This window comes from Colias eurytheme, chromosome 2, assembly GCF_061535395.1.
Source record: "Colias eurytheme isolate Ceu_HAF_F1 chromosome 2, ilColEury1 Martin Lab GWU primary, whole genome shotgun sequence".
Classification (NCBI taxonomy): domain Eukaryota; kingdom Metazoa; phylum Arthropoda; class Insecta; order Lepidoptera; family Pieridae; genus Colias; species Colias eurytheme.
In genome coordinates this window covers 2,648,860-2,793,038 of record NC_142981.1, presented here as the reverse complement: position 1 = coordinate 2,793,038, position 144,179 = coordinate 2,648,860, and the positions used below count along the sequence as shown (strand labels likewise).

The 144,179-nt window shown below is 33.1% G+C and overlaps 2 protein-coding genes, 1 long non-coding RNA gene and 2 other non-coding genes across 5 annotated transcripts; 2 read left to right on the top strand and 3 right to left on the bottom strand.

Moving 5' to 3' along the window:
• The first annotated feature begins 55,885 nt into the window (after nucleotides 1-55,885).
• On the top strand, nucleotides 55,886-57,226 carry LOC149910135 (uncharacterized). Its single transcript, XR_016457252.1, has 3 exons — nucleotides 55,886-56,288; nucleotides 56,415-56,476; nucleotides 56,551-57,226. It is a non-coding gene; the product is annotated as an uncharacterized LOC149910135 (long non-coding RNA).
• Nucleotides 57,227-73,826: 16,600 nt separating this feature from the next.
• Nucleotides 73,827-74,919, bottom strand: LOC149910134 (larval/pupal rigid cuticle protein 66-like). The gene is made up of 2 exons (XM_090107340.1): nucleotides 74,891-74,919; nucleotides 73,827-74,353 (listed from the first exon to the last, which is right to left on the bottom strand). The coding sequence occupies exons 1-2, from the start codon at nucleotides 74,894-74,896 to the stop codon at nucleotides 73,982-73,984; spliced, it is 378 nt and encodes a 125-aa protein (XP_089963466.1). The 5' UTR covers nucleotides 74,897-74,919; the 3' UTR covers nucleotides 73,827-73,981.
• Nucleotides 74,920-99,420: 24,501 nt separating this feature from the next.
• Nucleotides 99,421-99,539, bottom strand: LOC149910133 (5S ribosomal RNA). Its single transcript, XR_016458250.1, has one exon. It is a non-coding gene; the product is annotated as a 5S ribosomal RNA (ribosomal RNA).
• Nucleotides 99,540-129,585: 30,046 nt separating this feature from the next.
• Nucleotides 129,586-129,704, bottom strand: LOC149910132 (5S ribosomal RNA). The gene has a single exon (XR_016458248.1). It is a non-coding gene; the product is annotated as a 5S ribosomal RNA (ribosomal RNA).
• Nucleotides 129,705-141,818: 12,114 nt separating this feature from the next.
• Nucleotides 141,819-142,340, top strand: LOC149910131 (uncharacterized). The gene has a single exon (XM_090107330.1). It carries the CDS (start codon nucleotides 141,839-141,841, stop codon nucleotides 142,274-142,276), a length of 438 nt encoding a protein of 145 aa, XP_089963456.1. The 5' UTR covers nucleotides 141,819-141,838; the 3' UTR covers nucleotides 142,277-142,340.
• The last annotated feature ends 1,839 nt before the right edge of the window (nucleotides 142,341-144,179 follow it).

The following is a 144,179-nucleotide window of genomic DNA, read 5'->3' as shown; positions in this document are numbered from 1 at the left end:
ATTTTCCAGATAAAATGTATTCTGGGTCTTCAGTTACCTACATAGCAAATTTCATTGTAATCGGTTCAGAATTATATGTGTGAAAGAGTAACAAACATTTATCTATCCATACTCACAAACTTTAACATTTATAATATTAGTACTTTGATTTAACACTATTAAATATAACGTCATCTGTTCCAAAATTGATCTATGCGTTTAGCAAGAATCAATAAACAGACAGGCCAGGCAAACTTTGACTCCACAAACGGACACTTCAATTATTTCTATAGATATCGCATTTTCTCTCAAAATGCCCCTATGATTACACAATCTAGAACTTTTACCCGGCTTAACCCGGCTTTGTAATGAACAAACTCAGCGGAAGCCAGTATTTTATAATCTCAAAGGCATACCCAGAATTGTTTGCTCAAACATCTGTTATCCAGCCCCAGCAGAGACGCAAACAAACTTGAAGTTTGAGAGACCATGACAACAACTAATATCATTAGTTAGTATTGTTCACGTCAATGTTAATAAGATTTATTGAGATACGATACAAACTTGATACTTCATTACAAAGTTCAATCGTGGTAATAATTACAGTTTGAACGGTCATCTAAGATTGAGCTCGAATAATGAACGAATACGAATGGAATATCCTACAGAGACTACAAATTTTCAAAAAAGGGAATTAAAAGATACAATAATTTAAGAAGATTCTGTTTCTAATTATAGCTAAAGGTCAAAAGCTCTACCATGAATGCCATAATAATTAACAGTAGTTTAAATATATGACTATGTTCTATCACATACATAAACAAAGCTACCTACCATCCTACCCATCAGAAAAATAACATATGAGTTTCACTATTTGGGTGCCTACTACCGTACTACGATACCAAGAAAACAATATAAAACTAGAAAAACATCTTTCAGGGAAATATTAATATTCAAACATAACCCCAAACATGCAATATGCTGAACCTAATAAAATTGCCAACCTTCCCCTTGTTGTCTCAAAATTATTCGTCTCCAAAATAAACAACAAAATTGAATACTGTCAAAAATTCTGATGGAATACAATGAAAGATATTATTTCTGTCTGTTTATCATACAAAGTCTGTTTGATTTGTGGTTAAAGGGGCCCTCGCGTGACAACCGTTCCCATAAAATTTTCAACGTCTATTTCCTTTAAGTTTGTTTTTACGACAACCATTATTTGCCCATCTATGTCTGGAGCAAAAACCATTAAAATTTGTAGCAGTGACAATCGACAGCGAAAACACAAAATTCAAAATAATACAAGAATCTAAAGGACTTAAAGGCTATAAGGATAGCCAATTAGTCATTAAACAAAAATCTTTAAAAACGTGCATCAGCTAGTATTTTGAAAGAATATCATTAAAAATATACCATCAATTACCCCGCGGTGCTATTGTTTGATAAAAATTAAGAGAATACTTCATACTTCTATTGATCTTTTCTGAATATCTCATTGAATCCCACTCAAGATAAGTACCACGCGGCATTGTAATTAAATGGGAAAATACTGAAGTGCGATTGTAGCGGTACAGCTTGAAATAATTAAAACATGTGACTAGCAGCTGGCGTTGCTTGTGTAAATTTAATTAGTATTTCTGGTCATCATCTACATTTTTGGTTAATATTAATAAATTGTATAAGAGTAGTAGTGGCTCGGTATTTGATTTTAATTAGGTCTACATAGAGCAAGCAGCCTCGCGAAGCAATTACTGCGCGAAGCAGCTATTTGGACGTGGTTCGGTCGAGGAAAATGGAGGAACCCGTGCTTTTGTTGTGCGAAAGGCTTCGCGAGTCCGCGTCTGCTTGCTCTGTGTGGACCCACCTATCGAATTGATTTTTTTATTTATCTACACGTTATCTCTACATCACCACTGTTACAATCTGTGACAATTGGTCAGCTTGCAAAATGTCCTGAACCTGTTGTGTATTTATTTATTACAGATAACAAATAATAATAATTAGAACATACAAAAGGATCGTGGGATAGGAATCAAGAATAACATAATAGTATCGCTGAATACCTGGTATTTTAGCTTTATTATTAATATGCAAATACATCATATTGTGTCTAGTATATAATAATATGTTCGTTTATCTGTTAGCTCTCTCTCAATCTTGCAAAGGATTAAGATATTATGGCTTTCAACGTCATGTCACATGTGGATAATGACTTCCAGAAGATGTAGAGACATTTAGATGTAGAGTAAACGGTAAATATTAAGCCAATATTATTAATAATCAAATCAAATTTATTTTCCATAATATAATAAGAAAGATATCGGTATACCGATATAAATCTGCATGTCTAAATCTGAATTTTCTGGAAATAATCGTACAAATTTAAGTTTTAAAATAAATTAGGTATATTCAAATGAAGATAGAATGGTAATAGCTATATTAGGTAAAGGGAAAGGGACCAAGGAAGTGACTTCGCAATTAGGGGCAAGAATGCATGGGGCCGTAAAGTGGAAATTGTCCCTTGATATCAAAGTGAAGAGATTGAAAACTTGAGGATTGCTCTAATAATTATATAACCTTAATGATGTTATTCGAAGAAAATTAAGTCGTTAAAATACATCTATTATATTAAACAATCGTATTCTAAGTTTTGTTTTAAAATAATTATCGCCTAAACCACGAGTTTCACATTTACAGTATGCGCTAGCCCACTAATAACTATGTCTATTCTTGTAAAAATGTAATTTTCAATTTTTCATTCAGATGCTTCGCTTCTATAATCATAAGTAACTAAAAATGAACTATTTAAAAAAAAACGATTTTTCGACTCGAATACTTCCTAAATTTAGCTCGTCAGCATTATCATAGATTGTTTGATATTAGATGCTGGAATCTTACTCTAACGATATCTTTAACTGTCTATAACCATTACCATGATATTATATTATAGCAGTATTTTTTCCAGTGTGCGAAAGTAATGGCGTTAGACGATCTATGTACAGGGTGTCCCAGCATCGGTATACTAAGTCCCAAGGAGGTAATAGTTTTGCATGCGCTGAGTACGTAAAAAATACTTATAGAATTCCAGACGAATTTTTTCAAAAATAGTTGAATTCTTAAAATTCTATGCGTACACCCCTAACAAGTAACCCGCTCAACTTTGCCACCCGCACGTGAGCTATCATTTAAGATTATATTTTCATAGACCAAATGCTCACATAGAGACGAAAACATGGATTTTAAGGAAAAATTAAGCAAAAATTTTTTGGCGTAATTTTGTTGTTTAAGTATTTTTTTCGTGATCAGTGTATGCCAAACTACAAGTCCCTTCGCGCTTAGTATACCAATAGTGGGAAACCCTGTATAGCGCTGTCATTGTCACACGCTAGAAATAATACGGCTTTAAAATATCATGGTACAGAGGAATACCCCAGGATATAGGTAAATACTATTAGTTGCTGATGTGCCACCTGAGCTATGTTATCTTTGACTTGCAATGCATTACTGTTTACTGATTGGGTAAAATCAAATATTATTCTTGCCTTTGAACCGTCGTTATATCGTATTGACATAAACGTATGAATTTCTCTTCAAATACGTTTATTAATGCATGCTATGGACATTGTAAAGAAATGAGACTGATAGTAATAAGAAAGAAACTAGATTTCCTTCTACAGTTTCTTCCGCGTTCTTTAAAACTTAACTAGTTATATACTCAATATTTCTCGCTATCTATTGCTGAAAACAGAATGAAAATAGGTGAAGTATAGTTTCTAGTTATACGTACTTTTACGCGACGGAGGACTTTCATTTATAATACGTAATGATGTGTTGATATAGTAATGTATAAACTTAGCTGTATATCAGCTAGAGACAACATAATATTTATTTTTATTTTATATATTTATGACACTTTATTGTACAATACCAGTAATAATTTAACATAGAGAACATGAATATGGTAAGTGCACATTATTTATTTTTAACACTTTATTGTACAATACCAGTAATAAAAACATATATAATTTAACATGGAGAACATGAATATGGTAAGTGCACAATAGGTAGCCTTCACAGGCAGCCTCATTGCTTGAAGCAATCTCTTCCAGGCAACCATAAAAACAAATAATTTGTACCAAGAACATAATATATCAAGAAACATTAACCTAACATATGCTTTCTTTTAAAATTGTTCATGAAACATAAAACAATTGCCTTTGATTTTGATAACAAGGCTTGACCGTATAAAAACCGAAAGATGAAATATATAGAAATAATTGCCACTTGGGACTTCATGATGTGGGTACTTATTACATAGGATAAGTGGCATTTCAAAAAAGTATCTTGATATCGACAAATGATTAAAGGCAGGTCGAAATAACTTTACTGGTAAGAAGGAATATACATTAAAGTCAGTTAATTATTCGCGAAATAAGGCTTGTAATTAAAACTAAAGGAACATTATTTTTGAGAGTAAAATAGATAGGAAATTCAGCCAAAATATATAGCGTAAAAGAGCCATTGTATTAATCCATTTAATTTAAAGTAAAGAGCGTTAATAATTCCCTTTCTTTGATCTATCTTCGGAAATTGCCTATTTATAATAATTCTGAGAAGATTGACTCAAACCAACCACTGTTATTGTCAAATAGCTATATCGTATTACATTTTTATTTAAATTGAATCGTATTACAATTTGTTATGAATTTATTTCCTTTTTGTTAATATATCCGCTAGTATTATATAATTTCACTTCATTTATCATGCTTTAATATGCGTCGTACTGAATTGCTTGAATATAGTATACCTGATTGTTTCACAGCCTTATAAACGATACAGAAAGCAGAAAATGTTCTTATTATTTTCCACTCTGGTGCACTAAGGCTCTGCAGGAGAGAGAACTTACGGCATAAGTTTTTAAACTTATCGGTTGACTAATTTGTTAAAATAAACTTTAATGTTTCAACTCGGTAGTGAAACTGTCATGCTGACTTATTACTTCGGTCAGTTGCAAGTTATCTCTTTGGAATTATTAGTTTTAAAACTATATTCAATTACATTGGCGCAATAGGATGTATTTTTAGTCTTTTTAGGGTTCCGTACCTCAAAAGGAAAAAACGGAACCCTTATAGGATCACTTTGTTGTCCGTCTGTCCGTCCGTCCGTCCGTCCGTCTGTCAAGACCCTTTTTCTCAAGTACGCGTGGAGGTATGAGGCTGAAATTTATATCAATTACTCAGGTATACTGTCCCTTGAAGCTGTGAAAAAATCAAACTTCTAAGCCAACGCAATCAAAAGATACAGCCGTTTATGACGCAAATTTTCGACACTTGCAAGGGAATCAAAACCTACAGGGTGCTTCCCGTGAACTCAGAATCTTGAAATTTGGTACGAAGCAACGTCTTATAGCATAGATAAAGGAAAAATTACGAAAACCATAAATTTTTAGTTACATCACATAATATTTTTTTTTTAATAATTTTAAACTTACTACCCATTTCCTCATAAACGCGTAGAGGTATTAAATTGAAATTCATACCAAATACTCAGGTCTATAATACCTTTAACCCGTGACGCGTCCTATGTACAGGCGGTTGCTCATAACTAAAACTGTACTGTAGCGTCCTGCGTAACAACGACTGTTCATAACGCGGCCAATGACTTTGAAGGTCACCTGTAGCTGCTTACAAGTGAATGTTTCCAGTATAAAAAATATTTGTCTATGCCTTATACATTTTTAATTCGAATCGGTACGACTCCGACGCTGGCAATAAAGACTAAAACCACAAAATAAAAAAAAAAAGTGAATCATTGATTGAGTTGCGTCATCGGCCATAGTTTGTGACATTTGTCTTGTTCAACGAATATTTGGATTGTGAATTATGCCGAGAGGAATAATTAGATGAGTGATAATTGAGACGTATATTACTGGAAATTTTACGTAGAATACGTTTATGATATTGGTTTTAGGGATATTTGAAGAATACTCAGTGAAAAAGTGTCTCAACTTTTCAGTGCGGAAGACGCAAAATGGCGCTTTTTTTCTTGTTTGTGAATAATGGAGATTTGTTATTATTCATAGTGAAATACGTTGTGTTAAATGTGTGAAAATATAAGTGAATGTATTTGGCAATCGTGTAGTGATATGAAAACGTGAATATGATCATTTGATGACTCAGCATTATCATGTAAGTGTTAGTATGTAAGCAATTAAAATTAAAACAAAAGAAAATCAATTTTTTATAATTTTATAGAAAAAATATATCGTCATGATTACATTTTTATGCTATAACTAGTTTCTTCCTCTTTCCAAAAATATATCATACATGGCATATAATTATAGAACAATAGGGTAAATAAAATTTTCAAACTCGGTAGTCATAAAAAAGCTAGATTTCGTGAACTCCCTTGACACTATCGGGATCGGTGCTGCTGTGCGCCGGACGCGTCACGGGTTAAGCTGTAACAAAATCAAACTTCTATGTCAACGCAATCAAAAGAAACAAGGTTTGTACGGAACCCTCGGTGCGCGAGTCCGACTCGCACTTGGCCGGTTTTTTATTTTAAATTGTTTATTATATTCGGACTTCGCAAAATAATAATTTATATCTAGAACTTTAACTGCAAATAAATATTTCATCTAACTACATAAAAATTAAGTAAGTACGTTAATCTGGTTAAAATTCCAACAGTAATTTTCTCAGAAGTTTTTTTTTATTTGCTATCCCGTATGTTAGGTAACTTTATCGTAACTACAAACAGCAAATAAGTTATTAAGTACCTAGTTTCGTAACAGTTTATGTAGTGGTTAAAGTTGTTTTTAATTAATTTTACTTAAAAAATGTTAAATATGGATGGCAAATTTCAAATTCATGACAAAATAATAATGCCTAATACACAGCCCTAAACCTACCCTAAACCAAAATGTTGATACCAAAGTACGCCAACAATGTTCAACCTTAACAATTTACCCAAGAATTTTCAAGTGAATTATTTAATAACAGACGGTATGACGTCACAGTTATGACACTTATATTTTAGAAACACAGGCCTAGGGACATCTAAACATATTTGGTATGAAGGTTTACCGTAATTTGTGTGCAAAATAAATTATTCAGAACCGACATCACTCATAGCACAAGGTAAGTAGGTACCTAACGTAAAATAAATCCTGCATACATTAAATTTAGAAAGCTTCATATTTTATGAGGCTAGAAACGTTCCCTATTAGTTTGAATATATTAAACGTAAAAGTTGAAATCTCTTGTGCTATTTAGGATTATGCTAAAGCTTTCGAGATTTGTTTCAATTATTAATTTTACGCATTTAGTGGATTAATCGAACTATACAAAATATTATTATAAATTGAAGCGCTATTGTAGTGTAGATAATTTAATCAACTGTATAGTTGTTATCGAGTTACCTAACGATTGAGTTCGAGCCTCAGGGAAGCTAGTAATAAAATCTAGATTTGACGAGCCTTTTAATTACAAAATAAAAGGCCTTTTAACGATAAAATAAATGTTCAATGAATAATCAGAGAACAGATGTAAAATGTGTTTATGTTATGGCCCAGGGAAGTTCGGAATTCACGAGAACTAATAGTACCTATTTTATAAAATATAAGTAAGTCCATACATACTATATTTATTATTGAAGAGTGGGTATCTAATTATATAAATCTCAGAGGACTAACTGACCGATACCTAATTTATAATAATACTTCTTAACGCGAGCAAAGCCGCGGGCAAAAGTTAGTCTCATATATGGATTAATATTTCCGAGCAAGTCGCTATATTTTTACATTATAGGTATATGAAACATCTTCGGTTAGACTTGGATTAGACACTAGACAGTCAAAAGCATCCTAACAATATTAAATTATGAAAAGCTTTTTCTTAAATTATATTAACTAGACGTTATTTATTAGCTTAACCAGAAGTTATTTTAGTACCTGTTCGATCTAGAAATCTAACAACATAGTTTAAAACTAAAACGGTAAACAAAGCATCTGTAAACTGCATTATAACCAGTTATGCAAAGTTGAAAATAAATTGTAATATGACCTAGAGAGTTTTATAGTTCCTAATAGAATATATTATTATGCTAATGGATTTTTCTAGAAAGTATTTGCATTTGTTTATTTTAATTTTATATTAACAGTAGTATTTATAAATTTTCCAAGTGCTGTTATAATTGCTTCATTTTCTTCTGTAATTTCAGTTTTTCCTTTATGATAGAGCATCTAAAAAGGAACAGGTGGGCAAACTGATGTTAAGTGGTCAAAACCATGACGGTGTTGCAGGTCTCTGCCGGCCTTTGATGTACTTAAGGGCCCTTTTGAAGGGTCTAATGTGGTAATTATTCGAGAACACCTCTAGTGCTACGTCGTTCCTAAGCTTCACCGTACGTAATTTCATAACATGAAAATTATGGATGCTACGTTTTTTTTTATAAATAAAACGAAACTGGTCCAATATCCGTCAAGTTATCTATTTCAAGATAATTGTACCCTTAATTTCAATCAATAATCCCCATATTTCAGCGATTGAAATATTAATGGGGATATTTCAGGGTACAAACTTTTGCTGAAATTTTTTCTCAAAGACAACTAGCTTATTGCATTTTAATTCTAACCCATTCTATTTCGATTAAATTTTGTAACTAAGATCTAACAAAATGCCTTCCCTTACACAATTCAACGCTAGTACCTTAATCCTAGTATAAGACAGATAATCCCGCCGATGAAAGGCGGGAATAATAAGTCATTAGGATTCAGTTGAAAGTACCTATTGGCAAGTCAAAGCAACCGTATAAAATATATCACCTTTGGATTTGTAAGGTCTCCCGAGTCAGCTATAAATTTTATTATACCCTTCTCATTCCGAGATATCCTGTGAGTTTTCTTAGAGCTATGTAGTTTTAAGGTGATATTTGCGTGTACGATTGATGAATATATGAATAAAAATGCACGTGAGAGCGTATTGTTTGATTTACGATTTGAAAAGATGAGAATAGTTTTTGTTTACGTTACAAGTAATATTTTGATGTCACCTTTTTTTTAGTCATTTCCACAATAAGATATTAAGTGAATATGAAGGCCAATCGATTAATCATTATAGGGACATTTCAAGTAAAATTTACAGCTAATCTTTAAAAATACAAAAACCTAACTTAAATAAACTGTAAAAGTAAACACGAAACGTGTAGAAGCACTCTCTATTTAATTCACTTCAAAAATGAATACCGAATGGCACTTAAGGGTGCTTTTCCACCAATAATGTGCGAGGATGTGTAGCGAGGAATGTGTTTGTAAAAAATCAATAGTATCATTTCAAACACTAAACGCTTCAAACTACAAATTAATGAAGCGATATGATTGGTTCTTTACAAACACATTCCTCGCTACACATCCTCGCACATTATTGGTGGAAAAGCACCCTAAATAGTCAGTGTTTTATTTTATAAATTGCAAAGCGTCATTTCATTTTAATAACTACAAAAATTACGAATTGAAAACATTAAAACCCGTAAAGCATAGACGAACTGCTACAATTTGCACCGGCTGTATCATAAAAAATAAATTAGTACTTTAAATTTTTCAAGTTCTCCTAACGACAGGTCCGTCGCTAATTAGCGGTGGCACTAATGACTAGACCAGAGTCAGTTCGTACATTTATTCTACTGTATACTTGTAAACTACACTGTGCAGGTGTAATGACACAATCCATTATGTATGGTGTATGAATTAAAATTCATCCCATGTATAATATGGTTCAAATTAAAATAATTTGTGTGGTAAAATAAATATTTTTAGAATGTTCTAGAAAATTTGAGGTGACTCTTGTTTTGTTTGATTGAAAAATAATTAAAAGTAATTGTTTGAATATAGTCTAAGTCTAAGCAGTGTGTAACTCACGGTTCAATACAAATTATATGTATATTTATTCAACTATGAATTACACACATTTTTAAGCGCTTTATGAAATGGTATTATGTTAAAAATAAAAACGTGGATGATGATACAGATGATATAACTATTTAATCAATGTCTTATCTAATTAGCTTACATGTGAATTGGCTATTCTAGTCAATTAGGCAAATCTGAAATTACAATATAATTCATATTACGTACAAAGTAAATTTTATTTACGAAAAATTTCCTTTATTTCAAAGAATATTTGAAACATTCATATGATAGATATCAAACGCAAACTGGGATACAATTTGTACAGAAATATCCCGCAGGATCTTATATTTTATTTTCAACTCTGGGACGGAAAGTATGAGAAATGATTGAATTTTTCACGACTTGTGAGAGATTTTAAAGGTTATCGAGGTTCATATTGAATGTCGCAATTCAATTATATCTCGGGATAGAATTTATTATTTATTAATTTAATGTACAATTTAGCAATCTGCTTAACATTTATTGATATTGAAATGAGAATTTTGTAAGTTTTATTTATGTTTAACTCACTTTTTTAGCTCTATGTACGTGGACTGTAATAATATAATAGTAGATTCAAGCTAATTAAACATATTTTTGGACACGTTTTTAAGTTTACGTACGTACGATGTCTAAAATTGCATTTATACTGTGTTATTAAAAATTTTATCATTATTCATATTTTATACAAATAGAAAAATAACATTTAAATCAATGTTTTGTAAACCTTAAACGATAATTACATGATTTCTAAAATATAATTAAATTCCTTTCATTATTACTGTTACAATACGACCAACGTAACTTGGCGGGCCTGAACATAGCCTCTACGAACTTTTGCGCATGTACACTCGTAAAAAAAAGTGTTATAGGCATTTATTTCTTTTAAACTGAAATTTGAATAAAAATTTCCTTATACAGAGACCAAGTACAAATAAAATAAATATCAAAACGCTATGAGACATAAAGCAATAAAAATAACCTAATGAATTCAGGATTCACACAGCAACTCTTAAAAAAACTTTGTCAACATTTTTTACGCCTTCTTCTTTTTCTTTTTTAAAATACTGCGTTAAATCGAATATTATTTTTCTCGCCTGGCGATTTAAAACCATATTATGCTTTGGTGGCATCTTTGTTCCCGAATAATACAAAATTCCAAGTAGAATATTCCAAATTATCACTAAAACAAACATAAACACGAACAAATTTAAACTTAACACTCAACAATATAATAATAACAAATAATAACGATCAACTCAACGAAAACTTTTGTAACCGCCTGTACTCAAGACAGAGATAGCGACACGAACACGACACCAATGTTAACGTGTGACTGAGATACATAATTGCGTACCGAGAATTGCCGAATATGCACGAAGTTATACGACGTAAACAAAAAGGGATGTCCACTATGCGTGTCTGAGGATATTGATTAATCGATTTTTTTTTCAAATCGATTGAAATTGAATTGTGAAATATATTTATATTTAATTTTATAATAGGTTTCAAATATTCTCAATCAGTCCTTATTGTAGTGGTCGTTTATAAATAAATGATATTTAACTAAATCATGTCTTACAACCATGAAAATAAAATGTTATTAGTTTTTTTTTGCTATTAAACTCGAAATCTCTTTTACTAACGACAAAATTCAATAAGTTTGTAAAGCTATTTCATTCAGTATCTCATATAAACAAAAATCAATAAATTTCAAATCGATAAAAATCGATTGCGATATTCGTTCGAATAAAGGGATGATTGTGTTTACATAGAGTCAATCCCTAGCCTAGATCTCCGCCCCGCGCACGCCGCCTCATGCCACCATTTCGTTCCTAAAAAACGTTCGTGCGCAGCCTTCTGCGCGAAGTTCAGGCCCGCCAAGTTACGTTGGCCGTAGTGTACATACCGAATCATTACCAGTATACCTAAAAATACATAAAAACCAATCAACGCATAAATTGTAATGTATCGTACACACAGGTCAAAATAAACAAGTATCGGGTTGCAATTTGCGCGGGATCGGGACAGCGGTCACGGTGATTAATCTCCGATGATTGATGAAGCTGTCTGCACACACCGTGTTAGGTTTCCATCAGGTGATGTGTGACGAAGTATACGCAGTTTTGAGGATGGGTCACTTAATGTACTAATTAAAGTTTGAAAAACTTGAAATGTCCGTTGTTTTTATAGCTTTCCGCCTGCGGCTTTGCCCGCGTTTTCAAAGAAAAACCCGCATAGTTCGATGACGGTGTTGATTATTAAGTTATATTCTGAAAGTTCTACTTGAATTAAAACCATTTCCTAGTTTGGTTATATACTCTGTAACGCTAATTTTAATAATTAGGTAATATTATATTACCTATAGACACGCACGCGTGATACAATCCATACTTAATATTATAAATGCGAAAGTAACTCTGTCTGTCTGTCTGTTACTCAATCACACCTTAACTACTGAACCAATTTGCATGAAATTTGGTATAGAGATATTTTGATACCCGAGAAAGGACATAGGATAGGTTTTATCCCGGAAATCCTACGGGAACGGTTTTTTCTTTGAAAACGCGGGCGAAGCCGCGGGCGGCAAGCTAGTTAAATATACAACCTTTATTTTCAAAAACCCTATCAGATAGTTGTAATACGCGTAAAACGTAACAATAGTTTAGTGTGTTCATTTAAGGAAGTGTAATAAGGGAAGGTTTCTCTTATATAATAGGCACAAGAAACTCCAAGAAACGCACTCAATCAAACTAAAAGGCGTATTCTAGTTCCAGACAGACGATAAAGTTAATTTAAAGCTTCTCATAAAAGAAGGGGTAACTTAATAGTATGGTATAATAGCGTGTTTAACATTTAACACAATTTAAAAGCATGTAAATTGTTCAGGCATTTAACAGACTCGGTCTGTCTGGATCATTTGTTTTTATTATAGTTGAATGCAGCATTGTTGTATAATTATGGGACGAAATTATTGTAATTGTTTGTTTTTAGGTATATTTTCTGTGCAGAAAATATAAAAAAATGCACTGATATTTTTTTTTATTTTATTACAGTTTTCGAACAATAGATACGAGTTATACAATTTTTTTTTACTAAAAACTACAATGTTTGAAGTGGCAATGAAACTGTATTTTCCAATTATGTGTATTTTCTACAAGAAATTTAAGTAAATTTGTGTTATAAAGATTAAAGACCACACAAAAATGTAGCATTATTATAATATATAACATACTAAATATCTGCAAAAGGTAACTAATAAAGAAATGTCAAAACTTCTATCTCGAGAGGGATTACAGATCTTCATTGAGTATAATCTGTGGGAATGAATCGGGAGAGCAATGCGGTATCGTTAATCTAATATTGGATATAGCATTTCATTTATTTTGTGTTAAAAGAGGTTTTTGTTGAGTATTATAGGAAGATATTTTTCCTTTTTAACGTATTACAGGTTGAATTGTATTAATTTACTGATTTCTAAAATTGAAATGTATTGTTTATGCTACAGCAATGACCATGGATAAGGTTTTTAAACGAATTGGTATTATTGTAGTTCTAATAAAAAAAATGTATGCGTGTACTAGTGTACACACGTAAGAAGTGAAACTTTTTTGTCCTCATTTTTCAAAAAATAATTTACTATATGCAACTTTACAGAAATACGTCGAATCACGCGTGGTAGGGATAAGAAAAAGATGGCGCGTAACGGAAAAATGTCACGCGTAACGAAAAAATGTTACACGAAATTTTTTTCCAACCCCGATAAAGAAGTTTCACTTCAATTATAGTACTATTAAATAATTATAATCATATATATTATAATTTATATTATTATGTATATTTGTATCACACAAGGATAACAACATTTTGTAGCAATCATTTTTACCCGCATTATAAAGTAACTAGGTACTGTTTCTACATACATCATTAGACAAAGCAGATGATGTTCGATTATTTATTTTTTTATTACAACTTCAATTTACTAATTTATAAGAAAATACAAGAATTAAATTCACAGATAATTAAATATTCTACAAACTTCAAGCTATCCGTAACTGTGCAAATTTAACATCAGCATCAAGATCAGCAGACTTGGCCAGACGTCATGTTATGTGTCAAATATATTTGGAGAGCTAGCCAAATAATTAAATAAACCAATATTTGATATAATTTTCATATGAATGAAACTATAACTTTAAAGCAATACACAGTATTGATTAAAATAATATAACAGTACAAATTGTATACTTGATTTATTTGTTTAAAAACTTACTTGTTTAATATGTTTATGGAGACATCTACCAAATAAAAAATTGGTTGTCTGTAAAGTCGGTTTACTGACGATAGTTGAACGTGACAACGTCCGATTGTGCTTCTTTGTCGCTCGTTCCGCGCTCTCGCTTGCACTTCAAGCCTCACATGGAACGCCTCAGAGCGAGGTAACGCCGCATGAGTCATGTTTTTTCGTGCGTGCAGCCGAATGGACTATTGTTAATTATTTAAAATAATAATTTAAAAAATATATTCATGAGTTTTCAATCTATAGTGGTTTAAAGTTAACTCAAAAATGGAGCGTTTTCGTAAATTTTCTAAAAAATCTTAGAGAAAGTGTAAGAAATGTTATAGTATGCTATATATTCGTGATCTACTCACTAAGCTCTTTCATTTGATACCCCACACGGCATGTTTTGGAAATTTTTATTTTTTTCTTTGTATGCCATATTTAATTACCGGGGTGGGGGGAGGGGGACCACAAAACTGGTTGGCTGAGACTGTTATCTGTCTATAGGATGTCTGGGATCTATACAATATATATCAGAAGTCAAATTTAGGTCCGCTATTTTTGCAAACGAATATCCCCTTGGAGCCTGCTCTATAACGTAAATGTTCGATGCATGTAGCATGTGGCGCTGGTGTGAGGCGCGCCTTAAAAGCAGGCAGTTAATCGGTTAAAACTTATTTCTCCTTTTTATTATTTTATAATGCTTAAGAAGTTGCGGGAAAATTAATTTATTTTAAGACAGTTCAACTTTCACATCTTCAAAATTGTTCACTATTTTCACTAATGTGTGCAACAATTCCTCGTAATTAAACGTCATGATTCTTGTGATACTAAGATATCGCGATATTAATATATCACAAACGCTCAAAGATTTTGACTCTTTTTACAAGAAAAAATTTTGGCGCCACAAATGAAGCCTCGGACTAAAGATAGTTAAAGCAGAAATAAATACACCAGTAGTGTATCATTACATAGTATAAAACAAAGTCGCTTTCACTGTCCCTATATCCCTATGTATGCTTAAATCTTTAAAACTGCTCAATGGATTTTGATGCGGTTTTTTAATAGATAGAGTGATTCTCGATGAAGATTTTAGTATATAATTTATTAGGTTTTACACAAAGCGGACGACGCCGCGGGCAGAAAGTTAGTAATATTATGTTCCGTTGGGATATCAATTTAAACTTAAACCGCAAAGGACATAAATTAGGTATTAATGAATATTCGCTAACTAACCGTATTTCAGGTCAACTGTGGCCAGCTCGCACAACTTTTAATGGGCTATTAAAAATAATAAGCACCTATAATGAATACTGGCTTGTTGACCAAATGGTACAACAGTTTATGCTATTTAGTAATCTACGCTTATATTGAGTGTTTGTTTGTGATAAATTATGTAACTTAAAAATTGCTTATCAGATTTCCACCCACAGTATCAGTTTCAATTTGACTGATTTTAATGGCATATTGAAACCCAGGCTATGTAGGTTTTTTTTGTACAACATTTTATCCCAAATCGTAGAACTCTTTCTGTGTCATGTTTAGAGACAAGAAATGAATGACAAGAAAAAAACAATTTTGATACGGTTTTCATTATTTGATACGGTTCATCATTTTTTGAGTGTAGACAATTGATAGTTGAAGTTCAAAATATCAATTACAACTTTTCCCTTCAAACCGTAAATTTTTATGGAATTTTTTATACGTATAAAGTCCAGTCTTGAAATATTGGCTGCTACGTTGAAAATAACGGTATGAAACTGCTGGATTCAATTTTTGAAATCAGCTTACTCCCATATTGAATTCTTTATTTCAACGTAGCAATATAACCCCGATATAAATACATTCGAAAAATAAAAGAACACGTGGTTCTTTGCTATTTCAAAAATTATTATAGCATAGTTGCTATTCCTCAGTTTTTAAACTTGGCAATTATAGTTAAGGTCATTTTAAATTATAAAAATAATATGAATATAGTTAATTACATTTTTGGGTACATTTAATACACATTTATACATCATCTAACTACAACAAAGCTATAATAAACAGGTATTTACCTGAAGTATTAATGAAAACAAAAAAAAATCATTTTCAATAATTCCCGCCATTTTTAATTTCGCTCCTAATGAAGAATTACAGAAGCAATGATCCTCGAATGAAGAATTTCTAATTAGCGCGTGCAAGGAGATATTTTCCTCCCGTTACAGCTTTATTAAGTCCCTGCAAACCTTTGCGCTTCGTAATTTTAAAGAAAACAAAAAAATACTAAAAATAAATAAAGAACGACTTTACAACTTATTCAAGTACATTCGTGCGTAGCGATCTATTCGAATCTTAAAAAGGAACGTCTCCATTTCTTTTTTGATTTTCCAAATACGCAGTCGCGAACAGATACATTTTTTATTTAAAAAAATTTCTTAAAATCTATATTGTTTTATATAGCCGATTAGCCATAATGATGTCGAAATATGAATTAATGAAGAAAAGATAGGGCTCTGAGAAGCAACTTACTCATACCAATTCGATATACGCAGGAAATTTATTTTCTTAAAATCATTAACAGGATAGAGGTATATAACTGTTTTGTCTGGAAAAATAGCGAGTAATACTAATTTTTTAAATACTTTAATAAAACTATCCAGGTAGAAGAACCCCCTAAACAACAAAAAACCGTAAAAGCAAATTATAGGCTTACAAAGTTGATTGCACGGATCTGTAAAACTTGATCTATCTATAGGATTTTACAATGAAAACTGACTATCCTACACACTACACTCTACCTTTCTTAATTACTCCAGCCCCCCTAGTCAAGTGGCTTTCTGTTAGCGTAGCGTTCAATAGAATAGACTACGAATGTATGTAGATACGTTTATCTACAGCCTACGTCAATCTCATACATATAGACATCGTAGTCTATTCTATTGAACGCTACGCTAACAGAAAGCAACTTGACTAGGGGGGCAGGCACTTTAATAAAATTCTCGAGTATTTCTAGTCTCCACATTGGTCTTTAATTTCTAGTAATAAGAAGATTACTTCAATGCTGTAAATGAGTTAACTACCTAGGGTGTACACTGTATATTCTTTGTTCATAGCGACAATAAGTATTGTAAGGATTCTTGTCTATTTATTATCAACCATTAAGAGGATTGTAGAACAGTAATGTTAAAGATTGCGGCTGTGGTTTTCTATTTAATGAAATGGAGTTTATTCTATTGTCTTTAAAATTAGGTTGGCTCGAGAATAATGTTACTAATTAACAGATATCTATACTGTGATATTTATAATTATTTAAAAAAATAAACTAAACCACCTTCAAATTTTTAGAACTAGATTAATTTTATATGGACTGGAAGGCACCAGCTTTAAAATAAAAAGAATAATCAAATCGGTTCATCTAGACGAAAATTCTGAGGCACCAAACCTAAAAACAATTCATAATTCAACTGAGTGAACCTCCAGAAGTCGGTTGAACATAGATATACATATATATAGATATATTGCAAAAACCAAGTGTGAATATTAGGAATATATTTCCAAAGCAATTGCAGTTTTTTGTTACTTTCGCGATGATATTTGAACAATAGTATTTGCATCTACGATTGTATTTGAACTAAGCATGGCTTCTGCTGCATACGACATACAAAGAATTCGAAATATATGAAAAACATTTCCTCTTCTGAATGTATGCATGCAAAAAAGTAAGAAATAAGGATAGATATGAATTTGGCGGCTTTTCAAGTCGGAGGCCGAGATACAACGCCAAGGAAGTAGAAAATAAAAAACAAAATGAAAATGTGTTCATATTTCAGTATAATTTTAAACAGCTATAGCATAATGCCAAAGGCTATTGTGAATTTATGTCTTTTGATTTTTATCAGTGACTGAAAATTTTATAATGTAGTTTCTACCTTATACTAACTGGACGATGTAAAGTAGCATAAAACCGAAGGAAAAGTTAAATCACACTCCTGTTTTCTTTACAAAAAAATCAATACCACAGGAAACCTTGAGGAAACAGACAAGCCATGACATTTCATATATAAACAAAACAAATACAGCAAAGTAAAGATTAAATTGCGAAAACATTATGAAATGGGGAAAATACAGCATTGGTACAGCCGTTGGCTAAATCCCCTAATGGTTTATATTGACTTGGAGACTCTTCTTGACTTATTAATCTAGAGGAGTCTTTATTAGCTTTTGTAGTTAAAGTAACAGTAAAATGTTTACGAGTGTGGTGGGAATTGTTATTGGATAACGTTCAGTTTGGTATTTGTCAAGGGATATAAGTTTTATATTATACGGCGTGGTTTATCTTCTTGTAGGTACGTGTTTTACTGCTCCCTTCACGTATAGGGATCGTACATATTATATTAAGCAATAATTATTATTATACATTGTATAGATATTTTCATGTACTTAAAGCAAATTTTCTGCAAATTGTAATTTTTTACCAGCTATCTTTTTGGCACTCGCACAATATATAATATCCACACTGTATTAATAATTTATTCTTCTTCATTATTTTTGTGTATTGAAATAAATGTATCCTTTCTTTGTTTTCTCGCATATTGCATGTTTGATACAGTGAAACTGTGAGTTTATACGTAGACTGAATCTCAATAGAAAGGTTGAATTTCGACCACTATTTTATCTGATATTCGGTTGATGTGTATATCCGAAAGCTATTGGACTGATATTTGGACTAGCAAGAGATCCTTTTTGACCTGAAAATGTTAGAGATCTATCTATCTACAACATTTTTTTTTCATTTTCTCTAAATTGAATACTTTTAGCGTAAATACGAATGTTATATCTATTCCTTCTCCACATAATAAACATATAATAACATGTAATGGGTACCTACATAGACGGATAAAATGAAAGATTATTTTTAGCACTAATATGAATTTTACCTATCGCATTTTACTTCGCTACATAACATACATGAAAATCACGTTAAATCACAGATTATAGACAAAAAGTGTATCATTAAAATTATTTCATCAGCTAATTCCAAACAAAAAATTAGTAATTTTATTTACATTCTGTTCAATCGTTCAACAAAAATGTTCCACTCATACATTTACAGTCTTTAAATTTTAACGTGTAGATCGTAACACGATAAGTTTATCAAATCCTATTCAATTTGAAAGCGCGCAGGTTTAATTTACTTCTGCATCGGACAAACACGAATGAAACGTTCCTTTGGTCCATTCGCTTTGAGTTACTTACCAATGCGATTAACTTTCATGTGTAAAGGACGTAGTATAAATGTACTTCCTCTTTGCCAGGATTGGGCAAACAGATCGTGTTCTTGGTGTCACTGACTCATCAGAGTCGTCAGAATAAGTGTTTAATATTATCTATCATAATATTTTGTGTCTGAATAAAGGCTTATCTCTTATATATAAAATTCTCGTGTCACAATGTTAGTCTGCATACTCCTCCGAAACGGGTGGACCGATTCTCATGAAATTTTCCGTGCATATCGGGTAAGTCTGAGAATCGGCCAACATCTATTTTTCATATGTACCACGGGCGAAGCCGGGGCGGACCGCTAGTCTTATATATAAAATTCTCGTGTCACAATGTTAGTCTGCATACTCCTCCGAAACGGGTGGACCGATTCTCATGAAATTTTCTGTGCATATCGGGTAAGTCTGAGAATCGGCCAACATCTATTTTTCATAATATGTACCACGGGCGAAGCCGGGGCGGACCGCTAGTATTATTATATTATTACTTACGAGATACGTAGGAATTAATGAATAATTTATTGATACATAGAAACATAGTTTGCTACGTGGTACTTATGCTAGAGATGTACAATGAGCGACTTCATCGCTCGTAAGCGATTATTTCCATTAAACCTCGGTATCCTCTAAAATCTTGTTATAAATAGGCATAGTAAATAAGAATTAAAGAGCAGACTACAACAAAGGAAATAAGAAAGAGTACATATTATACTATTTGGATATCTAGGTAGAGCGATATTATTAGTAAAGATTTTAAGAGTGAAGATAGTAAATAAAAAACAATGAATAAATAACGTTCAAAAAACTTTAATAAGTCTATGATACTCGTGTAAAAGTAACACTTTGTAAGATATTGTAACATTATATTATGTAGAGATAACAAATATAATATTATTGTGACCAGTGAGTCCATCCATTTAAGTCAACTGCAGATGTTTGGATACAGGAAACAAAAGGATAGGGGAGGAATAGTTGTCGAAATTGGAACCAGCTTTTAATAATTTTGTGATTACAAATTAATTATTTCTTGGTATACTTCTAAAACTAGCCTTTTGGATTGCTCGATAACGATAACTTTGTTTTAAATTACAATTAACTTATATTTAAAGTCCAAATACAGTTAGCATGGTCACGGGGTAATGTTGGGATAAATAATATTTAAATGAATAAATCTCGTATTAACTCCAAATGCAGTTAGCATGGTCACGGGGTAATGTTGGGATAACTAATATTTAAATGAATAAATCTCGTATTACCTCCAAATGCAGTTAGCATGGTAATGTTGGGATAAATAATATTTAAATGAATAAATCTCGTATTAACTCCAAATGCAGTTAGCATGGTCACGGGGTAATGTTGGGATAACTAATATTTAAATGAATAAATCTCGTATTACCTCCAAATGCAGTTAGCATGGTAATGTTGGGATAAATAATATTTAAATGAATAAATCTCGTATTAACTCCAAATGCAGTTAGCATGGTCACGGGGTAATGTTGGGATATATAATATTTAAATGAATAAATCTCGTATTAACTACAAATTGGCTAAAAATAAAAGCTTAAATTTCTATTTAATTACAATACTGTAAAATACTAATTATACAGCTTCAATGGAAAAGTATAGTTATGAACCAAATTCAACCAAACCTGTCAATTACTAGAAATCAATAAAAGATCCAGTTTATTCATAGAATTCTATGAAATAATAGAGTTCTTTAGAAACTAAAATAAGTTTGGAAAGTCGGTTCTGTTCATCGTTCGCGAATATTAATTTTTCTCGCGAAAACTTCTTGAATCTTTTGTTGGAGCAATTTTTGAATTTTCCACGAAAATATGAATTTACTAAAGAATTTTAATATTTGGATATTCGCAAACTTTCAGCAGCTACATAGTGCTTAATATGTTACGAGATACAAAATATGGTCCAGATGGCGTAAGAATATATCTAGGAAAATATGGTATTGTTTTAAAATTCATAAGCTACGAACGGATGCTCTGGGATCAGCGCATTTTCTTTATTTAGTATCGTCACAAAATTTAACGATAAATTTAATTTAATAACTATAGCTTCTCAATTTTATATAAAAATAAAAAATGAAATGTATGAACATAGGATAATTTGCATCTTTTTATTTTATACTTAATCTTATATATATAAAAATGAATCGCAAGATGTGTTGGTAAGCGCATAACTCGAGAACGGCTAAACCGATTTCGATAATTCTTTTTTTATTATATTCCTTGAAGTACGAGGATGGTTTTTATGTAGAGAAAACGTAAACATGTACCACGGGTGAAGCCGGGGCGGACCGCTAGTGAATTTATAAAAATAAGTTATTTCGACAATGAATATTTTTAACTAGGTACCAATGTTTTTTTGCGATTATTTTACTATCATGTGATTAAAAGACAGGTGTTTTGAATTAAAATATGAATTCTCTACGGTTAAATATGTATTTTATATTTAACCATCTCTATGGTTAAATATGTACCTATTTTATATTTAACCATCATACTATCACTTAATATGTTTTTAATCGAATACAGAGATAGAAACATTATAATTAAGTATCATTAATGCATACATCTAGTTTCTCATCCATCATTTTCCGTCCATTATAATGTAGATATAATGAACAGAATATGCATAATGGCTTTTAACAACGTATCAAAAAAATATGTTTTTTATACTTATTTATAATGAAATGTCAATTATATTTGTCCCAAGATTGATAATTTTTAAAGTTTTCATGAATTACCTACTATGAAACACCAGTATGTAAAATATATCAGCAAACCTATCCTATTAATATTTTTTACGCAAAAGTTTGTAAGTCTGGATAAGCACAGATGCATTACTTTTTAACACGATGACAATATCTCTTTCACTGTCAATTTTATTTACGGGCAAGTAGGTTAAAAAACGTCTTGCCCTTTTACCCTATCGTTTGTTTTATTGGGATCGAACTCAGGACCCTACGCTCATGCATAGCGCATTAGATCAACAAGGAAGTCAAGTCTTTGGAATTCATAATTTATAAAGTAAGTAAATAAAATCCTTAAATACCAGACCATAATAACAGGACTATAAATTAATTAAGGGCTGATTTTTGAATCCTTGGTTACAACTTATTCCTCGAATAATGTATAAAACTACCATTTTAAAAAACGTATTCTAATTGCCCGTATTTGACAGTTTACGTGACATTTACACAACTGCGCTTACGTAATAATTTAACTTACCTCTTCATTCATTTTGTTATTTTAGAGCTTTTAGTTTAGTTTAGTTTATAGACATAATATTATGATCAATATTGGGAGAAGCCTCTGGCTCCTGAGACACAGTTTTAAACTAGTTCGGGAGCCGAAGATTCATTATTTTGACCTGTGTAATTATGTCAATAAAGAATTTTATTATTTTTATTTTGATTTAATTTTATCGTGTAATACTTTATTGGACGGATAAGGTTTAGCCAAGCATTGAAAAATCGGCCCTTAGTTGATAAAATTCCCTCAATTATACACAACGTTGATATCAGCTTCATTATTTTAATTACAACTTACAAGTGAATCTTCAAAAAACCGAGCAAAAAGTGTAGATCATTAACATATTTTCTTTCCAGAATCCGGGGTCAAAATCCGTTTGTTAACACTTGACAGAACCACTCGTGCATTGTTCGACACTGACACGAACTATGAATTATGAAAGAGCTGAATAAATTTCCCGCCAACTGAATAATGTCAAGTGTATGCAGACATTTCTAATTACATTGCTTGTGTAAGGAGATAGTGATTATGTGGTTAGAAGAGTGGCAGCAAACAGAGAGAAGAGAGAAGTTTGTAAACTAATTCTTATGGAACGGAAAAATTAAGTTTGAGCTCTTTTTAAGTATTATTTACTTTTTTAAGTATTACTTAGCTATGCCCCGCAGTTTTAACCGCATTGCTCCGCTCCTGTTGGTCTTAGTGTGACGATATAACGCCTTCATCAATAAATGGGCTATCTAACACCGAAATAATTTTTCAAATTGGACCTGTAGATCCTGAGATTAGCGCATTCAAACAAACAAACAAACTCTTCAGTTTTATAATATAAGTATAGATTTAAATACCTAAAGCTATCAAAAATTCAAACCACAAGAAATGTTTAAAATAATTTGAAAATACTTTTAAATACTAAAAGTTAATTAGTTTCTTGTATATTTTAGTAGCTTCCATTTCAAATCATAACTTATTAATATGATTAGTTCTAAATAACACACCCGATCGTCAGCGTTGATGAGAGTGCATTCAAAACGGTATTATGATATCAAATACAAAAGCTTCCCCTAAGAGGATTTCTATCGAATTATTGGAAAAATCTGAAACAATCAATCCTATACAAACAACCGACCCAATATAGAATCAATCGTTTCCACGCTACTTTATTGTGCCTCAAATCAATTTCAGTGTTTGTTACATTTCGTGACGTTGCCACAAAATGTGACGTTTCTCGAACTTTCTGGGGATTCCATTTTTCTATTTTGTAGTGGGATGTTGTAAGGGATGAATTGCGAAGATTGAAAGATAGTCAAGAGGGAGAGATAACATTGTTTTGTTTCGTTTAAAACAATCTATTGTTCGTGCTAATAGCTACTGGAAATAATTTAATGAAAATTCTTTCTAATGTACCTACCACAAATAAAATAAATTTCTTTTGCGCTTTAAAGATCTTTAGTATTTAAAATGAAAACGTTTTCCAATTATAAGCTTTATTTCATCCTCCTATCTTCGAAACTATGTATGTTTCCTATTTCTTGGTTAGCTTAGAACGCGATCTTTGAACCTTTTTAATGTCTCTAACAAACCTATTTATGTCGTATAATTGGTGTAGGTATTAAAATACTCATATACCTACACGGACTTATCTAAGTAGGTATATAACAAAAAAATGATTTTTCATGTACTACTTAAAGTAATGTACCTACTACCATGGACTAATAAAATCTAGGTTGTATTTGTCTATGGTACTACTTAAACTACATGTGTTACTTAAAGTAAATCTCGAGAACGGTTCTACCAAATCGGCTACTGGTTTTTACGTGTTAAAGTACAGTACTCCAAAATTATTAATAATGCGCAATCTTCGCTAATTGTCGTATTTCCAAAATGTATTTCATTTGACTAAACAAATTTTACTAAATTATGCATGAAGAAAATGCATTTAATCACTCTATATATACATATCGTCTACGGACGCTCCGGGAATATGACAGTTACCGAACTGTGACGAAGATTTCAATGCGCATTATCACTTTTGGAGTACTGTACATTGTACAAGGAAGGTTCTTATGCAGAAAAAAAACGTAAAATTCACATTCCTTTTTTTAACTCTGTTCGAGATGAGTGATGACCACGACCGCTAGTATTTTAATAGAAACAACATACAACTTCACTCAACCACAGACTCGACTAAACCAAAGTCGTGAAAACCTCGCCCAGTCCTGTCAATACCCCCATAACGTCTATCAATTAAACGCCAGCTCTGTCGGTAAACTGACTGTCGTCACTTTAACTCTATTAGAACAGCTACGCCTTAAATCCGGTCAAGTTAAACTAGAAAGGTTTGGTTAAATGTTTCTAAATGTTTTTTTTTTTAAGTAATTAAGGGGAGGCTCAACAAAATATTATGTAACATTGTCTTGCGGCATAACTCAGTTACGTAAACTGCGAATCATTGATGCTCTTATACCTATTATATCAACGATGGCTGAAATTTTAAACACAAGTACCTAAAAGTGTAATTTCATCTATAACAATTACTCATTAATATATTGGTGTCCAATAATAACATATAAGTGCGCAATATACATAGGTATGTATTTTTTCATAGAGAACTTGTAGCTTGTTCGGTCGCCTAATTTTTCTGATATAAATTTTCCTCTGTCATTCATATTGCATTGTAATTAGTTACTCGTAGATCTATTACAATATTATAATAGTTCTTCTCCATTCACAAATTCACCACATTCATGTGGGAACCCTTTTCCAGTGCGTTTAGCAACGACCCCAAACTTTTAGGTTCGAAAAACTAATAGATAAACAGTCAGTTTCCGTAAAGTAAATAAATGAATACAAACTTTTATACAAGAAAACTTTAATATGGGTATTTACTACATCTAAATAAGTCTACTACATATTAAGTTATATTCAAATCTATTTCAACCTTAATAAACGGACCGATTTAAAACCACATATAAAAATGCCGATAAACGTTCTATTCCACTTCTTCATAGGCACAAAGACCCTCCTATTTAATTACGAAGTCAGAAACGAACAGGTCGGCAATAACGTAGCAGTTACTGAATACTTAAAATGGTAGGTCTTATGAGTTCCCTCTAACAGTAGCGAGTACATTATCAGTTGGAGAAAAAAGAACTTTAAAGTCTTCACATACGGTTCATTGTGCAAGTGCGTATCCAGTAGTATGCAATGCTATTTAACTACTAAAAGCCACACTGGATTATTTCAATTTAGCGAAGGTAATTGTGGAATCTCGCAAAGACGGAAGTATTTAGCTAAAAGCGGTGCGCTGTAATTGCCAGGTGCAAATGAGTTAAAGTGAAGCGGATTTTTACATGACTCTATTACACGAGTTAAGTGTCGTAATTATTATTTCAAGATCACGGAGGAAGTTCACTCTACTTTAAGTAACTCTCTCTCTCACTCTCAATTTTAACGTTCAATTTCAATATTTTGATAAGAAATGTAGCCAAATCCTTACAGAATTATCAGAAAAATTCTTGGTCGTATGTTCTTAACAATATCTTGTGACAATATTCTTTTTATAACTATTGTCGATGGTCGAAAATTTATTTTTACAAATATTATTAAGCTTATTGATAGTATAGCTACTTGATTTTTGGTTTTACCATAATCTGACAGTTTTTATAAGTTTCAACTTTTAAGCTAAATTTGTAGCTTATCAATAGAGCAAAGTTTTACGAATACATTTGACCAAAATATTCTGAAATCTGAAGCATTCTACAGAAGCCAATACAAGATTTTATACAACACAAGTTTGTTTACAAATAAATTCAATCTGTTCTATGATTCAAAGCGTATTGATACTGAAGATATGGCGTCTCCTACTTTACATTTTGTAAAAAGCTGCTGCCACGATAGCAACAAAAATATAGCTTGTTATTCAGAAAAATACGTTACGTATTTTTAATGGTGAAAAACGGGTAAATAGGAATCAAATTCTCTTTCTAATAATATTGTAGAAGAACAATGTTCAACGTTCTGAAAATATGCGATATGACAAATACCATAATTGTATTTCTCAGTAACCAGTGAAACAATCAGTTGACACGTTCCAATCAATTACATAACTAATAGCACACTCAATTCGTGATTAATTGAAATTTCAAATATGCAAATTTTCGGCACGTTCACGTGCGGATCATGTGTCAAGAGCGAGCAGCCTTATAGTGAAGCAATTGCTGCGCGAAGCAGCTCGGTCAGTGTATGATAGCATACGTCATTTTCCTCGGCTGAGTTCACATTTGGTTCACATAGACAGACTTCGTGCGTGTTTGCTCGCGAGGCTGCTCGCTCTGTGAAGACCCGCCGATTTTAGAATATTTTTTTTAATATTTTTCGCTTTTAAGTTCTTTGTTAGGTGAAAAAATTTGATGTACCTATCTAAGAATTATTGATGGATGTTCTTTTAGGTAAATGGAGCAATTAGAATGCAGAAGCAATTTTTGAAATGGTTGTTTAATCTGTATACGTCAAATAAGTTTAACAAGTAAATAAGTTAAAAGTTATTTATAAAAAATAAAATAAAATTGTACGTATAACAATTTAGTAGTTACATCAGACAAATACCTATATTATTAGCTTATGATTTAAAAGTTTTACAATATGTCCACAAGTTGAAGAAATAATTCCTACCCTAAAATTTACATGACACAGGTATAATTAAACGTAACCCCCATAACGTTGTTTGAAACTTTTCTAGCAATTACAAGCTGAGTAATTTATTATGGTTATTAATTTTTGTTCCGTGAAATAGATGTTGATATAAAGTCCCGTTTAGTTCGTATATATTTTTTGTATTCCCGTAAAATATGTGCTAATCTTATAAAATTATTCATAGCTATTAAGGAATTCTATATCTATATTTAATATTGTGCTGCAAACGTATCATTTAGTCCATGTTAGGTACAGTATTGTTTACATGATAAGTTTGTTTGACAGAATAGCGCTGTTATAGTCATTCGGTTTTTTATTTTATTTTTACCTTATTTTTACATATAATAGCTTCCTAAATTACTGTACATGTATTTAACACCATATTATATCCATTTTGTAGAATATCTATCTGTTCATGACAATAGAACACAAAATGCATGTCATACAACACACGCCATACACTATGTATGTTTATTCTGTTGAAAACATCGATTTGTCACGAAAAAGGTAACCATTAGAGCCTGTTCTTCATACATCAATACCACAAAATACCATTTCTCAAATATCAGGTACAATATATTGCTTCAGGATACAAAATGTCCAACATTTATCACGAAATAAAAGGCTTTATCAACATGGATTTGTTCAACGAATTTCAATAAGAGTAAAGAGACCCTCTTCTATTCTGCCAATTAATTAATTGATTTTGTTGCCTTTGTGTATTTTATTTCCAATGATAATGCTGTTTATTCGTTCGTAAATTAGCTACTATTTAGTACTAATATTCATTGTTTTCTTTTGTCAAATGACATTAACCATCTTTCTTTATAATTATTATACTATTCACTACTGCTTAGTGCTTAGTACGCGTTTTAAATTATAATTTAATATCAGTTAACCAAACTCGGTAAAAATCAGTTGATTGCCATAAAATCAAAATGTCTTAAAAAACGAAAGATTTTCTGTGTTTCAATGCACAGGGACATACTATTTTGCAATTCAGAGCTTCTCTTGTAGATTACTTACTAGGTTATAGGTCTAGTTATAATCAGAGACTGCACTGAGATCGAACAAGGCGGCCATGTCACCTAAAATAGACATACAGCTTATCCTATTGTAGTATTCGACATGTCTTTTGTATGACCCGCTCCTTTGTTTTCATCAAGAGGTACACGGGAATGTGAGACTAGGTCAAGGTAACGCATCAGGGAGCAAGTATCCAATTTCCTTACTCTTGTTTTTTTCTTAAGAGTATGATGATCTCTGACGTCATTTTTTCATAATAATGCCATTGCATTAAGGTTGACTTTTTTATAACAACCATATTCTGAATAGGTAACGCAAAAAATAACGTTCGAACGCTATTTTATGCGCATAGATAGGTACTTTCGTCGTTTGATTTTTATATAGGTAAAATAAAAACAATAATCACAAAATGTTATCAAAACTTGCTCTGTGTCGTTGTCCATTAAATCTCTATTTCTAAACATGCTAAACGAAATGATCTTTCAATTAAATCATAAAACGAAACGCTGAGACGTTTAAAAAGATAAATATTTCTAATGAGCAGTAAAAAAATACGTATTAGAATTCTGTAGCTCGACTCTTGTCGCTTTTCTAAGGTTTTAATTTAAAATTCCTTTCATTGTTCTCGCAAATTACGAGGACTTCGACCTGTCGGGTTTCATTTGTGTTTCATATATCATGAAAAACGTCCCATGTCCTCTTAGAAATGTAAGATGACTTTTATTTAATTCAGAGTTCAGAGAGGCACAAATAATTATGAATTTTATTTCTGTAACTTGAGAAACAACAAATGATAATTTACATTTATTATACCAATGCATCATTGTCTGAAATGCTAAAGGATATTGTATTTCTGTGTCTTGCTTGAGAAACAACTGCTAAATTACATCAAAAACTTTTTTGGTGTCATGAACGAAAAAATTAAGATTCATTTAATTGGTATAGTGTCAAATGAACATCCTATATAAGTGATAATTTACCTGAAATGATTTTGTAAGTAGTTTGATTTTGAACATTTTTGAAGTGAAATTTCTTAAAGCGCTTTGAGAGTAAAATTTCAAAGTGGGGCCATACGTCACGTCATGGATTAAGGCGACACAATTTTGGCATCTGAATCTTGCTAAAGAAGTTTCACTTCTGACACGTGTGTTCGGCACACACGCTCTTTTTTATACATAATGTACAATAAAATATAAATATAAAAAGCAGCGTGGTGGATTATGGCCTGTACCCTCATAGGAGGCCCGTGTCCCAGCAGTGGGAACGTATATGGGCTGATGATGATGATAAAAAGCAGTAAAACTAAACATTTATAATTAAAATCAGATATCTATATCAGAATGTAATTTCGCACGCTTGTGCATTTCACGGGTGGACGGAATCTTCTGTGAGATATATTACGGCGATGGAGCATGTAATCGAAATTGTATTTATCTATTGTTACATGGATGATTTATATATAGGGATAAAAGAAAAATATAAGCCTATATTTTACGTTAACATTAACAGATTAATTATAAACAGATTATTAACAGATCTGTTGTTTTGTGTAACAAAAATAAAGTTGTAAGCTGAAGTAATATGAATTTTAATGTTTTATAGCTTTATATGAAGACAATGTAATTCTGCTAGAATTTAACTATAATGTAAATTTTATTTATTAAACAAAATGTGTCCTAGATATCTGTTAAACAATAAATGGACCAATCATTGCATTCCTATCTATTACACAATACATTTGTTTGCATATTCTTGAAGAAGGTCAAATACCTCTTGATAATCTTATATTCAGGACTTCGCAATAGTTCAATAAATATTAATGGGATCTCGAAAGTTCCAGAGCACGTAGGCATATTTAAAAAGCAATTGACCAAAATTCTTCTATTTACTCGAAAGTTTTGGGAAACTAATGAAATAAAATGAGGGTTCGAGAGCACCTTTTAGTTCGATGGACGGTCAATTACTTATGAGAAGTGGATAGTATATTATTTTATTAAAAAAGGTATGGATTTTCGTGAAATGGAATTACATTGGATCAGACTTCCAAAATAATGTTTTCAGGAACCTGACCTGTTGAATTAGAACATTAATTTAAGTATATGTAAGAAAATAGGTAAAACAATAATTTCAAAAAACTATAGATATAAATAATACAGTACATTGCTAAATTACATAAATTGTAAAATGCAATAAGCTATCTAAGAACATAATCGTAAACTAAAACGTTAATTCCACTCACATATAGTTCTGTGATTCCACTAGACTTCTTTGAGAAGCGCTTTTAATTCTTACTAGCTGTTGCCCGCGACTTCGTCCGCGATTACGTCGTTTTTCGTCATTCGTCGTTTAAAAAAAATACGTGACGCTTTATTTTTGAATGTTCTTAATTGTCTCTTATAAAAATTAACTACATTAAAATTGAATACTCTGATAAGAAAATCTTAAAATCGGAGGACATCGAAAATCTGAGGAAAACATGAGTGAATTTGATTTAAATTCTACATTACTTAGTAATTCAAATAATAATCTAAATTAAATGTAGATTAACAGTTTGAGCGCATCATTATATAATATGTACCTCAGTATTAAATTACGTTATAGTTTACATAGTAATTTTACTAAAAACACGATGACTTTCTTTCGCGCTCGGTACAACAAACCAAGCATGTTTGTGGTACGTGGCCCGCGTCACTCGACCCCCCGTGAGTTCCCCTCCGTTACTATGCGAAAATACATTCGTCGCCCAACTGTAGGAAAAATTGTAATATTTTAAATTCGAGAAATATTGATTTCTTGTATTCGACTATTCGTTGTAGTCGAATACAAAATATATTTGAAGAAACTTAGGTTGGCCTTCAGGCAAAAGGGATCCTATCAAATGATAAACTTGACCTTGTATCTTAAAAGTAAGCATGAAAGGATCCTCTGATAATTGTTGAGCACCAAAGGATCATTTAAAACGCACTACTATAAGAGCGAATATTGTCTAAGAACTGTTTAGATTGCACATGTTCCTCTAAAAGTAGTGATTTCAAAGGTTCTGGTATATCTTCAAACGAAAGCCGACTCCTTACTCTTCTTTAAAGCATTACAAAAAGAACATACTACGTAAATATCGCCTATACAGAAGATGATCTGTAATCAATTGTGAGGTTCCTTATAAGCAAACCCACTTTTATATTTGTCGGACCACACCACCGAACTCGTAGATTGATCTTCTATGTTTACCTCTAAGTCATTAAGACTGTCGAAATCTGTCTACAGTAAGACGGGCCTCTCGCTATTCGTCCGTTTCAAGAGACCAAATAGTTTCAATTCTTAATCTTTCATTAAACAAACTTATTAATCGTACTTGTCTCAAATAATCTTGTCTCAAATAATGGTAATATTCACGTCCCTACTCTAGTCATTGCTTATGCTCATGTTCATCTTCAAGAGATCGAATAATATTATGGTGCACCCTATTATTTGTCAAACGGTCTTCATATTGAGTAAAAGTTTCAGATTATCGAGATAAAATATGCCATTTGCGATCAGCTGTGAGACGTTATACCCTCTCAGTACCTCTAACGATCCTTGAGAACTCTTATTTCTCATTTTCTTAGCTTTGCTCGAATTTCGATATAAAGATTTTTTAGGTGGCACTGATGCGAGTGAATAAAAATTAAGTTAAAACGGACTGAGAGTGTTATAATCATCAATCATCATCATCATCAATACATATAATAAAATTGTGGAAAAGCGATGTCTGTACAATGAAAATATGTAGAAAAAAATTAGCAGGTGTTATTATTAAATCGATCTTGAACCCAAAACTGTAGTTAAAATTTTTTTTGTCTGTTTGTCTGTATGTTTGTGCACGCTAATCTCAGAAACGGCTTATCCGATTTAGATGCGGTTTTCACTAATGTATTGTGGTAATTTTCATTTAACATTTAATGTTTATTTCATATCAATCGGTTCATAAATAAAAAAGTTATGACAATTTATAAGTAATCACGGCGAACATTTGCTAAGGCATTCTATTGTACACTGTACAGTGTACGATAAAACGTAATTTATCTGTTATATGTACGCTACAGTTATTCCTTTACATGTCCAGGTGATCATATCAAAATTCCCCAAGGGTTTGGGGGTAAGCTGAGGTAGTAGGGGGGGCGGGGTCAAATTAACATTATGGTTACTTCTAATAGGTAAATTTTCCACATAAAATGTCCTTTAAATTATGTCGTATTATATTTTTAACCCCCGACGCAAAAAGATGGGTGTTATGTGTTTGACTGCTATGTATTTCTGTGTGTGTGTGTGTGTCTGTCTATGGCACCGTAGCTGGCTAACGGGTAAACCGAATTAGATGCGGCTTTTTTTTTGTTAGGCAGCATATATTTTCCGACGCTGGTTCTTAGATAAATTGTATCAAAATCGGTTCATCCACTTATTATACCTACATAGGGGTAAAAGTGGGAATGAAAATGATATAATAATTTATTTTTAAAGATCGTCGGGAAGTTTATGAAATTATTTATTCCTTTTTCTATACACTTTTCTTCGTCTAAACGGTTTAGTTACGTGCTCCCTCTCTCTCTCTTCAGCCTTTAGTTACGTGCGTGAGACAGGAAACATCTAATTTGGATTTGTTCCTGCATTTGATAAAAATTGAGTATCGATTAAGCTGATCAGTGGCTACACCATACATTATTAAAAACATCCATTTAAGAAAGGAAGGAAATAGAATTTGCTACTCTCCCCCCCTGGTTCCTAAAAAATAATATGACATAATTTAAAAGAAATTTGACGTAGAATTAGTTAGGCATTTCTTTTTTGATTTTCCATATTGTATACTAATCATAATTTTTAATTACAATATTATGTAGTAACTATTTGGTATAGGTTAGGCATTTCATTTCTTGATTTTCTTTAATAAGTTGGTACGTAAGTTTTTTAGCTCAGTTTAGTAAGAAATTTTAATAAGTAACAATTCTTTTAATTACATTATTTTTATGGTAGTACGTATTTACTCAATAATTGTATGTTAAGTAGTAATTCAGCATGGGCGTAGCCACGGTGGGGCTGGGTGGGGCGCTTACCCTGGCTTTAATCTGGTAGGTACCAATTGTGAAGGGGAGTGGGCGTGGGCGATGGCGTGGGCCTGGGAGTGAACGTGGGAGTGGAAGCATGAAAATAAAAACAATTATTGTTGCCCCACCCTGAGCCCATGGTCATAGGTCCCATAGTCACTATTCCACGCGGACGAAGTCGCGGGCACAGCTAGTAGACAAATATAATCAGAAAGCTTTGAACTCCTAAGCTCAACCATAAAAGATAGACATTTATGATGTCGGGAGATATTTTTTATATAATATGGAGAACAGAGTTACTGCTCTGCTCACGAATATGAAAAATAATTGTACCAAGTTTCGTTTAAATCCGTCGAGTAGTTTTTGTTTCTATAACGGTTATACAGACAGACAGACGGACAAAAATTTTTGGCGTCAGTGTCGATCCCTAATCACCTCGTGATAGTTATTTAGGAAATATATTTCATGTACAGAATTGACCTCTACAGATTAATATAAGTATACATATAATTAGATTCCAATTTCCATGTAACGTTAAATTCGACTATACAATAACTAACAGACAACGCAGGTTACTCTCGTTTCCGTAAGTTGAAGCGGCTACATATTCGGTCCTCATAACTTCACTTTTTGTGAACGAAACGACAGCGCGGTTTAATTCGATGCCAACATCATCAAAAAAAACGAAATATTTTTAATTGTGAAAAAATATTATGATTTACACTATTAATACTATTTTAATATTAACACAAAATATAAGACTGTAAGTGTGTAAAAATAAATCCAGCTAGTTTCACATCAAACTTATGTTTTTAATTAGGTATACGACATGAAAATATATTAATTACCAAGCAATAATCATACAGGTAAATACTGAACAAAAGTATTAACAGTCAAAGTATATTTTTACTTACAACATGTAAATGATGAAGGAATAATAATTATCAACGAACTAACCTTTTTGTATTATTGTTTATAAATATAAATACATAAACAATAAATTTATAAAGAATAGAAAAAATTCGACCACTAAAGAATGCTGGTTCGAGTCCCGCCTCGTTATCCAATTTTTAAAACACGAAGATTTTTAAAAATGTAACCAATGAACACAATCAATATTAGATTAATTTTAATGGTGTCTAGTTTGACTTAAAATAATAAACATCTACCCTCACTTTTAAAAATGTAGTATATTCACACGAATTATAAGCGCACCTTATAGGGAAGGGAAGAATAAATAAATAACATAATTATGTTTAAATTATTAATTTTTAACATTGTATTCAGTAGTGTTAACATGTAAATTGATTTGATTTTTACGAAATCTCATAGATGGCGCTGTTTCAAATTTGTATACTAATAAATTCATTAAACTGATTCTCTGCCCAAATTACGTAAATGACATCGTTTTTATTATGTAAAGCTAGATAATAGCATGGCTTACCCGAAACCAACATTTAAACATGAATCTTTAGATTGTACGCTGTCGTAATACACGGAATACGTAAGAAAAAAAAAGGTTCACAGCTCCTCCCCCGGAGGTGATAGCATGATAATATGTTTAAAAAAGCCTCACCCGACCTGTTAGTAATATTCATGCAAAATTTGAAGTCAATCTATGCAGTACTTTTCGAGATTAGCCTGGACAAACATACAGACAAACAGACAAACAGACAAACAGACAAACAGACAAAAATTCTAAAAACTATGTTTTTGGCTTCTATATCGATTATAGATCATGGATTATGTATTCTTTTAAAAAAATATTCAATGTACAGTTTTGACTTTCCTACGATTTTATTATATGTATAGATTACATGGAAATTAGGTAGATTCAGAAAGCAGTTTGTGCAGAAAAAACGTGAAGTCACTCTGTAGTTACCCTTTTAAAACATTATCAGAACTAAAATGGATACAAAATTTTGTTTATTGCTCTTATTATTGGTTAGACTTTTTACCATATATTTTTACATTAATCATGCACACTCATATTTATTTTAAACACTGAGTACGAACTTTATAGAAATTAATATCGCAAAAATCAGTTCAGAAATGTATAAGAAATGAATGGTTTTATTTCACTGTTCAGTGAATTTCTCTTAAGGCGTAACATTTCCCTTGTAATCTTGATAGTGGTGGGCGTAATGAGTGTTCGAGAGAATTTATTTTTTTAATTATACGTTAATTTGTTGAGCTGCTGAGTTATTTTGTTAATGCATCTCATGTCTATATAGACTAATTTATTGTACTTGAAGTCACAACGAAAGGTTTTTGCTGAGTGAATATTGAATGAGTGATATTAATCTACATATTTCATTCAAAACGTGTAAAAAGGGAAGGAAACTAAGAAATAGCTGCGTATTACGTAATTTTTATCTCGGTTTTGAAATTTTGATGTGTATTATTTGCTTTAATGCTGCTCAAAAATACACCAATACAACTAGTTTCAATGTAAGACTGTATTTCTCGATCTAAAAATAAGAGTGTTAGTTCGCTGCCATATTCAATTTATTCTAAGGGCCCTCAGCTATCTACACTTAAACTCAACTCTGACGTTGAGAGATCACATCTAATGAGCTAACTTGAAGTGAGTGCACCTTTTAGCTTGATTAAATTCCACTAAAAATGAAGTAGTCTCCAGAATGTAGTATATGGTATCTCACAGACATGACGTCTTGCATTTAGGTGTTTTGTAAGAATGTATCTTTGTGCACGATGTTTCTAATAACTGGTACATAATATATTGTGAGCATTATACCAACCTAAAATAAACATTATACATTATAAGTGATATCTTTATTACCTTATATGAATATCAGGAAAAGGAGTAGAATAGGTTTACATTTTTGGTTTAAAATATTTTATCTCCTCTCCATAATTTTAAGTGTAATTGTATTCCTTTGCTATAAAAATGCCACCAAGATTGAACCTGCAAATCCATTTGTGAGATAAATTCTTTTCACGCATTATATGAAAATTAATTACTAGCGTTTTCCTTTATTAGACTCGAACCTTTGAATATTATTTGTATTATTTGTATTATTTGTATTATTTGTATTATTTGTATTATTTGTATTATTTAGTATAGTCCGTTGCAATTTATTTGTTATAATGATATTACCTATACCGGGTCATAGACCTCAATTTTATTATTCTGGCTGCGACTCAGCGGAAAATGGCGTACCTAATCACCTGCTTTCAGAATATTTCTAGGTATTTGCAGCCGTACGCTTCTTTGAAATTTAATATGGAATTTTTAAATTAAAAATTCTCCAATACACATAGATCAAACAAGAATATTTTTATGCATCTGCATTTTTTGTTGTTTTTGCATTTCTGTACAGATTTAATTAAATTTTCTTTTATCTATACTATCTATACTACTATAAAAGAAGAGTTTGTTTGTTTGTTTGAACGCGCTTATCTCAGGAACTACTGGTCCGATTTGAAAAATTTTTTCGATGTTAGATAAGCCCATTTATCGAGGAAGGCTAGGCTATACATAATATAATATCAACGCTAAGACCAACAGGAGCGGAGCAATGCAATGAAACCGCAAAGCGCAGCTAGTAGAATATCTTCTTAAATAGCTTGAGGTACTCATAATTACTGCTTTTAAATATTATTTTTATTGTATTAGGTATCAAAGATATTAGAAACTTTCTAAAATAATTTGTATTTTATCTTTCATACCCATTTAAAAATAATGAACGTGGTACGATCAAAGAGCGTACTCCATAATAATAGAATGCATTGAAATTAAATCCATTTTCTAGCTTCAGAATTGTGAATGATAAAAAGCGGATTAGATATGAATGTAGGAATTCGAAACAAAAGGGTATTGGTTTTTAAGGAATTTCATTGTACTTCGACTATCTCTTTGAAGCCAGCTAGGGGTATGGCCGTATGTATGGATGATACGGGTACTAACAAAACTGAAACTTAAGTCTTTATTTTAAAGAAGCATTGTCTTAGATTATCATTTGTGTGAAAATTATTGTGCTTTTTCATAGCATGCTTTTTGGTACATACATTATTAGATTCATGAAATATAGAGGATGGAAAAAAATATAAATAACATACTTAAATCTGAACCACGGAAAAATAGATTAATAAATATTATATAAGTAAATATTACAGTTTAACATTTTAGGTTTTTTTACAAGATAGTTTACTCCCATTAAAATCAATAAAAATAAAAACGGAATAATATAATAAATACCACAATCTTGTTTCTTACCAGCTTTGCAACATTTATAATAACCTATTTACTAGCCAACGTCTGCAGATGATTTCATTTCAAGAATTCACTTGAAGAAGTTATAAAAAAGCAAAGAGCTTTCATTGAAACTTGTGGCGCGTGTTTATAAATGTACAATATTTTTCCAGTTTAATTAGTTTTTTAAAAGTTATACATCAAAGTAAAGTAGCTTTTATACTAAAAATTATTAAATAAGAAGTTCAATTAATAAAATAACTTCTTCTAAATTTAATAATTTATTTACTTTTGTAATGCTATTTATCACAATCCGATCGAAGTCTGTTGTAAAAGTTGTATGTTATGTTCATAAAAGATATTATATAGAAAGGAAGACATCTACTATCATGTTATTAGGTACTTATTATACTTATCATCATCACTACATAGTATAAAACAAAGTCGCTTTCTCTGTCCCTATGTCCCTTTGTATGCTTTAATCTTTAAAATACGCAACGGATTTTGATGCGGTTTTTTAATAGATAGAGTGATTCAAAAGGAAGGTTTTAGTATATAATTTATTAGGTTTTAAACAAAGCGGGCGAAGTCGCGGGCGGTAAGCTAGTAAAATACATTATATAGATACGAAGACACCTAGTATCAATTATCATGCTATTACCTACTATACCTACCTACTTATTACTTAGGTTGTTTTGTAATAAGTATACTTTGAGCTACTTGTGTTATTTCTTGCGAAATCGAGACAAAGCTACTTTTCCCTGGTATTATAAAATATTTTAAACCACAAACGCCACTTGAATAATTGACTTTTTTTATAACTGTTACAAAAATAATTTATGGTCGCTATAAAAACCGTTTTATACCTCAATTCGTCGCCAAAATGAATAAAGAGATGTTCATCAAAATGAAGTATAACTTTATTGACAGTAATCACGAAAACTCGTTTATTAGGTGATGTTATGGTTTCGGGGGTACTTTAAAATATAATATCTACAAGGAGCAAATTAATGAATTAATATTCTTTGTTTTTGTTCACTGCATTCGCTGATATTCTTTTTAATTTTGAAAGCTGTGTTCACGGAGGTGTGGATATTTCTTATATTCTTATCAAAAATTAATGAAGGAAAACATATATTTGAGTCTTTACATTCGTAATTTAAGATACCTACTGGTTATATCCTGAAAATGAATTTCATTCATATTTTTATTATTTACTACTCGCCACTTTTTCTACTATCTAGTCTACACACTTAGTCAAATCCACAAAAGTGATGGCATACGAACTTGAAGTTCGTATGCCATCACTTTTGTGGATTTGACTACTACTGAATATTATATATAAGGGTCAAATTGGTCAAGTTTGAAGTGGTCAAAGCGGCCGCAAAGCAATTAGTTCGAGAGTCGCGGCCAGCTAGATCAACTGTTTATTGCAAAACCACAGCTCAACTATTTTTACTACTAATTACGCTTGCATAGTACTTTGATCGGGTTTTTAATTTATAATTTAAGTATAGTAGGAACAGATGGTAGTAAAAGACGCAAAAGAGCATAATTAATTTAACATATAAAATTAATATGCTTATCTAGAAGAGTGGCAAAAGTATTCTACGGCTACTGTAGCAAATAGCATTAAGGGGATTACAAGAGCTAGCTGAAATTGAGTGACTCGCGCACACATTAACACAATCGACGACGGTTAGTGGTTAACAGGCCTCGGCCGGTAGTGTCGGTACACAGGCGGTTCACGCACACATGCGTACGTTTTTGGTTTGGGAATAAGAATTTGCGATTTACACGAAATCTATTGATTGGACTAAAAAAATAAAACGAAGTTTTTTTAGTATGTTGCTTGTAGAATTATTTGCCGTAAAAACAGAATGATTGCATGTAGTTTAGTATGGTTTTTATGTATCAAAAGATTTTTTTAGAGGTACCTTTGTGATTTTTTTCTATCGAGTAAAATAAGTTGTATTGTGTTTTCAGCACGATATCTAACTAGTATATATCCTGAAGAATATCATATATTTGTCTGAGATTTTTTACTACAGTTAATCATATACTTTAAAGCATTATAAAACTCGAGTTTTGCCTCGTTTAGCTCTTCTAAGCCCCTTAAAAGTAACAAGATTAAAGTTAAATAAAAAAAGAAAACAGAAACAATATTAATAATGTTAAAAAAACACCTTTCTGCGAATAATAATAACGATAAAACGTAATCTCCATTTTTGTACTAGATACGGTTCCATAGTAATAACTCTAAAATATACATTCAGTCAGAATACGTATATACTTACTTATAAAATTCATTTCAAACTACGCTAAGAAAACATATCAGTTACACAAAATATTCACTACTGACAGCTATTCAACAAAATCGACAAAAAATATGTCCAATAAAGGCTTTAATCTGCCAGTTGCTATTCAAACTCATATCCGAATGTAATATTCAGTTTCCATTTATCAAGAGATAGAATCATCTCAATGTACAGAGATATTCTTAAAATGTTCACCGACATCCATCGATTTTACGCTCTATTTCTTGCTAAACTGGTTCATGTGTGCCTAGGGTAAATTATAATAAAACGTCAGCTTTATATGTGATGATTTGAAGGGTTGTAATTGGTTAGGGTTGGTTATAATGAAGAAATTAATGAACTAAATAACTTAAATTTATTAAATTAGAAAGAAAATACGCAAATTCTTCGGATATTCAACAATAACTATAACAATCATTATTCATTACTAAATAACTTAAATATATTATATTAGTGACAAAATACGAAAATTCCTCTTCTATTCAATTATAACTATAACTTTTGTGTAGGTAAGCAACCTTAATGGATTATCAAAACCGTATCTCGGGTAAAACTATTTTTCACGAATGAAAAACAAAGTGAAAAGTTGTGGCCAACTTTGTTATTTATTTATTACATACATCAGCTTATGAAGATTAGGCCTAGAGAATGCTCCAATTGCCGAGCACACGTGTCAGAAGTGGAACTTTTTTGGCAAGACTCAAAGATAACAAAATCGTCGCCTTACTCCATGAAGTGACGGTATAGCCATGACGCGGCGTTGACATTTTACGCTCAACGCGCCTTAAGAAGTTTCACACCAAAAAAACAACAATTTTTTATGAAATTGTATGAAGCTCGCTCGTTCAAAAAACTTTTTTTATCAAACTGTATGAAGCTCGCTCGGTCAAAAAAACTTTTTTTTATCAAACTGTTTGAAATTCGCTCGGTCAAATTGACGCTGTCGAGGCAATATTCCAAAACATAACCCATGCATGCCGCAGTGCACGCAATTAATGTTATGTGTACAAAAAAACATAAAAAGTTATGTCACATGATAAAATAACGCTTGAAGTGCGTCCAAAACGTTCGGTCATGGACACAAAGCCTCAGAATTTCTCTTTATCGTGCCAGAATAAGTACAGATTTATTTTAGTATTTAATATTAAAGTTTAAATGGTGGGTGTACCTATATTAATAATAGGAAGGCACCCACGCTGTTTATTTCTGATTTAACAATCTACCGGAAAGTGAATGAGGAACTACATAAATAGAATGTTTGTGGGTATGTGACAAGCTACACAATCTAAGGTTATTATATAGAGGAATGATTTTATTTTTACTTTATACAAGGATGAACTAAAATCTTCTTATATATAAAAATGAATCGCAAAATGTGTTGGTAAGCGCATAACTCGAGAACGGCTGAACCGATTTCGATAATTCTTTTTTTATTATATTCCTTGAAGTACGAAGATGGTTCTTATGTAGAGAAAACGTAAATATTATGTACCACGGGCGAAGCCGGGGCGGACCGCTAGTCTCATATATAAAAATGAATCGCAAAATGTGTTGGTAAGCGCATAACTCGAGAACGGCTGAACCGATTTCGATAATTCTTTTTTTATTATATTCCTTGAAGTACGAGGATGGTTTTTATGTAGAGAAAACGTGAATATGTACCACGGGCGAAGCCGGGGCGGACCGCTAGTATGATATATATTTTTGATTGTTAATTTTTATCCATTTTTTACCATTGTAGTTTCTATTAAAACACGACTGCTTATTAATAAGAAAACGTTCTATATCTATGCCGACTAACGACTTACTAAGGAAATGAACATGTATGTACCTAACGATGAAATGTTAGAAAATGATGATGTTGAGAATGTTAGTGTAATGGTGTTCAATAAATAAAATATGAAAGAAAATAAAGCAGTTTTATTATTCGTGACCTTGTTTGTGACATTGGAATAATGCGTAATGAAACAACGTGTCAAAGAAATGCGAAAGTAACTCTGTCTGTCTGTCTGTTACTCAATCACGCCTTAACTACTGAACCAATTTGCATGAAATTTGGTATAGAGATATTTTGATACCCGAGAAAGGACATAGGCTACTTTTTACCCCGGGACATAGGATAGGTTTTATCCCGTAAATCCCACAGGAACGGGAACTATGCGGGTTTTTCTTTGACTGCGCGGGCGAAGCCGTGGGTGGAAAGCTAGTAATATATAAATGAAAAGTATTTTTATCTATTGTGTTACTTAATACTTTACAGCTAACTGCTAAGCTGTAAAAACATTGCTTAGAGTATACATTAATTAGCAAGCGTCCATTGGTATTTGCCAACGTTGCCGTTCAAATCAATCAGCAAATGCGCTTACGAACAAATCTCTTCATTTGCATCGAGAATGACGCTTTAATTACTGCCTATAAAGCAGTGTTCTCGAATAATCTAGCGTGTAATCAATGTTAACGTTTAATGTTGATGTCACAGGCAATCGTTTGTCGGATATTGGAGTTTGATTGCTCGCAAAATAACTTCGTTCGTATTGAAATTTCAATCTGAACGAACTATGTTATTCTTCTTCTTGGAAAGAGGGAGGTTCTTAAACTGTTTCTGTAAATATGTCTTTCTTGCTAGAGATTTTCATTGGAAATATATTGTTTATGTTCAAAATTTGCAATCGATGTTTTTTAATAAACGATACAAATATAAACTCTACCTCTTTGTTTTGTTTTCAACGTCTCCTTTTAATATTACAATAAGATATTATTTTTAAGATTTATTTTTATTTATATTTTTTTCTTTTAGAAAATTAAAGTGAAGTAATTTAACTTGTGACGACATCCGCAGGGTTGCTGGGCATAACTGGCGGCAACGAGCCAACGACCGGGCTCAGTGGCGTGCCATGACTGAGGCCTATGTCCAGCAGTGGACAATTAATGTAGGCTGATAATGATGATGATGATGATGATGAATTTAACTTAAATTATCTAGTGAATTAATTGAATAGGTACATTTCAAGTGAAACATCGGTCGGATTTCGAAATAATAAAAGACTCAGTTAGTTCTTGCAAAAACAATCAACTCAGAAACAATGTCAAGATTCTAATCATTACGCTTTAATTTCAATACCTCTATGCTATATAGGTAGCAGAAATTTTAAGATTTCAGGAAACAATTATAGTGAAATGAATAATTGTTAGCTGAAGCGCTTATAGCGCTTTAAATTATTTCCAACCGCTTAATTTGCAGCCGATTTAAATGGCACATTTGGCTAGCCAACGACGTCATCTAGCCTACTGAAATAGATTCGTGACAATGGCTATTGTAATTAATTTCATTGTTGTATTTGTCATGCGTTCGTCAAATTGTACGATAGTGAGAGTTATTTATAGGTTAATAGAAAATTTATTATAGTGTTGTGAGCATAGGAAAATTAAAATATCTGAAAAAAGGTATATTAAGAGTAGGAACAGACGTTTCATGTCCAAGTATGAATTAGTACCTACTCATGAAATAACAGTTATATAAAATAAAATTGCGTCCACAAAAAAACGCAACCCCAAATGTAACTTTTCAATGGACTAATATAGCTTATTATTTTTTACGTATTTTATCGTTATGATAGTGCATCATTGATCAATAATAATTTAAATCAAAAAAATAAGCAATCCTTGTCTACAATGTCAAAAACAGCGATAGTACATACGATTAAATCAGACTTAGTATAGGAAACATTCGAAGTTCATAATTCAATAAATATTTCCAAAACTAGTCGTTAAAATCTCTGTAACTTTCCCCGTGATATAATAATAATGTCAGAAAGTCAGGGATATAAAACGAACGAATGATTCATATAAATTAGGGCCTTGCTCTAATTGAATTATTTATAGGTCGTTAAAATAATAGAGAACTTTCGGCAGGTAAATGGATTTCCACGGGACGTACCACTAACTGGGCACTCTGCAGTTATAGGTATATAAGTTGTAGGAATTTTTCGTTTGTAGTGGGAAATATAAGGAATATGAAGATTTTGTTGTACGCGATAAGGATGCTAAATTGTTCGTTGTTTCGGGATGAAAATAATTATTAATAAAACATACCTATTAAAATAGTAAAAAAATAATCGGTGTGAAGCTTGTAAGCTACTTGTCGGAGCTTAAATAGATAACATTTTGATAACAAGAGCCAAACAGATTGGAATATTTCCTAGACTCTAATTAAAAAAAAAAAACGTTTAATAAATTTACATACAAGACTCAACCACAGTCCCCATAAATTAAAAGAAATTCCGCAAGAAAAACCATTTTATAAACATTTATTTTATAACCATACATTACACATTCAACTGATTATAATTATAAAAAAGTACCTACAAAATGCATCTAAACGAACACCAACCTAAGCATCCAATTTGCCGCTTATTTAACTCGACTTTAATGCCATATTCGCTAAGAAGACAGCGCTGCCTCTCCATTAACTACTTAACGTCTTACAGTCAGCGTAATTGAGTCAGTCAGTAAGGCAAGCCGACATTTATTAAAATGCCCTGATTTTGTGCTAAGACTCTTATGGGTTGCTTTTGGGAATAGAATATATCGTACAGTTACAAATTAGTTGTTTTTTTTATAAGAAACTTCTTATACATAATCCTGAATTAAGGGCTTTAAAACACAAGTTATAGTATAAGATATACTATACGTTTTCCTTGGCTCTATATGTTTTCGAAATGTATAAAATCTTCTTAGGTCCCTTATAAGTTTTGATTAATAAACTTGTCATAATACTTATAAATTACAATGTTACGAGATGATGATCCATAATCCGTATGGAGAGCAGCATTTGGCGCTTACCTGAAATAAAAAGACATAGAATTTTAATGATATGAATTTGTGTTGAATAGATAGATAGAGCTATTATTTCTATATATAGAATTTATTAAAAACAACTGAAAGATCTGACATGAACTGATGTTAAGCTCAAGTTTCAACTTTTCAGTTTTTATTTATTTATTTATTTATTTACACTTTATTGTGCTGGCATACAAATTAATCCTTAAAATTAAAACTTAAAAACTATATTTTTAATATTAATAAAGAAAATATATTTTAAGATTATGAAGTTCCGGACGTTTTGCTTCGAACGATTTACATCTCAAAACGTTAATTTATTAAAAAAAAGAAAACATTATTTGTTCATAAACGAATAACTAACAATAAGTTAATTTGAACCAGAAATTCCTGAAATTTGCGAAATCAGCAAACGATCATGCACACAAACAAGCCCTCCGGCTCTATAATAATACTAATTAGATTTGTATACATTCTATTCCAAATTTAACCTGTTTCATTGTTTATCTATACTATTTTATAACTACTCATACACTTTGTTGACTTATCATTAGGAAGGAAAACACAATGGTTGAAGTTTAAAATGTTCCTTGATATTTCTTATTTTCTACTGTTCTGAGTCTATAGGGAAATATAATGGACATAATATTTCGGTAACTTGAATTTATATCACGTTTAGTATTTTTGAAGTGAAAACTTCTTTAGCGGCGTTGGGTATAAAATCATAAACTCGCGTCAGGACACGTGGCCTGATCGAAAAAGCGTAAGACGAATGTTTTTTTTTTAGCCCTTGTATTCCATGATATGCGTAAGACGGATACCATTCCAAAATATCAAACATGCTGAACGTTAATAATCAAGTTTTCACTTCTGCCGGCACTCCCGGAGTGCAACCCGTCTTTTTTTTATAAATTAAGTTCATTAATCATTTTAAAATAGCTTTCGTTGTATTTATGTAATAAATTTATCTAAATAGATTATACTGATTTACGATTTTTTAGATTATGCTTTTACTCGATATCATATCATATTTGCAAACGTTTTAATATCAAGTTGTATATAAAGGATTAAATAAAACTTCGGACTCTCACCATTTACCACAAGACCATAAAAATGAGTAAACAAAATGGATTTTATAGCAACTTAAACTGAAGCAAGTGCACGATAATATAATATAAGCTATTCTAACTAAATTCATAAAACACTTGGAAAGTTATATCCATACTCGTATTCTTGCTTATCTTTGCAGTCTGTTGAACATATTCTTTCAATACTTGAATAAAGTAGAAACTTGAACTATCTATATCTTTATAATATATATAACTAGGCTTTCAAGCCGGCTTTACCCGGGTAATAAAAGGGGATAAAAAATTACTCATTTAAGTTGCTGCCTTCTAATGGTTATTTCCACTTTTTCATATTAGTGTAGATTGTGGACCACAGTTTCACGGTGGACGAAACCAGGAACAAAAGCAAGCATTGTTTATGTGTTATTCTGATAAATAAGCTACATCACTTGCAAGTACCATCAAAATCCGTTCATTAGTTTATGCGTAACAGAGTAACAAATATTCACAAACTTTCACGTATAATATTTTATATAGTTTTAGCCCGCGACATTGCGTGTTGGCTAATAAGTTCCTTTCTCATGCTTAAAAAGCGATCCTGCTGAAATATTGTAAAAAAAGATGTATAACCTACTCTATTATATACTTACTATAAAACGTCACCGATAAACATTTTTATATATTGGATTTAGGTATATCTATAGATATAGATAGAATTGTTCGCACACTAAAACTCAAATTTCAGATAAAATCCATCGTGAACTTTCCCGTACTATCATAAAACATATTAATGGCAAATTGGCAGTGGCATTTTAACATCGCTGAAAATTACAAAATGGAGATTGAAAACTTAATTGTTAAGAAAAAAGAATCATTAGATTTGAATTTTAAATGCATATTTTGAGGACTCGTATATTATTTTATACTACATATAAAGAACTTTAATAAAATTTTGCAATTATTAAACCTAATATGTAGGTTCTAAATTCTAATAAAATAGGTAGGTACTATTTTTATATTGCATAATGTGTTCAAAAGCCTTAAATATTATAAGTTTTATTTCTTTCATTACAACATATGAAATATTAATATGGTAATTAACATAGATATATATACCAGATGAAGTTAAGTCAAAATTTGAAATTTATTAAAAAATATCCCCGTTTTCCACTCAAAAATATTCATAAAATACACACTAATACCTACCACAACTCTTCTTTGTGATTTGCAATACAAAAAGTTTGGTGTGCCAAAGCTTCTCTAAAGAATGGCTAAAAGCTTAGTGTCTGCCTAATGAGCAAGAAAACTTGAGCTCAACTGAAATAAAACTAACAACTAACTACTTGAAAATATATGCCATGTTTTTTCTGACCAACACAAAAAGAGCTTTTGTCATTGTTATTGTGCAAAAATAATACCAAATTATTTATGACTAGCGGTCCGCCCCGGCTTCGCCCGTGGTACATAATATTTACGTTTTCTCTACATAAGAACCATCCTCGTACTTCAAGGAATATAATAAAAAAAGAATTATCGAAATCGGTTCAGCCGTTCTCGAGTTATGCGCTTACCAACACATTTTGCGATTCATTTTTATATATATAAGATGAATAAAATCATCATTATTTAAGCTGAGATACGATTGGCTATCTGAATAGTCGTATTATTTAATAAAAAAAGGGTACAAAATGTGTAAAATTAAAATATAAAAAAGCTTTAGTGATATTTGAAACTCATGACATGCACACACACATGCAATGTGTTTAAAAGAACATGAAATATGTTACCTGCATTCTAATTAAGTATGTTTATTCATTTAAATATATTTTAAATCTATAAGAATAAAATAAAACTAAAGACAATATATACAATACAGTGAATATTTCATGAGGTCGCTACTTCGTGGCTTATAAACTAAAAATACATCCTTTATTTTAGCAAAGACTACAACCTACGTCATTGTTAGAACTATAAAAGGCTAGTCAGTTTAAAATTTTTAAAATGTTTGGTGTACAAAACTGGGGTGACGTTGCATAATTATAACTAAAATCATAATTTTAATTCAATGAATAGTCTCAATTTTGAATTTACCCGCGTCAATGGATTTGTTTTTATTTTGTCTGATAATTTATGTATATTAAGTATTGAACAAAGAAAATGTTACTAATGCTTTCTAAACGTGGAAGATGTATGAGATAATCTATTGAGGACCTTAATTTACTCACAAGAAATGACTTTGTTCGCCGGTCTCATTATTAGGCTGCCTGTCCACCGGAGCGGAGCGAGGCAGCGGAGCGGAGAAACGGAGAAATATTAACCAATAGGACTGCACAAAATCTCCGCACCTCTTTAGTGGACAGGGAGTTGCGAACTGTTTGTGCAGTCCTATTGGTTAATATTTCTCCGTTTCTCCGCTCCGCTGCCTCGCTCCGCTCCGGTGGACAGGCAGCCTTAAGGTTCAAGTTGCAACCGTATTTAAATCTTCAGATAATTTTTTTTAAATCACATATTTGGGTTTGGTATCGATCCAGTATCCCCCTGCTATTTATTTTTTAAATATTTTCAATGTACAGAATTGACCCTTCTACAGATTTATTATGTACATGTACATTAGATATGTATTATATTCTCGTATATTACAATTAATTTATGCATAATTTTAAATAATATTATATGCTGAACTTATTCAACTGTTATAGCTCGCCGTAACCACATTAATTCATAATTAATTGGTAACTATACATTATGACCACAATATTAATTGGATGAGTTTAATATAATTTTAGATCATGTGGTCAAACAAAATTTATAACTACAGCAACGAGTAAATTGATGTAAGAGTAATAGAGCTATGGTTAAATTCCAAGATTATTTGTATAAAAAGGTTTCCTTGATTTTTTTAAATATATCAATCATCTAAATTATTATTTTTATATTATTTAGAATATAAAAAAAAAACAAATCCTACTAAGTATTGGGAATAGAAGACCTGATAGCAAATTTGCTTGTATTTTTTTGTCTATAATACTCCTCTAGTTTAAAAAAAAAACTATTTCTAAATATTATGTAAATTAAAAAATAATTTGGAAAATCCAAAAGTGCACGCCTCATAATTTTTTTTTAATAAATATTTATTAATTATTATTTTTGTTTATTTAATAATAATTAAACCACATCGAATCAGACCCTGAAAAATGAAAGGGTTCTATTCCTGAGCATACTCAAGCGTAAGAGAAAAAAAAAGACTCGATTAGTAAAGTATTTCGGTCGCTATCGTGTTAACAAGAAAAAGGATCCGCACATACAGACACACGGGCGTCCAAGACAGAACTTTTTTAAACTGTTTTTTAACTAGTTTAAATAACAAAAATGACATCAAAAATATCATGAACGTTAAAAATAGTGTTTTTTCTTAATATGTGTGTGTATGTATTATCTTACAAGTGCAATGTATGATACATAAAGACATTTTAAGTTTGAAAAATCAGATGTTTTGCGCGAAGTGACAGTAGTACCCACCTCAACGCTTCGCTTATGAGGCGTGCAATAAACTCTATCATACACTTATTATCCCAACAATACAAAATTACGACGACGACTGAACTCTACGAAACACGAAACTTCAACCCATCAGTATATCAATGTTTCACCACTTTTCTCACCAATTTTTCCCCATTTCCACCTCCATTATTCGGATTACCTCTTGACATTACAATAAGGAAAACGACATGAGATAAATGGGCACTAAAAGGACAGATTCAATCTTTCTACGTATTGACGTTTGCAAGACATCTTCATTGTGATTTCTTTGAGAAAGTGGTGATTACTTGGCGTTGTTTAATTTGTAAATCCTTGAATTAGTCTTCATAAAATATTCCTTTATGTGTTATATTGTGTTCTGATTTTCTCAAAGACTTTGAGAAGAAGATCTACATGTAATACTTAGTTAACCTTGGTAATTAACGAAACGCTCTATTTTCATTATTTAACAAATTGGACGTGGATTTGATGAAACTTAAGTAAGAATTTTTGTTAATTATATTTAATAAAGCTTGTAATTGTTATAATGCTAAAAAGCAGTGCACTACAGTGCACTTGCATAATGCGGAACGTAAATATAATTAATTGGTTCATTCATTATTAAAAGTAATGTAATTGTTTCTATTACAGATTTAATAACGATATATCGTCACTGTATTTATTCGAAGGCTTTGTAACAAAATTCTTCTCTAAAAATAACCCAAATACATCACCAGAAAGTGGACACCTAAAACTTCATCTATTTACCTAATCCATAACAAAAAAAAATAATACCATTGCACTCTTTATTCAAAATTTCCACTCAAAGAACTCGCCATAATTTTCCGTTATAAGTGAACAGGGACAATGATAATAAACGCTGTTACAACAAATTGAGTGTTCTGTTATGTGAATATCACGTGACGAGGCCCATTATCGACCCTGTTTGAGTGTTTGTATACTTATAGCACAAATAATATAGAGACTGTTTAGTTTGTATACCGTATTAATGTCATAATTAAACACACATCTCTCTAAGTCCATGGATCTTTTGTCCAAGCATGTTATTAAGAGGAATATTAGATTTTAGCCAATTAATTTGTAACAACGAGTGCTGTCATTCATAATGGAGTTTGGTATTTTTAGTACATCTTGATTTATATTGAGAATTATTAAATAAAAAAAATATATAATACTGCATACGATTACTATTAGAACTTTGTCTAAAACTAAATTAAGATTAGGTACTACGTTGATAGATACAAACGTATAATATGCGGTAATAAATACCTACCTCGTCTAAACGTTCTAGACCAAGAACAAATAAAAATTCCCTCACTCTCTCGCTTCAACTGAGCTGATTAATTTGCGTCCTGAATAAAACAGCCAGTCAATGAAGCTTCAAATATACATGAAACAGACAGTTAAGGCCTTTCTTGATGGTCTTAGCTATTATAACAGGCTAGCAAAGCACTTATGAATAACAAACGAGGAACGTTCTACGCGGCAGGTCATTACTTGGAGCCAACCAGGAATGTTGATTAGGGGACCGTTGTTTTGTGTGAAACGAGAAACTTTTCCATCAGGTATGTTGTGAAAATGTGTAGAGTGACCAAAGGTATGCTGGATTATTATATTTGTGAACTAGTAGAGATGGAGCGTTTTAGAAGCTTTTAGTAAACCCAAAAGCAGAGGCTAGTTCAGTTAGGAAACATTATCAATATTGTCAATTTGACTTGAGAAACTGAACATCTTATGTCACACGAAACTACGAAACATTAAATAAAGTTAAAAACGTCTTTAATAATTTCAGAATGATAAAAAACTATGCAGAGCAAAGAATTAAGGTTTGTAACAGAAAAAAAAGCAACAGTTGTTTAAATATTGTTTTTTAAAAACGAGTGCACATTACATGATGATGAAATGAACAAACCAAGAAAATAACCTACGTCGTTATACCACGTCAAAGCAATTACTAATACATACCCTCATATACCTAATACAATATTAAGTCTACAGGAAATAAGAACCTGCAGGAATAAGTATAAATCTCACAGGATTAGCGCTGATATCATTAAGGTGATGAATTAATTTTTCTAACATTTACGGCCCTTTTTAAACCTTCGTAATTTTTATATTATTAAAGTTGTCGTGATGAAAATTCTTGACAAGAAAGTTCAATAGTAATACAATACGTCTACCGTTTTAGAAACATGATTCCATGAAAAAACCGAGACTACGAGCGACCTCATAAATATAGTCCACGATATTGGCACATTATTAAAATTAGATGTACATGAACAAAGTATAAGAGATATATATAGAGTAAATACTAAGACTGCTACTTATAAACCGATAATCATCGATTTTACTAGTAAAATATCTAAAGACAAATTTATCTGGGCTACGAAAGATTTTAATAAAAAGAACCCAAACAATAAATTAAACACATCGCATCTCAAAATTGACAATAATAAAACACCGGTATACATAACAGAAACGCTAACATCTAGCACCAGAAAGCTATTTTATAAAAGCAGGGAGTTTGCTAGGGGGCATAATTATGCTTACTGTTGGATTTCATATGGACGTATATATTTAAGAAAATCTGAAGGTTCCCAACAATTTAGAATTGACACCGAAAGTGATCTCCAAAAACTTGGTGATAAATGACTCTCTGTCGTTAGTAATAGTATTATTATAAGAAAAGTGCTTAATATAGTTTATAAGATGTATTCCAAATTTTATATGTTTTTTAAAGACTGGTTGTCCGATGGGTCAGTCATCAGTATTGTCAATACACAAACTATCATAATTACTCATACATACAAAACATTACTTAACATCCTACACCTCTTGCGAAAACCTAAAGCATTTGACTATCATAAATTTTATATAAATATGTTACATATGTATTTGCAGGCTCAGCTTCTTATAAAGCGTCCTTTCATTTGCTTTTTTGGCATCAGTGTTAATAAAATTAATAAAGGTGGTAATGATATGAATTATTTAATAAATATTTTAATAAATTCGATTCCTTCAAAATCATAACGTCCGACTTGGATACAGTTTCAGCAAATTGTACTCAAGTTGATGACACATACAGATGCCAAAACCTTCTACAGAATGATCCTAATTTGTTTCATATAATAACTGTAAATATTCGAAGTATATATTGCAACTTTGATCTACTAGCGGCTTTTCTTGCAACGCTCGCCACACCAATGGACATCATTGTTCTAACTGAGTGCTGGTCAAAGGAGGGTGTTTTTCCACCGAGCCTAACTGATTATAACGTGCATTACACTAAAAAATATTTAAACCAGAATGATGGGGTTATCGTTTATGTACGTAAATCATTGACAGCTGTTTCCTGGGAACCTGAAATGGTGGATGGTAATTGCCTTGTTCTTAATATTGATAAGTATTCCGTTATTTGTTCATATCGACCACCCAGTTATACAAATCCGCGACCTTACTTAGAATGCTTAGATACTATTCTCAAAAAAATTAAACAACCGCACATAATATTTACGGGTGATATTAATATTAACACTATCTGTAATGATATTCATAGCTCTCATTTAAATGAATACTTATGCATTTTAGCTAGTCATGGTCTGGAACTGGGTATAACATGTCCAACAAGACTTAACAATTGCCTTGACCACTTTATGATAAAAACCTCGGATAGTTGGCAGACTTTGGTTTTTCCACCATTAACTGATCACAGTCCTATTCTTTTACAAATAAGAAGTAATAAGATGTCGAGATTAAAAACTAATTTGTCTAAGCAGGTACTAGATTACGCATTAGCATTGGAAAAAATTAGTGCAATCGACTGGACTCAGTATTTTTCCCTGCGTGATGTAAATCATAGTGCTGAATGGCTTGTGAACAGTATCGGTGGAGTTATCAGGGAGTGTACTTCGATTGGGTATTTATCAAAAAAGAAGGTGCCTCTGAAGCCTTGGATTACCCCCGGAGTAGTAAGATCAATCCGTAAAAGAGATAAGTTACATAAAAAAGCCAAGCTACGACCATGCGATAGTCAAATACATAGTACATATATTAAATATAGGAACACTTGTAACAAAATTATAAAGTCTTTAAAGCAGAAATATTACCAAACGCAATTACAAAATAGTGAGAAAGATTTAAAAAAAACATGGAATATTATAAAAGAAGTATGTAATATGAAAGCTAACAATGATATACCCACGGAGCTGCTCACGATTGGTAGTAATACAAAGGAGTCCTTAAACAAAATTAATAATTTTTTCACAACCATAGGTGGGAACTTGGCTAAGGAGATATTAAATAAATTACACAAGACAGAAGATGAACTCGCTAACCAAATAAAACATCTAAACTCAAACTCAAATATTCATTCTATGTCCTTCATACCAACTGATTCATATGAAATTAACAAAATAATAAATGATTTCAAGACTTCTAGCGCATCTGGCCTCGATGGTATATCTTGTAGATTTATTAAGCTAGCAAAGGAATATCTTATTAGTCCAATTGAATATTTATGTAACTTAAGTTTAGAACAAGGTATCTTTCCAGACATCTTTAAAAAAGCTATCGTGTCTCCAATTTATAAATCAGATGATAAGCAAGATGTCTCCAACTATAGACCTATATCTTTACTTTCAACACTGTCAAAGATTCTGGAAAAAATTATTAATAGCCGACTAATCAAATACCTAGAAAAAAATAATTTAATTACTGCTGCTCAATATGGATTTCGGAAAGGAAAATCAACAGAAGAAGCCATACAGAGATTAACTACGTTAATTTATCAATATCTTGATAGAGGGGATAAGGTTGTTGGCGTGTTTCTTGACATAAAAAAAGCTTTTGATACAGTTTCAATTCCGATATTATTATCGAAATTGGAAAGCTTAGGAATTCGTGGTCATGCGCAAAATTGGTTCAGAAGTTATTTGTCTTGTAGAGAGCAGTACGTGAGAGTAAAAAATGATATTAGTGATGCCTCGTCGTGTAGTTTTGGTATTCCTCAAGGCAGTACGTTAGGACCTACTCTGTTTTTAACTTATATTAATAGTCTCCCTGACCAAATTACTACCGACACAGATATCCAGATGTTTGCTGACGACACGGTCTTGTTATTTCACGGTCACAGTTGGGAACAAGCTCACAGTAAAGCAGAGAGAGGATTGAAAAATGTCACAAGCTGGCTAGAAGATAACTTGCTCACATTAAATATTTCTAAAACGAAATATCTTTGTTTTTCAAAGACAGCCACCTACGGTCCATCCACAAGTTTAACCATCAAGCTACACTCTTTTCCATGTAATAGAGGGCAACTAAGTCAATGTAATAATTGTGCGACACTAACTAGGGCTACATCTATAAGATACTTGGGTATACTTGTAGATGACAAATTGAGTTGGAAAGACCATATCACTCATGTTTGCAATCGTGTTAGAAAACTAGTTTATATATTTAAGCACCTAAGACCAGTTGCTAACAAAAAACTGCTTATCCAAGTGTACAAAGCACTTTGTGAGAGCATTATAAATTATTGTGTGACGTCATGGGGTGGGGCTCCTAAAACTATAATGTCCGAACTTGAGCGTGCCCAGCGGGCAGTGTTAAAAGTTCTCATGCACCTACCATACAGGCACTCCACGGTAGATGTTTACGCGAAATCAGGAGTTCTTTCAGTTCGCAAGATTTATATATTAAAAGCTCTTTTGAGATATCACCGTTTTACAGCCCACACACTGCCTCGAACATGGAAGAGAAAATTCAGGTGCCCTATACCCCCCACCAAGACTCATTTTGCAAAACGGCAGCTAAATTGCATTGCTCCACGGTTATATAACAGCATCCCGACTAAAGACATAAACACAATTATAAATTTATCTACCAATCGTTTCAAAAAATACATCATCAATTGGCTCCAAAATCTTGATTATATACAAACTGAAAATCTTTTCACTACTATTAAATAAATACTATTAAATAAATGCTAACAACAAAGTCACTCACTCATTCACACTCACACAAACATAAGTCCACAAAAGCACATACACATACACACACATACTCACACTTTCACACACTATGTCCATCGGCCCAAATCATAATTATACTTTTATTTTTTTTTAATCTTTTAATTTGTATTCTTTCATCATTAGTCACTAAAATTTATTTTGTTAACTGGCCAAATATAATGTAATACATATATGGAATTTGTAAGGGAAGGCACTGCCTTCTGAGATACAGGTATTTACCTAGTTCAGAAGGCAGAGCAATATTGTAATGTTATATGTGAAGTTGCTAATAAATTTTATTTTATTTTATTTTTTTTTATTTTTTTATTTATGATATTTTCTCGATAGAAAAAAAATACAAAGTTCTCATTGTTATTTTTTTTTAATCTCTGGCATCTTCAAAATAACAAACGTAAAGTTACGACTTTTTGGATATTAACTATAAAATATACAACCTATACGTCTACCGTGTTAGAATTTTGAAATATGCGATGGTTTTGAAATAAACAAGAAATACTTGAAATTAGCGCCTGACCAGCCAATATAGCGAGAGCCGCCCTGTACCTTCCTACCCCGATCGCTGCACGAGTCATTCCCGCTACGGCCGTCACACGGGGAACTTGTGTCGCTTGCGCAATCGTAAAAAAGGGTGACAACACGATAAGACAAAATGAGACAAATGGGGACAATAAAGAAAATAAGAAGAAGAAACATAAAGGTTGGAGGAAAAAGAATGCTTACAATTGGAACAAATTAATGAAGTAAGTTGGTTTTATTTTAAATTTGATGATAATTGTATTATAGACGATGTTTGATATGTACCCCTGTTTTAAGTACATAACGAATGTGTAAGATTTTTTCATTTATAGCATAAATAATCTTTTCAGAAATCCGGAATCCAGAAGGAAAATAAACCCACTGATTGTTCACAATGTGAACCCACTCCTTCGTAAGTACCTTTATTCAGTCAAAAATGTATGTTATCAACGCTCTACTGGTTTTATCGCATGATTCCATTTTTAGCAAAAAGCAACAAAGTGCAAAGAAATAAAAAATCATGGTGAACTTAGTGGAAGTATGGTGGACGTAATATGGAATTATCGAACAGGAGCTCGTTGGAGTAGTATTATATTTTAAAAAAATACGAAAAAATTTCAAGAATTTCTTAGTAGGTGGTAGATAAGTATGTTGTATAAAGAATTTGATGTTGATATTTATTTCATTTATACTTACTACACCTGTGCGGGAAATTGCTTAGTACTAAAACAGGTTTATATTCATATTTAAATAGTAATGTGAGTTTTCATTTCGAAAAATTTTGTGTAAGTATATTAAATTGAGTTCCTGGGTGATCTGGAAACACAATTGGGCCCGGAGGATGGCGCTGCAGTCACTCCTCCTAATCACATGAACCGATTTGGATGAATATTTGTGTGCACATTTCATTGTTGTGGGATGATTGGTTGATTCGTTTTCACATTAGCTAATATTATGTATTTTTGTTGTTAGAAAGTAAACTTAATTTAATGTTTATAATACATTATTATTGGTATAAATAAGCCAGTGTTCGTCTCACATTGCTGTACCTGCCTACCTATCCTACCAGGGCCTAACTTTGTTCTGGCTATTTTATTTTGATTATTTGTAATGAATAATTACAATTATAATAGAGTGCAAAAAATAAATACATGCGTCAATATATTTTGTGTTTTTTTTAAACAATTTTTTTATTTAAAAAAATATCATTCCGACCGCGGCTTTGCCCGCGTGGAATTAGGTTATATCGTGAATCCTGTTTTATCCCACAGAAGTGTTCAGTTCGGATAAAAAGTATCCTATGTGTAAATCCAGGCAATTAGCTATATTTTATCAAAATTGGTAATGTAGTCTTGACGTGATTAAGTAACAACTAACAAAAAAATATACAAATTAACATCCAAAGTTTCGCATCAGTTTTACTGTATTAGCGATATCTTCCACTCTTGACTTTGACTGAGAAGAATTAGGGTTTATAACTTCTTTCAGAAATAGTACCTTTCATTTCTGGGCATGATGTAATATCTACGTCAGCATCAAATTCTATCTAAATCAATTCAGTAGTCCGCGTAATTAGGTACCATTTCATTTTTTCAGAGTAACAATATTTTTTGTTATTTTAAAGATTATTTATAACCTGTATTATTTTGTAATAAAGTAAACATTACGAAATAATAATAATTAATAATTATTAATAATGTCTAAGTAGTTGTTAAAAAGAAGATAATTTTGTGTTTATAAGCAAGAAAATAAAACCAATAAATCAACAATTAAATATATGTACAACAATATTATAACTGTATGACGACTCCATACATGTTTGTCCCGAGTCGGTATGCAAGAATGACTTCGCGCACACCCGCGTTCGCGATAGCGAGCTATTAGACTCCGCCCGCCAAGCAGTGGATTTTTTTTTTGTGTATCGTCTTAACGTCTTATTTTTTGCGTTTCGCTCCAGTTACAAACGGTGACGTGCAAAAGTTTGGACAGACCATTAATTATGCTAACGGAAGTATTCCTATTGAGGAAGTCTTGTCTTGTGCACATTAGGAGGATAATCTTCAAAAAGTCTTATGGGCTAAAGACTTTTCCAAAGATTTTCCTTTATTTTTTATCGACAATCATCACTACATGGTATAAAACAAAGTCGCTTTCTCTGTCCCTATGTTTCTTTGTATGCTTAAATCTTTAAAAATACGCAACGGATTTTGATTCGGTTTTTTTAATAGATAGAGTGATTCAAGAGAAAGGTTTTAGTATATAATTTATTAGGTTTTAGACAAAGCGGGCGAAGCCGCGGGCGGTAAGCTAGTATATTATATATTTGAATAGTTAGTTATTAATGAAAATGGTTTTAACACAATGAAAACTAAACCAACCAAATTGACCTTGAACAAAAGCTTCCAACACATTTTTGTATGCTTAACTTCGTTATTCATCCTTCATAATTCAGTCAATCAACAATAATAGTAGGTATCATGTATCAAATTAGGGTTCCATTCTATCGAATAGTTCCTTTGAATAATCGACACTACATCTAGCTAGAGGATTGAATATGTAATGAAGGTATTGGATCGTTTATCAGAACAATATATTAAATGGAGACCATTATTCGTGCTCATACCTCTAAAATAGAGCATATTGATTACTTATTATGTACTTAGATAATTATTATAGTTAGATCATTGTATATGGTGTGTTTTATCTTCGTTTAACTAAAGTATAAAAAATAATAATTAATTAATTATTACTTCGTAAATTAATTAATTAATGGGTTATAACTTTAGTAAACAGAACCTCGTAAATAATTCGTTAAAAGGCTTTCATTCCGAGAAATTATTTGTCACTTTGATAGCTTTATTGGCTTTTCAGTCCAAAGATTTAAATGTCAATATAATTTGATATAGTTGCTAGAAATTCTTATTAGAGCTCAACAAGTTATTATAAAGTTAGTTCATACTTGAGACTTAGAGATACCTAGTTAATAAACTTAATGTTAAATATTTGTAGAGTCAATTTAGAAATATGATAATGGGAAAGACGAACATCGTATAACAATAGATTGGTTCATAATTAAAGTTATGGAGATGTACCGGGTAAAACAAATATTAATTGTCACAATGGTAAAATAATTAAAATAAAGTTATACTTACTTATAAAATTTACTGAACGTTTTATATTAATTGAAATTTTTAAGCTATTGCATAGCTTCTATCGCGGGCCTTGAGCGCGGGGACCGAATCGAGAAATTCCGGAACGAAAAAACCTCACGCTCCCCACTCCGACGGGCTCGGAGGTGTGGCTTGAAGTCATGCTATGCAATAGCTTTACCGCGGCAGTCCCCGAGTGCCACACGTCTTTTATTAAATGAGAAATCCAAATACAAAGATCACTAATTAAATTGATAACATAGATATACTATCAATAATTATTCTTTAACATTAATCATCCAAGTTATTACATAATATGTATATTGAAACGACAAAAATTTTTTCAATACTTTCTCCACATTTTGAACAAAAGAAACAGCCCAATATCATAACAATGTTCAACTTCCTAACTCATATTGACCCATCAAGGCCATCATACCCATATCCCTGCGTAATATTAAAAGTTTTTTTTTTTCAACCAAAACGGTGTCATGGTCCTTGAGGAATATGAATCCGTACGGAATGTAATTAGGAAATTCCCCGGGACGCTATCGACGCGTCACCGGGGCATTTGACATTTATTCCCCTTTTTAAGGACGATATTGAGAGCCTGGGTGGATATTAAAGTTTGATAATTTATTACGAACGGAATTGGTTTCGTTTCTTGTTTAAAGTTATCGGTTCTATGTGGCTATCACCCAATGGTATTAAATACGTATTGATATACTTATAGATATGTTATTACATATCGAGAGCATATTTTTTAATAAAATATATGAAAATTTACTTATTAACTTTGACCATAATATAGACAACACATTATTGTTTACCTTTTTAGGTATTTTGTTTAAATACTAAATAATGTAATTCTTAAAAATCTGTGCAGTTGCTACTGATATTATAGATGTAATATCCAACTTATGAAGATCTTTTATTATCTGTAACTTACGTTATTTTTATGCACAAAAATTGTCCATTTCTGTCCATTTAAGCGCTTCGTTGTGCACTGGGTTACGTGATATTTACGTCTAGGCAAAAATATCTGAACTGAAAATATAGTATTGTCTACTCAGCTCGAGCTTTGAATACAAACACGGTCCTGGCTTGATAAAATATTTACTCAGTTATCATTTTATTGTACCCTGTACGTGACACTTGTGCACCATTCTTTATACTGCGGTTTTGATATGTAAAAGCATAAATATTTTTACAAAATTTTTGTTAATGTTCGTAGAAAAATGATTCGAGTGTGCGTTAACCTTTATTTTGTCAAAAGCAAAAACATTTTTGAAATTTTATAAATTAATGTAATGTTAATTACTGGCCATTTGTGCGATTCCAAGTGGAAAACTTAATTGAGCAGATTTCCCTGAATTTTTGTTTAAAAAACTGGTTATTCTTAAAAAATTGTTTGTTTGTGTAACATTGCAATTTGCATGAGTTGAAGATCATTGATATAAGGATTATATTCATCATAGCACTATAATATTATTATAGCACTGCATCTATGAGAGTTTAGAGCGTATTCTACAAATCTGGCCAAATGTGAAATAAAATATTATATATTGAGTACTGATGTTTATATACATAGACAAATTAAAAAAAAAATTGTTTTCAAGAAATTTCCCTAATCCAACCCTAATCTCAAATGCATGACATTTCGGTCGAAATGAGACGCTTATATGACCACCAAGCTTCCACCAAGCCACTACTGCTCCTTATAAGTATCCTTATTAAATTAGAATGATTAGAAAATACTCCAAGGAAAAAAAGAATTAACTGTAAGAAATGTACAATTATTTCATATATGCGATATAACATGAACAATTACATCTACTTACAAATTCCTATAATATTCTGCATCACTTATATGAGGAAATGTGCGAACATTATCGTCAAATAGCTCTGCTAACGCGTTACTCGTATAATATTGTCACAGTATTACCACAGTATTACCATCCTACAGTATGGCGACGAATGTACTTGTGCAGAGAAACGGAGGGGAACTGGCGGGGGGTCGGGCGACGCGGGCCGCTTAATGCAATCACGCTGAGTTTGCATTAACTATCGCGAAAGGATGACGCAGTCGTATTTTTTGTGTAATAATTTTATTATACATAGGTACTTACATATTCTATTATGACGCGCAAAAACTGTTCCGTTTACGGATGTAAATCTACATTGAAATCCCAGAAGGAAACAATATTTCAGAAAGATTGTATTAATTGTATCTGTTGAATTAAAATCAAAGCTATGTATATGTTGTCCTCATTATTTTCTAATCAGATTGTACATCCTAATGCGAATGCATTACTTAGTTAAATGGTATAATATACAATTAAGAACATCCAAAAATAAAGTGTCCACGTAAGTAAAATTTAGCAGTGCAATATCTGTAATTATATATTTATGAACAAATAATTACATCAGATTTAATAATCGCAATTATTTTGAATGTACATATGAATAAATGATTTCATCATAATATTAATAATCAAAATTGTTTTATTTCCCATTTGTTGCAACCCTAGCGTATTTTCGTGTGGCAGCGTAAGTACCTACGCTGGCGGCGGCATCGCGCGACATCAAAGGCGATTCCTTACTGTAGGAAATAATATTGTAATACTGTGGTATTACCATATATCCTACAGTAGTGCGACGAATGTACTTGTGCAGAGAAACGGAGGGGAACTGGCGGGGGTCGGGCGACGCGGGCCGCGTAAAGCAAACACGCTTAGTTTGCTTTACCTAGCGCGAAAGGACGACGCAGTCGTATTTTTTGTGTAATAATTTTATTATACATAGGTACTTACATATTCTATTATGGCGCGCACAAACTGTTCCGTTTACGGATGTAAATCTACATTGAAATCCCAGAAGGAAACAATATTTCAGAAAGATTGTATTAATTGTATCTATTGAATTAAAATCAAAGCTATGTATATGTTGTCCTCATTATTTTCTAATCAGATTGTACATCCCAATGCGAATGCATTACTTAGTTACATGTTATAATATACAATTAAGAACATCCAAAAATAAAGTGTCCACGTAAATATAATATTTAGCAGTGCAATATCTGTAATTATATATTAATGAACAAATAATTACTTACATCAGATTTAATAATCGCAATTATTTTGAATGTACATATGAATAAATGATTTCATCATAATATTAATAATCACAATTGTTTTATTTCCCATTTGTTGCAACCCTAGCGTATTTTCGTGTGGCAGCGTAAGTACCTACGCTGGCGGCGGCATCGCGCGACATCAAAGGCGATTCCTTACTGTAGGAAATAATATTGTAATACTGTGATATTGTCGTCTGATATAGTTCTCACGTCCTAGCCTGCTATGAACCCTTTACACAATGGGCAGTGATGGGCGAGTAGAGGCAATCACGATAGTGTAGAGGGCCTGTCTAGGATCGGCCGTCATTGTAGAAACTTCTTTAGGCGCATTGAGAGTAAAATTTCAAGGTTGCGTCATGGCAATACTGTCACGTCATGAGTAAAGCGACGATTTTGATATCTTTGAATCTTGCCAAAGAACTTTCACTTCAGACACGTGTGCTCGACACACACGCTCTTTCATAATCGCCGTAATGGCGGCTAACGTCGACGATAATTTGTCATTTATTACACGTAAAGGCGGCAAACATTGACCATCATTTTTTGGGCCAACTCTGCCCATTGTGAAGAGCCATCACGTCTAGCCTGTCACAAGTTCATTACACATGAAAGCCTATCGTCCGTGTCCAGGCCGTATATGGTTTTTATAAGTTGAGATTTTTTGCGTCATTACGTTAGAATGGTTTGAAGGGGCTTATAAATTCGATAATATTAGTTTCTAATATACTAGGTACCTTCTATAACAATCGCCAAGCAGATCACTTATAACAATGTCGTGTTTCAAAAATCACACTCAAATAATGAAAATATTGAGCTCAATGCTTCCACACTTCTAAAACCCATAAACCCAAAAACTTATAGGATTTCAGCTATGAACATCACTCTCCACAATCCATAAAAGGCCACTTCCATATAGCATCAGGAACAAGCGAACGCCATTCCGTAACAAAAGTACCAATCAATGCTTCATTCAAAGACATTTCCTTTTGAATTCCTTTAAAAATTTCGTACAGAATTGCGGCAAACGATGAAAGAGACTATCCGAAACGCTCGGCTTCACCACAAAAAGGCTACGTGAGCTGATAAAATTAACGGATTTCATGATTTACGTTTTGGCTCTTATCGTGTTCACTATCGTTATAATTGGAGAAAAATGAGGATTATGATAACCTTTTGTAGGGCGCAACGGAATTGTAAGATACTGTGGCAATATTGAAGTAAGAAGAATTACAGTGATGAATTTAAGTAAATGATGATTTCAATAAAATTAAAGGTTTTAGAGCAGTTTATTTTTACGTTTTAATTACGTGGTGTTTATTATCTTGTCCGTTTCAATTTTATTGGATCTGTGGTTCCTGTTATACACACAACAATGTGAATACCACACAAATTTAATTGAATTTTAACCTCACAATTATATCATAATATATGATTGTTCAAAATGTATAAATGGGTAAATGTAAGGTATTCGAGAGAGAGACCAACATTGAATATGGACTTATAAGACATCAATTTTAGATAAATTAGAAGAAATTCTATCGGAGATTAATAAAATAAAGTCGATACCCCAAATTACTTTGAAGGCTAAATGTACGTGCAAGGAAAATAGATCTGTAAAACGAATATGGTCCTTATCGTAGTTAGGGAGATGAACCGAAATACACTATTCCAATCTAAACTAATTAATTATTATTAAAACCTTCACTCAATTTATTCGTTTTAATTCAAATCTCAACATTTCTTGAACCCATGTAATTAATGCGTAAACATCACGTCCTCTATTTATTCAAGCCGCAGTTTGATTTCGCGAAATTAAAACAGACGCAATCAATCTGGCCGTGAGGTAACCATAGAAACGTTTGAGATTCTCTCCCACAAATTATATTTAATTTTCTAATATACTTTGGTAAATGCTGTGACACGAGATATTAAATTCCAACTCGTATACAAGGGCGAATAAGTTGTAAGGGTCGGAATTCGGTTGGTACCCTACAGCGGTTTTGTGTTTCATATTTATTTTATACTAATGGTCTTCTTGGCTTGGGATATTAATTGTGAATTCGTAGTATTCGCAAAATAGATTTAAGATACAATCTATTTTCATATTTAGATTTTAGAGACGTAAGACTATTTGAAAATAGAGAAATTATGAATTTTACAATTCTAATACATGTTTCAAGCTTTTAATTTTATTTTAATACAACTTTTTCTAATAAAATGGATATTAATTTAGACGGTAAAAATATTTTGTGTAAAATTGAAAAAAAGCGATGATTAATTATTTTTTAAGAATAATCTTAATTTTTCAGTTTTATCCATAGACGTTGTTCTGTAGAACAGCGAATACACGTTGGGTATTATTATAGGCCTAGCCGTATTTGAGTCCAATAGATATTTATAAGATGTTATTGTCAGAGTTACTCAAAATGGAGAAATAAACCATCCACGCGAAGACCGACATCCGCGCGGACGGAGTCGCGGGCGGAAGCTAGTATATTATAATAACTATATACTAAGGTAGGTAGTATACTAAAAACGGGCCACTTGAAGTCTAGTGAGAGTATAATCTCGTATAATATAGATAACATTATAGCATCTGTTTCCAAAATAACTTTGAAATTGAATACTTTTTAGCACAAATTTCACTTCAATATCGAGAAGGTTTAATTTTAATTTCCAACACTCAAGAGGGCTTATGGTTCACGAATCGGGTCAAACGTATAGCAGAATCACAATTTTAAGTGTTTGTTCGATCAGTAAGGGAAAAAGCTGACCATAACATATATCAATTTTCCTCATCGTTCCATTATAATTTACCTTTTAACCTGAAAACAATCATTTTTCCTTTCCATATTATGTTACGAAATTCAACTATTTCTATTATTATATTTAATACCGTTTTTGCCTATTTTAAATTCACTTTCACAAATAATAAATAATTTGGAAAATCCAAAAGTGCACGCCTCATAATTTTTTTTTAATAATTATTTATTAATTATTATTTTTGTTTATTTAATAACAATTAAACCACATCGAATCAGACCCTGAAAAATGAAAGGGTTCTATTCCTGAGCATACTCAAGCGTAAGAGAAAAAAAAAGACTCGATTAGTAAAGTATTTCGGTCGCTATCGTGTTAACAAGAAAATCCTCCGCACATACAGACACACGGACGTCCAAGACAGAACTTTTTTAAACTGTTTTTTAACTAGTTTAAATAACAAAAATGACATCAAAACTCAAACTCAAACTCAAACTCAAACATTTATTTATTCAATTAGACTTCTTATAGAAGCACTTTTGAAACGTCATTACATATTTTAAAATTTACCACCGATTCGGAAAGCAGTATCTACGGAGAAGAACCGGCAAGAAACTCCATAGTTGCTCTTTTAAATCATGTCAGTTTTACAATTTTACAAAATACATATGTAACAACATATAAGTATTGTAATAACATGCCAAAGAACTGTCCTGTGGTTTTTACGCGACAACCCTCCATGGGTTTTTATCGTCCATATATTCCTGAATACTGTAGTACGCTCTCTGAACTAGTACATTTTTTATATAAGTTTTAAATTTAGAACTACTAAACTCTTTAATATTATGAGGAATTCTATTGTAAAAGCGTATACCTTGACCCATAAATGAATTTTTAACTTTAGCTAATCGGAAAAATGGCATTTCAATTCTATTTCTGTTCCTTGTGCCATAACAGTGTCTATCTCCTACTCTTGTGTGTAAGTCGGCGTTTTTGTGTACATGCAAAATATTATTAAATATATACTGTGATGGTACAGTAAGGATACCAGTATTCTTAAAGAGATCTCTTAGTGAGTCCCGAGCACGTAAATTATATATAGAACGAATGGCTCTTTTCTGTAAGATAAATATAGTTTCTATATCTGCTGCCCTGCCCCATAGTAGAATTCCATAGGACATAATACTATGAAAGTAGCTGAAATAAACCAATCTAGCTGTATCTTCATCGGTGAGATGCCTTACCTTTCGGACTGCATATGCTGCTGAACTGAGCTTACCTGCAGCGGTGTTGACATGGGCTCCCCACTGTAGTTTCTCGTCCAATGTTAACCCAAGAAATACAGTCGATTCTGTAGGGTGTAATACCTCCCCGTTCAAGGTAATATTTCTGCTTAACTTTTTAACGTTTGGTAGTAAAAATTCAACACAAGTTGTTTTTTTGGCATTTAATAATAAATTATTAGCAGTAAACCAGTCGGATATGTGTAAAAGAGCACTGTTCACTTCGTCAACATTTGGGTCATGCCTATCCACATTAAATATTAATGAGGTATCATCTGCAAACAGAACTATTTCACACCTATCCTGTAAATAATAAGGTAGATCATTGATATATACCAAGAACAAGAAGGGTCCTAAAATAGATCCCTGTGGAACACCAATGTTAATTGACGCACCGCTAGAACGTTCTCCATTAACAACTACAGTTTGTATCCTATCATGCAGGTATGAGGCTATGAGGTTCTGAGCTTGTCCTTTAATCCCATAGTGATTAAGTTTACGCAATAAGGTACAATGTTCAACGCAGTCAAATGCCTTGGAGAGGTCACAAAATATCCCCAAAGCATTTTTTGAGTTTTCCCATGCCTTATATATATGTGTTAGTAGTGCAACTCCAGCATCTGTGGTTGAGCGCCCCTTTGTGAAACCAAACTGTTTGGTGTGCAGCAAATTATTAGATGCAAAGTGACTAGTCAAAAATATCATGAAATATCATGAATGTTAAAAATAGTGTTTTTTCTTAATATGTGTGTGTATGTATTATCTTACAAGTGCAATGTATGATACATAAAGACATTTTAAGTTTGAAAAATCAGATGTTTTGCGCGAAGTGACAGTAGTACCCACCTCAACGCTTCGCTTATGAGGCGTGCAATAAATACTCGCTTTATCAAGATAAAATTTACCCGAAAGCTTAATAAAATCTTATGGCGGAATAAAAGGAGGGATAGAGCAACATTCGCATTTATATTATTACTACGGAACCACCTGTTGTTCTAACATTCGGATCCACACATTTGTCCAGGAATAACTTCGATAATACTCCTAATACAGGATAGGTGAAAAACTGCTTGCTCTTGTAAACATTTACGAATCACGAAAAAGGTATTTATATACCCCTAGTAGCTAACATGCCAAATTGAAGCAATCCTACATCTATTTTCACATATCGAAGGTTCCAAAAATAATCCTCGAAAAGAAAACCTTAGTCCATTCACATCAAAGAAATAGGAGAATTACGAATAAATAATTTAAACGAATACCTACGTTCTTACGATTTTATGATCCTGAAGTGTGCTCTTATCGTAAAAGTTTATTCAATAAAAGAAAATCATAACCAATTGTGAACCTTTCTATATTTATTGCTCAAGTTTTATCGCAGATGAAGTTTGGGAAATACGTCCAAGTTCGGGTTTTATGACGACACAAACGACAGATGTCGAGATTAAGGTGTTTAATATCCTCCTATTGAATACAGGTGGATGTGGTAATGAATATTTTTGAAGACTTATTAATTTTACGAATAAAGCCTTGCAATTGATGGTTTTGTGTGGGGAAATTTAGATGATTTTTACGTGTATCTCTTATAATTTTTCTTTCTTAAGATGGATTTGAAATTTGTAATCAAATGCTATTTTTATGTGATCAGGTGTGCCGTTTGTTAAATGAAAATATAACTGTAGAAGCTAGACAAATGACTTTTTGCGTTCAACCTAGGCACACACAGGTAAGCATATAACTATTGAACGGTTGTCAGCAGGCTTTACCTTAACAAGTAATTTGTAATTATATTGCAGTTGTTTTGATAATATTATTGTAAGGTTTTCATTATTTTATTTTTTATCGAATACTGCATACCATCGAATTTTAATATTCTAATTTATCGGGGATTGAAGAAACATTAATATTCTAATTATCTAGTTTGTCATTTTTGAAATTGCCAAATAATTTTTAAAGAACTGCTAATAATTGTGTTATGATAGCAATGAAGATAGAAAATATTTCCCTGGTAATAAAATCCAAATAAGGAGTTAATTAAGAATAAATAAATCAGACAAATACCAATAATACATTGTGTTGTTACCACATTCCCACATAAATAATTATGCTCCTGCAATTACAAGAAACGCTGTTCGTAATTGAAATAATTAAACGTATTTGCTGTTATGTGAAAACAGTTTCAAAATAGAATCTTACAAACAATAATACACTCCACATTTCGTAAGTCAACTTTGCTCTTAAAATTTTGTCAGGCGTACAGAAATTGAACAAAACACCTGACATTAAATTAAATCGAAATAGTAGGTATATTAGGTATGTTTATAAAAGTCACTATAAATAAATTCATGCTATTAACTAGCTATCAGTGCTATAAACAACATTACCCAAATCCTACAATCTAGACACTTTAGCTAGTTAAGAAATCTCAAAAAACAATAACACTTTGCATAATCTCTCGAATTAACATTCAAATTCAATCACTTAGCCTTCGCACTTCTTAAAGATTTGAAAATAATCTTATTTGCTTCACTGAAATAAAAATCTTTGGAAAGAAAAGAAAAGTTCACTTCCCAAACTTGATCTGAAAAATGACGTAACAGAGTCGTCTTCACAAAACCTTAAGCATTGTGGTTGAGATTAATAGACGTTTTAAAAATCTCGGCCATTTATATCCCGGCTGAACAAGAAAGTTCTTTTAGCTGATGCGCTTATAAAGATTTCGCGAAGCCAACGATAATCAATCAAGCTAAAAGCGGGAATTGTTCTAAGCAACGAGATACCCAAATATTGGTATAGGCTAACTGGCTAAGTGGGGTCCGAAAAGCCTACTTGGTACTTTATATATTTTGAAAGTTACATTAAGCCATTATTTATGTGACCAATGATAGTATAAGTAAAAATGTTTACATAGGTAATACGCTATAGTGATCCGGAATGCTACTTCCGGAGCGCTTAATAATAACCTGTCTACACCGTTGAAATGTGGCTAATTGGCCACGTTTTCTTCAGTTGTCTTTTTTTTAACCGACTTCAAAAAAATGAGGAGGTTGTAAATTTTTTCGGTACATCTTTCACTCACGGTAGAAGAATCGTGCCATCTTCACCTTTTTACTTTTATATCATTGTCTGTGGCCATATAAATTCGGCGAAGTAATGTATTACCCGTATTTGTATCGGATGGATAAATTGCACACAATGTTTCTCTTGTCAGTTACTGCGGAGAGGGCAATCCTCCTAAGTATACCTTTTCAAGGAATCCTCAGCGGTCAAAATCAAGCCTTATGTTATTACGCTTCGCGATAGAATCTACCGCATTTATTTACTGTGGTATTGCATTGAGAAAAAGCTAAAAATAGTAAGAGCACTAAAACTACTATTATAACGCGAAAAGTTTTGTTGGTATAAAATCATGAAGATAAAGCTTTAAAATTTATTGTAGTTAACTGAACTATCCAAGACATTCATCCATTGAATACGTTCGTTAAAAGCGAACTTAAATCCAACAATAAATTAATCACTCAATACATTTCATTTGTTACAAGTCCGTCTGATATTTCTCAACGAAATTGAAAACTAAATCCTTCTGAACTACTCGAGCAAAAGTTTTATCTTCCATTCGGAGTATATTTGAGCGAACAATATTGTTCCTATTGGCTGTAAATCTCGGTGCTACGATACAAGAGGGAGCGTGCTCGTATCGTAAGGGTAATCTACACATGACGGTTTTCGACGTTTGTATTTTATACAGATTTTCATAAATCAAAATGTATATTTAGTTCTAAACGAGAATGAAAACTGAAACGGAAACGGAAGCGATGAAAATTAGTAGTATAATTTTATTCAAATAACATTAAGTAATATTTTTAAGAATAGAAACATATATTTGTCGTAATGAGGCTACTTTCACGACATTAATATGACAAACAGACATGCTTATGATATTATAGAAATGAAATGAACCTCCTCCTTTTTTTGAAGTCGGTTTAAAAAAGTCTACTATTTGTTTTTTTTTTTTTTTTTGATAAAAAAAACTATTCAAAATTAATATGAATTATTAATATAAATAAATTATCGAATCTTAGGATTAAAATAAATAATAAGGTACAGAACGCCAAGTCTAGTGTGTCAAGTGGCCTAATCTCAATAGTAGGAAAGTTACAAGTGGGACGTTCGCACTTCAAGCGAGGTAGTGTTACACAAACGGCGCGTTTATTACCTTCGATATTTAAATACTTTTTTGTTTTATTTTATCTTTTTTTATTGCCCCTTTTTTCCATCAGAGAGATACTAACTATTTATGCCTTAACAAAAACATTTCATTTCTATTATGTAGATTATACATATACATTCATCATATATGTATATATAAAAGAAAGTCGTGTTAGTTACTCCACTTATAACTCAAGAACGGCTGAACCGATTTAGCTGAAAATTGGCAGGGAGGTAGTTTAGAGCCAGGAGAAGGACATAGGATACTAAATATGTACCACGAGCGAAGCCGGGGCGGACCACTAGTATTATAATGAAAACTAATAGATAGAAACATTAAAAAAAATACCTGATGTTTCTTTAAAAAGTTTAGTCTTTTTTAATGTTTAAGTGTGTTTTTTGAATATACACTTAAATAAGTACGAATAGTTTACATATTATCCATAGTATTCTACTGTTAACTATACTCTGCCCTATATTCATTTGTCGATGAAACCATAATATAAATAGACAGTGTTGCTTTATATTATGTGCATATTAAAATGGTGAAGCATCTATTAATACCTGACGAGTCAGACAAAATCTATGACAACCTAGATAAAGGGTAAAAACTTGGTAAAAAGGGAAAATATTATTTCCTATTATTTGCGGTTCCTTCATAAACTTATCTATTCACGGAAGAATTTACATTTATTTTTATCACACTAAACATGATAAAAGAAATCTTGCTGAATAATTTGAAGCCAAAAAATTCTTTGATACTTATATCGACCGGCTTTGAAATTACACTAGCTGTAAGCACATTAGTCACTATGTAAAAATTCTATAGAAAAAATTCACTTTGTTATTCCTAAATTTTTCCGATTTCTCGACAAACTTTTGTAATATTTTTCACCAGACCTAGCTAACAACGCTATAAACAGTTTGAAAGTAAAATAATCAAGTCAAAGTGCCATATCACACTAGCGGATTGCGAGCGGTTTCAAAGCGGAGCGGGTGCGCAACGAATACGTTGCGGGCGCGCAACGAACACGCCGCGGTTGCGCAGCGAATTCGTTGCGGACGCGTCATTTTGTATACTCTCGCACAAAAGCCAGCCCTTCCGCCTTGCCTAACTTCCATTCAATATTTCCATCGTTTCTGTAGCACTCAATTTTTTAACCGTACTGTGGAAATGCACTTACTTAACAGTTAACTAAAGATGTAATAACAACTGGAGTTGTTAAAAAAAGGTGCTATAAAATTGAATTACTAGGACTTTTAGAATGTACCATACATTCCAAAAGTATGTAACGACTGACCAGTATAATCTCTCCCATAGCAACGTATGTTATAAAGAGATTTTGTGAACCTAATTATGAGCAAAGTGATAGTGAGTTGCTGGTTGCTTGATAAAATTTTCTATTCACTGCTATTTATCTAATAATAAGATAGCCCTGTTTTAGTTAAGGAGCTTTAACATTTATTTCACTAATGAACTTTCTTAATGAGCAATTAAGTTATCTGATTGCATTTCGACCAAGATTTAATAGATAAAACAATACCCTAAACATTAACATGTTATGAAACTCGTAAAAAATAATGATCTCATAATTATTATACTATCACAAGTTATAAGTAACAACCAGCACGGATTCCATTTTGTTAATGAGTGTACATGACTGCGACGTAAACGTTGCGCATCTGCCACGCGTCCGCAACGAATTCGCTGCGCAACCGCAACGTATTCGTTGCGCACCCGCTCCGCTTTGAAACCGCTCGCAATCCGCTAGTGTGATATGTCACAAACGGTCGTTTTCGAATGAGATTATAAGGCCCTTCGCTCATGGAGCTACTCAAAAAGAACTAGTCACAAACTCAAATTACTAACGAGTTGCCTGAGCGTCACAGCCCATACATGTTCTATGGAGATTCGCACACGACGCGACTAGTTACTAACTGGTGAGTAACGCGTTAGCAACAAATCACGCGCGACGCGTCGTGTCGGTCTCCACGCTACTGGTTTCCCGATTTTCCTTGCTTTTTATGATAAAAATGAACGAGCAAACATTGACAAGTGACTGAAACCTTATAACTTGAGTAGCGTTGTATGCGAGATACAATTTGTAACTGGTTTGTAATCGTAATTACTGATTAGTTCAGTCATTTTTGAGTAGCTCCATGAGCGAAGGGCCTTAAGGAATTAAGTTTATTGTTTACTTTAGATATAATATTTTAACATCCACAAAGATGCCGGTAGTTTTTTTTTTATTGTTATAGTTTTTCTAGTTTTTTTTTCTACAGTGAGAAGTAGATGATTAATGGTGTCCTGGACGGAATGTTTCTCAATATTGGGAACAAAATCGACCAATAATAATGATGATTACCTATATTGTTATAATAATATAGCATATTTCTAGATCGAAGTTATCATTGGGTAATTTTGACTTCTGTTTTCGCTCAAGTGATCATTACTTTCTTATTTATGAACTACTTATTTCTAGAAATGTATTTATTTTATCCTTTAATATAAGAGAATTTGTATCTGTAAAGCCATGAGATTCTCACGAGCAAACGAACTGACAAACGCTAATAAAAATACCATTATTTGTCTGAGTTCTTTTGCGTTAATAACCACCAGTAATATTCTCATAAATCTTCCATATACAGACAACGATCATTTCATAATATGTTCATAGATAACACATGTATCCACCCTATAAATTATGAAATATGAGGTATAAATAATTTCTATACGATGAATTATTCACAAGAACGGTCGGTTAATCTCCGTCACATTAATGCAACCTCATAACCACATCGGAGTCATCGTTATATAATATAGGCTACATAGTATTATATTATTATATATAATGCTAGCTTTCCGCCCGCGGCTTCGCCCGCTTTGTCTAAAACCTAATAAATTATATACTAAAATGTTCCTCTTGAATCACTGTATCTATTAAAAAAAACCACATCAAAATCCGTTGCGTAGTGAGAAAATGACTTTGTTTTACACTATGTAGTGATAAGACGCTATAACTATACATATAAATCGTTTCTAGTTAAATATATTTCAGTTCAAAAGCATTTATATAATTTTTAAACGAACTATTAACTTTCAAAGCCAAAGCCTTGTTCATATTTCCATTTTCATCCGAATATAATATTGGGCGTTGGGACCATTTTTTTTGTTAGGAAATGGGAGAAGTATTAAGACACACTGATATTTATTTATACATTTATTTAAGAAAATAATAACATCTTCCAAAAACATAGGTGAACAATTATTTACAACATTCTCCAATTTAACAGCAATTACAATTTTGACTACTTAATTCAAATAAAACAATCGAACTACTAACCAAAATACGCGAAGTTTAACAGATCAAAATCGATATCTAGTAAAACCGCCGATAACCATAAGGAGCCGCGTATCCATAAGCGCCATACCGCGAAAATACATATGGTGTGTAAGGTCCATACGCATAAGGGTATGAGGCGATGGCTGCAGGGGAGAAGGGAGCAGCGAAAGGCGCGAACACGGCAGGGTCCTTCCGCACAAGAGCATTGAAGCCCTCCGAGCCAGCGGTGTAGTCGACCGTCCGCCGAGTCCCATCGGATTCTAGAAGCCCGTATTGGCCCTGCACCCGGTCCCCTGCCCGCGTCTCGTACTGATGCTTGAAGTCGCCAGTGTAAGGGTCTGCTACTTGATACCCAAAACTGGAGATTTCAGCACTGGCTACAGCCACAAAAGCAAGAACTAGGATGATCTGAAATTTTTGTTAGACTTTCATTAGATGTGTGATGGTGCGTAGTTTGAATTGTAAACCCTCGATTTCGATTGTATAAATAATATTTTATCTATAGAGTACCTATAGGTCATAATGTATTCTGTAGGGAGTCTGCATGTAAGTTTGATATGAATGGATTTTATAGGATTATGAAATAGATAAATGAAGACAAAGTACAATATGATGATTAAACTTATTTAATTACTAGCTTTCCACCCGCGGCATCGCCCGCGCAGTTAAAGAAAAACCCACATAGTTCCCGTTCCCGTGGGATTACCGGGATAAAACCTATCCTATGTCCTTTCTCGGGTATCAAAATATCTCTATACCAAATTTCATGCAAATTGGTTCAGTAGTTTAGGCGTGATTGAGTAACAGACAGACAGACAGACAGAGTTACTTTCGCATTTATAATATTAGTATGGATTACCGTCTTAAAGATGTAGCAAAATTGTTGCGAACATTTTCAAGATATAAGGGGATAATATTAATTAATATATTAATACTTAAACTCACCTTCATGTTGATGTAATGGACTTGTGACTTCGTCGGTAACTGTGCTTTGTCATCAACTTTCGTCTGTTTTTATATTATCAATAAATGATCCAGTTTTAGCGAAATGTAGGAAATGCGTAAATGTCAAGTTTCCGAGAGGCTTATGTTTTTGTTTAATTACGTAAACAAAAAGTTATTGGTATTTAACAGTTATTTCTGTAGTTCCGAAAGAACCTTCTAGACTATGTAATCGGTGTAATACAAATTGTAAAGCTTTATTTTAGTAGAGCTATGTGTGATTAAGTGTTAAAACCAAATGCATATTAACGAGTTTTGTTAATCATCGCAATTTGAAATTTCTTATAAATATTAATGACCTGTAATTCCCCAATAGTCTTAGTAGGTACAGGCCCGTGTCAATAATGGATGGGTCATTGGAACCAACAAGAGACCAGTTTCGAATGATACAGGACATAGGTACAATAATAACATTAAGCACTATGACGTCATGTATCCTAAACTCCACATAATATGGAATGTACAACACATTTTTGCCATATTTTTCGACCAACATTCATTCCATCGATAGGTCCATGTTAAATAATATTAATACATAGTAAATTAATGTGATATCATTATGATTTGCCTCGCAAACAAACAAATATATTATTCCGAACAAGTCAACAGCTCAATTCAATACAATAAACATAATTAATATTGTCTCAATAATATTAAAATTAAGCTATCGAGAAATATAATTACGCACCAGCAATTACATTTTATACAAACCAATAAATTAATGTAGTTCATTCGCAATTTAGCTCGAATCTGTATTTTATTATGACTTCAAAGAGTTACAACGGCAATGTTCATCAAACAATATGAAATAGTTTTTAAACATTGCAAATTGTGTTCTATATACAAATAGTAATAATATTTAATAAACTATGTAGAGTGTGTAGTACAAGTATGATATTTTATTCAAAGACTATTTAATAATATTGATATTATAGGTAAACTAGCTTTCCGCTTGCTGCTTTGTTCACGATATCTGAAACTTAACAAAATGAAGTACTAAAACATTCCTCCTTCTCCTCGATATTTCATAAATTATTATCGCTAATTATAACCAAAGATAAGTTAAGTAGAATATAATTATACATCCAGAAACTGTGAAACTAGAAAGTTCTAGAGGAAGGATGTATGGATAGATATGATTTTTTACATCTGTTACACCCTCTCACATAATGCGCCTTTATGATATTAATCTATACAGTGATAGATATAAAATATACTAATATGGAATACAGATAAGCTCATATTGTGTTACTAGCTTCCGCCCACGACTTTGTACGTGCATCCTCGTTTTTCCCCGTTCCCGCAAGAATTTCGGAAAATCCTTTATTAGCGGATGCCTACCTCCTAACATCTACCTGCATGCCAAATTTCAACCCGATACGTCCAGTGGTATGGGCTGTGCGTTGATAGATCACTATATCAGTCACCTTTGAGTTTTATATACATATACATATATATAGATTTTTACCAATCATCACACAAGAGAAGCCGCGTACTCCAGCTGGTATGATATAATATTATACGCAAAGTTAAATATGACACAATTTACAATGTCAGTTATTCCCAGTCCGTAATTAGATACGTCGCCGTCAACGTCCCCTTACATTAGGGATGAATCCGCTTTAAAAGTTTACTAAACGGGACATGATGAAATTTTCTGACTATACTTACAGGGTGTTTGTTTTTGATGAATTATTAATTTGCAATTCCAGTTGGCGGCTTCAGGGTATTGTTATTTTGTCTACTCGTTATAATTTTTAATTTCCGATTAATGAGTAACGTTTCTAAGAGATCGGTAGATTTTAATTTCTTGAATATGGAGTTGAGATTTTATAATAATTTATAATTGAAGCCATATTTTATGCAATCCTTGTTTCACGTAAAAATAAGTAAGAACCAATCTCAAATACGGATAAGAATATTATTTTAGTATTATAATATTACATATTAAACAAAGGCGCGCGTTAATTAATCCAATAAAAATAAATAAAGATGTGTATAATATCATTCTATATTCAACTGACAAAAACGACGCACAACAACAAAATGTACTAATGTTGTGTTAACCTACAAACACAAACATTTATTAACGTCTATTGTCGTAACCTCGACCATAAGTACACTGCAGCATTCCCAAGCGCTTATTATTTATAAAACACCCTGTATGTATACGCCGTGCAGAGCAAGCGGTCTCCAGGGCACTTCTATAATTACAAGCAGGTTAATTTAGTACATTAATTTAGCCGTCGCTGGGTTCAAAGGGCGTCCGAACACGCGATAAAACCAAAGTATTTTGTTACTTGTTATTTTTAGAATGATTTCAATTAATCTGGTCGATTTATGTTCTTAAGTGGGATATAGTAAAGATTTAATGATGTTATCTTAAATATTGTTTGTTTTATTTTTTTAAAGAGATTGGTCACAAACAGTAACACCACAGTATTACAATATGGTAACACATTATACTAGGCGTAATTTAAATTATCCGTTGTGATATTATAAAACATTTGATTGCCTAGTTACTTGGTAAAGATAAAAGGTAATCAATGAGCACAGGATTTTTTAAACATCAGTTAGTAATTAATGAGTTGAATCTTAACAAAACTTCCCTCTGAAAATATGAAAAGCGAACTGACCTGCAGAACAAATCCCTAACTTACCAATTCACGCTAACCAATCATAATTGCGAAGTTCAGAAAATTACAGAATGTTCTCCAAAGTTTTTAGGAAACTATAGGCTGTTCATAAGTTAATCTAAGTGTTATCTCCTTATTAGGAGATCTCTATTGAGATTTACTAGAACTTTGGAGAAATTTCTGCAAATAAATTCCCTTATAAAATACCACAGAACAGGTATATAAATGATCATAAACTTTGTATCGCGCCCTACGGTTACGGTTCATTACGTTTTCTCTATTATGTTATGGATGGTTAGCTACATTACCCTACTGACGACCTCTGCCAATTTTACACGTTAAATATTCACGCAACACAAACTGAATTTTATTTTATACTAGCTAGGTAAACCAGCCCAATTTTTTCACTTCATTTTATTTAAGATTAAACTACTTATTCTATACTGAAGTAAAACATTTTAGTCGGGTATTTTCATTAAGATTTTGTAGTGATGGCAACTCTAGATTTTTAATTTATTAATAACTAGCGGTCCGCCCCGGCTTCGCCCGTGGTATATGTTTACGTTTTCTCTACATAAAAACCATCCTCGTACTTCCAGGAATATAATAAAAAAAGAATTATCGAAATCGGTTCAGCCGTTCTTGAGTTATGCGCTTACCAACACATTTTGCGATTCATTTTTATATATAAGATAGATACAATTATTAACAATTATTGTCTTTGTGTAGACTATCAAGGATTTTATTATCATGACATTCGCATAGTTTCATATCTTAAAACTCTAATCCTAATTTCCAATTTAACTTTTAAATGACTATCCCTTTGAAATCCTAATTTTATCTACCAACTTTTGCTAATACTTTTTGACGACTGTCACTAGCTAGAAGGATATTATTAAATATTAAAATTCAACATTGAGGATCGTTGCAAAACGTCGTAGTTCTGTTTAGCTTATCTGACAATCAATTATTGTAAGGATGGCATACGTAAAAAGTGGCAAATAGGCTAATCAGGGAGATAACCAGCAAGTATAAGTCGCCGTTAATTTTTATTCTCTTTAACAGCTATTAATTTCATATTCATGAGGTGCGTACTTAACAAAACTTTACTGCAGATACCTATAATAGAAATTCCAGGGAAGGAATCTTAAAATACGACATAAAATTCTTCAAAAATAGCACTTATTGGCCGGTATAGAGAGTTGATGATCGTGTGATTATACCCAAAATTAGTATGAAGGCAGAAGCTTTACCAATAACTAAAAATAAAATTCTCATTAAACAGATTATTATTAGTAAAATTCATAAAGAGATTAATCTAGACAGGCATTTTCATTAAGATCTCTAAGATAACTTCATAAGTTACTTATCAGATTAAAATGAACCATTTTCTATCTCTGCCAACTACGATAGTCAACTTTTAACTTTGATATTTTAATTAACTTGTTCTGGGATTGGTGTTAGATATTTTTAAATGAATAATTTTAATTGAATTCTTTCTCAACTCTCACGTAAATTGTTGAAGCTTTATTTATATGCTCAAGTTGAAATGTTTACTTGAATAAATATATATTATCTGGATCGAACCTAATTTTGAATGTGGTAAAAGGACTAGGTATATAAAGCGAATTAACTTGAATTAACTTTTTTTTTTTTACATTAGGATAGGTAGACATTTGACCACAGTCCCATAAAGAACACAATTCAATTGATAAACATTTTATTTTAAATATAAAATTATAGAAAAATTCGATCGCTAGGCGGGATTCGGGAATTATTATTTTTAATATTGTAATTGTAGTATATGTACAAGTATAGTATAAAGAGGTAAAAGTAATTATTGTTATCTGTTATTACATTGAAAAGTTCAACTTTATTATGAATCCTAAAACCTGAAAACTTCCTTTGCGGACATGTTATGAATAAAAGTACAGATGACAAAGCAAATTCCGATATAAAGCCATTGAAGGCAAAGACGAGTTCGGATTTCAGAAAAATACGAAAAACAGTAATTCCTTCCTGAGTGAACAATCCCAACTTCTTGCTATGGATTAATGACCGAAATTATCCTTTGTACAAGGCCGAAGTTAGTAAAAATGAACATTCCTAGCCGCGGGGGTATCTTTTTCTTTTAAACATTTATGCTACGAAATTGTTATGAAATAACCTTATAATTGGTTGTATATTGTCGAGGGTAAGAATCATTAGTACGTAGGTCAACGTACTTTCTTATTAAAAGTTTTGTTACTGTATTTTTTATATTTAAAGTGTTAATGTTAGATAATATTTATTGTACCTAGAATATAGCTGCGTGATTTTCATAAATATATATCTTAATATCTTTAAAAGGATAAAACATAGATTGGCACTGGCTTTACCCGTAGTTCAGATATAACCTATAACAGCACTCGGGATCACATACATATATCCAAGTGTAAAAATATCTCTGAATCCAGTAGTTCCTGCGGTTAGCGCGTACAAACAAACTCTTCAGCCATACATTGATAGCATAGATTAATTGAGATTACATTTCTATTAAAATGAATTTGTCCCGCTTTATTCTATTAAATATATAATTAATAACAGATCAATCATCCAATGAAATTGTGTAGTGATAATTGCGTTTAAACCTGAAAATCCGTTCATAATAGTTATCAGAAAGGATTTCACTATAATAACAATTCCATCGAACATCGTAATTTTCGTGAAGTAAAATTGGTATATTTATTTAAAAGCACGACTGCTACAAATCTGTTCGCTATTGACGGAAACTTTTAACGGATTTGCAGGTGGCCTACATTTCAGATAGTAGTTACTTAGCTTTGAGTTTTTTTTATGTATTTTGCAAAGGAAACTTGTTATTTTATTAGATTTCTTGTCAGTTTTAGTATCGTAATATAAAGCAGAGGTCAGCGTTTAAAAGGGATTAATAATTAACATATTTTAAGATTCCAAAAGTACTGTAGTTCCACCCTAATTTGGTCATATTATGTAGATGAATCAATAACATATCAAATAGACATATTACTTTAACTAAAACCATACCATTATTTAAAGTAATCATATCATAATTATTAACAGTCACTTCACATTCTCTTACTGAAAACTTGGATGACATTATTATTTTTATAAATAGCAGATGGGATGAATCTTACAAATAAGCAGGCACTTAAAAAGTTTTTATATAGATTTTAGTATAGTATTTACAATTTTTAACTCAAGAGCGGCTAAATGGATTCCTTTGATTTGCATTTTGTTGGGTTTATCTTCTTCCGATGCGTAGATAAAATATCAATAGAAAATAATTATAAAGCGATCGGGAAGATAGCTTTAAAGTAAATGATTGAGTAAATCTACATAATAAAAATGAATCGCCAAATGTGTTGCTAAGCGCAAAACTCGAGAATGGCTGAACATCTCGTTAATGCTTTTTTATAATATTCCTTGAAGTACGAGGATAGTTCTTATGGAGAGCAAATGTAAACCTCGGGAGAAGCCACGCTTGTTACAAACAAAATTATATCAGTTTCGTTTACATTAAATATTTATTATTTATTTATTAATTTTTACGTTTACGTTATCCTAATTTGCTTTCATCTTAGTTTTAAACTATACCAGGCACGCATGAATCAAAGGAATATAGTGATGCAATAAAACCGCTCATTAAATTAATATAACCTCTATTCCAGGGTCAGATGATGGAATGGATGGATGGAATTCATCGTATTTTTATGGGATTTTCAGCTCCAGTTATTTGAATGCAAGAACGCTAATAATAATGGCCAATTCACGATAGCTCAGCTGTTTTATTGATGAATACGAATGTAATCTTTTTGTCGGAAACGTTTTGATAGCTTAATGTAATGTAATTTTTTAAAAGACAGTCATGAAATTCGCAGTGTGTCCGCCCTATATTCTGGCTTAACAAAAAACAAAAAAATTGCATTATTATTAACGATCGGGTCTGCAAGGTTTTTGTCCTTTCTATTAGAATATATACTAATTAACTTAATATTAAATTTATGGAGCAAAAAATTATCTACTGCGTCATTACAATTTCACTCCTAGATAGTTTAATTCTTACAATTGTAGCACTATTTTCTAGCTACGTCTAGAAAAATAAGTCATTTACTTCTATATATGTTTTTATCTAGTCTTAATAGAGTTTATGACCGATATTAGACTTGTAGATGATTATAGTTCTATGTTTTAATGTTGAATTCCACATATTTGCAGGCCGGCGATTTGGACCTTTGCCCATATTATGATTTATGTCATAACATTAATTTCCCTATAACCTATAGATCATAATTACATAGAACATACGTACCTACATGTGTATGCACTGCATGTAAATAATTTTTAGTTAGATATGTAAGATAAGTAATTTTTTGGTTTATTTTAGTTCAATTATTCATGATATTAATTTCAAAATACTATTTTTTGTATGTTTCATTACGCGCTCATTAATAAGAAACTACGGGTCCGATTTGAAAAAATATTTCAGTGTTAGATATTCCATCTATCTATCTATTTAGGTTATAGGCTAATTAATATCATTACGCTCAGTCCAATAGGAGCTATACGGAGCTTAGCGGGTAAAGCTGTGGTGCACACTGCACAGCTAGTAATATAATATAATGTAGTGGAAGTTATTCCTAAAGTTAGTACCACATTTGGCACTTAAAGTTATTGCTCAGAATTTACTACGTGGTAAATTGATGTAATAGAGTTAGTTATAAAATTTAACAACGTGATTAATCATCCATAAACTGTAACTATTATTATTACATTTTATGTTGTCTTTGTCCTTATTAGTTACTAGTTGCGCCCCGCGAATTCACCCGCGTGGCTCCGCTCCTATTGGTCTTAGCGTGATGATATACCTCTAGCCTATAAGCCTTCCTCGATATCGGCTATCTAACATTGAAATTATTTTTCAAATATTACGTGGTTATTATTTTCCTATACACAATGTGTAATTATACGATATGGTCAGGGCCATTTATTAGGAAGTAGAGTTTGTGAGTTGGTTTGTAGAGCTAGAGCGTGTAGAGTTAGATGCTTGGCTCTACATGAGATGTGATATTTGTGATATAGCCTGATTTATTGTGATCTAGTCATAACATTAAAATATATAAAAAGGTTTTGTTCGGATACTCAAAATTACTAAATAGTTGGTATGATATTATGTGTTTCACCAAAAAAAAAACGGTACATAGTCATGCTTCTCTTAAGCTAATAAGAGAAGCATGAATAGAGCTAATTTTTTTTCTTATATTATGTACTAATAAAACTCCCTTTATATGTCCTACGCATACGTTGTGTATCCACACACGAAACTACTAAGTAATTTGTGATGTTACGCACAAAATATGTAATCGATATCGAAGGGAAATCACCCAGAGAATTAAATTTACGAAGTACCCATTTGAATGAATGAATGAATGAATGAATGAATGAATGAATGAAAATACTTTATTTGCACCAAAAGCAAGGAAAACAATACAAAAAAACACATACAAACAAACACGTACAAAAAGGCGGCCTTATCGCTAAAGCAGCGATCTCTTCCAGGCAACCTTTAGTCGAGGATCATGAGAAATTACGTTTTATGATGAGGTTGATGGTGCAGAACACAAAAAACATTAAATAAATAAGTATAAGACTAAACATAGTATACATATACATACATACGGATATTATAAAGATAAAAAGTAAATATTTAGTTGCTTTTTAAACTCATTCAATGACCCTGCCCTTCTGATCTTATCGGGCAAACTGTTCCACAGCCTGATAGCACGGACGAGTAAGTTCGAACAACTTTTGAAGAGGGTAACCGATGAATCTTGATAAGATATTTTTAGCTTCATGTAGGCCAAATATTAATTATTCCAAGTCCTTAGAGATATTAAGTTTAATAAACAACAATTTATTAATTATGACAAATAGGTACTGAGAGTAGTGGCTCAGTAGCGGAGAACTCGGACTTAAATGGAAAATTGAAAAGTAAATTGATTTTTGAATGAATCTGCACATATGAATGACAATACCACTGCTCGAAATGGTGAAAAAAAATCGTAAGCAAACTCGTTGAAGAATCAAAAGTTCGACGGCATTTGTGACATCTGCCAACCCACATTTGGCCATCGTGGTGGATTATGGCAAGAGAGCCGAGAAAAACTTCAAAACGCAAAGGAATAGAATCCGCTATCGATAATAATGGACATAAGCGTATGATGTTTTGCTAAGGATTTGGTCAGCCTACCAAAGACGACGACGACCACGAACAAAATTTTCATCCAGTCAAAATTGTGTCAAAATCGTTTGTAGTGTGACCGAACCATTACTAAAATGTCATGAGCTTATTGTCAATAATTAGCGATAGCAGTTTCTATTCCTTAGCGTTATTCTATTCTCTGACATTTGTCTCGGCCTGATGTACAGTGTACACTCATAGGAGACCCGTGGCCCATCGGTGGGAACATAATGGGCACCTTTTTGATGATGATAATAGTGCGGATCGAATAAGAAAATAATTTAATCTTTCAGTGAATACACATTCAAAAAATTATTTAAAATATCCTATGTCTACCTATACCTATGTCTACCTATACCTATGTCTACTATCCGTATAAGTATAATCATTGATAAGTTAAAAACTTAAATCAATAAAACCAATTAATGTTGTTTATTGACAATTAATACATTACTAAAATAGTACATTTTATACATAACAATTACTTTTGATAATCGACCTCGCCTTTCCTTATTTAGCAAGTCATTTACTTATTCATATTACTTTCAAAAATATAATTGTTATCAACGATTTGTAACATATGAAAAAGATTGACCTTCCAGTAACAAATATGTGTCCCATATCCCCTATATGTTTCACTGATCGATTTTCTTAAGGGACAAGTAGGTAATCAGCCTTTTGCAACAATTAGTTTCATAGATCTTATTTAGAAATAAAACTCATAACAAATATACTAATACCACAGAATATACAGGGTGTCCCACTGTTGGTATACTAAGCTCAAAGGAGGTTATAGTTTTGCATACGCCGAGTACCTACGTAAAAAGACGCAGTTTTTTTTTCAAATAGATGAATTCTTAAAACTCTATGTGTACAACCATAACAAGCAATCCACCCAGCTTTGCTACCAGCACGTGACCTATCGTTTAAGATTATTTTTTCATAGACAAAATGCTCACATTAGCGAAGCAGTATATGCCGGCTGCACGAAGCTAAAGAAGAAAACATGGATTTTCAGGAAAAATTTAGCAAAATTTTTTGACGTAAATTTGTTGTTTAAGTATTTTTTACGTGATCAGTGTATGCAAAACTACAAGTCCCTTCGCGCTTAGTATACCAATAGTGGGACACCCTGTATAGTGTATAAGTACTAATACTAAGTACTACAACACTTAACACATGGCTAACTCTACATTTCTAATATGATTTAAATCTACTTCTCATTTCTAATATGATTTAAATCTTTTTTTTCGAGGGTAGGTGTCAAAATAAAAACACGTGTTTATAACAGCTCTATTTTAAAATTATTTATTTTATTTGCAAATTCATTCAATTTTGTATAGTAATGTTCTAAATTTCATACCTGGTGTCGCTAGCAGTATTTCCTTTTAAAATTATTCTACTTTTCAATATATTAAGGCACAAAACACAATGGACACAGTAAAACAGTCAATGGTCAACATGACAGTTGCTTTTAACACACGTTTGGAGGAATTTCAACAGCAACTTGATGGAATGAAATCACCTGCAACGGCATCTTCTAGCCCCTCAGCAAAACTTGCTGCAGAATTTGATGTTTTTCGCACTTTTGTAGTTACTTCCTTAAAATGTTTAACATTGCAAGTCGAAACTCTGTCAAATCTTTTTGAAAAACAAGAGATGCGTAGCCGGCGAAAGATGTTACTGTTGCATGGCATACCTGAACAAGCCAAGGAAGATCCAACATCCACAGCTGTTAAAGTTATTAGTGAAAACTTAGAGTTGCCGGAGATCAATTCCAACGCAGTATCACTTTGTCATAGACTTGGTTCAGTTAGAAAGGATAAACCCCGGCCTATATTAATAGAATTGCAGACTATACCTCTAAGAGACAAGATCTGGTATAGTAAAACCGCTTTCAAGGGCACCGACTACACCTTATCTGAATTTCTGACAAAAAGTAGACATTCTTTGTTTATGGCTGCTCGAAACAAGTTCGGTGTCTCAAAATGCTGGACGGTGAATGGGAACATCATGCTGGTGGCTCCTGATGGTTCGCGTCGTCGCCTGCAATCCCTGGCTGATCTAGATGAGTTGCCTGTAGTGGGTGGCTCAGCTGAAGTTCCTGCTGCCGTGACGGATCCGCAACGCCAGACGGAGTCAAAAAAGCCTCTTTCTGCTGCACAAAGAGCCCGAAGACCCAAAGCCAAGTAATTACACTGTCTCAATACTGAGTCCTCTCATATATATATAGTATTATTAGTATTGTCATTTCACTCGGTTTTAAGCTTAGTTGTTTACATTGTTGTATAGTTTCTGTTAATATTATATTTCACGTTTCTATTAATTTTAGTTATTATGAGTTGTCTTTTGTATGCTTCCTTTAAATAGTAGATAAAACTAGATATACATATATTATAGTGATAGTATGTACTCAGAAAACCATTTATAAGAAGTACCCACTGATTTATTTATAATTTAGATTTTTATTTTTCTTCACCTTTTTGTTTACTTTATAATATTGAAACGTCAAGTGTCAACAGCCATCTAATGTCACTGGTGACAAATTGTGTCAAATCAATGACAATTACGTCATAATGAGTTCTAGCTACTAGGCTTTTAGTTTTAGTTAGTGTTTATTTTATTTTAAGGTAGATAATATTATATGATTTACTTTGTACTTTCCTATGTTACTTTGCTATTGTGTCTCTTTGCCTTGAACAGAATATTGTGTTATTTCTGATTATGTGTTTAATTATTGATTTTATCTGGATTAGTCTTAGTGTTGCCTTCTCTGAGATAAGCTAGTGGTACAAGGTTAGCGAAATAATTATTGTAGCTTATTGAATTATAACTATAATTATATTTATATATTCAGATTTATTTATACATACTTTATTACTGCTTATTATTATTACTATTTTTTTTTTGTAGTAGTTTGTTTGTTATTCTATCTTAAATATTTTATTATTATATTATAGTAGTATTTATTTATTTATTTTTCTTATTTATTTATTTAACTTACATATTACATTGCATATATTATCATGTCGAACGTTGATACTGACAGTGACGGCACTTATCATTCCCTTCCATTCGATGAACAGGACAGCGACAACAGTTTTCACAGTACATCCTTTTCTCCTTTATCTGATACTCTTTCCTCCCATTTTACTCCTTTCCCTAATAATTTCAATGTAGTGCATATTAATGCACAGAGTATTCCGGCACACTATCCTGATTTATTAACATCTTTTGATTCCCAACATATCCACGCCATTCTCATTTCCGAATCCTGGCTTAAGCCCTGCATCCCATCCATCTCCTACTCCTTACCCGGATTCCATCTTATACGCAATGACCGCGAGGGAAGAACAGGTGGCGGTGTTGCTATCTATCTTCGTACGCACATTCCTTACTCTGTTGTGAACTCCTCTCCTCAACCTCCACCAACCGATGCAGCCGAACATCTCCTTCTTGAAATAACCCTCTCCCACACTAAAATTCTCCTTGGCGTCTTTTACTCTCCTCACCTTTCCGTTGACTACTTCGATAAACTCGATATTATCCTTGACCAATTTACTCCCCTTTATGATCACACCATTTTAATGGGTGACTTTAACACCTGTCTCCTAAAATCCGATGCTCGCGCGCATAAACTATCTTCCATTGTCAATTCCTTTAATTTACACATACTTCCTCTTAATCCTACGCATTTCTTCCCAAATTGTGCTCCTTCCCTTTTAGACCTAATCCTAGTTTCCTCTCCTGATAAAATCTCAAAGTTTGGACAGTGTCCTGCGGAGGGGTTTTCCTATCATGATCTTATTTTTGTTTCCTATAAACTCCGACCTCCCAAACCTAAACGAAAGACAATCCTGCAGCGCAATTTTAGTGGTATTAATGCAGATCGTCTCCTTGATGATGCGTCCGAGATCAATTGGTCTGTAATTTTTGAGGCTCAAGACATCGACGAGAAGGTTAACCTCTTTAACGCACTTATTATAGACCTCTATGATAGGCACGCTCCATTAAAACCAATTAAAATAAAGCACCGGCCTGCTCCATGGTTAACTCCAGAAATTAAATCGATGTTAACTGCCAAAGCTAATGCCAAATCCAAACTGCGATCTGACAATAGTGACGCGCTTCGAGAAAAGTTCAAAAGAATTCGAAATCGCTGTAATACATTATGTAGAGATGCACAAAGACGCCACATTCACAAATCAGTCGAGAACGGCGACTCTGCCAAAGTTTGGAAATTCCTTAAATCCCTTGGTATTGGTAAATCCTCTCATAATTCCATATCGTCAAGCGTAAATTTGGATGGCCTGAATACGCATTTCTCATCTCATGTGCAAAACTTCGATGCTGATGTTAAAAAGCGAACCTTACATAAAATTTCCACAAATCCTAATCCTACACATCCTCCGTTCATTTTTAATCAATTTTCTGATTGTGATGTTAAGAAGAACGTACTATCTATAACTTCTAAAGCAGTTGGCAGTGACTGCATTAGCCGTAATATGATCATCCCAATCCTTGATATCATTCTTCCTGTAATAACTCATATCCTAAATTTCTCCGTTAGTTCACATACATTTCCCAGTGCATGGAAAAATGCACACATTATTCCTCTTCCAAAACTTTCAAAACCTGCCTCGTTTTCCGACTATCGACCTATTTCCATCCTTCCTTTCCTTTCTAAAGTCCTGGAGCGCTTAGTGCAACAGCAGTTAAGTGCCTTCCTTAATAAATATGATCTTTTGAATCCTTTCCAATCCGGCTTCCGTCCCGGTCATAGCACGGTTACTGCTCTTGTTAAAGTCACTGACGACATTCGCTTACACATGGATCAGAAACAACTAACGTTGCTAACATCTCTGGATTTTAGTAATGCGTTTAATACAGTTGACCATGACATCCTTCTTAGCATGTTACGTTCTCTTAACATATCTCCAACAGATATTGATTGGTTTCGTAGTTATCTACAGGGACGTCAGCAACGCATCCAAGTCGATAATTCTCTTTCTTCTTGGGCTAATGTTACTGCTGGTGTTCCACAAGGTGGTGTGCTTTCCCCTCTTCTTTTTAGTATATTTATAAATTCTATATCCCTAAACATCACTTCTCTCTATCATATGTATGCAGACGACTTTCAAATTTATTGCCACGCAGAGATCAATGATTTGCCGAATGCTGTGACAACAATGAACAATGACATTTCCACTATTGTTAGATGGAGTTTTAATCATGGCTTAAACGTGAATCCTAATAAGACACAAATTATTGTTTGTGGTACGAAATATTTCGTATCCAGGATAGATTGGACTTCACTGCCGAAAGTAGTAGTTGATGGCGTTGCAATACCATATAGCAACGAAATTAAGTGCTTAGGAATTTGGATAGATTCATGCCTAACTTGGAGTTATCAAATAAAGGAAGTGCGTAAAAAGGTTTTCGCTGCCGCTAGTTCCATTCGCCGGCTACGCAACTTTCTGCCGATACCAACTAAAATTGCGCTCGTTCAAACACTCCTTTTACCTATAATAGATTATGCCGACGCGTGCTATCCTGACCTCTATGAATACCACCTTGACTGCCTTGAGCGCCTTCAAAATTTTTGCATAAGATTTGTGTTTGGCTTGCGCAAATACGATCATGTCTCCGAATTTCGTACTAAGCTCAAATGGCTTCCCATTCGTCTTCGCCGAAATACTCATATCCTTCACCTCCTGTACTGTGTTCTGTTTGATCCGAAAACACCGCAATATTTAAAAGAGAGATTTGAGTTCCTTGTGTCTAATATCCACCCGATTCGATCATCAAACAAGTCTCGTCTGGTCGTACCAGGTCATGTAAATCATATATATAATTCTTCCTTTACTGTGCGTGCCATCAGACTATGGAACGATCTACCATTAGACATAAGAGAAGCTCAATCTCTACTCACATTCAAAACACTGCTGAAGCGATTTTACCTGTCCAAGTAACGAATTTAGATCTACCTGTTTAGTGTTAAATATCTTTGTATTGATGCTGTCTCCGTATGTGTCTGCTTTTCGACTAGTAAATAGCTCATTTCTTTCTGTATGTATGTATATGTATGTGTATGTACGTATATGTATATTTATGTGTATGTATGTATATGTATATTTATGTGTATGTATGTATGTTTATGTTTGTATGTGTATGTATATATGTATATGTTTGTATGTGTATGTATTTGTATGTATATAATATGGATATATGTGTATTTTATTTATGTGCTCTAAACTATAAACGCACCTCTTGCCCATTAACTTTTACTTCCACTGTTTCTCCTTGACCACCAGGTTGTCTGGAAGAGATCGCTGTCTTAGCGATAAGACCGCCTGTTGTGCTCAACTGTGTCTCTTTCTTTTATACATTTGATTTTGTAATTTTTATGTCCTGGTGCACAATAAAGTATTTTTGTTTGTTTGTTTGTTTGTACTTCTCTTCATGAAAATGACTTTCCTAAGTGACATTAAGCTGCCTTTGTAATTACATAATAATTTAGTAGTCTCAATACACGTACCAAATGTTCGCAAAGTTCCAAAATTCATATAAGTTTGCAAACAATATTATATCCCTAAATTTAATCGCTGGTTAAAATTATTAAAACGTATGAAATCGAGCGAGACTTAATAAGCAGAAACCAATTCCATATTACATTTTCAAATAAATAATTAATCCAGAGTATAGCAAGCGGATTTGTAATTACGATTTTAAAGCTCTATTTTATTTTAGAACAAATTATTATTAGTTTGCAAATTCATAATTAATTACGCCTTTAAGAACTAGCACATTTTTAATTAACTTATATATTTTTAATCGTTATGATTTTCTTCACTATAATTACAAATCACGAGAAAGGTGATATAGTTAGAAATTTTTAATGCATAAAAAAATCGATTACAAGGCGGAATTCGAACGCGCGTTTTTTTCCTTTCCCGGCTAAAGAGGATTAAAATTCTCATTTATGAAGCATTTGAAAATATAAATATATAAATAAATATCGATATATATTATTCAAAAAAAACAAACACACAGAAACAAGGGCTTGAATATTTTGTAACATTGTAGCTGGATTAAGAAACAAAGTTGCGTTGCCCAACAGGAACAATAAATTGTCTTAATATAGCTGTATCGCTACTAATTACTTATTTGTACGTTAAATATAGAGAAAGGGTATTTTGTGTTACATTCATGGACGAATTAACGATATAATATTTCAAAATAATTTATTGTTTATCTCGATTTTTATTGTTTTAACCTAAGAGTAAATAATAATAATAAAATCTTTATTTACCAAAAAAATTTAAACATTTCATCATTACAGGAGACCCAAACTAGGCTGTTGCCTGTATCTTGGGTATCAAAACGGTGTACAGGTTTCTAGATATGTCGAGTTATACCTTAACTATAATAAAATTTAAAATATAAAAGATAAGTAAATTTAACGATATGTGTCTAAGTGGATTACTATGTGTGTGTGTGTATATGTGTGTGTGTGTAAGTGTATTATGTATGCGAGTGAGCAAGTTTGGGTGTGAGAGTATTTGTGATTCTGTGCGGATACGGAAACTGTACAAAATTGATATCGGTCAACTATTTGTTGGAGTAAAAAGGGTATTCTTTATTTTAAATTAAATAAAACAAGCCAGTAACAACCCCGTTCCCGTTCCCGGAGTTCCAGTCAAAGCAGCGCGACGAATCAGAGTAGAATTTTAGTCGGTTCTATCCGACAAAACCACGGCTCCATCTTCGGGAGCATCTATGCAAGATTTCTCCACTTTAAAAAAGAAGAGGTGCCCGATACAGGCGTCGCGGTCGCTTGCATCACGCATAATTCCCGGGTAAAAACAAGCATATAAGATCTCTATCTGTACCATACAGGCCCGATCAGTTTTAGATATTTTCTACGTTAGAGTCCATACATCCATCTTCAGAAACCTTAACGTTAATAATATAAGAAGTAATGCTTAAGTTTATATTATGTTCTGCGTGTTATCCTTTCGTTAATAAAATTACAAAAATGATGAAACTTATGATATAAAAGTTAAGCTAAACACACAGAGCGCTGATCATAGCTATTTTATTTATAAAATTCAGCCCCTTTAGCGAGGGAACTCCATTGTTTACCTGATTACGGCGGGATTAATAGAAGGATTATAATTTTATATCATAATTAAGTAATTATCTTTTATATATTATCCAAGTAGATGTTAACTAAGCCGATATATATTAAATTATTTACGGTAACAAGGGAAAAATTGGGCCACTAATATAAAATCTACTACTTACCTTAGATGTTAAAAATATATGAGTTCTAAAGCGCCTAGAGCTTTAGTGGATAACGTATGAAGATGTTGCTTTTGAACTTCAGCAAACATCCTTGGCATATTAAATATCATTTTTATGTAAACCTTAATAATAACGAAATGAGCAAATAATTATTTTCAGCGGTTTTATGTAGACAGCTTTCCATACCGGTGTAGGTAATATTAAATATCTTGAATTATTAAATATTGAGTTTGAATATTGTACATCTATAAAGTTAATGCTATCACGAAAAGCTGTTTATCAAAGAAACCAACATAAATATAAACCAATACAAATATACTCAACTTAAACTATTTATTTTCTCTTCAAAAGTTCCAAATGCATTCCATGATAGCTTCGGAACGTTGTTACAAAGTTGGCAATGAAAAGATTTCTTTGAATTCCTTCGCAGGAAATATTTAAAGAACTTGGAACTTCAAATTGGTTTGTAGATTGATTCTTTTGGAAAAGGAAAATAAGTCAGGTAAGGCTTTTTTGGGGAAGGAAAATTTATTGAATTAATTGGTTTAACTAAACAAGCCAGTTGCTCGATTTTCATGCAGGTTAAATTTATTAGATAAAACATTTTTACATAATTTAAAAATGATAAAAAAATCATCACTTGCTGATAAAGTCACTAATTTCAGCCACTTGGTTATTTAACACTTGATATGTATTTTCAAACATATTTGCCATTTAAACAATAGGATCATGGAAACTTTTTCGAAAAGATAAAAATAAGAAAGAATGAAAAGGCTTTGCACCATGCAGTGCATACTTTTTTACACTATAGAGAAATAGTCCCAATTACATACATAAAAATAATACAATAAGAAAAAAGACAAGAATTTCTAGGGCTTAATTTAATTTTGAATAATTAAATAACCATTAACTCAACGAATTTAAGCATTAAATAGGTGTAAGTAATACTTTAAATCTCTTATAATTAATTTATTTTCGAGATGGCTTACCTACAGATTGTTTTTTGAATGAACTTCTAAGTTTTCCAATTAAGGTTTAGATTTTGGGATAATTATTTATATTTAATCTTCTTATATATAAAAATGAATCGCAAAATGTGTTGGTAAGCGCATAACTCGAGAACGGCTGAACCGATTTCGATACTTAATTCTTTTTTTATTATATTCCTTGAAGTACGAGGATGGTTTTTATGTAGAGAAAACGTAAATATGTACCACGGGCGAAGCCGGGGCGGACCGCTAGTTATTAATAGATGAGACAATCATGTAATTACGTAAAACTAGATATTCCATGAATACACTCGCGGGAGAGGTTAATATGTTATTGTGCTATTGTTTTCAATATTTTTGTATAATATTACGTACTTAAATTGAAGGAGTATGGGTGATAAATATTGCATTATTGATTTGATAAAATAAAATAAATTTAATACTTGAGAAATAAAATTCAATAAAATGGGTACTTAAATAATATTAACGATGTAGGAATAAATCACACGAAAATTAAATTCATTATACCTAAAATTTGTTCCATGAAATAATTATAAAACCTTGTAACGCGCTATGAATTTTAAATTAAATACTCCTTTCTCACTTTTTCAGAGGTTTTCATAGAATTGTAACGAAATTCATTTAGAATAAAACTTTTAACAATGTATTGTTCAGATTCCACTTATATTTACTCAATTGAATTAAAATTACGTGCCAGTGCTTTGAAAGGGACTTTTTTCAAATTTAAAATTTCCTATTCATAATGTAATAGAATCCACGATTTAACTTCTTTATTAGTTTGTTCGCGCCAATAGACTAGTCTTCATTATTTATGGCAACTTTCGCTTGACAATAATTTGTGTTTATTTAATTCAAAACGTTCATACCTTACCTAATGAACATGTGGAAGAAGTCGCGAGGAACTGCACCAGCAGTTTAATTTAATATTTTTATGAATATCTTATCTATACTAATATAAAGCTGAAGAGTTTGTTTGTTTGTTTGAACGTGCTAATCTCGGGAACTACTGGTCCGATTTGAAAAATTCTTTCGGTGTTACATCCAACAGGAGTGGAGCCACGCGGGTGAAACCGCGCGGAGCAGATAGTCGAAAATAACTCCTCAGCCTCTACTTTAGCCTTATAATAAGTCTCAATCAGTTCATACATACAAACTTATTGATCACGTGGACGAAATCGCGGGAAATTGCACTAGCAATTTGAACATTTCTACAAATATTACATTAAAAATGCTTTCTCCAAATAATAATTCTTTTCGTACTAATTTTATTTATTTTTCGCCACATCATAATATGGCACCTGGGGTGCTCATAATTGTTCCCAATCTCGATTTTCGTAACCAGAAAACATAATTATTTCTCGAACCCCTTAACAAATCACCATTAAATTATACCCTGAATGATTAAGGTTTTTGTATTTCGGGATCTGAATTAATAAACCACGCTAGCAATTAATTTCGTGTGCATGAAAGGTTTTAGAGAATACATGGGAAATATGTAATGGGTTTTTAACGCTGTTTGTGTAGTGAGTAAACATTATTCTTTCTATCACATATTGAAGAAAGTTTTTATTTTATTTATTCAGGAAAATAAAAAATGCTCATTTGAAATGTTAAGGAGTTAAAAAATTCTAAATACGCATTTGTATATTAAATCATGCGCAAGAAGTAGATTTCCTGTTTAAAAAAATAGAGAATAAAAATTTGAAAAATGCTTATTCCAAGCTACCGCAAGTAATAGTATATGAAGAAAGGTTAATATATTAGGAAATAAGGATAAACACCATCCAAATAATGTTTCACTTTGAAATTATTATGAACTTGATATTAAGACTGTCTGTTTTTTTTTTATAATTTCAGTGTCATTTCCTACTTAATCTTCTCAACAAATTAAATTTTCGCCACAAAAAAGAAACATAATATTATATTGGTATATTTAAATATTTTGGATATTAAAAAAAGAAAAGACCACAGTATTTTTGTGTCAGAAAGAAAGTGGTGAAAGAAATATCATACCTATGTAATTTGTCTTATATTTCTTTGACATCAATTTATGCTAACTAGCTGTCAACATTCAAATAAGAGTGAGTACTGAGCAAGGTACCGAGTAATCCACCTCAGGGTTTAATATCAACGTCAGTTTATTATACCACATTACTCATAGGATAAGTATCTTGATTATTTCCATAATAAATTTCGATATATCTCACTTATATTATAATATATTATTCTCATAATATTATTATTATGTGTACTTATGTCGGTAAAACGAACGATTTTTTTTAATAACTAGCGGTCCGCCTCGGCTTCGCCCGTGGTACATATTTACGTTTTCTCTACATAAGAACCATCCTCGTACTTCAAGGAATATAATAAAAAAAGAATTATCGAAATCGGTTCAGCCGTTCTCGAGTTATGCGCTTACCAACACATTTTGCGATTCATTTTTATATATAAGAAGATATAAGTAGCGTAAATTTCCTTTTCATTATAATATCTCTCATTTATAACGATAAAAACGTATTTCGACTTAAAATGCCACTTCAAATTTCAGTATCAAAACATAGTGTAAAAGCCTAACTAATTTCTTAACTGCAATTTATCAAGCTTAAGTTATTAAATGGAATTGACTTATGACGCTTCGTGATAAGCCCTTTAATGGCACTTGGTTAATTTAACTTTTATAGGTACTAACCTATGACGTCATTTATTTAGTTAATTTCACATAAAATTCTAAAAATTCATATTTTATTTAGCTAGTTTTTCTAGCTATCCCGTGACTTCGCCCGCGTAGTCAAAGGAAAACCCCCATAGTTCCCGTTCTGGTGGCTATTCTGGCATAAAACCTATCCTATATCCTTCCTCAGGTCTCCAACTCTCTCTGTACAAATTTTCATTCAAATCAGTACAGTGGTTTAGGTGTGAATAAGACAGACAGACAAAGTTACTATCGCATCTAGAATATTAGTTTATATACAATTCTATAGGATATACCTAAGAAAATAAAATTGTCACGATTTTTAAGTAACACACATTTGACAAAATAATGGTAAACATTTGTCAAAATCGGGTCAGTAGTTCAAGAGGTTACTCTCACAAATGTATATAATTACAATTAATAACAGAAATTCGCAGTCTTTGTTAAGTCTTGTATTTCAAAGATCATTAAATATCTCTTTACCAAAGGATTTTTATACAATAATTTTAAGCTTTTTCAATAGATAGTGGGCCTTTATTAAATTAAAATACCTACGTAAGCATTTTTTTTTTAATTTAAGTAAGAACCATATGTATTTTTTATATAAATAATATAAAATCATTTATATCACTTATCACTTTTTCAATTTAATAAATTATTCAAATCAAAATATACATTATCACGTAATTAATTATGATAACTGATAAAAGACCACATAGGACTCAAGCTCTTTTCTGATAAAAATCTCTAAAAGGAGAGATATGTCACTAGAAAGATGTGACCTAAGAACACGATAGAATAATCTAGGCAATATTTCCCTACTGATATTATTGTCTTGCAATCCTATGCAGCAATAAATAGGCCAGCTATTGTTGAATGCAAGTAATTATTAAACTCTATTTTCAGATTCGTAATAAATATTATTTCCAGTCGTATAGTAAAGCTTTGTGCGTCACATGTTGCATCTTATAGTAAACATATAAATAGAATGGCCCAAAATTTCCAGTATTTTTTATTTATTTATTAACATACCTGGCACAGAAAACTGTTTCTGCATTTTGAAGCTAGCTGCAGCTGTTTTTCATCAAACGCCGACACCTGACCTACACTAAAACACTGAAAACACTTAAAATCACCTTAAATGAAAATGACAAAAATATATTTTTAACAAATAATAACAATTTATTATTAACAAAAGGAAAATGGAAGTTAGTACGCAAAATAATTAGTTGCAAACTTCATGCGCGATAAGCACGTGCTTTTTCTCCTCGGAAGTGGTTTGGAACGGACCGGATCGGCGGCGTTCGTGTGAGCTTCTGAGGGGCAGTATCGTAGGGCGGCCGCGGCTTGGGCGGCGGCGCGACGCCCGCCCTAGGCGCGCCCGATACCAGGCGATCATGAGATACCAGGAGTTATCCGAGCACGTGCGCACCCACTGCGCATGCCCGGGAAATGCTAGGGGAAAGCGAGCGAGACAGGTATACTCCAAAAATAGGGGTGCGAATGAAAGAGCGAGAAGTTATATCGGGAAGCGCCAAGCAGTCTGTGAAGTTGATACGTTGTAATCTTGTTTAGAAGTTATTCAGGATTACTTCACTGAACACCTGAATACGCAAACTTTGATATGCTGTCAAGTGACGCAATATGGTACTATATTGAAATTCGTTTAGTAATATCAAATTGGAAATTTATCGACGTAGACGAGTATTACTATAAAATATTATATATACATAATAAAAATGTGTGGTAAGTAAATCACAGTGTATCACCAAATTATTTTTTGAAGAATTAAACATGTAATATATTTTATAATATAGATTTTAATGTTTGCAAGATAGAGCATACAAATCGCATAGAGCATAATATTTTACTTTTATTATTTATTAATATATTTATTACTACTCTACTTCACGTACATTAGTTCAGTATACTTATATACATATTTATGATAATTTTGCTTACACTTAATCATTACAAAATCATTTTTTTCTGAAGACACTGCTAATTCATAATATAGGAACCGGATATAAAAGTTCCAGTGAAATTGAAAATCTTGTTTCATTTGTTTTGCCATTTATTCAATCAGCACTGTCAAATTTGTAGAAATTATATAATTGTTATAACATATAAAAAAATCAGTCACCTACAGCAAAAAATTCGATCACGAAGCGATATTTTTGGCAATATTCAGGACGTGAATCTTTTAAAAATTTTCAAACTTTTTAATGTCTGAGTACTTTGAAAAAGTTTTGATCAAATACATTTTATTTAATATTTATAGTATTCAAAGCATACATAAAAAATGTATATAGTTACCACTAACAGCTAACTTATTTAATTCACATTCAGTTAAACATACCCTCTTGACTCTACAAGAAAATAGTAATATGAATGAAATTGTTGAACATACTCTCATATTAAGAAAATAGCGATATGAGTTTTGATATTTCACTCAATATTATTGCGGTTTAAAAACACAAGCGGCTCTCAACCATAACATAGATATAATTGACTTTCCATTTATTCCTTTAGTCCTGGTATACTTAACCTTATTCCTGAAATTCAAGGAAACTTAAGGACCTTATGAAGCCCCGACCTCAATATGCCTTTGAGATAAATTAAACATGAATATGTTATTAGAATAATAATTATTATTAATTGTGTAGATAAATAATTTGCTTCTCCCATTATTATATTGTATTTTAGATACTACTTGAACTTTTAAAATCTATTAATAATAATATCTTATGTCTGGTATAAGTTCCTAATTTTGTTCCTAATGTTTGGTATATGTATTATACTAAACCCCTTGGTAATTAAGAATCATAAATAAATAAGACAGACAAAAATCATTATCCATATAGAAAAAAGAAATAAACAGAGATATTAAGTATGTGTTACGTATTTTATAAATTTACCAAAACTGGCATTAACTTTGCACAAGATAAAAATTCTTTACAAGACATAAAAAGAAAACCGAGAAATAACCCTATATTGTGTTAACACGCCTCACTAAACATGACAGCCATAAAAGCTCAATTTTCAGCATTTAGATTACCCTGACATCGCCGACACTGACAACGGTGTGACAGTGACGGGCGTATGTCGACGTCATCACCGTCACGTTCAGCCCCATCGGTACCAGGGTATCATGAAGCAGGAGAGATCGAGCGGCGTTCTAAAACCGGAGTTGTTTAGAAATAGAACGCAAAGGCGGGAAGTTCACAAATAGATATTTTATGCGCGCTCGTCTAATGACGAGCACTTCTTAAATATGGAACGCTAGTGGGAGCTTTTGTTTCTACAAGTTCACAGATTACGTATCCAGTAGTTAAATACAAGTACAGGCACAAAGGAAAGTTCAGTTCATACTGACGAAACTAGTAAAATATTCAAGACATGGCGAGATCCCTGTGAAAAAGAAAAAAAAACCTTTGATTTTATTTCGTTGGACTAGTGTAAAAGCACTAGTGCAAAACACATAACAAAAGAGTGAATTCTAAACTACGTTTGGAAAATTTCATGATAAAAAATACAAAATAAAAGCTTCAGGAAAAGTTACAAAAAGCCAACATCACGCGGTGTTCCCAGGCGGTCACCCATCCAAGTACTGACCGCGCCCGACGTTGCTTAACTTCGGTGATCGGACGAGAACCGGTGTATTCAACGTGGTATGGACGTTGGCGATGAGTAATTTGAAAATATTATACATAATGATTTATACTATACTCTAACTTCGTTATAAGCTCCTCAGATTTGGTTAACATACATGCAAAGTATAAATGAATTTATTCAAATTCAAATTCGTTTATTCAATCAAACTTAACCTAACCTTAAAGCTAAATACATTTGGTGGTAATTGTATAATGATAGGTAGGTATATCAATCAACGGTTCGAGACTTTCTTTGCTAGGTTACCGAGTAGATGACCTGTATTAAAGATATCAGTTCCTAATTTATGTAATTTTGATAATAATTAGATTTAAATAGATTCTATCATCTACATTCAGTATTCACATTTCACGTTGCAGATTAGATTTAATAAAGCTTAAAAATTCTTCTATCAAATGATCCTGAATAAAACATTAAAAATAGCTTCTTAGTTTGCCTAGCTCACTCCATACATTTTTGTCCAGAATTTCACATAGGTAATAACTAATAAATAAGAAAAAAATTCTTAATCCGCCTTTAACATTACATCCACACACATTGCAAGCGCGTAACAGCCAACCTTTTCTCACTCAATAATCTAGATTGACATTAATACAATGAATAATGTCAATTATCAATAATTATGTTTGTACGTTTACTTTTACGGTAGGAAGTGGGCAAGGTTGCCACCAACGCTAGTAGCAAGTAAATGTCAAACATATCTCTTGTATATTGTCAAAGAATAGTTTGATGGACTGACAATAAATAGGACTGTATTTTTTAGGAATGAATTTTGAATTGTACGATATTTGTTTGTTTTTATTTACACGGATGATAGTGGTATAGGATGTAAGTCAATTTTTAGTACAAATACTTATCGTAGACTTCGATTCGATTGGTCGAAATAAATTCCTATAAGATGTTTCCTTGCAGTAAAAAAGATGTCACAGTCAAACTTACTGTAAAAGTAGCCTTGTTACTACGTAAAAGAAAGACACAAACACACTATCCCGTTTATAATATTCGCTCGGAATTATGGATTCAGACGAAAATTTATTTATCGTATAGACATTATTTTTATAAATTAAAACCCGACTTTAACTTCCATTATTGAACACAATAAGCAAATTAATACTATTGACTATGTAGATGAATTTAAATATAAGAGTTTTGGAAATCAAATACAGAAGGCCATAAATTTGTCTTAACAAAGCGAAATTTATTAAAATACAGAATTTACAGCGTCCCTTTGAGTTTATAAATATTTATTGCTACGATATTTCAAATTGGATCCACGTATTTATCTTTAGCCACAAAACAACAAAAACATTTCTTATATATATAAATTTAACTTTCCTTCAATTTTAATATATTTTAAAGTTTTTAAAAGTATCTAATTATTTCATAAAAAAGAGCGTTTGGGCCGAGCTCACGTGTCAGAAGTGAAACTTCTTTGGCAAAACCGTCGCCTTACTCCATGACGTGATGGTATTACCATGACGTGGCCTAGAAACTTTAGTCTCAAAGTGCCTAAAGAAGTATCGCTTCAATAAAAATAACTACGTTAAAAACAACCGACTTCAAAAACGGAAAAGACAAAAATAGAAAGATATGATATTATTAATTACTACATATTATTTAGATGTGTGTTGACTTTTCCGTTTTTGAAGTTGGTTGTTTTTAACGTAGTTATTTTTATTTCATACTTTTAAGTGTATTTTACAACACGAATCAAACGAGCCCAATCTCGATAAAGTTGAGTCAATATATTACTAAGTTCCTATAATGGCCACCTTCCGATTCCATCATCAAATCAGCTCTATGTCATGATAATGTTTCATCGCTATCCAATTTATATACGTATACAAAATTTCAGCTCAATCGGTTACCGGGAAGTGAATCAAAGTTACTTGCTACATTTCAATTAAGTCATCGAGATCAGTCAAAAATGCTCATAAAATAAAAACTACTGAGCCTATCCAAATAAAATTTTTATGGGACCAATTCAACACCATTCCGCATCAAACAAAAAAAGAATCACGTAAATCGGTTCAGAAACCACGGAGAAATCGGTGTACATACATAAAAAAAAACATACCGGCCGAATTGATAACCTCCTTTTTTGAAGTCGGTTAAAAATATAAAAAAGCCAGCTACGTGCTTTCATTGTTTAAATGTATTTCAACATTTTTGTTCTAAAAAATATTACAATTGCAAAAAGAAGACATTTATTTATTAATTAATTAATTATATTACAAGTTGGCTTTGCACTAATAAACTAACACTTGCACAATCGTCCAATTACAACAAATTCATAAAGAAACTGTATTAAATGTAATTCTCACGCTACATTTAAATATTAACATAAGGTGTGATTCACACAAGAAATCATTAAAATACAGCGTACGGTTTCATTCCACGGTACTATATATATACGGAGCCGCCCCGCGCCGTCCTGCTGAAGATGTGTCCAGTTACCGTCGTCGGCCCACGGGGGGAGGTATCGACGCACGCACTGCTCGATGAGGGCTCCACCATCACCCTCATTGATGAGGACCTGGCGCAACAGATCGGCGCCGAAGGTCCCGCCACGCCGCTCCGCATCCACGGGGCGAACATGGAGCAGATTGAAGAAGGAAGTCGACTGGTGACGGTGCAGCTGCGGGGGCAGAGCGACGGGACACTACACGACCTGCGCGCCCGCACAATGAAGAAGCTACAGTTGCATCAGCAGTCCATCCCGGGTTCCCTGCTTCGGTACAGACACCTGCGCGACATACCGGAACATGAGGTATGTTACGAACAAGCACGCGCGGGTGTCCTGGTGGGTACCGACCACTGGGAGCATATCGTGACAAGAGAACTTCGGACGGGCGGCGCCGACGAACCTGCCGCCTCCAAGACAAATCTCGGCTGGGTGATACATGGGACAACGCCGCGTCGAATGATCGTCGAAAGGGACTGCGTGCTTCACGTCCGAGAACAGCAGCAAGCGGACCTACGGCTACACAACCTGGTGGAAGAACACTTCAAGATAGAATCATTGAACATAGCCAGTAGACCGCGCATAGGTGAAGCCGACCGACGAGCAACGTCAATCGTCGAGATGACTACGAAGAAGACGCCGGGCGGGTATGAAATCGGCCTGCCATGGAAGAGGGATAATGTCCGCATGCCGCCGAGCTACAATGCCGCGCTGCGGAGACTTCTGAAGATTGAAGCCAAGATGGACGCCGCGCCGGAATTCGCAGCCGAGTACACCAAGCAGATGAACAACTTATTTGAGAAAAGGTATGCGGTTCCATGCGACGGCAGTGAAGGCGAGAGCAGCGTGTGCTGGTACCTGCCGCATTTCGCTGTGACCAATCCCAACAAGCCAGGGAAGCAGCGATTGGTTTTCGATGCGGCAGCCAAAAGCCACGGGACTTGTTTAAATGACGAACTGCTTGAGGGCCCAGACTTGCTACTATCACTGCCGGGTATATTATTTCGATTCAGGGAAAAGGCAGTGGCAGTCACGGCAGATATAGAGGAGATGTTCCTACAAGTAAAAATAAGACCCGAAGACCAGCCAGCGCAGCAGTTTTTATGGAGGGGGAGCCGACGCGACACGCCGCCACAGCACTACAAGATGACGTCCATGATATTCGGCGCAGCGAGCTCTCCGTTTATGGCGCATTACATCCGTAATCATAATGCGCAGCAGCACGCAGAACAATATCCAATGGCGTTGGAAGCGATAACGAAGAGCCACTACATGGACGATCTGGTGGTGAGCTACGCCGACGCGGAGGAAGCCAGACAAGCAATCGAAGAAATACGGACGGTGCACGCGGCGGCAGGCTTCAAGCTACGAGGATGGAACGCCAGCGATAGGAGCGTGCTGAGGGACGTGCCACGAGAACTGCACGCCAGCACACCAACGCAGCTGGGAGGAGCGCAGCCAGCCCCGAAGATCCTCGGGCTAATTTGGGACGCCGAGCAAGACGCGCTAGGATTCAACACAGCGATGAACAGGGTACCGGTGGAGGTGCGAGATCGCAAGCGCCCGCCAACCAAGCGCGAAGCATTAAGTGCGGTAATGTCAATTTATGACCCACTAGGCCTCTTAAGTTATTTCACCATCCGTGCTAAAATCATATTGCAGAGCCTGTGGCGCCTCCAAATTTCATGGGACGAACCAATACCTGAAGAAGAGGGCGAACAGTTTGCGGGCTGGCTGGCGCAGCTGGAAGCGGTCGGCGCGCTACGTTTGCCGCGATGCTACGCAACGGACAACGTCGAAGACATCGAGCTGCACGTGCTATGCGACGCCAGTGAACAAGCGTATGCAGCCGTGGCGTACTGGCGTATGCGGCGAACGGACGGCAGCATACAAGTGAAACTCGTCTCGGCGAAAGCAAAGGTGGCACCACGGCGCGCGCAGACAATCCCGCGCCTAGAGCTGCAGGCGGCGGTGATCGGCGCCAGACTCGCTGATCAGATAAGAAGAGAGCACAGGTATGACATATCTCGTACTTGGTTTTGGACAGACTCATCGACGGTGGTGCACTGGGTGCGCAACGATGCAAAGAGATACACGCCGTTCGTCGCGCATCGCCTCGGTGAGATTGGAGAACTAACACAAAGGGAAGAGTGGCGGTGGCTGCCGACTCATGAAAACGTTGCCGACGACGCCACCCGCCTAAGTTTCACCACGGGACATGATCGATGGTTCCAGGGTCCAGAATTCCTGACTAAGACGGAGAACCAGTGGCCCACGGAGAAGGAACTTCGAGAAACTGCGGACGAGGCTGATGTACTGCATGTAAGCGAGCTGCCACGGAAGATGGAATGGCTGCCGGATCCAGAGCGCTTCTCCAAATTCCGCACACTGGTGGGAGCAACAGCAAGGGTGCTCGCATTCATTGACATACGCATCAGACACACGGCGACGAGACTAGAATGTCGCCACCTAGAGCAAGCCGAACGACTGTTGGTGCAGCGCGCACAGAACGACAGCTTTGGAGAAGACATAAAGCGAATCAAGGACGCGCGCCCCATCAGCAGATCCAGTAGACTGTACAAATTGGACCCGGTAATGGAAGACGGCGTGCTGAGAGTAAGGGGCCGCATAAACGCAGCCACGGCACCAGACACAATGAAGAAGCCGGTAATCCTCGACGGCCGGCACAGAATAACCAGACTAATAGTGTTACAGGAACATTGTGCCGCCGGACACGCCAACCGCGAGCGCGTCACCAACGACCTGAGGCAGCGCTACTGGGTCATCCACCTGCGGCCTACAGTGCGCGCTGTGGAGAAGAACTGCGCGCTGTGCCGAGTACGCCGAGCAATGCCGCAGGTCCCAGCCAAAGGGGACTTGCCGCGCGCTCGCCTCGACCCGTTCCACCGACCCTTCACCAACTGCGGGGTCGACTACTTCGGGCCAATGATGGTCAAGATCGGACGAAGAAGAGAGAAGAGATGGGGCGCGCTGTTCACATGCCTGACATCGCGCGTGCACCTGGAGCTCGTCGCATCTCTGTCAACGGACTCAGCCATCATGGCGCTGAGAAGGATGGCAGCTCGCAGAGGGTGGCCTCGTCTGATGTACTCAGACAACGGTACAAACTTCAGGGGCGCCGATCAAGAACTGAAGAAGGCGTACAACGAGTGGGCGCCGGCGCTACAAGAAGAAGCGCTGCGCCACCGGATGGAGTGGCGCTACATACCGCCGGGTGCGCCGCATCAAGGCGGTGCATGGGAGCGGCTGGTGCGGTCGGTGAAAACCGCGCTCGGCGCGACACTACGGGAGAAGGCGCCGCCAGAAGAGGTGCTGCGGACTCTACTCACCGAGGCGGAGTTCGCGGTGAACGCGAGGCCGCTGACTCACGTAAGCGTGAGCCCAGACGACCCCGAAGCCCTCACGCCCAACCACTTCCTGTTGGGCTCCTCAACGGGACTGCCGACGACGGGGCCGTGCGACGAAGCAGACCAACGGACCTGGCGCGCCAGCCAGGCGCTCGCCGACCACTTCTGGCGCCGATGGATCAAGGAGTACCTACCGACGCTCGTGCCACGGGGGGAGGCGCGAAAGGACACGCGACGCCTCGAGGAAGGTGACGTGGTCATCATCGTGGACCACATCTTGCCGCGCAACACATGGCCCATGGGGGTCGTGGTGCGCGTTCACGCCGGGCCGGACGACGCTGTGCGGGTAGCCGAAGTGAAGACCAAGAGCGGGATCTTCAGACGCCCCGTCAGCAAGCTCGTCGTGATGAAGGAGGCTACGCAAGCTACGCCGGGGGGAGGACTGTAAAGGACGAGTACATGCAGGCGGCAACGGGGCTCCCCGCGCAGCGACTCCACGTGTATGGGGCGGACTATCAACACTGCACGTGGAAGAGAGGCGCACCGCGGTTTCGACGAGGCGCACCGCGGTTTCGCCTATCGCGCTGTACTCAGTACGCCACGTGCATTGCGTTTACACGTGGAGGAGGCGTGGCCTAGGCGGCAAATGCAAGACAGCCGCCGCCGCTTTTGGATGCCGCCGCCGCTTTGAGTCTCGCCGCCTTTTGGATGCCGCCGCCGCTTTGTGCCTCGCCGCCGGGCGGCCGCTTTGAATCTCCCCGCCGGCGACGCATATAAATAGCACGAATTTTCAAATGCAGTTCAGTTCGAGCAAGTGCTTACTCCAGACCAGTAGCGAATAAGTACTAATAGTGATCGGTTAGAGCAAGTCCTTATTACAGACCAGTAGTTAATAAGTACTAATAGTGATTAGATTTAAATTATAATTGTAAAGAGAAAATATATGTACTTATGTATGTCGAAGGAAGGGTTTTATTTTGAACACAAACCCCAAAAATTATACAGTCCACAACATGAAGTCTATTACTTCAATGCATTGTGTGTTTGTCTGAATAAAAACAGTCATTTGCAGCCAATAAAATTAATATCTTGAAAAATTGTAAAAAGGAAATTATACAGTTTCTTTTTGTATATATGTTGCAGGCAAAACTTATAACCAGTCAAAACTAGTACTGTGACATAGTTATACAAATTTTTAAAACTCTTTCCAATAGTTTCATCAATGAAAGGTTTAGCAATAAAAAACATTTTTAATTACTTACGTTATTTATTACTATTTAAAGGGCCAAAGTAATCAGAATTCTAGTTAACTAGTTCACAGCTTTTGTTAACATTCATAATATAATCAATGTAAATAGAAAAAATTGTAGTTTTAATATTGTATATAATATACATATAAAAAAATGTTTAGCGTCGCGGGCGCCGCGCGTCGTAAGCCCCATACCTATTGACCGTACGTGCATCCATTACTGCCACACTATATTGAACTTTATCACATGAGGAATACAGGTCAATTCCGTAAACGTTGTGGTACCGTCCTTGATCCGGAAAATGATTATTTTGAATAATTTTGTCAGTTGTAATGTAAGCATTAATAACAGCAACTTTATTTTTCATGCATGATTTACTTCATTTGATATCTTAATCCTTCAAGCGCCGTGATCTAGACAAATATATAAAATCATTGTTCCTAGCTACCGGGGTCCCATGCGACGCGCGAAGGCTTAATCATATTATTATAAAGTATTATTAAAATAATGTGTAATTAATAATATTGCGATTCTAAAGTAAATACTCCCTTACATAGACAATATAACAAAACAAATAATTTACACAAGACAAAAATTGTTAGAAAGAAAGTTAATAATATTGTATTCGACTGTACTCAATGTAATGTATGTAGAAGTTTACAATCAAATTTAATGGTTTTCTAGGTCAAATGTCAAGCAAAAATTGGACTGATATTGGGCACTATTTCAAGCACAATTTTTTGAGACGTAAATTGTTCCTATAGCTCATTCGATATTCGCGCACTGAGGTGAGTATGCTGGGCGTAGAACCTACGCCCAGCATACTCACTGAACGAAGCCTGTAACTCCGAAGTTATTCGAGCACTGTTTTTTCTTTTTGGGCACCGTTTGGCACTATTTGGGAACTATTTTTTGAAGTATGAATTATGTTTGAAGCGTATACAGATTCTCCGGACGGAGGTGAGTATGCTGGGCGAAACCTTCGTCCAGCATACTCATCGAACTATGGCTATAACTTCGCAAGTACAAGAGCACTATTTTTTTCCTTTGGGCACTATTTAGCACTATTTCAGAACAGTTTTTTGACATTCATGAAATATCAGGATTCCATGGTGAGTTGTGGTGAGTATGCTGGACGAAGGGACACGATTTTTACCAATCATCACACAAGAGAAGCCGCGTACTCCAGCTGATATGATATAATACGCAAAGTTAAATATGACACAACTTTACAATGTCAGTTATTCCCAGCCCGTAATTAGACACGTCGCCGTCAACGTCCCCTTACATTAGGGATGAATCCGCTTTAAAAGTTTACTAAACGGGACATGATGAAATTTTCTGACTATACAGGATGTTTGTTTTTGGTGAATTATTAATTTGCAATTCCAGTTGGCGGCTTCAGGGTATTGTTATTTTGTCTACTCGTTATATTTTTTTATTGCTGATTTAATGAGTTACATTTCTAAAAGAACGATTTATTTTAATTTCTTGAATATGGAGTTGATTTTATAATAATTTATAATTGAAGCCATATTTTATGCAATTTCAGTAAAAATAAGTAAGAACCAATCTCAAATACGGATAAGAATATTATTTTAGTATTATAATATTACATATTAAACAAAGGCACGCGTTAATTAATCCAATAAAAATAAATAAAGATGGGTATAATATCATTCTATATTCAACTGACAAAAACGCGAACAACACAAAAATGTACTAATGTTATGTTACCTTATAAACACAAACATTTATTAACGTCTATTGTCGTAACCTCGACCATAAGTACACAGCAGCATTCCCCAACGCTTATTATTAATAAAACACCCTGTATACGCCGTGCAGAGCAAGCGGTCTCCAGGGCACTTCTATAATTACAAGCAGGTTAATTTAGTACATTAATTTAGCCGTCGCTGGGTTCAAAGGGCGTCCGAACACGCGATAAAACCAAAGTATTTTGTTACTTGTTATTTTTAGAATGATTTCAATTAATCTGGTCGATTTATGTTCTTAAGTGGGATATTACCGACGACGTATATTATTGACGACGCGGTTGGCGCAGTGGTAAAGCAACTGCCTACTGAGCCAACGGTCCCGGGTTCGATCCCCGGTCAGGGCAAATATTTGTGTGATGAACTCAATTATTTGTTCTTGGGTCTGGGTGTTATTATCTATATATGTATTTATAATATTATATTTATCGTCGCCTAGTACCCACAACACAAGCCTTTGAGCTTACTGTGGGACTAGGTCGATTTGTGTAATAATGTCCTATAATATTTATTTATTTTATTTATTTATTTATTACCTTAAATATTGTTTGTTTTTTTTTAAAGAGATTGGTCACAAACAGTAACACATTAGACTAGGCGTAATTTAAATTATCCGTTGTGATATTATAAAACATTAGATTGCCTAGTTACTTGGTAAAGATAAAAGGTAATCAATGAGCACAGGATTTTTTAAACATCAGTTAGTAATTAATGAGTTGAATCTTAACAAAGCTTCCCTCTGAAAATATGAAAAGCGAACTGACCTGCAGAACAAATCCCTAACTTACAAATTCACGCTAACCAATCATAATTGCGAAGTTCAGAAAACTACAGAATGTTCTCCAAAGTTTTTAGGAAACTATAGGCTGTTCATAAGTTAATCTAAGTGTTATCTTCTTATTAGGAGATCTCTATTGAGATTTAAGTACTAGAACTTTGGAGAATACAATATAATAAATATATAATATAATAAAATACCACAGAACAGGTATATAAATCATCATAAACTTTGTATCGCGCCCTACGGTTACGGTTCATTACATTTTCTCTATTATGTTATGGATGGTTAGCTACATTACCCTACTGACGACCTCTGCCAATTTTACACGTTAAATATTCACGCAACACAAACTGAATTTTATTTTATACTAGCTAGGTAAACCAGCCCAATTTTTTCACTTCATTTTATTTAATACTAGCGGTCCGCCCCGGCTTCGCCCGTGGTACATGTTTACGTTTTCTCTACATAAGAACCATCCTCGTACTTCAAGGAATATAATAAAAAAAGAATTATCGAAATCGGTTCAGCCGTTCTCGAGTTATGCGCTTACCAACACATTTTGCGATTCATTTTTATATATAAGACTAGCGGACCGCCCCGGCTTCGCCCGTGGTACATATTTACGTTTTCTCTACATAAAAACCATCCTCGTACTTCAAGGAATATAATAAAAAAAGAATTATCGAAATCGGTTCAGCCGTTCTCGAGTTATGCGCTTACCAACACATTTTGCGATTCATTTTTATATATAAGATTAAACTATTCTATACTGAAAGTAAAACATTTTAGTCGGGTATTTTCATTAAGATTTTGTAGTGATGACAACTCCAGATTTTTAATTTATTAATAAAGTACAATTATTAACAATTATTGTCTCTTTGAAGACTATCAAGGATTTTATAATCATGACATTCGTATAGATTCATATCTTAAAACTCTAATCCTAATTTCCAATTTAACTTTTAAATGACTATCCCTTTGAAATCCTAATTTTATCTACCAACTTTTGCTAATACTTTTTGACGACTGTCACTAGCTAGAAGGAAATTATTAAATATTAAAATTCAACATTGAGGATCGTTTCAAAACGTCGTAGTTCTGTTTAGCTTATCTGACAATCAATTATTGTATGATGGGTACGTAAAAAGTGGCAAATAGGCTAATCAGAAAGATTACCAGTAAGTATAAGTCGCCGTTAATTTTTATTCTCTTTAACAGCTATTAATTTCATATTAATGAGGTGCGTACATAACAAAACTTTACTGATACCTATAATAGAAATTCCAGGGAAGGAATCTTAAAATACGACATAAAATTCTTCAAAAATAACACTTATTGGCCGGTATAGAGAGTTTATGATCGTGTGATTATACCCAAAATTAGTATTAAGGCAGAAGCTTTACCAATAACTCTAAATAAAATTCTCATCAAACAGATTATTATTAGTAAAATTCATAAAGAGATTAATCTAGACAGGCATTTTCATTAAGATCTCTAAGATAACTTCATAAGTAACTTATCAGATTAAAATGAATCATTTTCTATCTCTGCCAACTACGATAGTCAACTTTTAACTTTGATATTTTAATTAACTTGTTCTGGGATTGGTGTTAGATATTTTTAAATGAATGATTTTAATTGAATTTTTTCTCAACTCTCACGTAAATTGTTGAAATTGTTGAAGCTTTATTTATATGCTCAAGTTGAAATGTTTACTTGAATAAATATATATTATCTGGATCGAACCTAATTTGTAATGTGGTAAAAGGACTATATAAAGCGAATTAACTTGAATTCAATTGATAAACATTTTATAGAGTAATTATTTTAAATATAAAATTATAGAAAAATTAGATCGCGAGGCGGGATTCGGGAATTATTTTAATATTGTAATTGTAGTATATGTAAAAGTATAGTATAAAGAGGTAAAAGTAATTATTGTTATATGTTATTACATTGAAAAGTTCAACTTTATTATGAAACCTGAAAACTTCAAAACTTCATTTTCAGACATGTTATGAATAAAAGTACAGATGACAAAGCAAATTCCGATATTGAAGCCATTAAAAGCAAAGTCGAGTTCGGATTTCAGAAAAATACGAAAAACAGTAATTCCTTCCTGAGTGAACAATCCCAACTTCTTGCTATGGATTAATGACCGAAATTATCCTTTGTACAAGGCCGAAGTTAGTAAAAATGAACATTCCTAGCCGCGGGGGTATCTTTTTCTTTTAAACATTTATGCTACGAAATTGTTATGAAATAACCTTATAATTGGTTGTATATTGTTGAGGGTAAGAATCATTATTACGCAGTTCAACGTACTTTCTTATTAAAAAGTTTTATAATTGTTTTTGTAATCTTTAGTATAATATGTAGGGTTATGCTACATATTTGCTTGAACCTGGATTGAGGCGTAGTTTTAATAATATGTACCTATATTATTATTTTCCAAAGGGTGAAAATACGAGAATCAAAAATTATAAGGTCTAGTACTGTAGCCCGCCACGGCTTCTCCCGTCATACATAAATAGCTTAGAGCACTCAGATATGCCGTACATATCCAACTAAGAGGAATAATAATTTGTGAAGCCAATAGTTCCTGAGAGAGCGCGTTCCAACAAACAATGCCTGGTAGATATCGCTACCTAGCGATAAGACCGCCCTTTGCTGTTTCTGTAGTATTGTCTTTGTTATATGTATTTATGTATTTTCAATGCAATAAAGTATAATAAATAAATAAATAAATAAATAAACTCTTCAGCCATACATTGATAGCATAGATTAATTGAGATTACATTTCTATTAAAATAAATTTATCCCGCTTTAATCTATAAATATAATTTATAAAAGATCAATCATCCAATGAAATTGTTTCAAGATAATTGCGTTTAAACCTGAAAATCCGTTCATAATAGTTATCAGAAAGGATTTCACTATAATAACAATTCCATCGAACATCGTAATTTTCGTGAAGTAAAATTGGTATATTTATTTAAAAGCACGACTGCTACAAATCTGTTCGCTATTGACGGAAACTTTTAACGGATTTGCAGGTGGCCTACATTTCAGATAGTAGTTACTTAGCTTTGAGTTTTTTATGTATTTTGTAAAAGTTGTTATTTTATTAGTTTTCTTGTCAGTTTTAGTTTCGTAACATAAAGCAGAGGTCAGCGTTTAAAAGGGATTAATAATTAACATATTTTAAGATTCCAAAAGTACTGTAGTTTCACCCTAATTTTATTTAAAGTAATCATATTGTGATATTATCAGTCACTTCACATTTTCTTACTGAAAACTTGGATGACATTATTATTTTTATAAATAGCAGATCATGAATCCGTGGATGAATCCTACCACAGAATCCTACAAATAAGCAGGCACTTAAAAAGTTTTTATATAGATTTTGGTATAGTATTTACAATTTTTAACTCAAGAGTGGCTAAATGGATTCCTTTGATTTGCATTTATTTTTATTGGGTTTATCTTCTTCCGATGTGAAGATAAAATATCACTAGAAAATTATAAAACGATCGGGCAGATATCTTTAAAGTAAAATAATTGTGCAAATTACAAATAAAATTTTATCTATTTCTTTTATACATACACTAGCTTTCCGCCCGCGGCTTTGCCCGCGTTTTCAAAGAAAAACCCATTCCCGTAGGATTTCCGGGATAAAATCTATCCTATGTCCTTTCTCGGGTATGAAAATATCTCTATACCAAATTTCATGCAAATTGGTTCAGTAGTTAAGGCGTGATTGAGTAACAGACAGACAGACAGAGTTACTTTCGCATTTATAATATTAGTATGGATACGTTATCCTAATTTTCTTTCATCTTAGTATTAAACTATACCAGGCACGCATGAATCAAAGGAATATAGTGATGCAATAAAACCGCTCATTAAATTAATATAACCTCTATTCCAGGGTCATGTGATGGAAATTTATCGTATTTTTATGGGATTTTCAGCTCCAGTTATTTGAATGCGAGAACGCTTTGATTATGATTGTATTTTCACTATTTCTTAATGTTGGAACGTCCAGTTAGCGGACCAAATAAATAAAAAAAAAAAAAAAAAAAAACGCTAATAATAATGGCCAATTCACGATAGCTCAGCTGTTTTATTGATGAATACGAATGTAATCTTTTTGTCGGAAACGTTTTGATAGCTTAATGTTATGGTTTTTTAAAAGACAGTCATGAAATTCGCAGTGTGTCCGCTCTATATTCTGGCTAAACAAAAAACAAAAAAAAATGCATTATTATTAAGGATCGGGTAACTGCAAGGTTTTTGTCCTTTCTATTAGATTTATGGAGCAAGAAATTATCTACTGTGTCATTACAATTTTACTCCTAGATAGTTTAATTCTTACAATCGTAGCACTATTTTCTAGCTACGTCTAGAAAAATAAGTCATTTACTTCTATATAAGTTTTTATCTAGTCTTAATAGAGTTTATGACCGATATTAGACTTGTAGATGATTATAGTTCTATGTTTTAATGTTGAATTCCACATATTTGCAGGCCGGCGATTTGGACCTTTGCCCATATTATAATTTATGTCATAACACTAATTTCCCTATAACCTATAGATCATAATTACATAGAACATACGTACCTACATGTGTATGCACTGCATGTAAATAATTTTTAGTTAGATATGTAAGATAAGTAATTTTTTGGTTTATTTTAGTTCAATTATTCATGATATTAATTTCAAAATACTATTTTTTGTATGTTTCATTAGGCGCTCATTAATAAGAAACTACGGGTACGATTTGAAAAAATATTTCAGTGTTAGATATTCCATCTATCTATCTATTTAGGAAGGTTATAGGCTAAATAATATCATTACGCTCAGTCCAATAGGAGCTATACGGAGCTTAGCGGGTAAAGCTGTGGTGCACAGCTAGTAACATAATATAATGTAGTGGAAGTTATTCCTAAAGTTAGTACCACATTTGGCACTTAAAGTTATTGCTCAGAATTTACTACGTGGCAAATTGATGTAATAGAGTTATAAAATTTAACAACTTGATTAATCATCCATAAACCGTAACTATTATTATTACATTTTATGTTGTCTTTGTCCTTATTAGTTAATAGTATCGCCCCGCGAATTCACCCGCGTGGATCCGCTCCTGTTGGTCTTAGCCTATAAGCCTTCCTCGAGAAATGGGCTATCTAACATTGAAAGAATTTTTTCAAGTATTAGGTACCTGGTTATAACTTTCCTTTACCCAATTTGTATGAATGAATGAATGAAAAATACTTTATTGCATTGGAAATACATAAATACATATATAACAAAAACAAGCTACAGAAACAGCAAAGGGCGGCCTTATCGCTAGGTAGCGACCTACCAGGCAACCCAACAATCCGAGGAAATATAACATATGATGTGGGTAAATGTATGTGAGCAAAAATAAGGTATTTGTAATTATACGATATGGTTAAGCCCATGAAATAGACTTTGCGAGATGATGGCTTTTAGAGCTAGAGCGTGTACAGTTAGATGCTTGGCTCTACATGAAATGTGATATTTTGTGGTAGAGCCTGCTATATTATGGTCTAGGGTAATATATTATAAAAAAAAAATATTTTGTTCGGATTATAATAACAGATACTCAAAATTATTATGTAGGTATTGGTATAATAGTAAGTGTTTTACATACTCCTAATCATGATTTTACTTCCTTGCTGGAGTGGCGCAGGGACCCAAAGTGAGTTTTGCCTTCCGACAATAAGAGCCTACATGATTATAGATAATCTTTTTCTAATACTAATAAAACTCCATTTATATGTCCTTCACATACGTTGTATATTCACACACGAAACTACTAAGTAATTTGTGATGTTACGCACAAAATATGTAATCGATATCGAAGGGAAATTACCCAGAGAATTAAATTTACGAAGTACCCATTTGCTCGATAAAGTTCGAACAACTTTTGAAGAGGGTAACCGATGAATCTCGATAAGATATTTTTAGCTTCATGTAGGCCAAATATTAATTATTCCAAGTCCTTAGAGAAGTTTAATAAACAACAATTAATTAATTATGATAAATAGGTACTAGGAGTAGTGGCTCAGTAGTGGAGAACTCGGACTTAAATGGAAAATTGAAAAGTTAATTGATTTTTTAATTAATCTGCACATATTATGGATAACAATACCACTGCTCGAAATGGTGAAAAAAAATCGTAAGCAAACTCGTTGAAGAATCAAAAGTGCGACGGCATTTGTGACATCTGCCAACCCACATTTGGCCATCGTGGTGGATTATGGCAAGAGAGCCGAGGCAAACTTCAAAACGCAAAGGAATAGAATCCGCTATCGATAATAATGGACATAAGCGTATGATGTTTTGCTAAGGATTTGGTCACCCTACCAAAGACGACGACGACCACGAACAAAATTTTCATCCAGTCAAAATTGTGTCAAAATCGTTTGTAGTGTGACCGAACCATTACTAAAATGTCATGAGCTTATTGTCAATAATTAGCGATAGCAGTTTCTATTCCTTAGCGTTATTCTATTCTCTGACATTTGTCTCGGCCTGATGTACAGTGTACACTCATAGGAGACCCGTGGCCCATCGGTGGGAACATAATGGGCACCTTTTTGATGATGATAATAGTGCGGATGGAATAAGAAAAGAATTTAATCTTTCAGTGAAGACACATTCAAAAAATTATTTAAAATATCCTATGTCAACCTATACCTATGTCTACTATCCTATAGTATAATCATTGATAAGTTAAAAGCTTAAATCAATAAAACCAAATGTTGTTTATTTACAATTAATACATTACTAAAATAGTACATTTTATACATAACAATTACTTTTGATAATCGACCTCGCCTTTCCTTATTTAGCCAGTCATTTACTTATTCATATTACTTTCAAAAATATAATTGTTGTCAACGATTTGTAACATATGAAAAAGATTGACCTTCCAGTAACAAATATGTGTCCCATATCCCCTATATGTTTCACTGATCGATTTTCTTTAGGGACAAGTAGGTAATCAGCCTTTTGCAACAATTAGTTTCATAGATCTTATTCAGAAATAAAACTTATAACAAATATACTAATACCACAGAATATACAGGGTGTCCCACTGTTGGTATACTAAGCTCAAAGGAGGTTATAGTTTTGCATACGCTGAGTACGTAAAAAGACGCAGTTTTTTTTTCAAATAGATGAATTCTTAGAACTCTATGTGTACAACCATAACAAGCAATCCACCCAGCTTTGCTACCAGCACGTGACCTATCGTTTAAGATTATTTTTTCATAGACAAAATGCTCACATTAGCGAAGCAGTATATGCCGGCTGCACGAAGCTAGAGAAGAAAACATGGATTTTCAGGAAAAATTTAGCAAAATTTTTTGACGTAATTTTGTTGTTTAAGTATTTTTTACGTGATCAGTGTATGCAAAACTACAATTCCCTTCGCGCTTAGTATACCAATAGTGGGACACCCTGTATAGTGTATAAGTACTAATACTAAGTACTACAACACTTAACACATGGCTAACTCTACATTTCTAATATGATTTAAATCTACTTCTCTTCATGAAAATGACTTTCCTAAGTGACATTAAGCTGCCTTTGTAATTACATAATAATTTAGTAGTCTCAATACACGTACCAAATGTTCGCAAAGTTCCAAAATTCATATAAGTTTGCAAACAATATTATATCCCTAACTTTAATCGATGGGTAAAATTATTAAAACGTATGAAATCGAGCGAGACTTAAAAAACAGAAACCAATTCCATATTACATTTTCAAATAAATAATTAATCCAGAGTATATAGCAAGCGGATTTGTAATTACGATTTTAAAGCGCTATTTTATTTTAGAACAAATTATTATCAGTTTGTAAATTCATAATTAACTAGCATTCCGACCGCGGCTTCGCCCGCGTTTTCAAAGAAAAACCCGTTCCCGTAGGATTTCCGGGATAAAACCTATCCTATGTCCTTTCTCGGGTATCAAAATATCTCTATACTAAATTTCATGCAAATTGGTTCAGTAGTTAAGGCGTGATTGAGTAACAGACAGACAGACAGAGTTACTTTCGCATTTATAATACAGGGTGGACCAAAAGTCCGTTTACATTTCAAACGATGATTTAGAAGAAACGATTTAAGAAAGATGAATTCTGTTTATTTATTTAAAAAATACATAAATAGGGATTTTATTTTTTTAAATCACATCGTCCATATGTGAACCTTCACTATTTTACACTGCTGCAATCTGGAGCGAAAATTTTCAATGATGGCCTCACAAGTGTTTCGTGAAATGTTAATACTCATTTCCATTCGAATATTGACTTTTAATTCATCAAGAGACACCGGATTACTGTGGAAAACTTTACTTTTAAGGTATCCCCATAGAAAGAAATCCATTGGGGTAGGTCCGGACTACGAGGCGGCCAGTTAATGTCACATCTTTTAGAGATCACCTTTTGTCCAAAAATTTCACGAACAGCGAGTCATTTAAAGTGTGGCATGTGGCCCCGTCTTGCTGAAACCACGTTTGTTGATTAAAACCATCGAATTCCTGTAGCGCTGGTGTAAAAAAGTCCTGTAGCATGGCAATATACCGCTCTGTATTCTCTGTAACAGCATTTTCACGAAAAGACGCTCTTACACGCTCTACGTTTTCGGGGTCTCTTGATGTTCTAAGTCGGCCGGATCGTGGTTGATTCATTCTTGAACCCGTCTCCTCGAACTTTTGTACCCATTTCCTAATCAATTGAACTGACGGAGCTTCATTTTTACGCCGTATGTTGTAAAATGAACGCAAAATTTTCGTTGCGCTAGCGTGAAAGAATCGCTGTTGCGGTAGTAGTCGCGCACACAGAATGCTCGTTGCTTGTCGCTGAATGACTCCATGGTACTGAATTCCCATAGACCGCTCTAGCACTACGTACCCCTCCCGCCCCAACCCGTTGTCGCTGCTTGTTGCAGCTACCGATTAAAATTTAAACGGACTTTTGGTCCACCCTGTATTAGTATGGATTACGCCTTTAAGAACTAGCACATTTTAAATTAACTTGTATATCTTTAATCGTTATGATTTTCTTCTCTATAATAACAAATCACTAGAAAGGTGATAAAGATATAGTTAGAAATTTTTAATGCATAAAAAAATCGATTACAAGGCGGAATTCGAACGCGCGTTTTTTTCCTTTCCCGGCTAAAGAGGATTAAAATTCTCATTTATGAAGCATTTGAAAATATAAATATATAAATAAATATCGATATATATTATTCAACATAAACAAACACACAGAAACAAGGGCTTGAATATTTTGTAACATTGTAGCTGGATTAAGAAACAAAGTTGCGAAACCCAACAGGAACAATAAATTGTCTTAATATAGCTGTATCGCTACTAATTACTTATTTGTACATTAAATATAGAGAAAGGGTATTTTGTATTACATTCATGGACGAATTAACGATATAATATTTCAAAATAATTTATTGTTCATCTCGATTTTTATTGTTTTACAAAATTGATATCGGTCAACTATTTGTTGGGGTAAAAACGGTGTTCTTTGTTTTAAATTAAATAAAACAAGCAGGTACCAGATACAACCCCGTTCCCGCTCCCGCAGTTCCAGTCAAAGCAGCGCGACGAATCTGAGTAGAGTTTTAGTCGGTAGGAATCCGACATAACCAGGGCTCCATCTTCTATGCAAGATCATTAATTATGCAAGATTTCTACACATTGATACAGGCGTCGCGGTCGCTTGCATCACGCATAATTCCCGGGTAAAAACAAGCATATAAGATCTCTATCTGTACCATACAGGCCCGATCAGTTTTTGATATTTTCTACGTTAGAGTCCATACATCCATCTTCAGAAACCTTAACGTTAATAATATAAGAAGTAATGCTTAAGTTTATATTATGTTCTGCGTGTTATCCTTTCGTTAATAAAATTACAAAAATGATGAAACTTATGATATAAAAGTATTAGCTAAACACACAGAGCGCTGATCATAGCTATTTTATTTATAAAATTCAGCCCCTTTAGCGAGAGAACTCCATTGTTTACCTGATTACGGCGGGATTAATAGAAGGATTATAATTTTATATCAAAATTAAGTAATTATCTTTTATATATTATCCAAGTAGATGTTAACTAAGCCGATATATATTTAACTAGTGGTCCGCCCCGGCTTCGCCCGTGGTACATATTTTGCAATAAAAGGTAGCCTATGTCCTTTCTCGGGTATCAAAATATCTCCATACCAAATTTCATGCAAATTGGTTTAGTAGTTTAGGCGTGATTGAGTAACAGACAGACAGACAGAGTTACTTTCGCATTTATAATATTAAAGTATGGATTATTTACGGTAACAAGGAAAAAATTGGCCCACTAATTTCTACTTGATGCTTACCTATGTTAAAAATATCTGAGTTCTAAAGCGCCTAAAGCTCTAGTGGATAACGTATGAAGATGTTGCTTTTGAACCTTATAGACCGGGAGATACTGACACAAAATTTCGAGTCATTTGTAACAGGATGGCGGTTCTACAGGGTTCTTAGTACGCAATGACAAAAAGAAAAACGATGGTGTGAACGCTGGTACCGGCGTCTTAGGCTGGCGCTACACATTGGCTTCAAAGTTTGAGCAAACATTTGACCAAACTTTGAAGTGAAAACTTTGACGCAAACACGATTACAAATATGCCTGCTAGACTTGTTTTCAAATGTTTTACGGCACAGTTATTGCAAAGATGGCTGATAGATCGGAAGACGATTTTTGTTGTCTCTTTAATTTCTTTTAAATTATCCCTATACTGGGTAAGAAGGCTATTTCTCTTTCTTTTTAGTTCATCTACCGTAAACGGTAGTGATAAATTATTTTTTATTCGGACCCATGCGTCGTTTACAACGTTACGGTTTTTGTGGTCTTTGTTTTTTGGATCCCATATGGAGGGTTCCGCTTCAAGTAGCTGAAGAAATTCGATAACTACATCATTACTCCACTCCATTATGATACTCAAAATATACACACACAAATGCTCCGGTCAGCGGCGCGCGCGTTACTAAGCATTGCAACAAGTGTGGCAGGGCGCACAAACTTTGAAGCAACTTTGAAGTTTGATTACTTTGATGTTCGCAGAAAAACCGACTCGACTCGGCAAACTTCAAATATGTGTTCAAACTTTGAACAAATAGGCAAATGTCAGTGCCACACTTCGCGACTTTGTAGGTATTTGCGTATTTGATCACATGTCTAGCGCCTGCAATAGTCGCGTGGGCGTTAGTCGAACTCGTCGGAAAATAGTGAAAGTCAAACGATTTGTAACAGTATGGCACTTATTTTTCCTGTAAGTTTGAGGATCAACGAATATAAATACAAAATTTCAAAGATCTAGGTGTTGGAAATCTTCACTTATATAAATTAATACTAAATTAATTTTTCAAGTATGACAGCACTTTTTCCCCCTACTAGAAGTATGGCAAATATAATAATGGTCACATTTTATCAAATACTCTCCAAAAATCCAAATGCAATACTGGTACAAAAAGTTTGGCGAAATAAAAAATTTTTGCAGATTTTCGGCGGTATGGCGACCATTTGGAATCGTGCGAAAAGTATGGCATGGCGATTTTCGTAAATGGCTGCACGACGATGGTTACCTGTGCAAAAGTTAGCCTGATACAAATGGTTGAATAATTGTTTTATTTAAATCAACACATTCGCGTCGGTATGGCGGGCTGTAAGTCACACCGGAAAAGTATGGCATGACACTACCGCCTACTTGTTTTTTATGGGCTATCGGTAAATTCTAAAATTTTTGTGTTACAAATCGTTTGACTTTCGCTATTTTTCCGACGAGTTCGACTAACGCCCACGCGACTAAGACGCCGGTACCAGCGTTCACAACATCGTTTTTCTTTTTGTCATTGCGTACTAAGAACCCTGTAGAACCGCCATCCTGTTACAAATGACTCTAAATTTTGTGTCAGTATCTCCCGGTCTATTAGCAAACATCCTTGGCATATTAAATATCATTTTTATGAAAACCTTAATAATAACGAAATGAGCAAATAATTATTTTCAGCGGTTTTATGTAGACTGCTTTCCATACCGGTGTAGGTAATATTAAATATCTTGAATTAATAAATATGGAGTTTGAATATTGTACATCTATAAAGTTAATGCTATCACGAAAAGCTGTTTATTAAAGAAACCAACATAAATATAAACCAACACAAATATACTCAACTTAAACTATTTATTTTCTCTTCAAAAGTTCCAAATGCATTCCATGATAGCTTCGGAACGTTGTTACAAAGTTGGCAATGAAAAGATTTCTTTGAATTCCTTCGCAGGAAATATTTAAAGAACTTGGAACTTCAAATTGGTTTGTAGATTGATTCTTTTGGAAAAGGAAAATAAGTCAGGTAAGGCTTTTTTGGGGAAGGAAAATTTATTGAATTAATTGGTTTAACTAAACAAGCCAGTTGCTCGAGTTTCATGCAGGTTAAATTTATTAGATAAAACATTTTTACATAATTTAAAAATGATAAAAAAAATCATCACTTGCTGATAAAGTCACTAAATTCAGCCACTTGGTTATTTAACACTTGATATGTATTTTCAAACATATTTGCCATTTAAACAATAGGATCATGGAAACTTTTTCGAAAAGATAAAAATAAGAAAGAATGAAAAGGCTTTGCACCATACAGTGCATACTTTTTTACACTATAGAGAATTAGTCCCAATTACATACATAAAAATAATACAATAAGAAAAAAGACAAGAATTTCTAGGGCTTAATTTAATCTTATATATAAAAATGAATCGCAAAATGTGTTGGTAAGCGCATAACTCGAGAACGGCTGAACCGATTTCGATAATTCTTTTTTTATTATATTCCTTGAAGTACGAGGATGGTTTTTATGTAGAGAAAACGTAAATATGTACCACGGGCGAAGCCGGGGCGGACCGCTAGTCTTATATATAAAAATGAATCGCAAAATGTGTTGGTAAGCGCATAACTCGAGAACGGCTGAACCGATTTCGATAATTCTTTTTTTATTATATTCCTTGAAGTACGAGGATGGTTCTTATGTAGAGAAAACGTAAATATTATGTACCACGGGCGAAGCCGAGGCGGACCCCTAGTTTTGAATAATTAAATAACCATTAACTCTACGAATTTAAGCATTAAATAGGTGTAATACCTTAAATCTCTTCTAATTAATTTATTTTCGAGATGGCTTACCGACTACAGATTGTTTTTTGAATGAACTTCTAAGTTTTCCAATTAAGGTTTAGATTTTGGGATAATTATTTATATTTAATCTTCTTATATATAAAAATGAATCGCAAAATGTGTTGGTAAGCGCATAACTCGAGAACGGCTGAACCGATTTCGATAATTCTTTTTTTATTATATTCCTTGAAGTACGATGATGGTTTTTATGTAGAGAAAACGTAAATATGTACCACGGGCGAAGCCGGGGCGGCTTTATTAATAGAAGAGACAATCATGTAATTACGTAAAAATAGATATTCCATGAATACACTCGCGGGAAATTAGAGGTTAGTATGTTATTGTGCTATTGTTTTAAATATTTTTGTATAATATTACGTAGGTAAATTGAAGGAGTATGGGTGATAAATATTGCATTACTGATTTGATAAAATAAAATAAATTTAATACTTGAGATAAATGTCCTATACCTTTTCAAATCCTTCAATAAAATGCTAGGTACTTATATAATATTAACGATGTAGGAATAAATCACACGAAAATTAAATTCATTATACCTAAAATTTGTTCCATGAAATAATTATAAAACCTTGTAACGCGCTATGAATTTTAAATTAAATACTCCTTTCTCACTTTTTCAGAGGTTTTCATAGAATTGTAACGAAATTCATTTAGAATAAAACTTTTAACAATGTATTGTTCAGATTCCACTTATATTTACTCAATTGAATTAAAATTACGTGCCAGTGTCTTCATTTATGGCAACTTTCGCTTGATAATTTGTGTTTATTTAATTCAAAAATAAAAAACAAATAAATTGTTCATACCTTACCTATATATGAACATGAGGAAGAAGTTGCGAGGAACTGCACCAGCAATTTAATTTAATATTTTTATGAATATCTTATCGAAAATAACTCTTCAGCGCACTTTAGCCTTATAATAAGTCTCAATCAGTTCATACATACAAACATACAAAACACGTGGACGAAATCGCGGGAAATTGCACTAGCAATTTAAACATTTCTACAAATATTACATTAAAAATGCTCTTCAAACATTTCACAAATATTACATTATAATAATTATTTTCGTACTAATTTTACACCGCATCATAATATGGCACCTGGGAATTTGTCATTGTCTCATAATTGTTCCCAATCTCGATTCTCGTAAACAGAAAACATAATTATTTCTCGAACCCCTTAACAAATCACCATTCAATTATACCCTGAATGATTAAGGTTTTTGTATTTCGGGACCTGAATTAATGAACCACGCTAGCAATTAATTTCGTGTGCATGAAAGCTTTTAGAGAATACATAGGAAATATGTAATGGGTTTTTAACGCTGTTTGTGTAGTGAGTAAACATTATTCTTTCTATCACATATTGAAGAAAGTTTTTATTTTATTTACTAGCTTTCCGCCCGCGGCTTCGCCCGCGTTTTCAAAGAAAAACCCGTTCCCGTAGGATTTCCGGGATAAAACCTATCCTATGTCCTTTCTCGGGTATCAAAATGTCTCTATACCAAATTTCATGCAAATTGGTTCAGTAGTTAAGGCGTGATTGAGTAACAGACAGACAGACAGAGTTACTTTCGCATTTATAATATTAGTATGGATTCAGGAAAATAACAAATGCTCATTTGAAATGTTGATTCGTTCAAAATTTTAAAATTCGAATTTATAAAATACACAAGAGATTTTCTTTATAAAAAATAGATACTAGAGTTTGAAAAATTCTTATGACAAGTAGGTAAACATAGTAGATAAGTATACAAATGTACCAAGAATACATTTCATCCGTTTCATTTTTCCCATTGAAATTATGAACTTGATATGAAGACTGTCTGTTTCACTTTGTTTTATTATTAATGTCTGTGTCGTTTCCTTCTTAATCTTCTCAACAAATTAAGTTTTCGTCACAAAAAAGAAACATAATAATATTATGTTGGTATATTTAAATATTATCAAAATAAAAGACCACAGTATTTTTGTGTCAGAAAGAAAGTGGTGAAAGAAATATCATACCTATGTAATTTGTCTTATATTTCTTTGACATCAATTTATGCTAACTAGCTGTCAACAGTCAAATGAGAGTGAGTACCGACTATACCGAGTAATCCACCTCAGGGTTTAATATAAACGTCAGTTTATTATATAATACCACATTACTCATAGGATAAGTATCTTGTTTAAATTATTTCCATAATAAATTTCGATACATCTCACTTATCTTATATATAAAATTCTCGTGTCACAATGTTAGTCTGCATACTCCTCCGAAACGGGTGGACCGATTCTCATGAAATTTTCTGTGCATATCGGGTAAGTCTGAGAATCGGCCAACATCTATTTTTCATATGTACCACGGGCGAAGCCGGGGCGGACCGCTAGTATTATATATTTTTCTCATAATATTAATTATTATGTGTACTTATGTCGGTAAAACGAACGATTTTTTTTTAATAATATAAGTAGCGTACATTTCCTTTTTATTATAATATACTCATTTATAAAAACGTATTTAGACTTAAAATGCCATAGTATACCTAAAATTTCAGTATCAAAACATAGTGTAAAAGCCTAACTAATTTCTTAACTGCAATTTATCAAGCTTAAGTTATTAAATGGAATTGACTTATGACGCTTCGTGATAAGCCCTTTAATGGCACTTGGTTAATTTAACTTTTATAGGTTAGTGGCTGTGGCGTCATTTATTTAGTTTATTTTCACATAAAATTCTACGTTAAATAACGTTTTATTTAGCTAGTTTTTCTTGCTATCCCGTGACTTCGCCCGCGTAGTCAAAGGAAAACCCCCATAGTTCCCGTTCTGGTGGCTATTCTGGCATAAAACCTATCTTATATCCTTCCTGAGGTCTCCAACTGTCTCTGTACAAATTTTCATTCAAATCGATACAGTGGTTTAGGTGTGAAGAAGACAGACAGACAAAGTTACTATCGCATCTTGAATATTAGTTTATATAATATAATACTATAAGGATATAAGAAAATAAAATTGTCACGACTTTTAAGTAACACATTTATTAGTCCATGGACACATTTGACAAAATAATGGTAAACATTAATTGTAAAAATCGGGTCAGTAGTTCAAGAGCTTACTCTCACAAATGTATATAATTACAATTAACAACATAAATTCGCAGCCTTTGATAAATCTTGTATTTCAAAGATCATTGAATATCTCTTTACCAAAGGATTAATTTTTATACAATAATTTTAAGCTTTTTCAATGGATAGTGGGCCTTTATTAAATTAAAATACCTACGTAAGCATTTTTTTTTAATTTAAGTAAGAACCATATGTATTTTTTATATAAATAATATAAAATAATTTATATCACTTATCACTTTTACAGGCTTTTTCAATTTAATAAATTATTCAAATTAAAATATACATTATCACGTAATTAATTATGATAACTGATAAAACACCACATAGGACTCAAGCTCTTTTCTGATAAAAATCTGCGATACGACTTAAGAACCCGATAGAATAATTATTATCTAGGCAATATTTCCCTAGATATTTTATATTGTCTTGCAATCCTATGCAGCAATATATAGGCCAGCTATTGTTGAATGCAAGTAATTATTAAAGTCTATTTTCAGTTTCGTAATAAATATTTCCAGTCGTATAGTAAAGCTACGTGCGTCACATGTTGCATCTTATAGTAAATATATAAATAGAATGGCCCAAAATTTCCATTATTTTTTATTTATTTATTAACATACCTGGCACAGAAAACTGCTTCTGCATTTTGAAGCTAGCTGCAGCTGTTTTTCATCAAACGCCGACACCTGACCTACACTAAAACACTGAAAACACTTAAATCACCTTAAATGAAAATGACAAAAATATATTTTTAACAAATAATAACAATTTATTATAACAAAAGGAAAATGGAAGTTAGTACGCAAAATAATTAGTTGCAAACTTCACGCGCGATAAGCACGTGCTTTTTCTCCTCGGAAGTGGTTTGGAACGGACCGGATCGGCGGCGTTCGTGTGAGCTTCTGAAGAGGGGCAGTATCGTAGGGCGGCCGCGGCTTGGGCGGCGGCGCGACGCCCGCCCTAGGCGCGCCCGATACCAGGCGATCATGAGATACCAGGAGTTATCCGAGCACGTGCGCACCCACTGCGCATGCCCGGGAAATGCTAGGGGAAAGCGAGCGAGACAGGTATACTCCAAAAATAGGGGTGCGAATGAAAGAGCGAGAAGTTATATCGGGAAGCGCCAAGCAGTCTGTGAAGTTGATACGTTGTAATCTTGTTTAGAAGTTATTCATGATTACTTCACTGAACACCTGAATACGCAAACTTTGATATGCTGTCAAGTGACGCAATATGGTACTATATTGAAATTCGTTTAGTAATATCAAATTGGAAATTTATCGACGTAGACGAGTATTACTATAAAATATTATATATATACATCTTATATATAAAATTCTCGTGTCACAATGTTAGTCTGCATACTCCTCCGAAACGGGTGGACCGATTCTCATGAAATTTTCTGTGCATATCGGGTAAGTCTGAGAATCGGCCAACATCTATTTTTCATATGTACCACGGGCGAAGCCGGGGCGGGCCGCTAGTATACATAATAATGTGTTGTAAGAAAATCACAGTGTATCACCAAATTATTTTTTGAAGAATTAAACATGTAATATATTTTATAATATAGATTTTAATGTTTGCAAGATAGAGCATACAAATCGCATAGAGATTATTTTACTTTTATTATTAATTAATATATTTATTATTACTCTACTTCACGTAGGTACATAAGTTAAGTATACTTATATATTTATGATAATTTTGCATACACTTAATCATTACAAAATCATTTTTTTCTGAAGACACTGCTAATTCATAATATATAGGAACCGGATATAAAAGTTCCAGTGAAATTGAAAATCTTGTTTCATTTGTTTTGCCATTTATTCAATCAGCACTGTCAAATTTGTATAAATTATATAATTGTTATAACATATAAAAAAATCAGTCACCTACAGCAAAAAATTCGATCACGAAGCGAGATTCTTGGCGATATTCAGGACGTGAATCTTTTAAAAATTTTCAAACTTTCTAATGTCTGAGTACTTTGACAAAGTTTTGATCAAATAAATTTATATAATATTTATAGTATTCAAAGTTCATACTTATACTTAAAAAAAACGTACATAGTTACCACTAACAAATTTAATTCACATTCAGTTAAAGGTACTCTCTACAAGAAAATAGCAATATGAATTAAATTATTGAACATACTCTCATATTAAGAAAATAGCGATATGAGTTTTGATATTTAACTCGATATTATTGCGGTTTAAAAACACAAGCGGCTCTCAACCAAAACATAGATATAATTGACTTTCCATTTATTCCTTTAGCCCTGGTATACTTAACCTTATTCCTGAAGTTCAAGGAAACTTAAGGACCTTATGAAGCCCCGACCTCAATATGCCTTTGAGATAAATTAAACATGAATATGTTATTAGAATAATAATTATTATTAATTGAGTAGATAAATAATTTGCTTCTCCCATTATTATATTGTATTTTAGATACTACTTGAACTTTTAAAATCTATTAATAATAATATCTTATGTCTGGTATAAGTTCCTAATTTTTAGTTTGTTCCCTTTTTCTGAACTTCTATGTATTTTTCATGGTATATGTATTATACTAAACCCCTTGGTAATTAAGAATCATAAATAAATAAGACAGACAAAAATCATTATCCATATAGAAAAAAGAAATAAACAGAGATGGATATTAAGTATGTGTTACGTATTTTATAAATTTACCAAAAATGACATTAACTTTGCACATGATAAAAATTCTTTACAAGACATAAAAAGAAAACCGAGAAATAACCCTATATTGTGTTAACACGCCTCACAAAACATGACAGCCATAAAAGCTCAATTTTCAGAATTTAGATTACCCTGACATCGCCGACACTGACAACGGTGTGACAGTGACGGGCATATGTCGACGTCATCACCGTCACGTTCAGCCCCATCGGTACCAGGGTATCATGAAGCAGGAGAGATCGACCGGCGTTCTAAAACCGGAGTTGTTTAGAAATAGAACGCAAAGGCGGGAGTTCACAAATAGATATTTTATGCGCGCTCGTCTAATGACGAGCACTTCTTAATGTATCTACAGACGCTCCGATTTGGTTGGTGCCAACCATATCGGAACCGACAAGGCAACCATTCCAACATTGCTACAGATTGTCCGACGGTTGGCCTTCCAGCTGTCAGTTGACCATAGAGTAATATGTCAGTTGACCATAGTACGAAGAGAATGGGCTAAATTCTACTATAGAAATAGAGAAAATTACAGTCATATGCGGCTCTTACAACTTATTTTTTAAGGTTTTTAATGTTTCCGCACTGTCAATTTTTTTTAATACTTCTAACATAATAAAATACGCTTGATTTCTGGCATCTCTATTTGCGTAATCTTTGTTACTTAAGTCCCACAAACAGGGAAAGTCTTTATATAGTTCCAGCAATTTTATTAATATGTCACGTTCGGTGACCGTAACTCCCTTGGCGTTCATGTTGACGTCCTACACCGGCGGCGTTGCGAATGTGAATGAGCCAATTACCTATATTACTCTATGGAATGATCCGATTTGGTCGGAACAAAGCTTCCAGACGTTCCAATTTGGTTGGATCGGATAGGAAGTTAGTTTGGTCGGTACCGCCGGCGCATCCGACCACGTCAAACCAATATTAATAATAATTATGTCGGACCGACCGCTCTCTACACTTTCCGATTTGGTCGTGGTCGGATGGTTGGCACCAACCAAATCGGAGCGACTGTAGATACAGTTAAATATGGAACGCTAGTGGGAGCTTTTGTTTCTACAAGTTCACAGATTACGTATCCAGTAGTTAAATACAAGTACAGGCACAAAGGAAAGTTCAGTTCGTGCTGACGAAACTAGTGAAATATTCAAGACATAGCGAGATCCCTGTAAAAAAAAACCTTGGATTTTATTTCGTTAGACTAGTGTAAAGCACTGAATATAACAAAAGAGTGAATTCTAAACTATGTTAGTCAAATGTCAAAAAAAATACAAAAAAAGCTTCAGGAAAAGTTACAAAAAGCCAACATCACGCGGTGTTCCCAGGCGGTCACCCATCCAAGTACTGACCGCGCCCGACGTTGCTTAACTTCGGTGATCGGACGAGAACCGGTGTATTCAACGTGGTATGGACGTTGGCGATGAGTAATTTGAAAATATTATACATAATGATTTATACTATACTCTAACTTCGTTATAAGCTCCTCAGATTTGGTTAACATACATGCAAAGTATAAATGAATTTATTCAAATTCAAATTCGTTTATTCAATCAAACTTAACCTAACCTTAAAGCTAAATACATTTGGTGGTAATTGTATAATGATAGGTAGGTATATCAATCAACGGTTCGAGACTTTCTTTGCTAGGTTACCGAGTAGATGACCTGTATTAAAGATATCAGTTCCTAATTTATGTAATCTTGATAATAATTAGATTTAAATAGATTCTATCATCTACATTCAGTATTCACATTTCACGTTGCAGATTAGATTTAATAAAGCTTAAAAATTCTTCTATCAAATGATCCTGAATAAAACATTAAAAATAGCTTCTTAGTTTGCCTAGCTCACTCCATACATTTTTGTCCAGAATTTCACATAGGTAATAACTAATAAATAAGAAAAAAATTCTTAATCCGCCTTTAACATTACATCCACACACATTGCAAGCGCGTAACAGCCAACCTTTTCTCACTCAATAATCTAGATTGACATTAATACAATGAATAATGTCAATTATCAATAATTATGTTTGTACGTTTACTTTTACGGTAGGAAGTGGGCAAGGTTGCCACCAACGCTAGTAGCAAGTAAATGTCAAACATATCTCTTGTATATTGTCAAAGAATAGTTTGATGGACTGACAATAAATAGGACTGTATTTTTTAGGAATGAATTTTGAATTGTACGATATTTGTTTGTTTTTATTTACACGGATGATAGTGGTATAGGATGTAAGTCAATTTTTAGTACAAATACTTATCGTAGACTTCGATTCGATTGGTCGAAATAAATTCCTATAAGATGTTTCCTTGCAGTAAAAAAGATGTCACAGTCAAACTTAGGTACTGTAAAGGTAGCCTCGTTACTACGTAAAAGAAAGACACACAAACACACTATCCCGTTCATAATATTCGCTCGGAATTATCGATTCAGACGAAAATTTATTTATCGTATAGACATTATTTTTCGAAATTAAAACCCCATTTTAACGTCCATTATTGAACACAATAAGCAAATTAATACTATTCGATTGACTATGTAGATGAATTTAAATATAAGAGTTTTGGAAGTCAAATACAGAAGGCCATAAATTTGTCTTAACAAAGCGAAATTTATTAAAATACAGAATTTACAGCGTCCCTTTGAGTTTATAAATATTTATTGCTACGATATTTCAAATTGGATCCACGTATTTATCTTTAGCCACCAAACAACTTAAATGTTCTAATAATTATGTATATTAATTTTACTTATCTTCATTTTAAATATATATGTATTTAAAAGTTTTTAAAAGTAAGTAACTATTTCATAAAAGAGAGCGTTTGTACCGAGCTCTCGTGTCAGAAGTGAAACTTCTTTGTCAAGATTCAAAGATACCAAAATCGTCGCCTTACTTGATGGTATTACCATGACGCGACCTTGAAATTTTACTCTCAACGTACCTAAAGAAGTTTCGCTTCAAAAATATTAAAAAAGCCAGCTACGTGCTTTCATTGTTTGAATGTATTTCAACATATTTATTCTAAAAAAATTACAATTGCAAAAAGAAGACATTTATTTTTTTAATTATATTACAAGTTGGCTTTGCACTAATAAACTAACACTTGCACAATCGTCCAATTACGACAAATTCATAAAGAAACTGTATTAAATGTAATTCTCACGCTACATTTAAATATTAACATAAGGTGTGATTCACACAAGAAATCATTAACATACAGCATACGGTTTCATTCCACGGTACTAAAAAATGTGACTAAGTAACTTATATTTCAATTTTAGTGCATTTTTCATTACATATTAATCAATATAATCACATATTTCTAGAGAAAACTGATTTATATAAATCAACTATTTTGCTTAGGTTCATGTTATACAAATTTCGTAAAAGATCTCAATTTAGAAGGAGTAGTCTGAAAAATAATATGAAGCAATGTAGGGTGGGTCTACAACAACGAATTGACAGACAAATTAAAACAGAGCTTGCGTATTGTTCCACGTTGTTAAAAGTGTATTCTAAGCCTAACTTATTCTATTATAAAGGCTTATAAAGTGAATTACTTGACCTAGAATCATACTGACCTCTCGCTACTAAACTGTTATTTCTTAGTCGTCCAAGGTTGTTTATTTTATATGCAGTTTTGTTTATAATAACGTTACTATCTGTTTATCTACCGTGCAGTTCTTAAGAAATCTTAATTTATGGATATTAACAGGAAAAATATAAATTGTAACCTGATTTTCAAAGTAGTAAAATATGATGTCGAAACTACAGCCCCGGCCTAGAATTGATTCTGTTAGAGCAATATTTAATTATTATTACCTAAGTTATTACTACGAAAAATCATATATTTAAAAAAATGCCATAAATAATCAGCCCTTTAAGATAAAATTGGGAAAAAAATCTAGATTGGATTTAATTTTGTGCTATATGTATGCACCAGTCTTTATTTACTAAGCTTAATTATATTTAAAATGCCACCATAACACTAATCTACCCAAATATAAACCATAGCACAAAGAGACAAACCCTATTTACTTTACCTTGTATTTATCTCCGTATTTTTACAACCAAATCATACATATTCAAAATTATATTCTCAACGCGGACGTATCAAAACAGTCCATCAAAATCAATTTATTCAAGTCGGCAACTGTGTGATTTTTTCCTCAATGTTTACATCCAGTGGCTAGTTATAATTTAATGAACAAAATATCTGGGGCGTTAATAACCGTCGTCCAGATTAAACAAAGAAACGGCCTTGGTGCCGGCGCGTACGCACACTCCCGCCGAGATGTACGGCTAGCAGAAAAAGTCAAAAGGAAAAATTTCGACTGCTCCACAGAAAATAGTCCATAAAAATCTGAATACTTTAAGTCTTAGAAGAAGCACTCTTTCTAATTCATAACTTAATTAAACATTAATATGCATTCACTTGAATTCAAATTAAATATTAAATAAATAACATAAATACTTATGATTGCAATGGACGAATGCATGGATCAAGACAGCTTTTAGAAGAAAACGAGTTAATTACTTCAAATATATGTACTGTAAAAACATAGATATTATAAAGGATACCATTGCTTAACTTATTTTACGTTGCTGTCTGTACCAACCGGTTCACTTTCAATCCGCATTCCGTATAAAGCGCTGAATCATGCGCAGTTCCAGTGATTATGAAAATAAGGCCGGATGTACACCCGACGAGTAAGAATAATACAGCAAACGGAAACTTTTAAAGTTTTATTTTTACGTCATATTGTGAGAAATAAATAAAAAATATTTCAAAAGAACAGGTTTTATTACAATTTCATAAAGAATATTACAAAAATAATTTAATTTCTGCTACATAATTTCCCACGCATTACATAAGTATAAGAAAAAAGTGAAGTCCCATGTCATCATTTATACACACTCATGTTATACATCTGTTTCACTGATCGATTTTCTTTAGGGACAAGTAGGTGATCAGCCTTCTGTGTCCTGCCAGACCGAGACATTTTTTTTCTTTGTCTCCACCGACCACCCAGGACGGGTTCGATTCCCGGTGGAGACAAATTCCTCGGTGCTACGCTCACGCGTCAACCACTGTACCAAGGAGGCGGTCAGTAGTAAATATAAGAGCTATGGCTTATTTCTGCTTATAGAGCAAAATATATAAAGATGATTATTACGTTAAATGTTTAACAAAACATTAATTTCAAGTTTAGTAAATTCCTACAATGCGACATAAAGCGGTAAACAAAGACCAAATTGTATCTCCGTCTTCAGTTAGGTCAAACCATAACCATAGAGCAAGAGAAAGTAATAGCTTACTTTATTATCTACCGAATTTTGCAATCATTTCTCAACCAGAACCAAGCCCTACAAAATAAGAACATTACACAGAAATCTAATAATAGCGGCTTCACCCGATTTGTCTAAATCTCTAAATCACTCTATCTATTTCAAAAAACCGCATCAAAATCCGTTGCCTAGTTTTAAAGATTCAAGCATACATAGGGACACAGGGACATAGGGATATATGGAATAAATAATAAATAAATAAATTCAACTTTTCAGTAATAGTTGCTTACAACATATTTAAAGAAACTCGTATGTGACCGGCCTACAGCGTGTGTACTACGTTCATTCATGCTCATCTTGGTGTCACCGACCGAAGATGAGCCATGCAAATAAACTTCCTTGAACCTCGACACAGAATAAGCGAAATAAATTATGTTTATTTATACCAGATTTGAGATATAAATAAAATTGTTGACTTGGGTTTTTTGTAATAATTTTGGTGATATTTCTACTTATGGAGTTTTGGTAATTGGATGATGGGGTCCTAGGTTTATAGGCTATCATTGTTAATCATAGGAAAAGATAATATGATAGTACACAGTTCAGCTGTATAAAAGCTCAAATTGCTATACTACCTTGACATAATATTGTTAAAATAAACTTTATTACCCTTATGCAGAGGGATGATCATAGAAATCTAAATAACACATTGTTATTTACATTTCTATGGGTGAGATGGAGTTAGTATCAGATCGCTTATCATGGTAATTTCTAGATCGTTTTCATAAATTGCAAGTATTCCCTAATTTTTATTACTAACAAGCAATAACCTGCTAGTCACAACGATGTGAAAAATTCTTTCCCATAGCCACACTATGAAATATTATATAACCTCCACATCCAAACATCTGTAATTACCTTCGTACAGTTCGCAACACGTGACAATATTTCTCAAGCTCATCTAGGTCTTTTGTGATTTCATCTACCATAGTATGAACGTGATCTTATGTATGCCAGCAAACCCGGCTTAGAAAAGCTCCTTACAAAGAATTTAAAGATCTTTATAAGAAACGTGAGGCCTTAAAAAGAACCAATGCCATATAAGAAGACAATATTAGACATAGAATGGTGTTCCGAATTAGAAAACGCAATTCAAATAATTACTAATAATTAAGTGTAACCTTGCTCTACAAAATGGCATTGTTTCAATGATTCTTATTATACGATATGATAGAGCCTTGGCGTCTGAAACCGTTTGTCCTGTCTCTTTATTCAATTATGTGTCCAATATTTAGTTCATTTTAAAAATTATGAAGGTTATGAAAAATAATATGAATAATTATTTATCTATACGATTGGTTGCGGTTGGTTATAAAATGCGTAGATAATGTAAATTATTTATTACCTGCACGCTCTAGCTACTTACTCTACTCCCAGGTAAATCGGAACACAAACAAAATGTTAAAAATATATCCTAAGTTACTAAGGAATACTGTCACTTGCTGCTGTTGAAAAAAATTTTAAAGTCGGAAAAACAAAAACAGAAAAATGTGGCTTCTTTATTAGTAACTGGATGTGCTCCGCGGTTTTACCCGCAGTACTCCACTCCTGTTGTTCTTAGCGTGATGATAAATAGCCTATAGCCTTCCAAAAAATGTTATGACGATTTAAAAGTGCTTTTACAAGAAGTCTAATTGAATAAATAAATGTTTGAGTTTGAGTTTAACCATTAATTTGCAACTACATACTACATACTGTATAAAGGATGTGTATATATATCAATCGTCATTAAGGAATTTTAAGTCATTGCTAAACCGGAATGAGGTCGTTAGTAAGCTTTGATTGAATCTTGTCTAGTCATTCCTGTGATTTGAAAATGAAGCAAAGCAATGCTAGTCGTTAGTCATTTTGAAGTCAAAACCGATTCTAAATTTTATTGTTGATTCTTCTCTGTAAAAACATTTACCACCGATTCGGAAAGCAGTATCTATGGAGAAGAACCGGCAAGAAACTCCATACTCCATAAATATACAATGAATGTGGATACAACTTGTGTTTTTTCGTGTCTGTAATGATATAAAAAACCTCTATGGACTAAAAATAATTATTAAAGTGTGGATAAGTTGGATATTCATCCGATCTTATAAACACGTTAAGCAAGTAGCATTTATCTCATTCTACATAGAAAAGTCAAGTATGTGAACTAATTTTAATGACAATTTTGAAGAAATAGGTTCACCACGAGCGAGAGTATAAACATAGTAACATTTTTTACATACCCATGATAATAAATTATGACAATTTACTAACCTTTTCCTCATAACAATTTTATTCATATAATTTGTAGACCATTAACGTATGAAATTAAGACTATTTTAATGGGTTACCTCTGATATTAGTACGAGAAAGATTATAATCTATTACTTGTTTTTATGTAGTACCGGATTAGCTTCAAGGTTGAATCATTTGGTGCATGTTTCATTATTTCCTTTTGTCTTATATTTTTATTTGCGATATTGCATAAAATGGCTATTTTATTAAAATAGATTATTGATAATTAGTTAAAAAAATATGTCAAGCAAGATATGGAAAATAATATAGAATTGATTTAACAATACTTTACTTGAATAATTCGACCTGGTGGTTTTGAGCTCTGTTTAATTTCATTGCCATAAAATAATATTGTTGAATAGAAAAAAAATAGCTCGGTATATATATTTTTCAAAGATCTAATGAGTTTTTGTTGCAACAAACCCAGCCTTGAGACTTCTTTCAGTGATTTTTGATATAACTACGCTTGAATAGTTTCGGTTTTCGCCTTTTACACAGTGAATTTTTCTACATGTGAATTTTTCATCGGGGTTTTCAACTGGTTTTTTTGTAAAATGACAAAGAAAATGTAACAAGAATGTTAAGTCACTTGATTTTGAGGACAAAACATTTTATCATGTCAAAATGCAATGACTAATTTAATACAAAAAAAAAACTTTGTAAAGCCGACCTTTGCATGTTATACGTCATGTAATTAACTTATCTATTATAATAAACCAATTTTTTAATTTCCATTGTAGACAAAAACATTCATACTTACATGTATCATTTTTCATTTATGATTTATATTCTTTGCTATTTACATCTCGTTTATGAAGCCAAAAAATATGAACTTGTACAAATATTATTTACTAGCTTCAGCCCACGACTTTGTACGTGCATTCCCGTTTTTCCCCGTTCCCGCAAGAATTTCGGGAAATCCTTCCTTAGCGGATGCCTACGTCCTAACATCTACCTGCATGCCTTTCAGCCGGATACGTCCAGTGGTTTGGGCTGTGCGTTGATAGATCACTATAGAAGTCACCTTTGAGTTTTATATATATAGATTTAATTCATTCGCAAACTGATGTAAGCCCATAATATTTCACAGACATGCATGCCTATTTATGTAAATCACTGTATAAGAGATTCATATCATACGCATATAAGACTTAGGGCGCTTGTGCACTTCAAGGAATTTTACTGTCCGGCATTCCAATTTTTTACGGTCCGGTGTGGCATGAAAAAACCGATGAATTGCTTGTGCACCTGTCCGTCTTTACTCGGATCAGTGCGGTACATTTCAAGGAAGTTTGGCGGTATAATGCTATCATAAATGATTGTTTTTGCATTTTACAAGAAACGAGTAAAAATATAGAAGGTGAAATATTATATTACTTCGTTATAATAAAAAGTAAAGTTCCGTAAGAGATTTAAAATGCGTGTTTCACTTATTTATTTTAATCGGTGACGAGGAGCTAAAGCTATTCCCACTTGAACTTTAACTTACCAACACTTACTTAGATAATAATTATAGGTCACAAAAAACCATCCGGAATAGGGAAAAGTAAAATGTCGGACAGTAAAATTACGTATAGTGCACAAGCTAGTATATAGATTAATGGCGTGCCATACCGGACCGTAAAAAATCGGAATGCCGGACCGTAAAATTCCTTGTAGTGGACAAACGCCCTAAGGGCGCTTGTGCACTACAAGGAATTTTACTGTCCGGCATTCCGATTTTTTACGGTCCGGTGTGGCATGAAAAAACCAATGAATTGCTTGTGCACCTGTCCGTCTTTACTCGGATCAGTGCGGTACAGTTCAAGGAAGTTTGGCGGTATAATGCTATCATAAATGATTGTTTTTGCATTTTACAAGAAACGAGTAAAAAATATAGAAGGTGAAATATTATATTATTTCGTTATAATAAAAAGTAAAGTTCCGTAAGAGATTTAAAATGCGTGTTTCACTTATTTATTTTAATCGGTGACGAGGAGCTAAAGCTATTCCCACTTGAACTTTAACTTACCAACACTTACTTAGATAATAATTATAGGTCAATGCTTGGTCAATGTATATAAAATAACAATACCGACTTCTCAAATCTCATTGCCAACTAAAATAAAGTAAAACAAGAGCTTGCTTTCAATTGGCATATGCAGTAAAAACAGTAAAATCCAAGCAAGTGGGCATTCCAAAACAATTATACCTACAGCGACTCGTAGACACAAAAAACCATCCGGAATAGGGAAAAGTAAAATGTCGGACAGTAAAATTACGTATAGTGCACAAGCTAGTATATAGATTAATGGCGTGCCATACCGGACCGTAAAAAATCGGAATGCCGGACCGTAAAATTCCGAATTTTACTGTCCGGCATTCCGATTTTTTACGGTCCGGTATGGCACGCCATTAATCTATATACTAGCTTGTGCACTAGACGTAATTTTACTGTCCGACATTTTACTTTTCCCTATTCCGGATGGTTTTTTGTGTCTACACTCTACGAGTCGCTGTAGGTATAATTGTTTTCGAATGCCCACTTGCTTGGATTTTACTGTAGTGGACAATTAATTCCTTTTAGTGGACAAACGCCCTAAGGGCGTTTGTCCACTACAAGGAATTTTACGGTCCGGTATGGCACGCCATTAATCTATATACTAGCTTGTGCACTATACGTAATTTTACTGTCCGACATTTTACTTTTCCCTATTCCGGATGGTTGTGTCTACGAGTCGCTGTAGGTATAATTGTTTTCGAATGCCCACTTGCTTGGATTTTACTGTTTTTACTGCATATGCCAATTAAAAGCAAGCTCTTGTTGTACTTTCTTTTAGTTGGCAATGAGATTTGAGAAGTCGGTATTGTTATTTTATATACATTGACCAAGCATTGACCTATAATGATTATCTAAGTAAGTGTTGGTAAGTTAATGGTTAGGGAGCCAGGTGCAAATTTGGTTAACTATTTCCTCTCAAGAGATAATTCGTCAGACGCATGAGAGTATAGTATTATAAAGCCTCGTGAACGTCAGCTGGCGCTCGGTTGGGGGGGTGAGCGGTTGTAGCCTCCCACGCACATAGGAAAAAAAATACATTCATTCATTCATTTCCTCTCAGCTAAAAATTTGTCAAATTGTAGCTAACCCAATATCTCAACGAAAAAAAATAGTCAGCTGGTTACAACATGGTGTATTATACGTCAGCTGGTGTCTCGAACATGAAAGTTAAATTTAAAGAAAAATTTATTTTCCGTTATTTCCTCTCAAACAAAAATTTACCTGATGATAGCTTATATGTAACTGTGGATAAATATATATGTCAGCTGGCTGTATCTTGGTGGAAAAACCGTCAGCTGATACGGGAGGCTACAACCGCTCTTCCCCCCAACCGAGCTCCAGCTGACGTTCACGAGGCTTCATAATACTATACTTTGATGCATTTTACTAATTACCGCTTGAGAGGAACTTGGTCATAAAATCTGCTGCTGGCTCCCGGACCATAAAGTTCAAGTGGGAATAGCTTTAGCTCCTCGTCACCGATTAAAATAAATAAGTGAAACACGCATTTTAAATCTCTTACGGAACTTTACTTTTTATTATAAAGAAGTAATATAATATTTCACCTTCTATATTTTTTACTCGTTACTTGTAAAATGCAAAAACAATCATTTATGATAGCATTATACCGCCAAACTTCCTTGAACTGTACCGCACTGATCCGAGTAAAGACGGACAGGTGCACAAGCAATTCATCGGTTTTTTCATGCCACACCGGACCATAAAAAATCGGAATGCCGGACAGTAAAATTCCTTGTAGTGCACAAGCGCCCTAACGAGACAACTTATACAGGCAACCAATCAAATCCACCACTCTTTTAGTATACCGTCTACGATAATCAGTCTTACTACATATAACATAAAAGTTATTTTCCCTTGAAGCGATTTCGCGATGTCTACCAGATTGAGGTCGTGATGTTTTCGGCGATGTTGCAAGTTCAATGCCACGGTCAGGTAATCTCGCGCATTTCGTAATACATATTACATAATGGATCATCAGAAGTGCCGTGAGCTTTTGAGAATTTATAACACACACACAAAAAACACGTTTATAAACAGAGTAGGAGGGTTCAAAATAAAACAAATTTATTTATTTATCTGTTGAACTCCATATCTTTATTCTGAAAATAGAAACTAATAACATAATTTTAAAAGTGAAACGGGGTTTCTAGTCGTCTCTTCTCTGAAGAAACTGTTTTCCGAAATATAGAATTTTGTATTTTTATGATTCAAAAGTTAAACTACTGGATGAATTTATGTTTGGGTTAAATGAGAGGAGTGCAGTTTCTTTTTGATAGGAAATTTTAGTAGTGACAACTACTCACATAGAAGGTATAATCCATCACACTGATATAATGTTATGTAAATATAAATAAATATATAAATGTAATTTTCTTTATAAGCAATATTTGCCATTCAAACGAATCGTCACTACATAGTATATAACAAAGTCGCTTTCTCTGTCCCTATGTCCCTTTGTATGCTTAAATCTTTAAAACTACGCAACGGATTTTAGTGCGGTTTTTAGTAGAAAGAGTGATTCAAGAGGAACGTTTTAGTATATAATTTATTAGGTATTAGACAAAGCGGGCGACGCCGCGGGCGGTAAGCTAGTTGATAAATAAATAAACGAATACATATACAATTATAAGAAAATTTTCTTTATAAAAATCATTTGCCATTCAACCGAATCGTAAGATATAATTAGGTCTTCACATTGAATGAAAAGTAGCTCTGATTGAATTACCAACGTAATCTAGACCTACAATAGTTTACAAACGTTCTAATCCACAAGATATCACACATATCACATTTATATTACGAAATACGGTATCGATTTTCATTTCTTCATATATAAAATGAGGAGATTTTGTCTTTTAATCACACTCGTCTTTTGTTCAATTGTGAGAACACATCAATTAATAATCAACATGGTTTACAAGGTAATTTATTTATTTAATTATTTATAATATTTCATATTTACAAAATAGTCACAAAAAAAAGCTCTGAAATGAGACATTTTTAGCCTAAAAATACCTTACAGTTTAACTTGCCTATGATAAATAAAATTTTCAGCACATATTAACCAATTTAAGAATATTAATATCACTAATTTCCGTCATCAATCATTGTTAAAAATATTATTTATAGCATATATTTCAGTCATCAAATAATTCAATTATGAAACCGCTTCATTTAATCACCTTTTTAATTTTTGATTTCTTGCCCTTAAATATTAATATGAATTTATTTTTTTTTCCTTCAGCAAATAATTGTAATCCCTTGCATCGTTCAATTAAATCGATTCTGAAGTAAAAAGTATATAAACAAGCATAATCGCGGATTTACTGACGACAGTAAATGGATAAATTTGTCATCGCCTCAATTTTATTTTAACCTTGTCCGGTCTTTGAACTGAGATCGAGGTTTAAGTCATTTTTGTATATTTTTTCGTTTATTTTTTGCTCTGGGCTATTCTAGTGACATCAGTTTATTAAAGATCAAAATTAGTTTCGCAAGTAGTAAAAACTTACAATGGGAATGAATGAAACGATATATTTAATTTAATTTTAATGTTAAACGCACTTCCGCATTAAATAGTAAGGTTTTTATTTTTCATTTTATAAAATTATCACCAGGAAAAGCTAAGGTTCTATAGTTATTTTAAAAAACTTATTAGGAACTTTAAGGAATATTAACTTCTATTGAGATCTCAACTATTTCTAAACATATTGTCCTTTCATCATCATCATCATCATCATTGGCCCATACGCGTTCCCACTGCTGGGACACGGGCCTCCTATGAGGGTACAGGTATCGTCCTTTACTAACATAAAAATAACTTATTTCGTTTATTGTCCACAGCTAATCATCTTCTCCGCCCTCTTCATGTCCGCCATGTGCTCGTTCCTTCACCCAGCGCCAATCCCGATCTTTCTAGAAACTTACCAAGAGCCACCGAAGCCATACGACTTCTCTTACGAGGTGAACGACCCCCACACTGGTGACGTCAAATCCCAACAAGAGAGCAAGCGTGGTGATACAGTCCTCGGCCAATACTCGGTCATCCAGCCCGATGGAATCAGAAGAACTGTTGACTACCAGGCCAATGATTTAACTGGTTTCTTAGCAACCGTAAACAACCAAAGGCCACAGGTGAACCAGCACCAAGAACAGTACCAGGAAGAATCCACTCGCCCAACTACTGCCAGCTCTGGAAGCAACGATGGCCAAGCTAGCCAAGGATGGCCAAGCCCCAGCTCAACCCCGCCAACTATTTCTTTCTCCTCTGTTCTCCACCCCTACCAAAACAACCTGTGGCTGTAAATTATTGAAGACGATGTGCATCTGACCTCGCAAAATGTACCTGTTATTATTATATAAATATATTCTGGCACTCGTAGTTTAAAATGATTTTTATTCCGAAGAATAATACCCTTATAAAAATATACAGATGCAAGGAACGAATTGAAATACAAATAACAACATAAATTTAATATCAGATTGGTATAATAATTCTCCACATTTATTATCTTTTAAATAAAAATATTAAAGCCTGAAATATAACCTGTCAATTTAATATTTTTTTAAATAATAAAACATAATCCATATTAATATGCAAGTAGCATTTTTAATAAAATTCATTATATTACATACTAGCGGTCCGCCCCGGCTTCGCCCGTGGTACATGTACTTACGTTTTCTCTACATAACAACCATCCTCGTACTTCAAGGAATATAATAAAAAAAGAATTATCTAAATCGGTTCAGCCGTTCTCGAGTTATGCGCTTACCAACACATTTTGCGATTCATTTTTATATATAAGACTAGCTGTTGCCCGCGACTTCGTCCGCGATTACGTCGTTTTTCGTCATTCGTCGTTTAAAAAAATACGTGACACTTTATTTTTGAATGTTCTTAATTGTCTCTTATAAAATTTAACTAAATTAAAATTGAACACTGATAAGAAAATCTTAAAATCGGAGGAAATCGAAAATCTGAGGAAAACATGAATGAATGTGATTTAAATTCTACATTACTTAGTATTTCAAATAATAATCTAAATTAAATGTAGATTAACAGTTTGAGCGCACCGTTATAGAATATATTGTACCTAGTTATGCAGCCAAAACCCGCTGACTCTATATTTTAATAGTTTACATAAATAGTAATACGTGCAGGAATGTGTTTACTTTGTTGCAGTGTTATGATTTGTAAGGGAATGATTATGGAGAATCGCCCACTCGACCGCGTCGCGACGACATCCTTAATCGTTTCCAAGAAGACGAGATCTTCATACCATGATATTGTTTTAGTCTAAGTTTCGTCAGTTATACTCTAAGCATCTCACTGTAAAGACACTAATTAAAGTCTTATAAATTAAATAAATCTTTTTTTAAAAAGACATCACGCGGTCGCTCGAACTTGACTGGCGCAGCCGGTAGGATTTTCACGTGGAAATCTTTATTGAGTAATCCTTATATTACTGTTTTCGCTAGAAATTCAAAAATCAGTTTCCGCGAATAATTAAGTGAAAGGAAAAGTCGATAGGATTCCGCAATCCTCTACTATCTTCGTGAAAAACTCGAAAATCAGTTACGCGAAAGTATAAGTAGAAAGGAACTGTCTTTACGCAGAAGTGAAAATCTCGTACCTAATAAAAATACGTCAAGTGATCGTGTAAAGTGTCGTGCAGTGAAGTGTACAGTGTAACTCAGGGAGAATGCAGATGAGCAGCTTGTGAGTAAACCTTTTCACTTCCCTGTCTTGTCTCATTTTTCCAATTCCAATCAACATCATTGGAACATATATGTTAATCTGGTTTTGTTAAGCACAAAAATAGGCTCGCATAATTAGGTTGCATATAATAACTACATCGTGTAGTACTTATTAGGTTAAGAGTAATATATTATTTGTTTTTGAAATTATAAATTATAAAAAATTAAAAATGGAATCTTTCAAATTAATTCCACTAGAAATCCTTAATATAATACCAAAATATGATGGTAGTGAAAGTTTATTAAATTTATTTATATCAAAGAGTGAATATGTTATAAGAAATTTTAAAGTGGAAGGGAATCGGAATCAGAACGAGTACCTTTTTCATGCGATTACAAGTAGGCTAGTTAGTAAAGCGGCCAGTCTACTAAGCGAACACCAGGATATTGTATCGTGGGAGGAATTAAAAACTCTCCTTTCCCAACATTTCGGGGATACACGATCCGAAGA

Excerpts from the sequence above, each read along its gene's own strand:
- LOC149910131 (XM_090107330.1), top strand. The coding sequence starts at position 141,839 with ATGTCCGCCATGTGCTCGTTCCTTCACCCAGCGCCAATCCCGATCTTT.